This window comes from Polypterus senegalus, chromosome 3 (assembly GCF_016835505.1).
Source record: "Polypterus senegalus isolate Bchr_013 chromosome 3, ASM1683550v1, whole genome shotgun sequence".
Taxonomy (NCBI): Eukaryota; Metazoa; Chordata; class Cladistia; order Polypteriformes; family Polypteridae; genus Polypterus; species Polypterus senegalus.
Window position 1 is genome coordinate 145,257,097 of NC_053156.1, and position 144,179 is coordinate 145,401,275.

Here is a 144,179-nt window from a genome sequence, read left to right on the forward strand (position 1 = left end):
CAATAATTCTGAGGTACACTAAATTGTTTTCACTTTCACCTTTACCTTTATTTAGTTTGCAATGTCAAGGGAGATAACCTATAGAAGTATCTAATATAGCATATACTGCATATCTAGGAATCCTAGATTTTATTATTTCTTAGTATATATGAATTCTGTAATATAGACTATACTGTATATTGCTATGCTGCTTTGCTTGGAGAACCCTGATGCATGTCCCAAGTGTTTCACATTAAAAAATGCTCCATTCAGCAGTAAAGAATAAGTGAATAAGGAGTGCCAGCTGTCTTACAGACTCCTCCTGTTTTGTGGGGTGCCAGGTTTTTTATTCTATTGATGGGCACCTCTGTGACAACATCCACTCTGAAATGCATCTACTATGTTCCACATCTCCTGGTAATTTACTCTACTGACATAAATGTCCTATTGATACACAGCCAGTAATGCCTGCATTAATGATCATAATTAGAGGTAGTAAAGAGATGTATTATAGTGTCTTTTTAATGTGTATTTAGGTCAATTATTTGTAATTGACCTGTAATGCCTGCATGACATATGTAGGCATCTATCAAGCTTTTTTTTTTATTTTCATTTTAACTTTATTCAGTTTCACCAATGAAACATTTTTTTGCTTTTCTTTTGTTTGCAGTTTGTTTTTGGATCACAAGAGCTCTTCCTGTTCAAGTGTATTATCTCACTGTTTTCCCATTTGCCCTCTTTCTTTAGACTCGCACTTTTCCTTTGCTTTTGCACACTTGTTAATTACACTGAGTCACCATCTGCTTGCCCCAGCTCACCTCATTTAAGAGCCGATTTTGACACTAATAACATTTATACGTACAGAAGATGATGTTCCTTAAATGTTTTTGAGGGGCTTTCTAGCAAACAACACTTTTCACCACACATGCTAGTGCATTATGTCTTGTTATTTATGATGCAGATAATTATGTTAGCTACGATAATACACATTTAAACATACCATATGCATCGTGCAAAATGTTAAACTAACATTTCCTTCTTTGTGTTCCGAGTCCAGTTTACATTAGATTCTATCAGAATTCATAGTGCTTCACTGGCTTCCATAACTAAACAAGTGCATGCCTGCTAAAGATTATATTTTTTCAGCAATCAAATCTACATTTTTTTTTATTTAAATAAAATTCTGAATAGACCTGGAACTTTTCATTACAAACTTTGTCCCCACCTAAAGTCACTTCATTTTCAGATGATGTTATAATAAGTTGCCACCTTAAGGAGCTGACTCCTTGGACTCCGAGCTTTAAGTTCACCCCAATTTTAAAATATCAACAGTTAAAGAACCAGCATTGACCCAGATCTTATACAGCATGCTGCTTCAAATAGCTGAGCTGGGCGATTACTGGCAAAACATTCGTCTGCCGGGCTTGGGGTTGATTAATCTGGAATGAGTCCTCTTGAACCATGAATGATTACTCCATATTGCTAACAAGGTTACATTTAACCACAACTTGTATTTAGAAAGAACTCCATCACTAGCTGTGCATGGCAGAGTGACACTATCAGAGCTCATTTAACACTTGCAAAGTAACCCTGAAAAGTATATACTGTAAATGGACATATTCTTTTCATTGTGATAAAGGCACTATATAGTGCCCGACCCGGCACAGACTACGCAGAGGCACGTGTACAAATCACACAGGCTTTTATTTTTCTTCATCCATGGGCACACGTCTTCCCCGTGTCCCACAGGCCTAACACAGTCCCAAAAGCACTTAAACACAAAAGCAACACCTCTCCGGCTTGCACCACCACTCCTCTCAGGTAACCTCGTCCTCTTCCACCCGATTCTGGCCCTTCAGTGGTGGAGGCTGACCCGTTTTATAGCCCACCCGGAAGTGATCCAGGTGCTTGACCACCTGGTCCCAATTACACCTCCGGGTGGGGCTGATGACTCGTACAGCCGGGTTCTCGAGTCTCTGCAGCACCCCCTAGCGGCCACCCCAGCTCCCACCCAGGTTGTGGAGGACTCCATGTCCCATGGAGCCATGCGGGAAACTGGGGAACGAACATCGGCCAGGGAGGCTGCCACCAAGCATCCTGGGGGAGGTATTGAGCTGCCCATAGTGGCTCCCCGGGAACATATGCAGCAGAGGCGTCCTGGCCGGGCATGGGACCCGGCTGTCCATCACATCATATATAACTTATAGTCCGAGTTTAACAACAATAATTTTATTGCGTGATTAATTTGCCCTGGTTTTTCTCTTTAATGCACTATAATTGTTATAAAGTATGAAATGCGCTACATATCACAAATGATTGGGATTGGCTCATGCTGCTACAGTTAATCATGGTTATCATGTAATAAAGAAAAAAAATGAAGCATTAACAATCAAATGCATTTGAATAAATAATAGGGGAATGCATTCTAAGTACAAAAAAATCAATTCATTTCTGATAGCCTCCACTGTTAAGTGGGTATGGAAAGGTACTTTTCAACATTAAAAAAGTTTCTCAAGTGCTTTTATTGTTAATAAAATAAGTAGCCTTATACTTAAGACATGCAGTTAAATGAATGAACTCTTGGAAAATATAGATTTTTACAAGAAAGCAATTGTCTTAAAATTAGACATTAGCAAATTATTTTAGAAAAAAAAATGTAATTCAATCATTTGGTAAGGACATTAGTACAATAATTCACATGTTCCTTTAAAGACAAGAAATAGAAGCTTTCTTTTATTTAGAAAATCCAATAGAGTGTTCGAGAGAACTCAGACCGTGTGTCAGTCATTATTCATTTACACCCAACTGCACTCAGGCATTTCAGAAGCTGAGCAGCAAAGTAACAACATACTATACAGCGCTCTCAATAATCCATTTGCTGATCATAAAATGATCACTGCAATATTGTGAAAGCTTTGAGCTGTGTCTGCATTTTTGTGCTTTTTAAAAAAGATTCTTAAGGTGCTCATGTTATTCATTATCTGTAACATGCTGTAGAACAGGAGAATAGAATGAGCTAAAAAATACATTTTTGGGGATCTTTTCTTCACTTATTACTATGAAATCATTAATATTTGGTTGTTCCGGGAATACAATTTGGGGTAAACATACCTGCAATGCAACATGAGAGAATGTTGAACATACTAAACACTACCATTGTGCCTTATACGTACGCTGGGATACACAATTGGGATACAACTACCTGAAATATGTAGATCCACATCTTTAGATTAGCAGGATATGGACAATATTTATATAGTTAGGGGACCTGAAATTTAAAATACATTTTGATGGTGACACAGCTTGCAAGTGAAAGTTCAGCTGTTTCTCTTCAACTTTGTAGACATATAGGCAACACTGTATGAACGGAGTAGTAAGCTTGTACACTGTACAACCAGACATGTTAAGATGCAACTGTCATCTATAGCTAATGTCTGCTCTCATCATTGTTCCACTGACTCTATGTATGGTTCTGTTTTAAATCTGAACCTTTTAGCGTGGAGAAAGTTTGAAGTGTTTCAAGGTGCAAAAAAAAAAAAAACTGGGCCTAGAAAATAGTAAGTTGTGAAAACACGACGATTTCTTTTAAAGCCCTTTATTTCCCCATGACTATTTCATCATCAGACTATCAAGGCTTTCGCTTGGTTTTTGCAAGGTTCCCATGCTGGCATTTTTCTGTTTCCAGTACTTATGTCCTAATCTGTATAACTAATTATAGAATAAGGGACTAGCAAAAGTACAAAATGTATTAAAATTCATTAAAGTCAGATTTTATAGCTGGTAATCCTGACACATTATTTCCTAGAGTGTAATATAGGGACAGGTACTTTTCATCCATCCATCCATCCATCCATCCAACCTGCTATATCCTAACTACAGGGTCACAGGGGACTGCTGGAGCCAATCCCAGCCAACACAGGGCACAAGGCAGGAAACAAACCCCTGGTAGGGTGCCAGCCTACTTTTCATGAATTTAACAAAATTACTTACAAGTTTTCATGCATTGCCAGAGCAATAAAAGTAAAATATATCGAATGTCAGACAGAGGCATTCTCACAGGCAGGCTGTTTTCTTCTAATGAGGCAGCTTCCGGGAGAATTGTGAAACATGGTGGAGAACTCTGACTGTTCTGCAGAGTACTGTTCAGGATACAGTTTTTATTGCTGACAATTAGATGAACCACTTCACTGGTATGTTATAGAAAATCAAGCAGACATAATTGATGCAGCATCATATTGTAACCAAGTCAAGTCAAGTTGGGGAGCATGCACTGGTACAGTACGTTGCCACACCCACTACACGGCGAAACAACTCGGGATCCCGGTTTACAACCCCCAAGGCAGATACGCGGCCCAGTCCCACCCTCCGGAAATGATCTTCTATCTTCCACAGCCAGGTGTTATGTGGCCTGGTCCTATCACTCGGGTCCCCAACAATGAGGATCTTACGAGCCGGATCAACCTCGGGGAAATGCGCCACATGGCAGTAGTGCCATAACTGACGCTCCCTCACAATTCAGGTAATGTGCCTCATTAGGGACTCCATGACCAACCGCTCATTCGACACAAAGTCAAACCAATGGTACGTAAAGATTTTCCAGACAGACACAGTACCAAAGGAGTCCAGTCTTCATCTTAGGTCACTGGATAGCGTCCATGTCTCGCAGCCATATAGCAAGACAGGAAGCACCGGTACTCTAAAGACTTAGGCCTTCGTCCCTTTTGCATAGATATGGGGAGGGCCACATACCCCTTTCCAGTGACCTCATGACCCCCCATGTTCTCCCAACCCGTCTACTGATTTCATAGGAAGAGTCACCAGAAACATGAATGTCACTGCCAAGGTAAGTAAACCTCTCAACAAGGTCAGCACTGTCCTCGCAAACAGACACACTGCTGATGGCTGTGCCCAAGAGGTCATTAAAGGCCTGGATCTTGGTTTTTATCCAGTACACTTACAAGCCCAGACACTCGGACTCCTCACTCAGTCTTTCGAGCGTCCTGATGAGACCCTCCATTGACTCCGCGAAGATCACAGCATCATCAGCAAAGTCAAGATTCGTGAATCTTTCTTCACCAACAGATGCCCCACAGCCGCTGGACCTCACAACCTTGCCCAACAACCAGTCCATACAAGCATTGAACAGAGTAGGAGCAAGAACACACCCCTGACGAGCCCCAGAATCAACTGGGAAAAACGCACAGCACTCACAGTACCAGTGTACAGGCTGGCCATGATATCCAGCAACCTCGAGGGGATCCCGCGAACCCTCAGGATGTTCCACAGGGCAGCTCGATCAACTCAGTTGAACACTTTGTGAAAATCAACAAAGGCTGCAAAGAAACTCTGTTGATATTCATGTTTGCGCTCCATGAGAACCCAGAGTTCCAGGATACGGTCGATGGTAGACTTCTTAGACTGTTCCAGTCGCTGTTAGGTGAGCAAGTGATCACGGATCCTATTGAGGACGACCCTAGCAAGGACCTTACCCGGCACAGAGAGCAGTGTTATCCCCCTGTAGTTGCTGCAATCCAGGTGATCACCCTTCCCTTTCCAGATAGGGACAACAAGTCCCGTTTTCCAGTCAGCTGGGATGATGCCAGTCTCCCAAATGGAAGCAAAGATTGCTTGCAATGTCAGGAGGACAGCCTTACCACCAGCCTGGAGAAGTTCCACCCCGGATACCACAGATCCCTGCAGCATTCTCTACCCTCAGTGAGATTGGGTGGGACACAGCTAATTGGAGGATCAGCCTCAAAAATTGTGGACCCAGAGATATTCAACGTCCTAGCCGGAGGATCAGCTTTGAACAACTGCTCAAAGTCACCAGCCCAGCGGGTCACAACTGCAGTGTCATCCGTAAGGACCATTCCATCAGCTGCCCTGACTGCAACTCTCCGAGGAACAGATTCAGATGTGCATAATGCTTCGATTCCTCTGTAAGCAGGACGTGGGTCGCTAGACCACAGATGGCGTGTCACTTGCTCACAGATTCCTCTAACAAACAACTCTTTATCTGCCCTCAGTGTCCTCGCAGCCATCCTTCTCAGTTCCCGGTGCAGACCAGAGTTGCCATTGAGCTGTGCGCTGCGACTCCTCTCGATGATATCCAGGGTGCCCTGCGAGATGAAACACCTCCATCTGGGAACAACGGTAATACCAACATAACCAGAGTTTATTGTAATCAGAGTGGAAAAAAATGCTTGCAGAAAAATTAAATAGATAAGTTATTACAATGCTTAAGTTAAATGTTCCAGGAAATAAAGAGCTAACAAGAGAAAGTGAAGCAAAGATAAGGTCAAAAGCAGGAGATCAAAAAACACAAAGCAGCAAAACCAAAAATCAAAGTCAAAATAAACATGTTAGAGCTTCATAAAAGATACTGCTTTTCTCTTTTCATCCAAATGCTTGGATGGTGAGTGATGTGCCCTATTTAACATTACAGATTATGCAACAAGTAATATGAATGTCAGATCACATAACCAACCAGCAACCAGACGTGGCTGCCAACAACAACATGGCAGCACATGTGAATGCATTATACTTTGTACAATAATGGCAGAACCTATTAACAAAGTAATAAATAACAATGACATTGAAAAAAATCAAGAAAATAATATATCAAAACTAATCGTATTGTACTCAGGGCATTAATAATAATAAACACATCCTAGAGTAAACTGAAATCACAACACAACAGAAACATTGCACAGATTCTAAAAATGTGCAACCACATATACAGTAGTTTCCCTTTAAAGTAATTCTATATCTCATGCACTGCTTAAATGAGCTTACAGCACTTGTAAATGTTTTTTTCACACTTTGAATATTTTCCATTTCCAATGTTAAAGAATCTCTCATTGATGTTTTCCAACATTTTCTGAGCCTTATCATTGCCACAGTACATTCTGACCAAATGTGAGACCTTTCCATGGTTCTGACCTAAACAACAGGATTAAAAAACATTTGCAAAGCGCCTGTCCAGTATGGAAATTATCTGCATGATTTAATTTTCTAAAGATTGTTTATGTAAAGCTTTACAGGAGTAAACAATATTGGGACAGAGAAACATCATTTTGCCTTACTTTTAAAAATGGAAACTGCTTTCTCATGGAAGGGATGAATGGCTAGATGAGCCTCTTTCAAGTCATGTAAACAGACTGACACCCTGTCAAGGGCTGTCTCCCACCTTTCACCCAGTGTTATTAAACTTGTTTTTTGGGAACATTATGTTGATATATTTTTGATTCTGTGGATATTAAATGGCTGATTCCTGCTTTTACTCTCTTCCAGCTAACATAACCTCTGACTTTTCAAAACTCTGACTAGGATGAATGCATGGATGAATGGAATGTATAACATTTACTGCTGTTTTGTGTAACATTTCCAAGTCTAACAGGACAAGTGTCAAACTATATACAGTACACTGTCTTTCCAGCATTTCAATAGGCGTAATGTATTGAATGAGAATGAACAGCACAGTGGAGGAACACAAGTGACTCTTCAGTTTATTAGAACACTGAACAATTGTGACAAGTATAAGCTCAACAAGCTTGTCCATCCCATTCACCTAGATTGTCCAAAATAACACCAGGTAGTTGTTAAGGCGGACACCGAAATGCAAGCAAAATTAATGGGATGATCATGAGAAAAACTGTATAAGTAAGCAAGGGATCATAACCAGCAGAAACAGTCAAACCCAAATCACAACTGAAAACATGTACTGTAGTCGAAAAAGTAAAGCAGAAGTCAGTAGCCAAGCAATCTTTAGAAGATATTTATGAAAGAAATTGTGCAAAGTATTGAGATGGAATCCATCAAACTTGGATTGTGACAATTCCGTCATGCTGATCTTAATGTCACTGCACTAATGACGTAATTCATGTAACTTCTGGGACTGCTGTCCTTGGCAACCACAGACACAAATCCTCCACTGCACCGTAAAATCTCAGGGATTGGAAGTAAACAAATATAATCATTAGCTGTTTCAAAATAAATAATATACATAGAAAAACAAGTTAAAAATAACCACAAAAGGAATCATGATATCAAGGAAGACAGTGAGCTTTAGGAAGTAGGATATTAACATTCATGCACAAAACACAAATAATTAGGTTGGTAAATTCTTGGAAACCCATCAAAGTAAAACTGTAAAATGCCAACAACGAGTGATTTGTTTTTGAAGGAGCACTAGAAAATTTGGAAGAAGTAGTCTGTTTATTCTGGCTTCAGATGGTCAAGACAGCTACAATATATTCCTTTACATTTAAATAAAGGTATACCCAACTGATGCACTAATACAAATCTCGGTTTAAGCATATTTATTTATTCTATTTCAGTGGTTTGATTCATTTTCTGATTAATGTTTCTTCTCATTTGTATGTGCAGAGAGCCCAGAGCCTATTCTGTAAAGTTCATCACGTGAAATTGGCAAACCAAATTCAAGAAGGGCATCTACAGAGCCATAAATAAACCATGTTAATACATCATCCAGTCCATGCATAGAGACAGAATGTGAAAGGTTTATCCATCCATCCATCCATTATCCATCCCACTATATCCTAACTATAGGGTCACAGGGGTCTGCTGGAGCCAATCCCAGCCAACACAGGGCACAAGGCAGGAAACAAACCCTGGGCAGGGCGCCAGCCCACCGCAGGTGAAAGGTGTATACAGAACCAAAACTTGAATAGCAAATATTACAGTTTGTAATTATGTAGTGTATAAGCATGGCAGCTACTTTCAATATACTCAGACTAACACATTTAGATGATTATCTTAATGTACTTTGATGAGCTCAGTCTACTTGGAAGAAATGCTTTTGTCTGGAGAACACAATTACAAACAGCTATAAAGGGAAACACTGAAACTCTCAATTTCCATAAAGGTACGGATTGTGGAGCTTTTAATATATGCTGTGCATTACCATATCTTTCTGCATGTCACATTTTCTTTTTTAACTTATAAAACAATAAAATTAAACACCAATTGTACATTTTGCAGTGCTGCTTTTAATAAATGTAAAACTGAGGCCAGATTGGCCAAACTGTGAACAAAATATTTCAATAACTGAAAATGTTTTTTCACAGCTTTCAATAAATTAATGTGTTAGCCAATAAGCAAATGATAGACCAGATAGACAGTTTTAAATTAACATTTTTAAGTGTTTATATGCCCACTTAGCCCTGTATCAACACTTAGACTGTTCTTTAAACACTGGAGATGTTATTTGTGGTTTCCTGCCCAGGGTGTTTTCCTGCCTAGTGCCTATTGCTGCTAGGATAGGCTCACACCCCCCCACAACTTTGTATTAGATTAACTGAGTTTGCCAATTTATATAAGTATAGTAAATATGACAACAAAGGAAATACTGGTAGATAAATTGTACCGGGTCTTGCATTCCTCCTGTAGTTCAAAAAAGATACCCCAAGAATACCGCTTTAAGGGTTCACACTACTGCATATGGACATCAACTCAATTTTTTTTGAAGTCTGCTTGCACCATCTGTTCTTGGCATCAAACTCACTTTATAATAGTGGCATAATCAGCGTCTCTGACAGGAGACAAGGGAACAGTGCTGAAAGGAATGTGATAATAAGTGGGCTAATGGACCATCTTATCATTTTGTGAAGCACTTGTTCACTTACATTTTTTAGTTTAGGACCTACCAGGGATGATAAAGAAACAAAAAACTTAATGCGTATTAGTTAAGTATACAAAATAATGAAAAGAATTTTAGATGTGAAATAGAGATGAGGTAAGTAACAGAAACCAGAAGAAAAAACATTCAAGCACAGAGAACACAAGAATTGTATAAATACAGAACATGATACCAAAGTGGAGGCCTGGTGATGAAAAGATGAACAAAAATAGCTTCTAACAAAAAAAGAGAGAAAAATCTAGTGGAGACTTAATCATTACTTGATACAGTACACTGATGACTGGATTATTAATATTCCACTTTGGAAGACCAGTGTTTCTTTGAAGAATTTTTTCATTTTTTAATTTTTTAAGGAAAAGGCTTTGACAAACTATACAAATTATTAATCATTCAGTAATGTATTTCTATTTAACTGTAAAATCTCTAATGTATATGAACTAAGTAGTGTTGAGGGAATACCTGAAACATTTGTCTTGATTAGGGTGGCACATCAATTAGCATCCAGGGTTTAATTCCTGCACTGTCCACTGACTTTGTGGAGTTTGCGTGTTCTTTTGAAGTGTTTTCCCTTTCGGAATTTTCATTTTCCTGACACATCTCAGACAGCATGCAGATTACATTAACTGGCAATTCTAAATTAGGCAAATATGAGTGTGTGCAAGGCTGTCAGGAAATGTTCCACCACCCTAAAGTAGACTACAACAGTTTAACAATGTTACAGTATTTGCCTAAATTGCATGTTGTGTTATGCTGAGCTGAGCCTTGTTGTTGATGTTTATTTTCACATAACACACAAATGTTCCTAAAATAAAAAGTACCGAAACGTGCAGAGTATTTGCAACAAACGTATTGTCACATGTGTGTGCATAGGAAACAGTTTAAGGGCTCAGGTAATGGTAATTCTCCACCAATCCAGGGGGTAGCGCTGTGTGATAACACTCTTTTTCTTCCCCTGCAGACCGGAAGACTGACAGCTCTCCTCTAATGATGTCACTTCCAGTGTCCAGCCACCTGGACACGCCTCTTCCTGCCTAGCAGTCATATGACTGGAAGAACTGCCATCTTCGACAATCAGAACAAGCCTCCGGTCTAAGATGATTTGTGTTTTTTTTTTTTCTTTATGTCATCTTTATAATAGACAGGGTTAGCCGCACGGTGCTCCAAAACACTTTCATTTGTCCTATGTTTTTATTACTGTATAAAAAAGAAATACATATCATATTTGGATATAGTCACCTAGGTTATTAACAGACTTAGTCAAATGGTCACACACTTGTTTGTCACAATTATGTGACAGGCACCTCAATATTGTTTTCAGTAGTGATTGCTCTTCATCACTGGTACTGGCCATTCTTTAACACTCGATTTTCCTGTGTTTCTATAGTGTACTAAAAGTCACTGATTGATCTTTTCTACTGATACACCTTCACCCTACAAAACAGCACACTCCTTTGGTGCATAAGGGAAGCAGAGCAGCCATTTTAACAACTATATGTTATGCCAACAATTAACCAAACCAGTCTGGATCTGTGTTGCAGCAACTTAGACAAACAAATCTCACACAAGCTTGCACCACTTCCACAGCCGCCGACAGTACCGAAGAGTTATAACTTTATTGTGGTACTTGCCCTCATTTTTTTAAATTACAAATGTCACTATGTACTGTATATGGTCATTGAAAAAGATTTGAAGTGTTTCAAAATATTAAATCTCTTTAAATCCATAGCAAAGCTTAAGGCTATAAAATATTTAGTATCACAGTTGAATATTCACAATTTGAGCACCTATGTTTGCTCATACAGGCAGTGCCAATGTGAAATTGTCCTAAAGCCTGCTCTTTTTGAGGCAGTTCTGCAGATCAGGATGGTATTGGATTTGGTGTAGGGGTCTTCCTTCAACAGTTTCAGAGCTAAATTCAGCTTTATTAATACAGATACTAGTGAAGTGGGGGAATATCTATCAAAATGTTCAGTCACCATCTCATGGTAAAAGATAGACTGACTTTCAGAAACTAACTTTTTTACTAATGTTCTAATGTTCAATCCACCTTTTGTATTTGTTGGCTTCTCACACCCCAGAAGACATGAGTGCTGGTTATGTTGCTTGGTCATGATCTAAGTGTGCGTGCCATCCAACAAACTAGTATCTGTGTGCTTCCACCATAAGCACCAGTCCCCTCTGATTCTGAAATGGGTTTGGAAAAAAAAAAACTAACAAATGAAACAGTATGTAAGTAACCTATTGGCTAAAAATGAAAAATATACCTAGGAAATATCTTTTTGAAATTGCATAGGTGTATCAATGCTGGTGATGTCATGGCTCTGTAGCGCTGCAATGGGTGGATTTTGGTGAAGTCAAATAGTTGAAGGTCTTCTGCATCCCTAACTAATCTACTCCAGACCATCAACAGTTTACTCATTGCTGCAGTTCTCAAAGAAACCCGTTCAAGAAGAAGAAAACGCCTGTTAGCAAACAAAATCAGTTTTCTTTCACATTTAATCATAATACTTTGAAATTCTAGAGAACTATTTTTATGATGCTATACTTAAGTTATCTTATTTATTTATTTTTACCTTGCTGCTTGAGAAGAAATGATTTTGATATTTTTCTGTATTAGTAAGCAAATATTTTGTGACTTTGTGGCTTGCACACTGCACACTGTTGTGTGGCAAACAACTCTTCTATGCATGTGCTGTTTGCAAGTCACTTTGACTAAAATTGTCAGCTAAATAAATAAATGCCCAAATTAGTTTTACCCTTTATTGAGCATTCACTTGTGTAGAGAACAGAAAAAGGTTAGTATTCTTTTAAAAGCAGCGACTCAGTTGTTGTTATGTTGTAGGTACAAATGACACTAAAACAGGAGATTTTGTGTAAAATGTCACTGATGCCTGCGGTGGGTTGGCACCCTGCCCAGGATTGGTTCCTGCCTTGTGCCCTGTGTTGGCTGGGATTGGCTCCAGCAGACCCCCGTGACCCTGTATTTGGATTCAGCGGGTTAGAAAATGGATGGATGGATGTCACTGATGTGGGTTCTCTCTCGTCACTATTTTCTGGCTCATATAATCAACTTCTGCGTAGGTGGAGCTAAACTCTGTCACACACATAATAAATGTAATCAAAACACAATTTTAGATTTAACACCAGCGTTATATTCATTATGTAATTATTTTTTTACTGACCAAGGAGAAACTGTGTTGCACTATACCACAGATTAGGTATGCCAATCAATAATTCAAATTGTTTTCACTCCTACCGGCCAGAAAGAACAAGTCATATACGCAGTAGATAAAGAAACAAACACCGGAGACTGGTGAACTGGAAAAAGGTCTGATGACTCTTACTTTGTCAAGATGTAATTCTGCTAAGAGGGCGATGATATGGCAACAATTCCCTGAGTACCTCATGTCAGCAGTGCATTTTTGATGGTGACAGTGTGACAGTGTGACAGTGTCATGTGTGTTTACAGGTCAAATGCTAGGTCCCTTGGTGCAAAAATGCAATGAGCCTGAATGCTACAAAATACTATAAAATCATTGTTGGTCAAGGACAGGGTTGGCAACCTTTTTAAAGCAAAGAGCCATTTTATCCTAAATGTTTGACCCAAGAACAAAGAGCCGCAATGGGGAGAGAAGGGGGTTTGAGATACAATTTTTTAACGTGATGTGGGTATACTGTATATGCATTTCAAACAAAAACAAAACTTCTAGTACTTACAGAAAATAAAAAAAAAACAATTTAATGAGTCTTTTGACAAGAGAGTTGTTTCATATTTGGTGAGTAGTTGGTCTTCAATTTTAAACAGGATTCCAAGCTTACATCATTAACCTGACTTCTTAGCTTGCCTTTGATGCCATTCATGTTGGCGAATGTCTGCTGACAATAATAAGTGGGCCCAAAAATCATCAAAATTCCAAATACTATTATTTTGAGTGGCCAATAATAGTAAGGAAAGGTTGTTCCACGTTTTGAAAAATCAGTTGGTCCTCCTTTTGAGAGTTGGAAAGTTCCATACATTTGTGATTCATGGTTAAAGTCGCCTTTTTTGTCTTTGCAGGTTTTCTAGTTCCACTTGTCAAGATATCAATTTTGAAGACCACAAATCTTTACTTTTCAAGTCTGTTAGCAGCGAAAAATGTAGTTGCTGGACATTCGCCACAAGTGGTTTTGTCAAGAATGAAAGAGTGAACTTTTCATCTTTTGAAAACTTTGAAGTGAGCGGTTTATGGATAGTAAGAGTTGATGGTACGTCATTTATGTAGGTGTACATTATAAAAGGCCACTTTTACATTCAATTATAGAAGCTAATATTAAACAAATGAGAAAATGTAAACATCATGTAACATTCAAAGTTATTCTAGGACTTAGTTGAAAGTTAGAGCATGTTATATTTTTTTAATTACTTCAAACAGTTAGCTATTATATTTTGGTTTAATAAATATTTTTGTAACAGCAAGTCATATTCAAAAATAATAGTCATAATACAATGCATTACATGTGTTAGTACATTACATTGAACTTTTTAACAACTCTAGCACTCTACAATTTCATCCATCCATCTGGCTATATCCTAACTACAGGGTCACAGGGGTCTGCTGGAGCCAATCCCAGCCAACACAGGGTGCAAGGCAGGAAACAAACCCCGGGCAGGGCGCCAGCCCACCGCAGGGCACACACACACACACCAGGGACAATTTAGAATCGCCAATGCACCTAACCCACATGTCTTTGGACTGTGGGAGGAAACCCACGCAGACACAGAGAGAACATGCAAACTCCACGCAGGGAGGACCCGGGAAGCAAACCCAGGTCTCCTAACTGTGAGGCAGCAGCACTACCCACTGCGCCACTGTGCCGCCCCTTCTATCATATCATATAACCCAAAATGTAGCTTGCATTGACAGCAAATTCAAGTGATGTCAAAATGGCCTCGATTGTCCGACTGTTAGTTGGTGGTTGTGGAGAATCCAAGACTAACTTTAGTTCAAATTTCTTGAACATAATATTTTCGAAAAAAGCACCTGAAGAGTTAAAATCTGCTTAAGTCACTAAGTAAAACTATTTGCTGTTTTAATCATGATGGAGAGCAGGTCTAGAGTTTTGCGATTATTTTGTAGCGTCAGAGAAACACTGAATCATTGTAACATGCAGATAATGCAGCCGTGAATTTGTTTTTAGTGCAAAGGACTGTAAAAAATTAAAACAAGCCTGTTTACTTTATGTTCATTGAGTGATGCGTAAATAATTCCTTTTCTCTGACATGAATTTAATGACATTTGCTTTTTTCTTTTTACAGTTAACTTACCTGTAACTGGTGTACCAGCAGTTTGCATTCACATGCCTCTCCAGGCATTTGACTAACTTGCATTGAGGGACAGTTTTGCTATCAAGAGCTGCTTTTAATTGAGTAAATGAGACAAATATATAAAATATACAACTTAAAATGACCTCTCCCAATTTAAACAGTAAACCAACCTGTAACTGAAGTCACAAAGGAAGCTTTTTCAAGATTTTATTACATTAAGACTATTATTATCTTCAGTGATCATTTTTGTTAATAGTCTTGATGAGGTGTAACAACTGTTAGTAGCAGGATTTCTAATACCTAGTTTTACAAACATTCATTCATAGCCTTGGTATAAACATTTTTGTATGTAGTATATCTCAATTAAAACTTAACAGTAAGAGAACAATAAGTTGGGCAAATTTCAATAAAATCAATCTGTTGGGAGCTGACTTGTTACAGGCCAACATATATACTGATTTTAAGTTCATTACATGCAAACACACCTAAAAACAGCATTCAGCAGCGTCATTTCAAACTTTATTTTAGCTGTAATATTATTGGCCAGCATGATGGTGCACTGCTTAGCACCACTGCCTCACAGTCTGGGTTTGAATCCCACACCAAGTCATTGTCAGTGTGGATTTGCATATCCATCCATTGTTTTAATAGTACTTCATGTACTGGAGCTGGTTAGGCTGACTGGTGACTCTACAGAGGCCCCAGTTTGAATTCTGCCCAATCCAATGACATTTGTAGCTTTTATCTACTGATGCTGGGATAGGCCCTGGTCCTCCCCAACCCTTAAAAGCATTAAGCTGGTTTGAGAATGTTACATTATGTTGTATTATTACCACTAATCGCATCTTTCTAAAAGACTACTTACTACTCATTTACTTATTTAATTTTCTGACTAATTTCATCCATCCATCCATCCATTATCCAACCCGCTATATCCTAACTACAGGGTCACAGGGGTCTGCTGGAGCCAATCCCAGCCAACACAGGGCACAAGGCAGGAAACAAATCCTGGGCGGGGTGCCAGCCCACCGCAGGACTAATTTCATTCATCTTTAATTTTTTTAAGAACTGATTCCAGTAACAAGAGGTGCAAGGCAAATACAAGTTCTACTCAAGGAGCCAGAGCATTACAGTTTTTTTTAACTTACATTGCATTATGTTATATAAAAAGAAGGCAAGATGCTGCCCTTATGGCCTAAAGGATGCTAGATGACTTTCTTCCCTTACTGTAACCGAGCATTCACATGTGTAGTGAACAGAAAAAGGTTAGCATTCTTTTACTCAGTTGTTATCATGTTGTGGGTACAAATGACACCTAAACAAGAGATTTTACGTAAACTGTCACCAATGTGAGCTCTTTCTTGTTGCCATTTCCTAGTTTAGTCATCATTGTCTTTACCCCATGATGATGGCGAAAACTTTAGAGGGGACTGGGCGGTCTCATGGCCTGGAATCCCTGCAGATTTTATTTTTTTTCTCCAGCCGTCTGGAGTTTTTTTGTTTTTCTGTCCACCCTGGCCATTGGACCTTACTCTTATTCTATGTTAATTAATGTTGACTTATTTTATTTTCTTACTGTGTCTTTTATTTTTCTATTCTTCATTATGTAAAGCACTTTGAGCTACATTTTTTGTATGAAAATGTGCTATATAAATAAACGTAGTTGTTGTTTACTAGCATGTCTGTTCAAGGTTTACCATTTACATTTAGATCCATTTTAACCCACATTATAGAACTGAACCCTGGATGGTGTAACACCCTAATACTGGGCATGTGTTAATTTAATGACAGGATTAAATGCTACCTTAAAAACAAAATATATACAGTATGTGTTTGGTGACATTGTTAAAGAACTGCGGCAAAACATGTTAAAATTGTTCTGTCAGAATTTCAGACAAAATTCTGGCAGGTAGAAAGTGATACAACATAATGTCTTCCTATTAAGTTAATTAAATTGTATCATTTTTTTCTCCATATAAATGCCATTTGTATGACTCAGGCAAGAATGGAGCCCTAATGAGCTGTGCACTCATTAGTGGGTAAGATGTAAGAACTGAAGATCCTATTAATAAGGATTCAATGGCAAGCTGCACACCATACATTCTCCAGTATCTTAATAGTACTTTAGGCCTCCTATTATGAACTGGAAATTGTCCTTTTATTGTTTTGGTTACTTATCTCTTTGCAACTGTACTTCTTTCAAATTAGCCTATTTTTACCATTACAGCTATTACCTTTCAGTGCCCATTTCATTATAATCACTAACCTACATCATATTACTGAAGTTTGAGAAACAAAGGGAAATTTCACAACAAAACCGATTTTATGCAGTCTTCCTTTTGTTATCTCATTTGTTTTTCCATTTCAAATGACTTTGCTCTTTTCTAATGGTTAAAGTTTCAGACTTTGTACTTCAGACCCAGGGGTTGTGGAGTCAAATCCTGCTATTGACACTGTGAGACCAGGAGTAAGCCACCTCACCTGCCTGTGCTCCAACTGAAAGAAAAAAATAAAACAAAATCAAATGTAACCAATGAGAGTTTCTTTGGATGAATGTGTCAGCCAGATAATCTTATATATAAACATCTACGCGTGGAATTGTGTGTGTGTGTCTGACTGTCTGTCTGTCTGTCCGGCCCGGAAGTGCGAGGCTACAGCATCAAACTCAAAGAGCCGGCAAGGCGGCCCCAAGTTAACAAGTCAGAAGAAGAACGAAGTACGAGGCTACAGCATGAGGCTGAAAAGAAGTGACTCCATCACCAAAGTGAAACTCGCTTAGCCGTTGATAGACAAGGAGGGCGAGCAAGTCTGCAAAATGAAACCGCCAACTCTGCATTTCAATTTTTTTCTGACAATTTCAATAATTTCTAGTAGCCCAGGCTTTGTACAGCGCGGGCGTACACAGCTAGTAAGTAATAATGCTAATGGGGAATCAGGTCAACAAAAGTTAATTTTGGGTTCATCTAGAGGTTAGTAGGTACCAGGATCGGGGTGCCCTTATTTTTGTCAAGTTTTTACTCTCTCACTGTCTTTCTTTGTTCATATGGATTTCTTTCAGTTGGTAAACGTTATATTAAGAAGTTGAGTGGTGATTAAAGCAGTTTTCCAAGTCTTGCTCAAAGAAGTAAATCCAAGTTGTTTTCAAGTTGCATAATTTAAAATTTAGACTTGCTGTCCTATGGCCCTGTTCCAAAGCACGTAAGCATTACTTAAGAACAGATATCTAGTATCATTTTAATTTATTTTATAAATGTGTGTCTAACATTTTAAAGCTCATTCTTTAATGAGGTAACATTTTGAGAATACTGACATGAATAGTTACATTCTAATGGAGAGCCGAATATTACTATCAGTTGTACATTAATTCTTCAGTGCTTCATTTTTTTTTATTTTAGTTTAGCTATTTTGTTGTATGGTTTTGGAGGACTGGATTAATTTATGTGTTTGGTTTTATTAGGTGCTTGAAGTTAGTATTCAGCTAGTAATCCCAGCTGCTTGGACAAGAACAAACCCTTTTCTAGTGGAATAACTCTGAATATGACTTTTAGGTGATAAGACAGAGAGATAATCATGAATGATCCTGGGCAAGATCCCTTTGAAGACTAATAAAATACCATAAGTCAGAATGTTTTTAGATTCCTTTGTTTAGCATTTTGGTCAACTACAGTGCTGTTAAAATCGCTCTGTGGTTGTAGTTTTCTCATCTATAAGAACCAACTCAACAGCAGAATACTGCACGTGGTGGTGAGGTCTGCAGAACAGCATAAAATACTCTGCATAATGCATTATTTTTCTTGCAAATGACATTTGTAATATCTGTTGGTAGGTCTTCCCAAATTTGAATATTCTTTTCTCTTTCTTTAATTAGCTTTTTAATGTTTCATTTTTAAACTAAGTCATTAAGTTATCCTACTTCCTCTGATTTCCCACCAGTGATTTCCTCTGATTTTCCGTCCATATGAGCACATGTTGCAATGGATTTGTGTTCAGTCCCAGTGTGGCTTGGTCCTACCTTATCTGATGCTGCAAAAAGACTCACACATCTCATGACCCTAACACGGAGGAAGTAAACTCACAAAAACAATGGAGTTCTGGAAATTGTTATTATCTAAGTCAAATCTTTTGCTTATTTCTAGGCTTAGTATTATTTATATATATATATATATATATATATATATATATATATATATATATATATATATATATATATATATATATATATATATATATATATATATATATATATATATATATATATACTGCGGTGGCTGGCCCTGCCCAGGGTTTGTCTCCTACCTTGTGCCCTGTGTTGGCTGGGATTGGCGCCAGCAGACCCCCGTGACCCTTTAGTTAGGATATAGCAGGTTGGATAATGGATGGATGGATAGATGGATGTATGTATATATACAGTATTTATATATATATATATACAGTATATGACTGAGAGACACCTTTATCCAAGCCAGTTTACTACGTCAGGACACACTCCTGGCATTCAAAGATAATTCAAGGTCATATATTGAGGCAGGAATTGAATTGGGAACCTTGAGATGTTAAATCCAGTTCTTTAGCTACTGCACTACACTGGTCTTCTTAAAATAGCAAAAAAAGCATAATCAAACAATATTTAACTTAAATTATTTGAAAATGAACAAATCTAACTTAATTTTACTCTTGAATGGTAAAGTCAAAGATGTTTATACCAAGGCTATGAATGAATGTTTGTAAAACTAGGTATTAGAAATCCTGCTACTAACAGTTGTTACACCTCATCAAGACTATTAACAAAAATGGTCACTGAAGATAATAATATTCTTAATGTAATTTTTTCATTGTTGTATATTATGTTAAAAGGGCTTACAGCATTCGAAACGTTAATAGCCATTTATAATGAATACTTAAACTAAAGTGTTCAGATTTTTTCTATACAATGAAATGGGTTATTCATATATAATATAAAATACTTAAAATCTTATTGTCTGCTAAGAAAAACAATTTTAATTTGATATATATATATATATATCTATATTCACATATATGTATTTTTATATAAAGGATCAAAAGCAGGGTTTGATTCAAAATCCCAGTTATCAGTTATCAATTCCTTTACTAGGTCACTTTACATGCAAATCTAAATTAATGGCATTGAGAGAGGAGAATGAATGACTGGAAAATTAGTTTGTTAAATATAAAATACAGTAAATAGCTTTGTAGAAATGATTTATTCTCCTTTATGTATACAGTAGTCACTGCATCTTGACTCTGAATTGTCGCTTTTGTTATTCTCTCTCAGTGAGCTAAAATATAGCTGTTTTTGAGCAGAAATCCTTATTGAAAAGATTGAATATTTTTTTGTGAATGTTGCCATTATAGGGTGTTTTTGAATATGTTTTCACCCCATATTTCACCTGGAATTTTTCATCTTTATCAATAGTATTAAACATGGGTGTAGTATTACCAGCACTTGTGTGGCCATTTCCACATTTCAATGTATGTGTCTGTGTGCAGAATATAAAGTAAACATTAGCGTATAAATAAATAAATGAGCAAAAGCATTAAAAAAAGCAACAAAAGTCTTCAAATGATTTTATCATAAATGCATCTGCATGTATTTGGATCAGATCGTCAGCTGCCACGGTTTTCCTTTAGGCTTAATTCCTGGGCAGACCTGCTTTAGTGAGGTGTTTAAATTTCTGAAGAGCTTCCAAAAGAAATTAGTATGTAATGACCACACTCCTGAAGAAGAAAGGCCCATTATGAAATGCACTAACTGTACTTGGCTTTCATTTGCAAAGTAAATGGATGCAAGTGAAGGTGAGAGATCACTAGCCATTCAAGTATTTCACTTTAACAGGCTCCAGTTCTCCTGCTTTAATTCAAGCAGAAGCACAAGTATGAATAATCAAACTGGATGAGGCTCATCAAAATAGCAGCGCTTTGTACGTTTTTCAAATGACCAGTGAAGCTTAATGACAAAATACAATTTACATTATGCCTTTTAATTTACATTTGCTGGCTTTCTGTTTGGAGATCTGACTGTGCTGTGATGTTCCTCAGTATTATTTTAATGCAAATTGTAGTTGCTTATCTGACTAAAACCCTGTTTACTTGGTAAAGTGTAATAATAAAAAAGTCAAATAGAGGAATGCCTCAACCAGAATAAAAAGATCAAAAAGAAAATGCTGTCACCACAATATTCCCCATACCTCATAGTCACAAACCTATAATTTATAAGCAAAAGCCCACTTGTATCTCAAAGATTTGAAATTCGAAAGATAAAGAGGAAAGGAGTCAGACGGAAAATAAGAAAAATCGGCTTTTTCCATTTGTTTCCTTGTTCATACTAAAATGTTTAGTAATTAAGACACTGTTTCTGTCAAATTGCACGTTTGTGCGAAGATTTGGAAGAAGCTGCATTTGAGGACATTCTTTTTGCGAGAACCTAATCACCAAGGCATGAATGGTTTATTGAGATAGATGGGGGTGCTCGGCCAAGACTGCTAATATGAGGCCCCAAGGGGATTCATTTCATGTAATGTATGCACAGGCTAATTTATTACACTGTGGCTAATTTCCATTTCTTGTGCTTGGAGTTGCCTAGCTAATTACAGAGATTTTTTTAAACTTTAGCAATTATGTTTCTTGTTTGATAGACGCAGCAGAGCAAATGAGAGAGGGTGCATTATACAGCTAAGGCAGACAGATGCACCCAGGTGAGATGAAATCCACATCAGGACTGCAAGGAGCAGATTCCCTAATCACTTGTGCCGAATCTTTGATCCACTCTGCAAGCCTGTACTGCAGGCATTCACAGAAATATGGGATATATTGGTAATTAGACTGGACACCTTAATTAGGGAAAGTTAGCTGTTAAATGAAAGCTGTCACGTCTGTGGTATGTTCTGATGGTTCACAGTTGGGATCCCAGGGGGACCTCATCAAAAGCCCCTTCCCCACTGAGTTAACACACTTTAGCATGTTCTCACATGCCAAATCAGGCCACCAAGGGCCTCTGAATGCGAGGGGAAGGTACCAAAGGCACAAAACATGCCGTTTTAGTCCAACCAGTCTCAGCAAAGAGGCCATACTTTCTTGTTCTCGTTAAATGGCAAACATGATACAGGAACAAAGGGAAGGGAAAGAAACAATGTAGCTTAACAGGACATCACTGGCTCATCAGTAACATTTTGATGTAGCATAATTTTCTCCGCATAATAGGAATCCTGCTAAGTAATAAAATACCAGGCAAGTTAGTTTTCTTGGAGGTGTTGAAAGCAAGAGTTGCCCACCTACAGTGACAGCTTAGATGCCCTTTATTTTTTTCATCTTTACAATACAAAGGACAGTCTATAATTGACTGCCTGGAAATCATGTTCTGTTTTAATGTTCTTTAGGGTGTAAAGAATCCTATACTGACAATTAATAAAAGGAATAAAAACTGTAACAAAGTCACATTTTCATAACTGGAAAAAACAGCAAAGGCTTTTACAATCTTTATATAATGTTGCCTCATATTTGCCTAACTACAAAAATATATATGGTTTTCATTATTATTTTTAAAATGTGTACGTGATTAATAGACACTATACATAAACAGGATATGCATATCGGGGTGTGTTTGTGACAGAGGACCTAGTAGGCAGCAGAGGGTCATCTATTTTTATATGTACAGGACCCTTTGATGGTACGAGCCTTGGGAGTCGCACCTTCGATGGACGTGCCAGTGACATTTATCCACCAACAGGGGGTACTGTGCCTCCTAAATGTTGAATGTATTCTAAAATCACTTTTATAAGTCAAGGAAACAGATCCCAGCAAGGAGAATTGTCACGTTATACATGGCTTCTAGCTACCCATTGTAACTGGAGGTTGCCGAGACTCAGGATAGCAAGAACAGCTAGTGACAGCTGTGCTAGGATGGCCTTAGTGTTCCCAGAGGATGGTCCTGACCTTGGAAACTGACGAAAGGAAGGTTGTAGTATTAGTTAAAGATAAGCAAGTTTAGTAACCTGTAAGACATCCTGCCAGGTAGACATAGACAGAATATCTTGTTTTAATAAGGCTCATTGAGAAAGTCAGGCTTTAGTTTTTTCAATTTGATTTGTTACTGATGTCATCATGACATTTTGTTCCTCCTATCTACTATAACTTTGTTAATAAACATCTTTTTATTATATTTTCTTAGCCTTCTTTGTGTTATTTTAGGTTTAGGAACTGTTCACAAATTCTTATGAACATAGTGTCTATCATTGGTCTCTCTGTTACAATGTCCAACTGCAAGGGAACACAAGTGAAAGACTTTGAGAGATACACAGTAGCTCACCCGTTTTCCACTTCTACGTGAAGCCAAGAAAATGCTGAGCAATCAGAAGAACACTGACATTCTCACAAGCTCCATCTCCAGTCCCTCCTCATCTGCTCTATTTCCTAAATATTTCCACTATCCAGGAAGGTATAATCATTATTAGACTAGCACAGAAGCAAGACACAATAGTGTACCCATAACCAGCACATATCATTATTAACTTCAACTCCACCATTAAAAAGAGCAAGTCATGGCACCCTAAACCTGACTCTGTTTGATTGATTAAGAATGTCTGTGAATATATATATATATGTATATTTATATAAACTGCTCCAAAAAATTAAAGGAACACTTTGAAAACACATCAGATCTTAATGGGAAAAAATCCTACTGGATATCTATACTGATGTGGACTGGGTAATGTGTTAGGAACGAACGGATGCCACATCATTTGATGGAAATAAAAACTATCAACCTATAGAGGGCTGAATTCAAAGACACCCTGAAGATCAAAGTGAAAAAATGATGCAGCAGGCTAGTCCATTTTGCCGGAATTTCATTGCAGCAACTCCAAATCATACTCAGTAGTTTGTATGGCCCCCACATGCTTGTATGCATGCCTGACAATTCACGGCAGCCTCCTAATGAGATGGCAAATGGTGTCCTAGGGGATTTCTTCCCAGATCTGGACCAGGGCATCACCGAGCTCCTGGGCAGTCTGAAGTGCAACCTGGTGGCATCAGATGGACCGATACATAATGTCCCAGAGGTGTTCTGTTGGATTTAGGTCAGGTGAGCGTGGGGGCCAGTCAATGGTATCAATTCCTTCATCCTTCAGGAACTGCCTGCATATTCTTGCCACATGAGGCCGGACATTGTCCTGCATCAGGAGGAACCCAGGACCCACTGCACAAGCACAGGGTCTGACAATGGGTCCAAGGATTTCCGATACCTAATGGCAGTCAAGGTGCTATCGTCTAGCCTGTGGAGGTCTGTGCATCCCTCCATGGATATGCCTCGCCAGACCATCACTGACCCACCATCAAACCGGTCATGCTGAACAATGTTACAAGCAGCATAACATTCTCCATGGCTTCTTCAGACCCTTTCACGTCTGTCACATGTGTTCAGGGTAAACCTGCTCTCATCTTTGAAAAGCACAGGGTGCCAGTGGTGGACCTGTCAATTCTGGTATTCTATGGCAAATGCCAATTGAGCTCCACGGTGCTGTGCAGTGAGAACAGGGCCCACTAGAGGACATCAGGCCCTCAGGCCACGCTGATGAAGTCTGTTTCTGATTGTTTGGTCAGAGACATTGACAGTAGTGGCCTGCTGGAAGTCATTTTGTAGAGCTCTGGCAGTGCTCATCCTGTTCCACCTTGCCCAAAGGAGCAGATAATTAACCTGTTGATAGTGTATGGACCTTCTACGGCCCTGTCCAGCTCTCCTAGAGTAACTGCCTGTCTCCTGGAATCTCTTCCATGCCCTTGAGACTGTGCAGGGAGACACAGCAAACCTTCTGGCAATGACACGTATTGATGTGCCATCCTGGAGAAGTTGGACTACCTGTGCAACCTCTGTAGGGTCCAGGTATCGCCTCATGCTACTAGTAGTGACACTGACTGTAGCCAAATGCAAAACTAGTGAAGAAACAGTCAGAAAAGATGAGGAGGGAAAAATGTCAGTGGCCTCCACCTGTTAAACCATTCCTGTTTTGGGGGTCATCTCATTGTTGCCCCTCTAGTGCATCTGTTGTTAATTTCATTAACACCACAGCAGCTGAAACTGATTAACAACCCCCTCTGCTACTTAACTGACCAGATTAATATCCCATAAGTTTCATTGACTTTATGCTATACTCTCATTAAAAAGTGTTCCTTTAATTCTTTTGAGCAGTATATATGTATATATATATATATATATATATATATATATATATATATATATATATATATATATATATATATATATGTATATATATATAGCATAGCATATAAAAAACAGATGTGACAAAGTAAAACTAAACAACTTTATTATTATACTCTACACAAGTGTTTTTCAATTGGTGCGCTGCGGAAATAATAGTAAAGTGCCCCTGGGTGCTTACCTGAGAGAAAGCCACTCCTCAGATGGTCGAGATCTGTTTGAGAAGGATGGAACTGCCTGGTGAAGCAGCTTTGCGTCTCCGGTAGTCAAGACTCTTTAGACAGTTTAGCATGTGTATGACATTTGATGTTTTTGCAGTGGTAGAATCGTGGTGTGCTTTTGGATTTTTTTGGGTTACAAAAAGTGTAACATCACAGAAATAATATTGGAAAACACTGCTATACACCTTTCCTTCTGACCTGCAAAAAGTTCTCTGTAGCAGCTATCTCACCTAAAAACTGACACAGTGTATTACTTGGGTGGTTTTGTTGCATTCTTTGCATAAATTAGCAACGATTCTGCAAACTGCAGTAATGGGTAGGGATAATCATTGTACTTCCGTTTCATAGAATTTTGTTGTTACATAAGGGCAGTCAGAATTGCAAGCTAACTGACAAACTAGCGAGTTAAATACAGAGGTACTAAAGACTTATTTTGGTTTTAGTGCCACTCAAAGAAAACTGATTTTGCATTTTCTTACAGAAACGTGAATGTTACGATTACAATGGTTACAATCAAATTAATAAAATTATATAATAAAAAAAGAAGCGTGAAATGAAAAATAAAATTTTTATCATCATGTCTTTTTTTCTAACATTGCACCAGGACTGCCACCATTTCCTCCCAGTCCCCCACATCTATGTCGGTATGTATAAATCAAGAAAATGAACAGCAGTATAAAGCGATTACCTCTTAGCCTTGCCTATATGGTTATTAAAAAATAGTTATTCCATGGGGTTTTCTCCTCTCTCCTTTCTGAGTTTTCTTGAATTTTGAAAGCCTACCAATTTTTGATGGACCTGTACAGGCCAGGAGTCTGCTTTTTGTGTTTTGGGGTGAGGCTTAAATGAAACCTGGAGTTATATTTTGAGGGCAATGCAGACGGCATTTACAGGGGGTCCATGTAAAGGCAGCAAAAGCAATTTAGAAAGACTTGTTCAATCTTCAGAACTGGCTGAACGCTTGGAAAATGCAGTATAATGTAGAAAAGTACAAAATGCAACGTGAGAGGCAAAGGAACATTTATTTTGGGAGACAATGTCCTATGGTAATCTAGCTCTGAAAAGGATTGAAGTGTTTATGTTAACAACAACATTTTCATTATCTAAACAATGCGCCAAAGCTGTTAAACTGACAAATAAAATGTTAGGTTATATCACAGAAGTTGTGAATAAATCTCAAGATATTATGCCCAGACTACATCATTTGTGAGAAGACATCTGGATTAGTACATGCAGTTCTGGCGACCATGTTACAAGTAAGACATAGAAGCACTGGAATTAGTGCATAGGAGAGCAATCAGGTGTCTCCCAACATGTTAAGGACATATTCTACTCTCTAAACCTCTTTAATCTAAAAAAAAAAGCTATGTGGGGACCTAGTCAAGGTCTTCAAAATCTCAAAGGCACTGATTAAAGTACATCCACCAGAATTCTTTCAAGTAAATATTGAATCACATGCTTGAGTTAACAGTGGAAATTAAGAAGAAGTGCAGGAAAACTGAAGCCAGGAAGCACTTCTTTATGCCAACAGTTGTGGAAATCTGAAACAAACTACTAAGTCATGTAGTTGAAACTGAAGTCTTTACTTTGCATGCTTCTCAAATCATCTGTTTATTCCAACTGTTCTCCCAGTTCTGAAGATTGACCAAATCTTTTTAAAATTTTTTTTTTCTGCCTTCTTGATAACCTTTAACAAGTATCTGGATAAGATATTAGGACAGCTATCTATTAGCTAACCAAAGGAGTTTGATGACCTGAGTAGGCTCCTCTGGTTTGTCAGATTTCTTATATTCTTATATAAGCTTTGTTTGGAAATGCTGCTCTCACCCTACATCACAATTACATGCCAGAGAGGTTAGCGGCAATTCAAAATGTTTGAGTATAAGTGCATGCGATTTTGAGTGTATCTGTGAATGTGAGTGTGTATATTAACTAATGTCCCATCCATGAATGGTTCTAGCCTTGCATTTTGCACTGTTCTTCATATCACTTAGCAGAAAAGGAGTTTAGAAAATGGATGGGTAACATTTTCATTTGTATACAGTATATAAAATAACCTTAAGTACAATATATATTAGTTTTTACACAAGTCTGGTCTTCTAGTAGTAAACAATGCATAGCATGGCTGATACTGAAGATTGTTTCATTTCTCATTATTGGCTGAGCAGATTATAATATGCAGGCTTTGAAAGGACCTCAGGTCCCTTCTTCAGTCCAGGTGTGATCAGGGGAAGAAGGTAAATATCAATTTGTCAAATACAAATAGGTTAAGAATTTCACCGTCAGTTGGAATACCAACTTTGTTGGGGACATGAAATTCTCTCCTGCTGATGAACTGGGAGCTGCCAAGATCCCTTGACCTCATGTCTGTGTATTATTTTTTGTGGTGTCACACTAAGTCTGTTGTTTACAACACCTGCTTACATGCTATAGAAGACATCAAAGAAAATAACAGTGTAGAAGAGACTTGTATCAATAAGCAAGAACAATATAAAGGACATCAACCTAATACAGTATATCATATATACTGTGTATATATATATATATATATATATATATATATATATATATATATATATATATATATATATATTGTGAAGGACGAGGAGACAGCAATAAGGGTTGGGGTTTCCGGCCCGTATATTGTACACAACAAAAACAGGTCAAAATTATAAACAAACAGTTCATATGCGCGCGCCGACTCCTGGCGTCGCGCCATTTTATTGGGGAGGAGCGGAAGTGGAGGAATGCTGGGAAGGACCGCAAGGGAGGATGGGAAGGATGGCGTCAGGGCAAGATGGCGGAGGAAGGCGGAAGTACGCACTGCGGTCAATCCAGCCTATGGTGCAGGAAGGTCTTTCTTTCTATGAGGAAGCAGAGGGAGAAAGTTAATACCCGCCATTCCCTGGCGCGAATGGTTTCCCAGGTGCTATCGAATCAATCCGCTGCCTCCTACTGCGGCGTGCGTGACACGATCCCCCTTAGCCCAGGACCGTCAGGTCGGGCGGACCTAACCGAGAGGTCGTGAATACGAGAGAGGGCATCGGCATTGGCCTGAAGGGTGCCCGCCGATAAGTGACAGTGAACTTATACGGCTGTAAGTCCAGGAACCACCTGGTGACCCGCGGATTCGACTCTTTGTGTAGGGACATCCACTGAAGTGCAGCGTGATCAGTCACCAGAGCGAATTCGCGACCCAGCAGGTAGTAACGGAGGTGGGTCACTGCCCACTTAATGGCCAAGGCCTCCCTCTCCACTGCAGCGTGCGGGTCTCCCGGTCCATCAGTTTCGGCTAAGGTACATCACAGGGTGCTCGACACCATCGGCGCTTTGGCTCAGCACGGCACCCAGGCCTGTGTCCGGCGTCGGTCTGGAGAATAAGCGGGAGCCCAAAATCGGGCGTCCGTAACACAGGTGCCGGCGTTAGGGCCTTCTTTAGGTCACTGAGCGCGTGTTCTGCTTTGTCGGTCCACACCACGTATAGGGGCGCCCTTTTTGTCAGGTCAGTCAAGGGTGCTGCTCTTCGAGAAACGGGAACAAACCGGCGGTAGTAACCCGCAAGCCCCAAGAAAGCCTGCACCTGTTTCTTGGTATTCGGACGGGGCCATTCTAAGATGTCTTTAACTTTGGAGCTCTGTGGCGCACCTGTCCTTGTCCCACGAGGTAGCCTAAATATTTGGCCTCCTTTAATCCAAAAACACTTCCGGGGTTTATGCGGAGGCGGCTTTAGCCAGTGTTAGGAGGACAGCTGCGACCTGCAGTAGATGCTCCTCCCAGGTGCGGAATAGATGACAGCGTCATCCAGGTAAGCGGCACTATAGGACTGGTGGGGCTTCAGCACTCTATCTACCAGGCGTTGGAAGGTCGCGGGGCCCGTGCAGCCCAAATGGGAGGACCTTGTACTGCCAGTGCCCGCTAGGGGTGCTAAAGGCCGTTTTTTCCTTTGCGGATGCCGTTAAAGGAATTTGCCAATACCCTTTTGTCATGTCAAGGGTAGTCAGATACCGAGCCGTACCCAGCCGCTCAAGGAGGTCGTCAATGCGGGGCATGGGGTAGGCATCGAACTTGGAGATCTGATTCAGGCGTCTAAAGTCATTACAGAACCTCCAGGAGCCGTCTGGCTTGGAGGCGAGGACAATAGGGCTGGACCAGGGACTATGGCTCTCTTCAATTATGTCCATGTCCAACATACGTTTCACCTCCAGTTCGACCTCTGCGCGTTTTGCCTCCGGAGTCGGTAGGGCCTCTCCCGGACGATTACCCGGGCTCCGTGACTATATCGTGCTCAATCAGCGGTCCGCCGGGTGACTCGCTCACTACCTCGGGGATGGCTCGGAGGGGTTGGGCTAACTCCTGCCGCTGCTTGGGGGTCAGCTCTTACCCGAGGGTAAGGGCAGTTGTGCTTGCGAAAGGGAGAGTGACCTATGGGAGCTGGGAGCTCCTCTCTATCTCTCAGGGCTTTAACAGGTTGACATGATAGATCCTCTCACTTTCGGTCGACGATTGGGCTGTTTCACCAAATAGTCGGCGAGTCCTTCTCTCCTTAACCTCGTAAGGCCCTTGCCAGTGGCGAGCAGCTTCGAGTGGGAGGTCGGGGCGAGCACCATAACTTCGGTCCCAGGCGGAACTCCCTGAGGGCGGAGTTGCGGTTGTAACACCGGGCCTGCGCTGCTTGCGCACGAGTCACGTGCTCTTTTAGGAGGGGCCTGATCTTTGTGAGTCGGTCGCGCAGTTGCGCTCACGTACTCCAAAATGTTAGAGGAGGGAAGAGCCTCGGCCTCCCAGCCTTCTTTTAGGATGTCGAGGATTCCCCGGGGTTGTCGCCCGTATAGTAATTCAAAGGGGAGAAGCCTGTAGAGGCCTGGGGTACCTCCCGGTAGGCAAAAGCACGGCGGGAGGAGCTGGTCCCAGTTCCTGCCGTCAGCGCTGACTACCTTGCGGAGCATCTGCTTAAGCGTCTGATTAAACGTTCGACCAACCCGTCAGTTTGCGGGTGATAGACTGGCGCTTTCAGGTGCTTTATCTGCAGTAATTTGGCTACCTCCTTGAGCGTATCCGAAGTGAAGGCGTACCCTGGTCCGTGAGGACCTCCTTGGGTATGCCACGCGTGAAAACAAATTAACCAGTTCCCGTGCGATGCTTTTAGTATTAGCGGAGCGCGGGGAACCCGCCTCTGGGTACCGGGTGGCATAGTCCACCATGACTAGGATATACTTGTGGCCACGGGTTGAGGGCTCCAGGGTCCCACCAAATCGACCCCTATCCTTTCAAAGGGGATGTCCACGAGGGAATAGGGACTAGAGGAGCACGGTCCCTCCTAGGAATCTGGCGGGTCTGGCACTCCGGACAGGATTGACAGAACGCCGGACCTCCTCATTGATCCCAGGCCAGTAAAAGCGGAGCTTAATCCTCTCCAGTGTTTTTGGCCCGAGGTGGGCCTAGGAGGTGAGCATGTGCCAGCTCGCATATCTCCCGCCCGGAAGGTGCGGAATTAGCAACAACTTCGCACCTCGCCCTCATGGGTAGCCACTCGGTACAACAGATCATTCTCAAGGACAAAGAAGGGTTCCCGGTGTGGATCCGTCCGCTGTTGAGCTGTTAGGCAGAACGACGCATTCGGGCAAAGCGCGGGAGTCATCATTCCACTGCTCCCTCTTAAAGGAGGCGGCGTGGACGAAATTGATGGTCCAGGCGCCGAGGGGTCTTGGGGCCTGGGCCGGGAAGAGTTCCTGGCTAGTCCCTTCTCCGGCGGAATCTTCGGGTCAAGGTCCGTAGCCACGGAAAGGTCCCCCGAGACACCAGCGCCCATAGGGCCTGCCCTTGTGCACGGCGTGGAGGGCGCGGGAGGGGTGCCTTTTTCCCCTCATAACAAGATCCAGAGGCCCGGGAGCGGCGAATGGCTTACCGCTGATTCTTTTAGACCAGTCTTGTCCCAAATCACTGGGAAGGGGGTCAGGTAACACAGCGACCGTCATTTGGATTGGTTCCCCTTCCAGGTGACATAGCAGTGGCGGAACGATATGACCTAGTCCCCCATGCACACAGGTGACCAACAAATGCTGTTTTAACCACTGTTGCGGTAAGACAAAGCGGCGAGCAACAATGGTAATGTTGCTGCGGAATCAAACAAAGCCACCACGGCGTGCCCATTTAGCAACACCACTCCCGTATTCGGACTCGCCAAGGGATGCGGCGGGGTACAATACCTCTCCGTCGATGTCCAGCTGCAGTCCATAGGCTCCGGGGCGATGTGATGGGGCAGTTTGGCAGCAGGTGACGGTCTCGCCACACTTGAAACAGCGGCGGACCGGCCTCTCTCTGGCTCTGGCTGGCGCTTCTGCAGCGTCGAGGGGCTCGGGGTGGCCGCCCGTCCCTGCGGTTCCAGCGAGCAGGCTTTTCTGACCCCCAAGTCGGAGGACCGCCAACTGGCGCTCCAGGGCGTCGAGGAGGCCCGACATGTTCTGATAGGCGTGTCCCGGACCTGCTGGGCGAGGGAACTGGGCATCGCATTGACCAGGCCTTCACAGGCCACCCGCTCGACCACTTTCCGCCCGTCGGGTCTCTGGCCGTAGCCAGCGGCCCATCTTGCCCCAGAACTTCGAGCGCCTGGGCGCGGCGGCTTTTCAGGGTCAAAGACCCAGTTCCGCCATTGACGCCTGCTGGCCGGGCTAATGCCGTAGCGGGCCAGTATTTGGGCTTGAGGAGGTCGTAATTAGCGGCCTCCTCCTCAGGGAGGTCATAATAGGCCCAGCGCGGTCCCTTCAGGTATGGCGCCAGGATGGGCGCCCACTTTCGGACCGCTGCCACTCGTTCGGGTGGCCGTCCTCTCAAACATGCCCAGGTAGGCATCGGCGTCCTCGAAGGGCCCGCCGGACTAAAGGAGGCGGCTGCCCTGGCGGTCTGGTCTCGCCCGTTGGGCTTCCACTAACCTGGCCTCGTGGCCTCCAGCTCCCGGTGGTGGCGGCTTGCGCAGCTGCAGCGCCTGGAGCTGGTCATTCATTCCTGCAGCACGTGTTGAGGTCCTGTCCCTCCGTCATTCCGGGATCTCTCTATCCTGCCGACTACGCCAGATGTAAGGACCGAGGAGACAGCAAGGGTTGGGGTTTCCGGCCCGTATATTGTACACAACAAAAACAGGTCAAAATTATAAAAAACAGTTCATAATGCGCGCGCCGACTCCTGGCGTCGCGCCATTTTATTGGGGAGGAGGAAGTGGAGGAATGCGGGAAGGACCGCAAGGGAGGATGGGAAGGATGGCGTCAGGGCAAGATGGCGGAGGAAAGGCGGAAGTACGCACTGCGGTCAATCCAGCCTATGGTGCAGGAAGGTCTTTCTTTCTATGAGGAAGCAGAGGGAGAAAGTTAATACCCGCCATTCCCTGGCGAATGGTTTCCCAGGTGCTATCGAATCAATCCATGACCTCCTACTGCAGCGTGCGTGACAATATATATATATATATATATATTGTGGAAGTTGACCCGGACACAGACATGTTGTTCTCAACCACCACACGTTTATTTACAATATTTACAGTATTTAAATCACACAGACCCCAGTAATGGTCACTAAGACCCAGTCACGTGCACAAAAACCCCCCAAAACTCAGTCCTGGCCACAATGCTTCTCTTCGGGCCGCCTCCACAGCTCTCCTGAGCTTCGTCCTTCCTCCTCCCGACTCCAGCCTCAAATGAAGGGAGACGGCCCCTTTTATATATGACCCGGATGAGCCCCAGGTGTTCCCGGCATTCCTCCTCTAGCCACGCCCCAGCGTGGCGGAAGTGCCGGCTGTTCTCCCGGCAGCTCTCCGGGCACCGTCCTAATTCTTCCCCCAGCACTTCCTGGTGTGGCGGAAGTGCTGGGGTAACAGCCTGGGGTAACAGGTCCCCAAGGCACTGGGGTGCCTCCTGGCGGTGACCACGGGCTCCTACAGGGTGGAGCTTCCATGCCCTGTACCCGTGGCCCCCAAAGCAACTAAGAAGGCGACCCCCACGTGATCCAGGGTGGGCGCAGACCCCCATCTGGTCCCTCATGGCGTCTCGGCCGGGTCATGGCCCCTGGCATCCCTGACAATATATATATATAGTGGAACATGACCCGGACACAGACAGGCGGACACGTCAATGTCACCCACAACACGTTTATTTACATCCATTATTTGCAAGTTTAGTGCACCACACAACCCCAAAAGTCCCCCAAGTCCTGGCCACAACAATGCCTTACTCTCTTCAGGCCACCTCTTTCTCTCCTCTAGAGCTCCATCCTACTCCACTCCCAACTCTTGCCATCGTATGAAGGGAGATGGCCCCTTTTATACACACCCAGATGTGCTCCAGGTGCTTCCCAGCAATCTCCCACCGTCATGCCCCAGTGTGGCGGAAGTGCCGGCTACGTACCCAGCAGCACTCCGGGTGTCCCCAGTCTTCTTCCCCCCAGCACTTCCTGGTGTGGCGGAAGTGCTGAGGTCCAGGGCTCTCCAGGCATTGGGGCGCCCCCTGGCGGTGACCATGGGCCCCTACAAGGTTGAGCTTAAAAGCTCTGCACCCGTGGCCTCCAAAGGAACCAGGGCGGTCGCCCCCACATGGTCTGGGGAAGGCGTAAGCCCTCCTCCGGTCTTCCTAGGCGTCCTTGCCGGGTCGCCACCCCAGCCATCTCTGACAATATATATACACACAATAACTGCCCGCGTAGTAGTGAAACAGGACAGTGTTTAAAATTTGATAAACACAGAGGTATTGCTAGCTAAGTGAAGGCAAGATACGATCCAAAATGTGGCGAGATGTAGACTGACTCGAACGGAGGATGGCGCGTGAGTGAGGAGGGCCCCACTCGTCTCCCCACTCCTGATGTCACACTTCCCCCTCCCCTCAGCCCGCAGCCCCTGTCTTGGAATAAATTGCTCCTGCATGCGAACTATGATGCTGAGACGAGTCGCAGAATTAGCCGGAATGGTCAAGCAAATTATAGAAAAAAACTAAAATCTAAATTCGTTAAGTAATTCTGTTGTGAAAAGCAGACAGACATACAGATAGACATTGGATTTTATATATATATAGATATACTGTATATATATATTTATTTTTTATATACTATATATATTCTTTAAAAATTATTTATTAAATGTGTATTCCTATGAAATTGGTGTCAAAGGGCACCTAATATATACAGAATCTGCATGTGTACATAAAACCCAGTCTTAATGCATTATGATGCCATCCATCCATCCATCCATTACGATGCCTTTCATATTTTCCATTTTCAGTAACAGAAACCATGCACAGCACATTTTAACAACAAAATCAGTAAGATATGCATGTATGTGCATATACAATACATAGCACAAAATACCATATTTACTCGTGTACCATGTGCCCTTGTGTAAGACGCGCACCAAAATTTTTACAATGAAAATCGCGAAAATCGTTTTGCCCCATGTACGACGCGCGTTGTGATTGTATAGGAAGGGTTTAGAGAGAGAGATAGCGCGAGTGCACGAACAAGCAAGCGAGAGAGAGAGCAAGCGAGAGAGAGAGCAAGCGAGCGAGCCCAAGCAGAAGAAGTAAACATTACAGAATTACATTTCCTCATGTATGACGCGCACCTGATTTTATAATGCTAATTTTTGGGAAAAAATGTGCGCATGGTACATGCGTGAATACGGTATACAACTATATCTCTCCATAAATTCACTACTTAATTCAGTGTAAAAGTCTTATTGGTCAGAGTCTGTCCTTGCAGCCTTGGATCTAAGTCATGAACCAGTTCTGAACAGGACGCAAAATAAAAGAAATGTATAAAAAATATATAAAAGATCTATCAGCAGCAGATATAAACGTTTCTTAATAATAAGAGGTAATTGTAATGATATGGAATATAGCTGTATTTTTATTATTACTGAATAATATTAATAATGTTTTAAAAATTAAACTCTTTTTAAAGAAAAAAAAATAATCTTGTATATGGTGGAAAGTGCACAGCAACCTTTGTATCCACTTCTGAAACTGAAAGATGCTTCACACTAGAGCATAATGCACACTATTTCATGGTCAATATTTTTTGTTCTAAAATGTGTAACGATAATCGTACTATGCTGTAATTCAGAAATTTTATTTTATTAATATTTTATTGTGTATCATTTTTGCAATATATGTATAAGTGAATATGTTTATTTATTTCTTTTTCCTTTTTTTCTTATACATTCTTTACATAGATAGGTCAGCTTAAGAAAAGTGTAAATAGGGGAAAAAAAGGGTGACTAATTAACAGTTCTATTTTCTTAAAGCCCTTTGCGCTTTGATAAACAGAATATCACAGCTGCACATTGCAACAGTACAAGGAAATATGCTCTTGGAGGATGGAGGATATGAGTGAGATTAATCACAAAGGATATTCCTTTTAATTATTTCATTGTGTGCATTTCCTGTTTCTTTAGCCTTGCAGATGGCAGTGACAGAGACATTCAAACAAATGCTATGGCCGCCTTCAATGCATTTTTTTCAGTAGATTGACTAGGGCTGTTATTGTAATGCAAAATGATGACATATTTTTACCAATCGACAACACTTCCTCTCCACTAATTTGTCATTGTGTGTTTAATACAAGAGTGAATAGTGAAGATGGCACAGCAGTGGACCATAGCTCCATTCAGAAAATAAAATTCTGCAAAGTAGAGTGCAAGGTACTCAGAATCTGTTTTTTCATCTTATTTTTATCCCTGTTAATATTCCTGAAGGTCTTACATTTTGATTAGCAGCTAAGATATCATATTGTGTCAATGAAATTATGGTCAGAGTTTAATTTAAAACATTTCTCTGTTGTAGTAAAATTTATAATGAAATTACCCAGCAAGTGCCATATTTTCATCTGTGCGAATGATTAATTATTTTTGCTTTCAATCTCAATAAAACATCTAGGTAACTCTAGCAGCATGTTTTAGCAAGATTTCAAGTTGAATACTTCACGTTTGTACAAGTGAATGGGCAATGTTTTCATTATGTTGCAAATCACGCGTCTGTCTAATTGATTTGCAGATCTAATTGCAGTACCTTAGTGCCCACGTCTGCAAACTCTTGTCCTTGGCATGCTTGTGGTTTCAAATGCACTTAACATACTCCAACCCCTTCTTCAGAAACAGGAATACTTCAAAACAGCATCACTGCAAATAAATATAACCATCGTCTGTAGCAAATTCAAGGCCACAGAAAAAGCTGTCATTCAATATTAATTTCATTTACAGTAGGTAGCTTTTGTATTCTTTTCCAATTTCCAGGGTGATGATTTCCCAGTAAAGCCATACCTGTCAGTCCTCTATTATTGCACGTTACAAGTAAAGAGAATTATTATAGAATTATCCTCCAGTCTTTCCAGTGAACAGCAAAGTGATGTTTATATAATAAAACTCATTTGTAAGGTATTTGTCATTAGTGAATAAAAGACAAGTGAAGAGATATTAACATTTCAAAAAAGGAAATAACTGATAAGCTAATAAAGCAGTAATGCCATATGCGAAACATGATTCAGTAAAATTTAACTTACAAGTTTGTATGACTGTATTCAGCCTTTAGTTCTTATTTTCCAGTGTATATTTTCCTATTATATAAAGGTTTTCTCTGCTCTGGATGGGACAACAGCTCTTAGCGGAGCCCACAGATGCTTGCTCACACAAGGACATTTATAGTCACCAGTCCACCCAACCTGCCAGTTTTTGGAAAAGGTAGGAAGTATCCATACCTTGTGGAAACCTAGCGAAACATATGAAGTGCATTCAAAATCCTCTAAGGGAGTAACTAGGTCAGCATGCGCATGTGCACCACTGCTTCGCTAAATCTCCTCTTGTGCATTTGCGTTTTCTCTGAGCATTCCCATTTCATACTCTAGCCTAATGATGCGCATTTTACATTCTTTAGTGACTATATTTGTTCAAATGAAACTGCTTGGACAAGCTCCTAGGGTTGGTTCCTGACATTTACTTAGCCCTGTAAAATATTAAATGGGTTCAAAAAATTAATGAATGGATAAAAGTAACAATTGCTTCCTTGTACCTACTAGATTTAGCACTGAAGAATATTTTATGAAAATGTTTGGTTGAAATGTTAGTTAGTTAGTCTCCAACTCTCAAGCATTTGTTATTTTAAGGTGCCATTCTAACACACTTTATCGAGTATGAGCCAGCACAATACAATTCAAATGAACAAATCTACTACGGCTACACAGCCAGCCATAGAAAGGGCTCACTGTCTTTTTGCACATTTTTAGAAACTTTTGGTGAAGAAAGCATCAAACAGGCTCGAGCATTACAATAGCGTTTGGCAGTTAGTTACCTGGGCTCTCTCTGCAAAATTATTATAATGGAATTTTCAGTTTTTTTGAACGATATTATTTTGCACAGTTATTTTATTTTGAAGTTAACTTGGGATGGGCTGCTCAGTGAAAAATGGTACAATAAACGGAGAGTAGATGCTAAAATGCAGACCCAGTTATCAGGAGGATTTAGACAATTCAGTATTACATATAAGAAATTATTTGTCTTCTGCCACTGCTTTGCAAATGATTCGACACTGATCCATTTTAATCAGGCCATGCTGCTAAATATTAACTGATGAATAGCATGGCCTGCGGTGGACTGGCGCCCTGCCCAGAGTTTGTTTCCTGCCTTGCGCCCTGTGTTGGCTGGGATTGGCTCCAACGGACCCCCAAGACCCTGTAGTTAGGATATAGCGGCTTGGATAATGAATGGATGGATAGGATGGCATAAAAATGAAAAAAATCAGTGGCTTGGGCAAAGACAAAACAATCAACAGTACAACAACACAATGATGTTTTATATAACACAATCCTATCTGATGTGGCAGGAAATTCAGATTTTGTAAGATGGCATGCCATTTGTGTTTTATGTGTTTTTTCTTGCCTTGTTCCTTCAAGTCCTTTCAGTACCTTATAACAATGATTCTGAATACTCTTGACACTGTGGTAAAGCTGGTAAAAGTTGCCTCTTCAAATTCAAGAGTGACTGACTGGCTTGAAGAAATGAGTGGCACTGCGCCCAGTAAGACCTGCCAGCTACAGGGATGGGACGCTGTAAGAGAGTGGCTAGCATATAATCAACAAACAGACAGCTTTATATCCATTTTTATTGAATTAAAAATTTGCTTTTCACTTTGATGCCATTTTTTGATACCAGTTCCATGAATCAGTTATTCTTCTTATTTCACTTATTAACACATAGGACTGTACATTTTCACCTACTGCCATATCAGTTACAGAAAATATTTGATGCCAATGCAAACGCCCTTCTTTGTCATAAATGAACATACTGATGTTGATTTTTTTGACCAGTGTCTGCAGTGCCAATTACCATAGCACTTCAGCATATAATAAGTTGGAGCCTGTACAGTGTACTTGGCTCAGCATTCAGGTGTGTTCAAGGACTTACTGCAGTTAACTGGTATAAAAGTTGATTTTTTGTTTATTTATTTCTTCTAAGACAGATATATTACATTGTCTTTATTAAATATTTTTATAAGATTGAGATATATACTTAAAAACAACAGTGAAAATAGATGATAAATACAAACATTCTTAGTTATATTTAATAGCATTATAAAAATCATGTATTTAAAAACAGCTCAAACAGGTTTGTGTTGGCTCATTAGCAGATGTGACTCAAGTGCTCTCACAATTGCATTGATTGATGTACCACTCTTAGTCATTGGTTGTAAAGGATCTGTGGCTAATTGTACTTCATATTTCTTAAGAATACAATTTTTGAAAGATGTCCCTGATGGAGTGTTAAAATCTTTGTTGTACAGTGAGGTGCAAAACAGCAGAGTTTTGTTTTGCATGCAGTTTTGTAAAACTGCACCTAATATTCTGAAACTCTTATTTTGGGGTTACTTTTTTAGGGAGAAAAGAAAAGGGTTAGTTAATGGTCAAAACCACCATCTGATTGACTATATTAATAAATACTAACTTGAATTTTTTGGAGATGAAGACACATTTTATGACAGTGATATTGTGTTGTACAAATTACATTTTTTTTTATTTAATATGTTAGTAAATTACTGATGCCTTTTGGGGTAGAAGTCCTGTAATTCTGGCCCAGTCATTTTCTGCACATGCAACATGTAATATACACAATATGTTTATATGTGTGTGTATGTGTGTGTGTGTATATATATATATATATACAGTATATATATATATATATATATATATATGACAGCAACACTCATAACAGTGACAAAAAATTACATTGACAATCATGTTACGTTATTTTTAAAATGTTTCCTTTTCTTTTCATAACTTCTTTAACACACTACTTCTCGCTAGCTGGTATTTTGCTAGTATATATATATATATATATATATATATATATATATATATATATATATATATATATATATATATATATATATACTGCAGTGGGTTGGCGCCCTGCTCAGGGTTTGTTTCCTACCTTGCGCCCTGTGTTAGCTGGGATTGGCTCCAGCAGACCCCTGTGACCCTGTAGTTACGATATAGCGGGTTGGATAATGGATGGATGGATGGATGTTCAGTATCCTTATCACCTGTGGACAGAAGTACTGTTTTACTTTTACAAAAGTCGAAAGTAAAATGTGATTAGAAAATGTAAAGATATGCTAATTTAATACACTACAATAAATAAAACAAAATTGTTAGTGGATAATTGTTTACCTATGGTGTTATAAGAAGTGCAGAAAGGTGCAGAAAGGTTCATTATCTTTGCTCAGTTTTACTGATGATGTTATAATTAGTTTATTTTAGTTATGAAGCTCAAGACATGTACAATACTATGAATCATTTAAACAAATCACTAGATTTAAATCTATTTTGTCCTAATGATTAGTGTCAAGGTTTGCTCCACCATCTCCTTATTGACTCTACCAGTCCATGGATCCCCCTACTGCCATAAAATGATACAGCAAGGGCCAGCCCACGGTACGATATAGATTGTTATCTAGGGGATATCAGCATTTGTATGAACATAGTACCAGTCTGATTTATAGGTATTTTTAAATCCAGGCTAACTTTTACATATGAATATTTCGATGGAAGCCGTGTGTCCAAAGGAAATAGTGGTGAAGATGAATATATATATTGTTTTTTGAGATTCAAATGAGTCAGCTTGGTGACGCAACCATCACTTGGATCATTGGCAAGTTAACAAGCTGACTCGTTTTTAAAGTACAACTAGAAGAACTGAAAAAAAATTGTCAGAACCAGGAGCTTGAGAAAACCGAAGCATCAAAATGAGTAGTGAAAAATCATTGCCTTTGAGCATAGCAAAAAAAATTAAATTAAAAAAATATATATTATTTATAAATATTATTTATTTGTGACTCAAATGAGAACACAATGAATTGAACAGCATTTTAACCCCATCACTGCAGCCATCCATGGGTCCCTAGCAAAGGGAAAGGTATCTAGACAGTAGAATAAAACATGGTGGCCTGAACCTAAACAAAATCCAAAATATGTAACAGCATTTATGGAACAGTGATTGAGCTTAAATATTTCTTTGAGAGTTTGATTTTTATTGATACTCTGACATAATTATAAACTAGACAACGGAATACAATTTGGTGGCCAGAAATAAAACAAAATCCAAAATAAATTAACAAACACAAAATAACATGCTAGAGGAGTTGCAGAGAACTTTTCTTAAGCCAAAGTAAACTCTTGCAATTAGACATTTTCTGTATACAGAGTTTAAATACTGAGGGCTGTCGTCTGTTATGTTTCAGCCAGGGTGTGTACTCCAACTTTTGTTTCTGTTCTATTTTTGTGTCTTCTTTGATTATTCTAAAGTATTATTTTTATGTGTTTATTGTAATTATGTAAAGTCTATATTATTCAGTTTATTGTTTAGCGTCTACAGTATGTATGATGTGTTCTCTTATGTCTGGGGCCACATTGAGGGTACTACTGAAGGACCACCCTGTGCCTACAGTATGGGTCTCAGGCTGGTGCACCCGAGTGGTTCAGTATAATTGTTTGTTAAGAAGTGCATCATTTTTAAAAATTTTTGCTTCTGTCTTTATTATGGATTTATTTACTTTTTTAGGATTTGAATTCAAATGAATACCATTTTAATTAAATACATTTTTGTGGACTTCTCAGGCCAAAGGCTTTCCTTTCTCCTGAGAGTCAGTCATCTTGGTATTTTTGGAACATTTAAAGAATTTTAAACTTTAAAAAGCTTAAGGCGTTCAGGCTATTAAAATTTATATTTTACAAGCCAGTTCCTTATTTTTGGGGCCTGGGCAGGCCAAATCCTGCCAGCAGAGTTTGGGGCTGTGTTGCCTGGGATGAAGCCTTTCATCAGACAGGCTAGTAAAGAATCTGTTGTGGTTTTGTGGGTCTTTTGGAGGGCTCAATCTGTTTTATTGTTTTGTGTGCACTTGATCATAACAGTCATTATGACACTAAGCAAGCAAAAGAGCCAAAACACAGAGCAGTATCCAGTTTATATTTATAGTATTCGATTGTGGATTTTACACTATAGATTATAGAGATCATCCCCAAAGGCTGAATAATATAGGATTCCATGCATACTGTGTCGACCTTCTCATCTCTGCATTTTGCTAAGCAATATCACAGAATTGATAGTCAGACCAGCAGGTTCAAAAATAAACTGCCCTCTCACATAGCGCAACCTTTAACAATAAAACCTCTTTTGCGTAATGTATTGTGTATTTTTGTCCAGTGCTACAGTTAGGTCAATAAATATTTGGACAGAGACAACTTTTTTCTAATTTTGTTCTGTACATTACCACAATGAATTTTAAATGAAACAACTCAGATGCAGTTGAAGTGCAGACTTTCAGCTTTAATTCAGTGGGTTGAACAAAAGATTGCATGAAAATGTGGGGCAACTAAAGCATTTTTAACACAATCCATTTATTTCAGGGGCTCAAAACTAATTGGACAAATTAAATAACTGGAAGTAAAATGTTCATTTCTAATACTTGGTTGAAAACCCTTTGCTGGCAATGACAGCCTGAAGTCTTGAACTCATGGACATCACCAGATGCTGGGTTTCCTCCTTTTTAATGCTCTGCCAGGCCTTTACTGCAGCGGCTTTCAGTTGCTGTTTGTTTGTGGGCCTTTCTGTCTGAAGTTTAGTCTTCAACAAGTGAAATGCATGCTCAATTGGGTTAAGATCAGGTGACTGACTTGGCCATTCAAGAATTTTCCACTTCTTTGCTTTAATAAACTCCTGGGTTTCTTTGGCTGTATGTTTTAGGTCATTGTCCATCTGTATCATGAAACGCCGCCCTATCAATTTGACTGCATTTAGCTGGATTTGAGCAGACAGTATGTCTCTGAACACCTCAGAATTCATTCGGCTGCTTCTGTCCTGTGTCACATCATCAATAAACACTAGTGTCCCAGTACCACTGGCAGCCATGCACGCCAAGCCATCACACTGACTCCACCGTGTTTTACAGATGATGTGGGATGCTTTAGATAATGAGCTGTTCCACGCCTTCTCCATACTTTTTTCTTACCATCATTCTGGTAGAGGTTGATCTTGGTTTCATCTGTCCAAAGAATGTTTTTCCAGAACTGTGCTGGCTTTTTTAGATGTTCTTTAGCAAAGTCCAATCTAGCCTTTCTATTCTTGAGGCTTATGAGTGGCTTGCACCTTGCAGTGCACCCTCTGTATTTACTTTCATGCAGTCTTCTCTTTATGGTAGACTTGGATATCGATACACCTACCTCCTGGAGAGTGTTTTCACTTGGTTGGCTGTTGTGAAGGGGTTTCTCTTCACCATGGAAATGATTCTTCGATCATCCACCACTGTTGTCTTCCGTGGATGTCCAGGTCTTTTTGCATTGCTGAGATCATCAGTGCTTGCTTTCTTTTTCAGGATGTACCAAACTGTAGATTTTGCCACTCATAATATTGTAGCAATTTCTTGGATGGGTTTTTTCTGTTTTCGCAGCTTAAGGATGGCTTCTTTCACCTGTATGGAGATCTCCATTGACTGCGTGTTGTCTGTTCACAGCAAAATCTTTGACATGCAAGCACCACACCTCAAATCAACTCCAGGCCTTTTTTCTGCTTAAATGATAATGACATAACGACGGACTTGCCCACACCTGCCCATGAAATAACCTTTGAGTCAATTGTCCAATTACTTTTGAGCCCCTGAAATGAAGGGATTGTGTTAAAAAAATGCTTTAGTTGCCTCACATTTTTATGCAATCTTTTTGTTCAACCCATTGAATTAAAGCTGAAAGTCTGCACTTCAACTGCATCTGAGTTGTTTCATTTAAAATTCATTGTGGTAAATGTACAGAACGAAAATTAGAAAAAAGTTGTCTCTGTCCAAATATTTATGGACCTTATTGTATATGACACACTGCGGCAGCCTGGCTGTTACATTTGTTTCCTTATATTTGTATTTATTCTTTAATGTTTAAAAATTTTGCAAAATATTTCTCCCAATGAATAGACTGTATCTGCATGTGACTTTGTTCGCAGAATATTTTCCTGGAAATTTGCCTTAAAACCAGCTTAGATAATCATTTTTTCCAGGCACCCCATGATGCTATGCGAGGCTAGCATGACATCACAAAACTGTTGTCGCCATGCGCAGCACTTTCACATTTCACTTTGCTTGCTGTAATGTTGGGCATGACAACTGCTATTTTAGAGACCTTGGGAAGCAACTACTCACACTGTATGGCAGAGCACAGCTGCCAGTTGTATATGCGCTCAAACTATGTGAGCACTTCAGTGTGATTGACATGTTATGATGTAGGTGCTAAGACCATACACGTTCATAGACAGTTTTATACATTCAAAAAAACATGATGGCACAAGCTTCTAAATACATTAACAAAAAATGAAGGTACATTCACGCCTAATTCCATACTGAGCTCTGAATTTAGAAAGAAAGTAAAGTGCATCACTAGACATGCTGATTGTTGAGACAATATTGTCTGTCTGTTTTAAAGAGACAACTGGAGCTTTGTAATCTATGCAGTTTACTGGTTCTTGCAGTAAAGGTTTCCTAAGGTGCTTTTGCAATTGCCTATTTAGTTCTGTTTGTTGCTACGTGATATTTAGATTTTTTTAATCAAAAATGTGAAAATGAGCATGACAACAGCAGTAGCCAATGCACAATATACTATGACCAATGCAATAAAATTTTATAGTGACATTAGAAAATCACCTCATTGCAATCACAGAAGAAAAACAGTTCAGCACTTTTAGCTGCTGAAATGTGGTGAAACCACCCCTGGCCCAAATCGACAGTGTTGGGTGATATTTTTCCTGTCTTTAACCACACTCATTTCAGCAAGGGGAAAGAAACCTTATTCTTCTGTTCGCAGTCGTTTCAGACTCACAATACTTGCTTTTAGACTTTCATCAGTGAACTAAAAAAGGTAAAAATTGGTCCCGAAGCCGCAAAGGTCAAGAAACAATGAGAGACACTGCCAGATTTCCATCCGTCATACATTTAAAACAAAATAAAAAACTGTAGTTATTGCCATTTAAGGGGCACATTAGCTTACTATAATATACATATTACATGTACTGTAACACAATATTCTTATAAATCACCTTAGTCAGTGGGTGGGCCTCTCTGGCAATGACTTAAATTGGTTTGAGTCTTACATAACAGGAAGACATTTCTTTGTTAGTTGTGGTAATTATACTTTAAAGACACATGATATTCTATATGGTATTCCACAAAGATCTATTCTGGGTCCACTGCTCTTTTCAATCTACATGCTTCCATTAGGTCAGATTATCTCAAGGCATAACGTGAGCTACCACAGCTATGCTGATGACACACAACTGTATTTATCAATAGCGCCTGATGACCCCGACTCTCTCAGTTCACTGACCCAGTGTCTTAGTTGTGTTTCTGAGTGGATGAGTAGTAATTTTCTCAAACTAAATAAGGAGAAAACAGAAATCTGATTGGCAAAAATGGATAAAGTAAGGGTGTTAGAAATAATCATTACATTTTGCCTGAAGAAGGGGCCTGAGTTGCCTCGAAAGCTTACATATTGTAATCTTTTTAGTTAGCCGAAAAAAGGTGTAATTTTGCTTGGCTTCTCAGTACACATTTTAAAAAGAAAAGGGAAATCATAATGTTACTTTTTAAACATCAGTGAACATTTTCAACAAGTGGATAAAAAGGCAAAAATATTTGATAATTTGATAAAAGTATTTTAAATTTCATGAGAAACATTTTTTGTGGAAAATCAAAATTTACCAGGGTGAATTGCAGAATTATAAATACTTTTTATTAACATGATGCAGCTCATAATGTGTGTGCAATCAGTTAATCCATTTTAACAGCTTTTATTATGAGCACTCAAATTATGAGAAAAAATTTTTCATGTGACTAATAATATTTAATACATTCCTTCTTAAAATCAAATGAACAAATATTTATTTTTTTTTGCAGTTTAATATGCATAAACATACATTTTCAGACCTAAGGTAGATTACAGCAAGTGTGGCATAGGAGTGGAAGTGGTTAATAATGCTGCCTGACAGCTGCAGGGACCTGAACTCAATTTTCATCCCAGTCTCTACCTAAATGGAGCTGACACTTTCTCATTTTGCTTGTTTTTTTTTTTTTTATTCTTGATCCATTAGTATCCTCTCATATTTTAAAGATCTGGAAATAGATTACTATTAGGGGGTGCCAAACTGGCAAGAGATTGCAGGGGCAATGGCACCAATAAGATGGCAAAATCAGGGTAAAGGTCTGTGGAAAACCTCCTGGAAAAATAGAAAGAAAGCAACTTTGGAAATAGAAGAGGTCTGTTGCGTGCCAGTGTGAAAACCATAAAAGGTGCCATAAAAGGGTGACACATGTGCTGCATGCCCCTAAAGGGCAATAGACAGAGGCACTAGCATTATAAAGACAAAGAAGCCTCCAAGATAAAAGTTTGTAATGCTCTGCCTGGACACTAGATGGCAGGCAACCTATCTTCTGACAGGAATGCTAAACCCTCCCCTTTGAGGAAGGCCAAAGAGGTAGTAGACAGTGGTAGAGAAGGACAGGCTCTTTGAACGACGTGGAATGCCAAGGGGATCAGGGACATCAAAAGACTCTAGAGGAAGATCTAGTCTGGTATCCCTGAAGCAAACGAAATGCCAATACTGACCAAAGAAGTGATTCCAGAATTTGGCCGGTAGTGACTTCAGGATGGCAGGTTAAATTATAGTACAGAGTTAAGAGGATAATGAGACAAACATTCAACTAGAGGGATGTAGAGAGGCAAGAACTGGAGAATAAAAAACCAGAGAGACAAAGAGGAGGATGGAAGGCAAAGTCGCCAGAGGGTTGAGTGGATGAAGCACACCACATGAAAGGCAGGTTTTGAAGACCTATTTAGTTAGGCCCAGTGGGGCAGAATGTTTGTTGTTTCCTACGTTGTGTTCTCCTAGTGTGCTAGTCTCCTCTGTAGTCATTTTCAGTTAATAAAGTTGTGTTAACCTTTTGTGTCCTGTGTGTATTCTGTGTATGGAGGACTGCCATGAGTCCTTGTTATATGAGCTGGGTAATCAGCCATCTGCTGGGTGTTTTGCCACAAAACAAAGTCCAGGACCACGACTTCTTTATTTATTTATTTTGCAACTGTCTTTTATTTTCCTGTAATGGTTTAAAATGAGAAACAAGAGGACTGAGAGGAAAGCCTTGGGGCAAAAGACTGGGTTTACTAGGAGAGTTCCTCTCACAAACGACCCATGACAGCCTTGAGTAAAAAGTGTGTACATGGAGACATGGATAGAGAACACAGTGGAGTTGACTTTGACCTGTGCCACCCAAGTGGCATCCCACCTCTACCAGCCTCTTGCCAGTTGGGCACTTCAGCACATTACTTATTATCCTTACTAAATTAGCCTTGTATTAGTGGGTATGGGTTAGTGTATAACTGTGGCATGCAATGTTCTGAAATCCCATTCAAGACTATAACCCAAGAACAGAAATTTCAGAAAAGTTGGGCTAAATTTTTTAAATATTTGTAGATTATGACCCAGAGGCATCCTTGTCAGTAATGTACAGTGCTGAGAATTAGAACACATTCGCAATATTGAAATTCATTTGTAAATATTTTATTATGTTATATTTAATTATTTGCTCTGCAGTTACAGCTGCTGCTGTTTACTTGTCTAAGACTTTGAGCTCCGTTATAAATTATTGTTATGTGTAGAATTTATTTTGTATTTAACTATTTATTTTGAATAAATCTTTTTAGAATTGATAGTGAATACTTGCCATGCAAAAGATTGGTCAATGTGAACACTTCCACAGCTGGATTCTTGCAGTATATTGCTTCTATCATTACCATCTGGAAAGCAAGAAAAAAAGGGACGTTGTAAAGCAGTGGATGACTAATAAAGGTTTTAATCATGCTTTTTTGTTTGTCTTTACTTTTTTACTCAAATAAGACAGACATCCTTGGAGCTCAATGCCACTATTTATTAAATGTAGCTTGTGAACAACTCTTTGTTCAACAGCTATAAATGGTGTTTTGTGTACTGTATTGCCTCTGGTCATCTGATAATATAAATTTTACTTGACTCAAAGTAGGCCCATTAACAGCTGAATATTAGGTGCAGATAGTTGAAATGAATGCCTGGGAACAGTATTGTGGGATGTTCATAGAATGGCCTCAGCCTGTTGCTTTAACAGTGTAAAGCAGAATTCTTTGAATCCCTTTGCTCAAGAGCGACTGCAGGCTCTGTTAAGTCATAAATTTTCTGTCCCTGATGAACTGGAATTTCTGTGTTCAAAATACAAAACTTTCCTTCGTATCTGAAGTTGCAGTGTGGTCTTGAAATTCCCTTTGTGTTACTGTGTGGGCAAAATCCTCTACTTCCTACAACTCATTATTTACTCTAGCTGTATGAATGCATATCTCTGAAGTGTGTGCAAATTGTGATGTACTCTGTCTAAATCTGAGGATGATCCTTTGAATTGTGTTCTTGTAAAGCATCTATGAAAAGGTGCTCTACTAAAATAAGGACTGACTGGTATTCAGTAGAAACAAAAATAATAACATCAGTAAATGACATTACAGTATATAACATGAAAAGAGTAAAATGTATACAAAGCCGAAAGGTAACACATTTTTCCAGTATATCAAAGATTAATCTACAATTGGGTATCACAAGGCTATTTAAAATGGCAATAAAATCCCAGTCATTAACGCATGTGTGAGTCTGCATTTCAGAGGCCATCACGTCTTACCCAAAGTTGGTTCCTACCTTGAGGGCAACATTGATAGCACAGGCTGTGTCTCCCATGTGGCCCAGAAATAGAAAAAGCAGGCTCAAAAACTGGAAAAGTGGATGGGCAGATAACACGCCTAATATTCAAATGATTGCTGGAAATGCTGTTGCTACACAGAGACTTGTGTTAAGCTATTGAAGTTATACAGCATGCTGACTACAAAGTCTAGAAAAACAAAAGGTAAACTCATATTAAAACTTTCACTTCTGTCACAAGAAACTTTAAAAAGTCAACACAAATACAATACACGGGAGCAGGAGACTGAATTCAGTTCACTTCACTTTCTTGTTACATAATACTTACAAAATACAAAGTCAGAACAATATATATATTTGCAAACTTGGTTAAAACAAAATAATGTTCATTAAAAACACAAACTTAATGCAGTGTGTCATATATATTGATCAGATTTTTACATTTTTTCTTCATTTTAATGCCATTTTCAAAATTGTTCTTGCAATTATTACAATCGCGTGTGGCATCAGTGACTTAGTTTTATATAAGAAAGTGGCTCGCATCACCTTGCGTCCAAGATTATGCATAAAAAACAAAAAAATGAATACTTCTGCGCAAAGATTTGTTGTAGTTAGGAAAATGATTTAATGTATGTGTGGTGCTGAGGTACTCAGGTCTGAATCCAGGTGGTTCGTCGTATGGTGGGTGCGACAAGGCGCTACCTTGTAGTTAGAACTTCGCTCTTGATACCTCAGCCATACATAGATAGACACCGCATTCACTGTGTTACCCTGTCGACACGATACGTCAGCACAAACTCAGTGCTATGAGAGCTCGAGCGTCCCTCCTAGTGCTTCTCAACTCGGGAATTCTCTTCCCTCTCATATACATCAGCTCGATTCAATAACACATTTTAAACAGCCCTCAAAACTTATCTTTTCAAAGTGGCATACCAATTATGAATTCTCCACTGTTACTGCCAGTTATCTTTGTTTGTTTGCTAATTATTCCTTTTTGATTTATCATTCTCTTGTTTTAATTTTACTAATGTTGTTTAATTTTATTGTAAGGTGACCTTGAGTGCTAAGATTATAAAACGGGATTTTCTAATGACCAAATATAACCAAAACAATTGTTCAGGATCTGGTTTGGAGCGTACGGTGGTTTGTACTGTTAATACTTTTAATACAGATTTAGGTTTTGTTAACAGTGTTTTTGAGTTTCCAGTAAAAACCCTAGCCTATTATTTTAAGTATGTTTGTTCTTCCAGTCCTAATTATTCCAAAGCCCCTTTGTCCCTTTGTGGAAACAACAGAGCCATTAGCACATATATTTTTAAGTTACCTCCAACTTTTTCCTCCATGTGCAAATGTGCAAAAGCTTGGTGAAATTTATGATGCTGCAGAGCATGGTACAGATACTTGCTATTGACAGATTCTCCACTCTTTGAATGGGGTATTGTCTAGGATGAAATCAATATGAGCTTTCAGATCTCATTGAAATGATTTCCTGTGAATTGTTTTTAAACAGTTGACACTTGTTGAAGACTTGTCATATGTAAACATAGAGCATCGTGCCTGGGAAGGTTCCTTTAAAGATTCATGAGGTAAATTAATAGAATGCAGTCAGAGATTGGAGACAGTGATGCACTTCTGGTGGATCATGCTAAGATTTGAATTTGTCTTTTTTTTTTTTTACTTGAAAGATGCATCAAGGGCTAGGGTTCCAAGTTAAATTATAATTGTCAAAAAATCAGTGGAAATCTTATTTACGTAAAGGCTTGAGGTGTTCAATCTCTGAAAAATAAACTTAGAAAAGTTGTGAATGCCACAAGTGCAACTTCAAACATAATCTGTAGTAATAATAAAGACCAGCATCAGAGGCATTCTAATAAATACTTATGGTCAAAGATCCACAGTATAATATCAGGTGGTAACTTACTCCGTCTATCTCACTTTCAAAATTAAATTCCTTGATTCCTTAATTGGCTTTGTGAAGTTACTGTATGTTAACTCAGTCACCTCCATTTCTAAAGTGAACCTTTTCCAAGGGCCATACCACCTCTTTCAAAAAGCAGTGCTTCTTATAGGTTATATCTTCTCTGTGCAGATACCAATAATATTTAGAACATAAGCAGGTTATGGCTATTCCACTCTGGCCATTCATAGTCTGAACTACTGCTATTTGTTTTTGTCTTCCGTCTTGCTGTGTCCCTGATATCCCGCTTTGACCTGTAAGTTTTGTCTTGACCTTATTTTGTGTGCTAAAGTACAATGAAGTTGGCAGTCATTGCCCATGATTTTACATGAACTTATATGCTCAAATCGTGGTGATGCCTAAAAGTTAATGTTGGTGAAGGTGTCACTCATCTGGTGATGGTTGATGTTATGTTCTGTGGTGTGCCTCACAAGTTTTTTTAGTTTTTTTAAGAATATATAATTTGCACAGTGTTTCCACTATTGTTTTTTATCTGTTCAGATTAAGTTTACATTATTGCACCGAGGTGATTAAGCCAAGATAAGTAGACTATGTTTCAGCGTCCATTTTAACAGAGTGACATTATTTCTTTGAAGCTGTGTGTACCCATCCCAGTCTTTTGTTCTTGTATGTTCCCTTAAGGATTTTATCCTAAATTATGCTACTTTGAATTCTGATTTGGTGTTTGGTTATTGAATTTTGGAATTTTTTTAAATTTTAAGCAATTGCTAATGGTTTGACATTGAAATTCTCCTTAAATTGTTTTCTTATTGCTTTGTGTCGTTCTCCCACCATAGCCAATCATCTGTGGGGGACGAACGAAAGCTTTAGATTCGTCAAAAATTTTGATCAGGTTTTCAACAGATCTCGATGTTTTAGGGTCCCCGATACCAAAAACATTGATATCTTGATGATGTGTGGGTGTCTATCTGTCTGTCTGCCTGTGTGTGTCTGTATTTCACAGTTTCTTGAGGATGGTCTACAGCTATGAAAATACCAAACTTAAAACTTAAGCCTATTATGAAATGATGATGATGTGCTGATTATTTTGTGAGCCAAATCGTGCGTGAGAAAGAGGCACAGTAGAGGAACCCTCCAATAAATTTTTGATATCTTGATAATTATGGCAACTATCGTAATTCCGCACATTCTTTATTCCTATTATGTGATCAGAAAGATCAGCATCAGAGAGGTAAATAATTACTGAAATGTAGTAGAATAGTTCGGGTAACTGGGTTCCTAGGGTGTTAAGTCTACTGATGCTCGCGTCCGAATTTGAACAATCCGAATTGTTCTTTGAATGTATGAATTTAGTAGTAGGGGATTTGGTTAGCCCTTCAATTTATTGTTTTCTTTTGATTATTGTTCATCCATCCATCCATTTTCTAACCCGCTGAATCCGAATACAGGGTCACGGGGGTCTGCCGGAGCCAATCCCAGCCAACACAGGGCACAAGGCAGGAACCAATCCTGGGCAGGGTGCCAACCCACCGCAGGACACACACAAACACATCCACACACCAAACACACACTAGGGCCAATTTAGAATCGCCAATCCACCTAACCTGCATATCTTTGGATTGTGGGAGGATTTATTTAATTAAATAAGTTTTATTTTATAATCTTTGTGGGGGGGATTTTTCTTATTTCTTTCTTTCTTCTTTTTAGTTTTTTTTGATGGTTTTCTCTCCTTTATGATTTTTTGGAGGAAAATTATTGCATGCAGTGCTTTATCCATCTATGACATTGAAGAAAAGACAACAATTAATGAAAGTATTCAACCCAAACATAAAAGCATTAATGAAATAGTGATGGATTATTCTATGCATCATTAAAGAAAATCTATAAGAGCAAAATGCTTTTTCATTCAACTAAGCTTAATTGTAACCCACATATACATGATATGTGATGAAACACGGTGCTGTGAAAAGCATTACATTAATCATAGTTTTGATTGACACTCTCGGATTCTTCATGCACAATAATATCTAAATGTGAAGTGTTTATAATAGAAATGTGGACATTATTTTAAATTTTTCTTCTTTTATTTTCACTTTATTCATCAATTGAGATATGTATCATTGAAATAACAGAATACGTTTTAGAGTGTGTTTTAGAAGACAGTCCTGAAATAAAAAACTGAATGTAGGACATATTTAAGAGGGGGGTTTTCATAAAATCACAAAGTTAGATTACAGTCCATATTCTGAAACACTTGATCAACTCATGATTATAGGAGGGTGGTGGACTGTCCCAACAACATCAAACACAAGGTGAGATTCACCAGGAATGGGACTCCAGTCCATTACATGGAAAATGTTTAGTTTTATTTTTTTTTATTTATCATCTTGTCATTTATCAAACAGCATGATTAAACTTGTCATCAGTTTTTAGTTTATCTTTACTATTTATACAGATTATGATGTCATACAAAACCCCTAAATAATGTTTTAAGTAAGCACTCTATATATAATAATATTATCTATCATTTTTAAATCTTGTAATGCCTCACACCAGTCTTATTCAGTATTTTCCCCTTTAACATCTTTCATCAGTTCATGTTGATGCTGAGACTGTACAGAAATGAGGACTTATTAGTCGTAATCTCCACCATCACAGACATGTTTGCTGTTCCCAATATCAACTGTGCAGAATAACAAAGGTCAGAAAATCTGAGAAGCTTGATCCATAGTTGGTTTCACAAGTATGATTTTTATTTCGAGAACTAACCTGTAATATAAGAATATTAGAACAATTTTGACAAACTCAGGACATTTAGCCCAACAAGTTAGATAATCCCCTACACCTAATGTCTTCAAATTGACCTCCATTTGAGTTTTGAATATCCCTGAAGTCCTGCTGTCTACTATACTACTTGGTCACTTATTGCATGTGTCTGTGGCTCATCTGTATTACTAGTATATGAGTGTCCTTATTATCATAACATTCATAAACATCATTAATACAATTCAGGGTCATGGGTGGCCACAGCCTCTCCTGGCATGAGTGGGCACACGGCATGGCAGAAGTCATCTCCAGCCAAGCCCCTTAATGGCCTAACTGGACCTGAATCAATACCGAAAGAGTGTGAGGTCTCCAAAAGTCTTCACAGGACAGGGCCAGCTTTGTTTGCCTGCCTGGACTAAGCCTAACCCGATGGACTTGACTCCTAATACGCTGAAAAAAGTATAACACTGATGTTGTTCATTCAACGTACATTTTCTCTTTCAAGCAACTTAAGATTAGTCATTTAGTGTTGCAGCTTGAAATATTTGGATTCAGATCTCAATCAAAGTAAAAAAAAATGTTTGTACCAAATGAAGCTATGGTGGAGGGAATAAACGTAAAAATCCTATTTCATTCACCTTAATATTTTAGGTTGTTCATGTGCTGTCTTTGAGGGGCCGTTTGTATATTCTTTCGGTCAAACTTTCCAGTTTGATGGCTTTCCAACTGCCAAAAAAGAACAACAACTTAAAAAATAGATTTACTTCATTAAAAAAACAAGTGAAATGCACCCAATAACTCTAAATGATTTGCCTCAACTTAAAAATTGTGGGATCAGTAAGCTAAAAAGAATTATATTGGTTCAGATTGAAAATATTAAGTGTGAATCATCACATTTTTTTTTTCAGTGTACCACACACCTGCTTTGGCCTACACAAGACTGAAGTGGTTAAAGCTTTAAAGTTACATTTAAATGGCTGAAAAATATTCAGGTGCCCTCCAGGAGAAGGAGACACCATAAAACCTTGACTTGGAGAGACAGACTACAACAGAGAGGTACAGTCATGTGCTGATTCACAGCCAGCTGAATGAAGGTGATTCATACTTACAGCGGAGAGTCATAGGAAAACAATGGGATAATAATTTTCTAGAAATTTGCCTAAACCAGCTGCAGTAATACACCTTTTGTTGTTATCAGAATTATTTAATTATGATTTCACAGGGTCTCATACGTTTTCTGGGCCCTTTAAGGTTTGTTATGATCAGCACCACTCCATGTGGCTGCATTCAGCCTGCAGTGACGTCCCTGACACCAGTGTTTCTCAGCCTTTATTGTCACTACTCCGGTGACCCAGTTTTGTTTTTTTTTAAAGTTCATTGCCCACCCACTCGCAGCAATTGCAAGTCACCCCCTTGGTGAAATGAGCATGATGAAGGGTCCCCCCATATCACACAGCATTGGCAATTGCTTAGGCAACCCAGTACAACTCACTTGCAAACCAGGGATGGCAACCCGCAACCCATCATCGGCAACCTGGGTCACGACCCTGTGGTTGAGAAACACTGTCTTAGGTGGCCCACTGTGTTCCACTCATGAACCAATAACAGCAACCTGTGACCCACTGGCAGCGTGATTCAGTGGTTGAGAAATACTGCCTTACATGGACCTGGCGTGCAGACGCTGACACTGAAAGATTGGCTTTTGCTACTCCATATTTACAGTTACAGTATGTCTACCGTTGACCCACACCAGACGCACCGAGCCTCAGTTGCACAGACCTGTACACTTTGTGACTATGAAATACAAACAAATTTGACATACAGGAAAATTGCTGGCCTCAAATGGATCTGCAAGTCAGTGTATAACTGTTTTGTCATCTAAAGAAAAGCTTAAAAAAAGAACAAAAACACAGCTGCTTAAAATGCAATCCTCATATAACAATTCCCAATATGAGATCTAGAAATCTTAAACAAAAAATTGGGAGTAAAATATCAAAAAGCCAGTAATTACAATAAAACATAATACTTACAATCCCACAGATCTCTCTGTTTTAACCTAAATAGCATGAGGGAGGCTGACATGATAGTGTCTCCACACCTTGGGGTACCACTCACAAAACACAAGGGACATAGGAGAAAATAGAACTGCACATATAAATATAATAATTCATAAACAGGAAACTATAAACATAAAACAAATATTTACAATAAACATTCAAAAACACAATCAGGCTGACGCATACAGTAGCAGCAATTGTCTGAGGAGTCAGAAACTCTAGTTTAGACCTCCTTGTAGCAACCACTGGTGTTCCTGCGCCATGTCCAGTTACTTTTAAAGGCTACATGTCTAGAACAGCCTTTCTGTTGCCTGACTTTTCGAAGGAAAATGACATGTGATCTCTAAGCCCCCCTCTCTCTCTCTCTCTCTCTTCCTCTCTCTCTCTCCAGTATTGCTGGAAACTGCTTGGTTGCTGCCCTCTGGTGTCTTGGATGAACACTGCACTTCAATTTCTATTGTGGCTCCTGAGTGTACCTGTCTATAGCCCTTCCAGGGCATGCAGTACCGTAACAAGCCTTACTGCTCCTTGTTTCCTTTGTATTGCTTCTGCCACAGTTTTTTCCCCCACATTCTCTTAGGCCATTGCCAGTCTTTGCCCCTTCTATGCGCTACTCTTTTCTGCCAGAAACTTTTCTTTTTCACCAGACCACCTGTCACTAGAGAGAAACGAAACAGATAGTCATAGTTTGGAAGTGAAGGAAGTATGAACTTGTGAAGTTGTTCCTGCCCTATAGATCCAGCAATGGCTTTCTGTCAACTTACAGTCTTTGATTTTTTTTAATTGTTCCTGTTTTCACTTCACTTTTATTGTCTGTTTTAAATAAGTTGCCTTACTTTTAACACTTCCTAGGCTATTTTTCAGCCTGTACTCCACATTGAGATGACTACCAGGAAGTGCTTTTTTGACAGCTAGAACAGATGAACTCTACAATAGCAAATATTCAGAGACCAGACAATAGTAATGAATGTGATGGTTCAAGTTAATTGCTTGTCTGATGTTGTTGCTGTTAAGAAATTAATTAGATCATTAGAAGGAAACACAGAGGACTGCAAACAGGATGTAGACGGCAAGTTAACAGCCAAAAAAATAAAATCAAAAGAGTCAGAAGCCAGGAAGGCAATCAAACGCTGAATCAAACCAAAGCCAGAGGCATTGATCAGAATACATTGTCACAAAAGTCAAAGCAAGAGTCCTAAAAATTAAAGTCTTCTCGGATGTGCTTTTCAGCTTACACTAACCCTAATGGAAAAGGATGGTTAATTTTAGAAGGAGATACATCATACGGATGGCAGAAACTCCAAGTCAAGTCAAGTTGAGGAGCATAGTCCAGCTACTTGGATCCCCAACAATGAGGATCTTACGAGCCGGATCACCCTCGGGGAAACGCGCCACATGGCCATAATGCTGTAACTGACGCTCCGTCACAATGCAGGTAATGTGCCACATTCGGGACTCCATGAACAACCACTCATTCGACACAAAGTCAAACCAACGGTACCCAAGTATTTTCCGGAAAGACACCGTACCAAAGGAGTCCAGTCTTCATCTCAGGTTCCTGGATAGCGTCCATGTCTCACAACCATATAGCAAGTCAGGAAGCACCAGAACTCTAAAGACTTGGACCTTCGTCCTTTTGCATAGATATCGGGAGCACCACACACTCCTTTCCAGCGACCTCATGACCCCCCATGCTCTCCCAATCCGCCTACTGACTTCATAGCAAGAGTCACCAGAGACATGAATGTCACTGCCAAGGTAAGTAAACCTCTCAACATGGTCAACACTCTCTCCACAAACAGACACACTGCTGATGGCTGTGCCTAAGAGGTCATTAAAGGCCTGGATCTTGGTTTTTATCCAGGACACTCGCAAGCCCAGACACTCAGACTCCTCACTCAGTCCCTCGAGAGCCCTGATCAGAGCCTCCATTGACTCCGTGAAGATCACAGCATCATCAGCAAAGTCAAAATCCGTGAATCTTTCTTCACCAACAGATGTCCCACAGCCACTGGACCCCACGACCTTGCCCAACACCCAGTCCATATAAGCATTGAAAAGAGTAGGAGCAAGAACACACCCCTGACAAACTCCAGAATCAACTCGGAAAAATGCAGAGGTCCTGCCTCTACTCTGCACAGCACTCACAGTACCATTGTGCAGGCCGGCCATGATATCCAGCAACCTCGAGGAGATCCCGTGAACTCTCAGGATGTCCCACAGGGCAGCTCGATCAACTGAGTCTAATGCTTTGTGAAAATTGACAAAGGCTGCAAAGAAACTCTGCTGATATTCGTGTCTGTACTCCATGAGAACCCTCAGTGCCAGGATGTGGTCGATGGTAGACTTCTTAGGTGTAAAATCAGACTGTTCCTGTCACAGGTAGGTGAGCAAGTGATCACGAATCCTATTGAGGAAACTCCCATCATCTTAAATAGATGGCTAAAAATAACACGATAAGTAAAGTGACATGTGCAAAAGGCATTGTGATTGTAAACAACATGCCCACCACCATGCAAAGACCGTCCCAAAGTACTGGTGATTGATATGATCACCTGGGAGAAAACCAGCACTCTGAAAAATTTGGAGCAATGCATAAGCTGACCAAGAGGAAGGATCCTAAAGAGCAAAACAGGGAAACTGGAAAAGTAATGAAGCACAAAATAAGTAATTGACTGAAGATATAGTATGTAGCATAATCTTCATTCTATTTTTTGCCCATAACTCATATTGTTATTTGTTTTATGTTCTTTTGTCTTTAACCCAAATATTCACAATGCTAAAGTTGTGCTGAACCATCCTCTATTGGTAGAATCAGATAACCCAAAGTACAATGTGACTTTCGTAATGTCACTTGTTCAGCAACTGGAAAAGCAACTGTAAACAGTATGACCACAACCATATAAAGATTGTGACAAAATGGAAACTATTCAAAAACAAAATATAAAACTGTTGTGTTTCTGCCAGGGACAGACCCCCAGCTGGGGTTCACATTCATATTTTAGGTTTTTTGATTTGATTTTTGATTATTTTTAATTGTTAATGTAACTTTTTGTTGATTATTTGCATTATTGTTTGTTTTTAATTATGTCTATGCATGTGAACTGCCTGGGATATATTATACGGGTTTTGTTGATGGTATCCCAAGAGGTAGGGTCACTTGCCAATCACTGCCAGGGACTGCCCTCTGTCCTATAAATCCGGAGGGTCTCCCATAGTTCATTTCAAATACAGTGGGGAGTTTGGCTGAGTTCAATGTTTTTGCTGTGCCTTGTGTATATTGTCATTTATTGGATTTTTGACCTTCTGTTTTTTGATTTCACCTTGGGGTTCTGTTTATGGGCTTAGTTTTCATTGGATTGCTGTATGGTTTTAGGAAACTCCATTATGTCTTATGAATTCCTTGATAACTTCTCATGAAGCATTTTTCTGGAGATAAAACCTTTTGCTTGCCAGTTTATTTAACCCCACTAATGGTTACTTTTTGCATCTGTTTGGGACTTCTGTTCCTTGGGGCTCCTAGTCATAACAAAAATATTATCGCCAGAATAATTATAAAATTATTAAATAAGGTGAAGTAAACATGGAAAAATTCAATTCAAAAATACGAAACCATCAAAGTAACCAGTCAAAAAACAGACCATGAAATGATACTGCTAGAATGATGTTAAACAATTTTAAAAAATGCTATGCACACAAAATGTTACCAAAATGGGTACAAGAGCTTCCCAAAACATATTAAACAGTACTGTAATAAAATCTCCTATGTACACTTTGGGCAATGAAATATCAGCTTTAACATTCATGCCCACCTCTTTCTAACTTTATAGAGTGAACTCAGCTTTCAGGTATTGAACAGGACATTTCTAGTAAGCCCATGGCATCTCATAGTAGTGCTTATACAGTACAGTACATAGGTAAGGATGCAGATGCAATGTGACGCTATACTTTAGGCTTGCCTGATATTACTGCCGCCAAGTCACAAGAGCAACAGCTTTAATGCTCATCTATTTATGAACAATATTAACTTTACTATACCAGTGCTTTGTGCATCCTCCAGAAAAATATGATTATCTTAGCCAAATGTGGACAACTACATGAAACTACAGACTAGACGTAGATAAGCAGTGCGCGTTTTTAGTGGTGCCAGTAAATACAGAATGTGTTCTTTTAACACAAAGGCACGAGAGCTTTTATGATGACTTCAAGCACAGAAACAAAACAGTGAAATTTCAATTAAAATTTTGGTAAGTGCAGTCTATGAAGATTTCTTTATAACTGAAATTAAAAGAAAAGCATTTCTTTCTGCTAATAGATCACTTGAAAGTTAATTTCAGTTTTAAATCACAGGAAGCCATGTATATTTCTATAAATACCCATAAATACAAAATCAAATGTGATTTGAACATAAATAGAGATGTTTGGCAAGTTCTACAAATCAGTACTTCTGTGAATATTTGATAACCAGGCAATTAGTTTTTTGGCCACCAAGTGTTGGTTTCTTATCTACAGCATGAATTTTATTAGTAATTTGTGACACCTTATAAAAAAAGTGGCCTTGGAGCCTTGGGATTGTCCTTGAAAGTTTAACAACCTTTTTGTGGTTTTATACTAATAGGTTTAATAAGTTTATGTAAAAGTTCCAATTCAGAAAACATTATACTGTAAATGTTATTTAATGCATTCATTCAGGCTAATTGTTTCATCATGGCAGTAGAGAATGTGCATTTTTTGTAAATAATCTTGTATTTTCCATTATTTGTGCAATCCATTTATATGTTTTTTACTTGCAATTTTCAAATTTCTTTAGGCATGGACATGTGGCACCCACCACATGCCCAACCACCTGGATTGGGACCCGAGTACCAGGGGTGACACCTCAGGAATACCCCAATGAAAACTAACCTTATCCCAGATGTTCACATCAGGCTGTCCTGCCTGGTCCTGTTGCTGTTTTTCAAACGCCAACAATGCATTTCTAAAATTCATCAGGACTTCAGATGTGGATAAATTTGTTGGTATTCTCCATAAAAAAAAGAAGAACACACATTTGCCTCTGAAAAACCTTAAAACTGACAGAAGTAATAGGAACCCATTATTATTAATTTGGTATTTAACAGAAAATCAGACTGTGCTTTAGAGTATTGAAATAATAATAAAACAAGTGAGAATGGCATGGATAAAAATATGACCCTTTACCTATTACTTTGTTGCACAACATTTAGATGCAATCACTGTAAGCAAGTGTCTCCCTTTAGTTCTCAATGAGACTTCTGCACCTCTCAACAGGCCCACTCTTCCTGAGCAAACTGCTCCATCTGTATCAGGTTTGAAGAGTGCCTGCTCCGGACTGCATGTTTCAGTTCCCCCCCGCCCCACAGGTTGAGAACCACTGCTGTACAGTCTTCTAATTTGAGTCGTAGATGAAATCCTCAGCCAGCTTAAGTATGCATGCATGGCTGTTTTGGACTCTCTTGCTCCGTTTAAGAGTAAGCACTGTATGTCTACGTCAGATCCTTGGCTTACTGTAGCCACTCGTTCTGTTAGATGTGCATGTGGACATGCTGAATGAAGGTGGAAGAAAGACAATTTGCATGTGTCGTGAGGCATTTTATTTGAATGTTTAAGACAATATCAAAAAGCAGTAAATGATGCAAAGTCACATTATCTCTACATGCTGGTCTCAAATAATTCTCATAGGCCGCGGGCTTTATTCAGCACCATAAATTCTGTAGTTAACCCAAGTAATTCAGGCAGTTTCACAGCATCTCCTAATGTCTGTAAAGTTGTTTTTTTTTAACTTTTTTGTGAACAGGATCACTGCCATTCGATCATTTATTATTTTATATGATCCTTCTGACCCTCCAGTTTGTTCGGCTGTTTTTGATCTCTTTCAGCCCAATTCACTGCTACAGTTAAAGGAACTGGCTAAATGCCTGCAACCCCCTAATTGTCCTACTGATATTATTCTCCCCGTTTACTCAAGGCAGTTTTTGGTACTGTTGGTCTGAGTATCCTTGCCTTGATAAATGCCAGCTTGTCTTCAGGTGATGTCCCAGCAGCTTTTAAACATGTTGTGGTGCAGCCTCTGATAATCAAGCAGAATTATAGTTCAATGACAGACCTATTTCTAAATTGGATTTTCTTAAAAAAGTTGTTCTTATCCAGCTTAAAGATTTTTATAAATGAAAATGGTATTTTAAATGATTTTCTGCCAGGTTTTAGAGCTCATCATGGCACAGAAACTGCACTTTTAAGGTTTATAATTATCTTCTTTTAATAACTAACTCTGATAATGTTGCGATCTTGATTCTCTTGGATCTTACTTCAACTTTTGATAACGTCACATCTGAGGCAGTATGTGGGGGTTCAAGATATTGTCCTTGAATGGTTTAAGTCCTATTTAACAAATAGTAGTTTTCTGTATGACTTGCTGATTCTTCATCCTCCTTTTAGCCCCTCTTAGCTCTGGTGTTTCACAAGGCTCAATTCTTGGTCCAGTACTTTTATATACTGCCTCTAGGTTACATTATTAGGAAATACGTTTCTTCTTTTCACTGTTGTGGTGATGATACAGAGCTTTACTTGACACTTAAAACACTACAGGGTGGTTCAGTGCACCTGTTACATGAGTGTTTAAATGAAATAACATCCTGGATGGCAATACATTTTCTTCAGCTTGATGAAAAGAAAACAGAAAAAGTTTCAACTCCTCTAAACAAAGCTCTTGGTTCTCTGGTATTATATGAGAGGCCTTGTACCAAGAACTTGGGGGTTATTTTTGAGAGGACTTTTAAATTTGACATATACTGTAGATCAATGCTGTGGTTAGATCCTGTTTTTATCAGTTGAGGCTTTTATTGAAGGTCAGGGCCTTTTTATCTCAAAATGATCTTGAAAAAGCAGTTCATGTGTTTATAACCTCTAGGTTAGATTACTATAATAGCCTGTACCAAGCATATCTAATATTGTTTTTTTGTATCAGTATACTGCTGCTGGAGTATGTGAATTTCCCCTTGGGATTAATAAAGTATCTATCTATCTATCTATCTATCTATCTATCTATCTATCTATCTATCTATCTATCTATCTATCTTAACATCGCCTACAGATGGTGCAGAATGCTGCAGCCCATTTTTTATCTCGGTCACATTAACTTGCAAATGTGACCCTATTTCTCCAGTACTCACCCCTCTTCATTGGCTTCCAGTTCATTTTTGGATGGTTTTTAAAATTTTGTCATTGGTTTTTTAACAGACTGGCACCTTTTTACTTCTCAGATCTTTGAAGAGGGTACTTAGGTCATCCAGCCAGTTGCTCCTAGTGGTACCCAGGTCAAGGTATAAACAGAGAGGTGACCGGGCTTTTTTGGTAGCTGCTCTGTCTCTGTGGAACAGTTTACCAGCCTATGTCAGAACGGCGCCCTCTTTAGTCACATTTAAGCCATTACTGAAGACTTACTTCTTCACGCTGGCTTTTGAATCAATGGTGTGAGTGAGACATCTTTGTCCTTTCTATTTATTGTCATTTTGCTGTTATTAATTCAAATGATTTTATTTTACTTTTATTTTAGTTTATTTTATTTAAAGTTTATGTGATTGATAATTATGTGATAAAATTTTATTTATTTATTTATGATTGTGCATCACTTTGGTCAGGATTGGCTGTTTTATAAATGTGCTTTATTAATAAACTTGAACTTAAAATGTGTACAGGCAATTTTAGAGTATCTTTGTAGATATAGAATATATGTAGATATATTGTCACACTTGCTTTGCTTTACTCGCTGACATATTGAGGGCATGCAGATATACACAGGAAAACTGCTTTTCATTTAATCTCTTTTCAGGAGGCATACAGGACTTTTTCAGTATGCTGTAAGGGTGCCAACACATTTGTCAGTAATGCTGTGTTTTATGGTTCAAAGGCAGTATGATAGTAGTGGAGTCTAAGGTGACTGAGGGCCACGCAGAGGGTGACATTCCTCCAATGAATGCCAGGGATATTAACAATTGCAAGGTGGCCAATGATGTTGTGACCTCTCCTCATCCTACTCTTTGCAAGATTAAAGTCTCCCTCAATTACAGCATGTAGATGAATTCCTGCAGCATCTCCATTGACTCCAGCTGAAACTGTCACTGAAATAAGGAGAAAGAACAATATTGAGAATTGTGGTTGAATAAACGTCACAAAGTACAAAATAAAGATTTGGGGACTGTACCCATATATTGTCATCAGACAATAAGAAAATAAAGTGATTCAGAGCCTTGAAAAAGTACAATGAACAATTTACTGTATTCAAAATGGCGGTTATATAGAAAGTAAAAGCATGTGACAGGAAACGGTTGGCAATGTGGTGACGTTGCAAACAGGATCCAGAAACAAAGTTTTTCTGATGAGTCGGAAGTGAGGTGCTTTGTGGGTGCCGGAAGTGACGTCATCACGGCCATTTTGGAACCCGGAAGTTGAGAGATTATTTTTCTTCTTGTTTTCTGTTGATGAGAGAAAAGAGTTCAGGTAAGTACCACGTGATAACCCCTTATCTCGCGATGTTTTACTCTCCTTTAGGCTCTTTGACTGCCTCCTAATTGCCCACGTGTGACAGAATATTGCGAATGGTATGACATTGACTGCATATAGAACTTCACAGTTTGTCGTAGACAGTGGTCTTAGTTGCACATATTGAAACTGCACCTGTTTTACCCTATGACTGTTGCGCTAGAATGGAACACGATAATGCGGCTTCATGTGCGTCCTGTTACATCAGAGAACATGGTGAATAGTGCTCAGGCCTATATTTTGAATTCTTTGGAAGATGTTCTTGTCCCTTGTCTATCGTTGTGTTTCTTTAAAACTGATATGGTTTTTGACATGTACCATGTCAACAATAGTATTTGTATAGCCCTGTGTAAATATATGTCCTCTTCCACCACTAACTGGATGTCTTTCTGACATCAACAAAGTATTTTTTTTCGCAGTGATGGGTCAGTACAAGGACACACACAAGTATACTGTGCAGTAATGTGACCTAACCATTATCTTCTTTCAATATCCTTTTTTAGTGGCTTAGATTTGTCTGTACCCATTAGCCCACTTATGTAGTGGGCATACCATGGACAATAATCAATAATTGCTGCCCTTATCTCATCTGTAATTTAGTGTTGTCGTCTTCTTCTTACCCCTTGGCCTACTCTATACTCACCACCTCTTCTTTTTCTCTTGGTTCCTTTGCTGGTTGATGAACTCCATTTTACCAAACAAAGAGCTTACTTGAGTCCCTTTATAATGTGTTTTCTACTTCTTTTACTGTTCATTGGTTGATCTGACAACTGAACTGTGTGCTTAGACCATGACAGTTGGTCTAAGTCGTATTGCGCTGAAGGTATGAGGGTCATGTGTGTTGAGTGGCAGTGCCTTCTGTGGGACAGCATGAGGTTAACTGTGTTCTGCTGTGAAATTGTTTTTAAGGCTTTGAAAAGTATGTGTAGCAGTTCAAGAAATTGTGTGTAAGGCTGTGCAAAAGGTACAGGACTTTCAATAGGACAACAGAGGTTAAGCTTTGTAGTATTCGTTTTGGAGAGTCAATTTTAGTTTGTTGCAATAAAAAAAAACAGTAATTTTTGGCATTTTGTGTTCATAAGAATTACTTACAATCACTATGTAATCAGTTAATGATTTTTGTCTGACACCTACTGACTCACTGGTTTGAGGAAACCCCCACATATGATATATTATTTGACACGTCTTGATTTCTTGTTACACAAGTCATTGAACTTTGTGTGGTTATCCCTAATTTTTAACTTGCTCTACCCAAAAAACTAGAATTTGTGGGACATTTTTAGACCACGTTTTGTATAGGAAATTACACCCTTATGATGAAGAATAAACATATAGATGTCAGAAAAAATTACTAGAAGAACTTCAGGTTGTGCATGTCACATCACCCTACCCGAGGGCATTCACTCCCTAATGAGATACAAGCAGTCAAAGTTACTCCTTTTCATTAAACTGATAGAATGGGGATCAGTAATATGTGCATGTGGACTGCCGTTTTATGCTGTTTTGATGTTGCTGAACATGAATGTAATATATTTGATTTCTGATTCTAACCCTCTAAAAGCCCCTACCAGAAGGTTAAAATGACAAATTTAAAATATATGCAAGTGGGATATCGTTTTAGTCTATTTCAAGGTTAGTGATTACAAATATCATGTTATTTTAAATTTATTTTAAATTCATTAACTGGGGTTATAGCCCTCTATGATGGTCGGTCAGAGGCTGAAAGAGGACACATTTCTATTACAAACAAGAATTTGTATACTTTAAACATTTTAAGTTGAAGTAAACATTTTAATATTTCAAATATCTGATGCAGTTGTTCATGTTTATTATGTTCCTCTTCCTCATGAAATAAATCATTACATTTCTTATCAACACCCCAAAAGCACACAGCTTGCACTAATTTAGACTTTTTCATGTTATAATTGTTAATTATGTTAATTTGATTCTTGTGTTTTCTTAGTTGAACCCAATGGGGTGAAGACTCCTGACACTGCATTGCCTGAGGCACATTTAAGAAACCAGCCTCCCTCAGGCAGATTGATGAAGCATTTGGTTTTCATGGCTTTTGTTGTTCGGCTCCCTTCATATTCAGTCTTGTTCAGGCTTGTATTTATTTTTATTATTTCAGATTTTAATCCTTGTGACCTTTTACTGTTGTTTCAAGGATTACATTTTCTGGATTGCTAACTAAGTGTATTTTTGGATGACTTTTTTGTAATAATTTTGCCTTTTGCACCAAGTTTGCTTTTCTGAACTCAGAATTCTTTTGATATATTTTTAAAATCTTGATATATTTAATTTAATAAATTTAAATTTATATCCTTCAAAGCCTATTTTTGGGGCAGGAGTTTTTACAGTTTCCCACTCTCTTTTTGATGATTTTAGACATCAGGCCATTTCATAAATATTCAGACTTTTTGGTTTTTGTTATGTCTGAACCATAATAACCGTGAGCAAGGCCCTTAACCTGCAATTGCTGCGCGCTTTGAGTAGTGAGAAAAGCGCTATATTAATGTAAAGAATTATTATAATTATTATTATTATTATGTCCTTCCTGAAGAGGCCTTATGAACTTGTGCATTTTCTCTTTCCCAGAAGCATGGCTGACTCCTGAGACTCCTTGGACTACATAATAAAACTAGAATTATTTTTATCTAAATACACCTCTAAATACTTAACAGGCTAAATTGTCAGGTAAAAACAGGATATTGAGTGTGTTGTATGTTACATACTTCAGCGTATTCACCTAAATTGAAGTATTTAATGATCTACTGTGTTTTCTCTTCCAGAAGGATATTTTCAATGTATTTTTTTTATTGTTATTTACATTCCAGCACAATCCAGCACTGCATTATTAAATCTATACAACATTGTTCAAGATTGCAAACATTCATATCCTGAAGGGTGTTTATTGTTGCTGTGAATTTAAACAAAGCAAAGTTATTGAATATTTATCTTAAATATCATCAAGCTAACACGTACCTGACAAAGGGTGGATTATTGTTACCCTACAATAAAAGTCACTTACCTATTGCTACTCCACATTCTGACTTGATCACCTCTGAGTACCAATGTTAACAGTTTACAAGTAGATAATGAGAGTTGATGCAGTGTTAACTTTCCCCTTGGGATTAATAAAGCATCTATCTATCTATCTATCTATCTATCTATCTATCTATCTATCTATCTATCTATGTGTTGACACTAAAGAACAAGCAAAACAAAATTGGAATGCTTTGATTCTGTAAATATGGACATATTCAAAGATTACTCATTAGAACTGCATGAGTTTTTAACTGTCCTAAAATGTGTTGATGACCGTGGGCCTTTAAAAGCAAGTAGCTGATTAACTGATATGAAACCATGGATCACCAGTGACAAGCATGTATTTTTGAAGGTTCACAGTAGTTCGTACAGAAGTGTAAAAAAATGCAGAAACAAACTAAAACAAAAAAACAAACAATTAAAGGCGCTAACCATTGTACAGGGATAAGAGGAAAATTGTAAACAGAAGCACTCATGATGTGTGTAAAAAGTTAGAAGAAGTTTGTGAAATAAACTAATCTAATCACACCTGCATTTCTTTCTTGAATGAATGTATCAATTCCTCATATTGTTCCCACATTGTCAAAATAAGTAAAGTCCCTCCATGATGACTGCCTGCAGCACCAGGCAAGTCGTTCTCCGCTGCTTCTGTAGAAGGGTAAAGAATACTTTTAGTTGTGTCACTCTCCGTAATGTATCCAATCTAAATGAAATTTTAGACAATGTTTTAAAAACCTATTGCAATCATTCAGCTGGAATTTTCATAGATATTTTAATGCATCATAATATTTGGCTTCTGCCTGCTTCCACAACACAGTGATTATCTCTATACTACAGAAAATAAAAGTGGTCTGTCTCAATATCCAGACTGGTGGTACTCATTCCTATGGTAATGTAGTTCACTGAGAGACGGTTGCTGGGATACATTGAACTACCTGAATTTTGCATGTCATCACAACCGTTCCACAGTAGATGCCATATTACTTGTGCATCTTTCCATTCTGGCACACCCAGATTATTAAACCTGCTATGACAGAATCTTGATTATAGACTACAGTTTAGCATTTAACAGTGTTGTACTTTCAAAGCTGATCACCAGCCTCCTAGAAATGAGTCTTAATGCCAACCTCTGTCCCTGGATTTTGCATTTCCTGTCAGATCTGCAGTATCTGCAGATTAACAGAGCTGTATCCTCCATGCTGACCCAAGCATGTGACTCAACACATGCACTGTCCAGGATAACGTTGTGGTGTTATGGGTCCACAGCTCGTTGAGAAAAGGCCATTCTTTTTAAATAAATAATCAATGTGCTCGCGGCTTAGCGAGGGGACGTTGGGCCATAGTGAGCCGCAGGACGATCCGTAGGGTGTGGGCGTTTCTCACCTAGTGCACAGGTGAGGAACTGCCCACATTCATGATTGTCTCGCGGCTAATGCTGCAGCTGCTGTGGCCCTCGTCATTTTAAAAAGAAGCGCGAGTCGGTTTTAAAGAGGAAGAAAGAAACGTTTGGGGAGTAAAAGAAACGATCGGAGAGAGAAAGGAAAGGAGAGGACGGAGGTTACCGGGAGCAGGAGAAGAAGCGGGCGGTGCGTGAGTGTGGTGAGCGATCGGCGCCGTGGACAGCTGCGTGGAAGCTGGGTGTTAGGCCGACACCCAGACGTTTGTGTTGATGTCGCTCCCGCTGAGCGATCAGGTAGCGGGAGTGACCAGGGAAGGCGACTGGCCGCGGAGAGGCCATTGAAAGGCAGCGGAAGTCGGGAGACTTGGTGGTGGGAATCCCCAACGTGAGCGACCTGGCCGTTGTGGGAAACCAAGTTCTCCGGGACTGGGATGAGTGCCATACCGGCCAGGGATCGGGAGGTCTCCAGTCTCGTGCGTGTGTTTCAGGAGGGCAGCTGCAGAGAGCGTCTTGCCTGCTGCGATGCCCAAATGGGATTAGCAGGTGAGACGCTAACAAAAGAACACCGGATTTGTTTGTTGTTGTTTTAAAGACTGCTTCCACAAGAAGATTTTAACCTCACGTTTTAAAGGAATGTGTTTTTTTCTATTGATTTTTAAACTCCACGTGTTCTTTTTATGGATTATTTATTTAATGAATATGAAGAACTGCACTATTTATGAACACTTGTTTTGTTGGTTTTAATAAAAGCACTATTGCACCTTTTGTATACCACCCCTTGCTCAATTGTTTATTTGCCTCCATTGACTAGCTCACTCGGCAACATTATCGACGGTGTTGGGTTCATGTGCTTCCAATATCAAAGGGAGTGTGGAGCCTGAACCCACATCGTCACAAACGTGCTGAGCCCCCTTCTGTACTCCAAGTTCATTTTGTGACTAAAATCTATAACTGCATTACTATAGACCAGACCACCTTCTCCATAAAGAGCTGTATGCTAATAAATTGGTGCGAGGACAACAACCTCATCCCTAATGTTAGCAAAAGCAAACACTAGTTGAATACTTCAAAAAGCAGGAGACACACCACAGCTACATCAAAGAGATACTGTATATACACATTATTTAAGTGTGTGAGAGTGTTTGTGTCTTGGGCTAACCAAGACTCTGACTTAGCAGAGGATGCCACAAATTTTACTTCCTGAAGATGCAGATCCCTAGTTCTAGTACCCAAAGCCAATTTCAAATTCTCATGGAAAATATAGATAAACTTCAAATTATGCCGGGCTGCCTTCCTGCCCCCTCCTCTGCAGAACTGACAGAGTACAGGGTTCAGTTCCCTAGTCCACCCCAAGCAAATAAAACCAATTACTACCATTGTGGTGAACAGGGTCATTTTCGCAGAAACTATTCAAAGTCCCCTAGTCCTACTCCAGCTGGGTCACGAGCAAATATGACCCAAATTGCTCCCACCAGCTCCACGTTACAAGGAATGTTACTTAGTGAGAATAATAAATACTGTGAGTCAAAAATTCTGCATGTAGCTAGAGCTGGGAGTTGAGGACCTAGTGTTTTCATAATACTTATTGTTGAGGAAGTTGAGGTAAGCACAACTTTCAGCATTTGGCTGAAGTTTTTCAAAGACTCCCAAGAATATGGTTTTAAACATCTTCTTCTTCTCCTTTTGGCCGCTCCCGTTAGGGGTTTCACAGCGGACCATCTATCCGCATATGGATTTGGCAAAATTTTACACCGGATGCCCTTCCTTACGTAACCCTCCCCATTTATCCGTGTGACTGGCACGAAGAAACACACTGGTTTGTGCATCCAAACATAAACCATCTAAATGCCATCTGCTGAAGGATGAACTTTTATTCTTGAGACATATAGAGAGCAGCAAGGGAATTAATTGACTAACACAACCCTCATCAAAGATGAGAAAGACTGATAGCCACCTTCCTTATATTTGCAAGCATTTCTTTCCCTGTGCAACTAGTACCTGCAAATCAACACCTGATATTCCAGTGGATGATATAAAGGAAAATTTTAGCACCACTAACCAGAACAGAGATGGTCTTCAATTAAGTGTTGACAGCAACTGGTTATAGTCATAAGACTTGCAATATCTTAAACGTTTATCGCAGTCTGATCCAGATCTGTCTGTTCTGCATCAGTGGAAGTCTACAGGAGATATTCCTTCTCAGGAGCAAATAACTTTGCAAAGAGCAGCTATGTGGAAATAATGCCTCTATTGGCCCCAGATTGAATTGCACAATGGAGTTCTGTACTACCACTGGGAGGGGTTACTGTCTCTACTAATACGATATGGATGTTGGTGCCTGCCTCTCTTAAGAAAAATGTCCTAGAAACTTGCATGCGCTTCCTCAGTCTGGCTATTTGGGAGAAGGTAATAAAACAGCAAGTTCAACAGCATTATCACAGGTTTGGCATAAGGGCTGATGCAAGTTTGTTTGTAGCAAAATGTCCTCAATGCCAGGCTTGCAAAGGAGCAAATACTCATGGGAAAGCAAAACTACCATACTGGGGCATCTATGGACAGAGTTTATTTAGATATTCTTGAGCCCTTACCCATGTCAAAGTCAGGCAAGAGATACATTCTCATCATAATGGACCAGTTCACACGCTGTAGAAGCTTTTCCGGTACCTGAGCAGTGAGCTGAAATAGTGAGGGCCTGATGTTATTTCTGAGTGTTTGGAACCTGTTCTGTATTGTGTCAAGGACTGTCAGGTTGAGAAAGTTCTTCATATTAATCGTCTAGAATTGTTTAATGCAGAAACTATTCCAGGATGGATGTTAAGGCTGAGACATACGATAATGGAAGACCTTACTGACGGGTGAGGTCATAGTCCTCAATGTTGCTCCATTAATAAAGGATTCTGAAAGGCAAAGTAAATGGCAGCCTGTTACTAGAATTTCCTACTGTAAAGACTAACTCAAACTGTTTTTAGGGATTGTTAGTTTTTTAAGGATATAAATAAATAATGTTAGGTACAATGTGTTGTTAATGTTCTTTTCGAGTTGTTACCCTTGCACTATAACTGTTACTTACATTATGTTGGGCATTTACATTTAATATTTGTGTTAATAGTACACAACATTTATTTTTTGTACAGCTGGTCCCCAGGTTGAGGATGTCCAACATGCGGACAACCCGTGGTTATGACCTGACTGCCACAATTCCATCAATCATCCTATAATAAATTCTAACTTGACAAACGGTGACAAATCCTGCCTTACAAACAAATGCTCTCCTTTCCCGCGTAAGTGAAGTGGGTCACATCTTTAACAGCAGCCACTTCCGTTTTGAGGGAGTAGATTATGTGGCTTGATTGGTCAATGATAGCTGTCTTAGAAGTAAAACTAATTAAACTATAAGTTCAGTTGATTCAGAACATTATTTTTGTTGCTCTTTTTTTAATGACAAATAATGACAAGGTAGTGGATAAAAATGCAATTGACTAGAGCAGAACATTCTTTAAAAATTCTAAAAGCCTATTTTTTTTAGCCTACATTTAAGATTACGGGCATCACCCACGAATCATTTGAAAGCTTGTTTTCCACCCTTTTTTTTCTAGCATGAACTATCGTGTAGTTATTCAAGCAGTTTAGAATGATCGATTTTGAATGCGCCAGTGACATGGCAGCTCATTAAGTCTGATCACAGTCCCATTTTTCTATTACAGTACCTTTGAATGAAGCTGCCAAAGTGTAAATCCAATGCAAGTGCTGACAATTCATCAAAGAAAAGGAAAACAATTAGCAAAGACCTAGAAACTCCAAAACCAAAAAAGTTTTCGAAAAAAGAGTTAGCTGAAGACTTTCTTCTCGCTGAAGCAAGGATGGCAAAGTTAGAGGATCAAGATCCTAATACAGAGAGGTTCACCCAAGTTTACCGTACAGTTACTGAGGGCTTTATCTGCTATAATGCCATTTATGATGAGAAAAAGAAAAGATCTGTACAAACCTCCTTTGATGCCTATTCAAGAATTTGACTCATGTAGTAAATCCCCCTCTCTCCAGCAGCAGAATCAAACCCTGACTCTGTAGTGCCAGGCCCGTTCACTCCAACAAGTCCATCATTTCCTGCCTCATCTAATTAATAAAGTAATCATAGTGTCAACTCACAAATGATAATTTATTATTACTTATCGTTATTCTTGTTATTATTACAGTATTATGTACAGTTACAATACAATACAATACAATACAGTTTATTTTTGTATAGCCCAAAATCACACAGGATGTGCCGCAATGGGCTTTAACAGGACCTGCCTTTTGACAGCCCCCCAGCCTTGACTCTCTGAGAAGACAAGGAAAAACTCCCAAAAAAAACCTTGTAGGGAAAAATGGAAGAAACCTTGGGAAAGGCAGTTTAACAAGAAACCCCTTTCCAGGTAGGTTGGGCGTGCAGTGGGTGTCAAAAGAAGGGGGTCAATACAATACAGTTCTGTATGTTATGTTTTAAGATTTTTTTTCTAAATGTTTGATATGCACATTAAGGTAACATAAATATTAGACTAAAGAAAACATTTGGCTAAGTGACACTTAACAAGACCCGTATGTACGTGTTCTGACTTGCATACAATTCAACTTAAGGACAGACACAAAAAACTGATCTCATTCTTAACCCAGGGACTACTTGTACTGCATGTTTATTATATTTTGCACTTACTAAAGCAGATGTTCTGAAGGGACTCAGCACAGTTGTCAGGGGTAGTGCAATGAACGACATGTGTGTAGCCCTGTTGGTGGGAGACAGTCATGGCTCATGAATTTCAGCAGGCAGTTAGGTGGCATTGTGCAGCAGGGGTTGTTTTGCAGGGTTAGGGTACTTAGAGAGAGTGCGGTTAGGAGCATGTGCTGATACAGCATATTGCCATACCCAGCACATGACAGACAAGTACATATATGCTCCGTGTTTAGGGCTATAGTGCCACAATGTTGTCGATGCTAATGAAAGAATTACCTGCAGCGTTACTGTTTTATGTTTGCTCGAGACATTAAAATTGCTGAATAAACTTACTGCTGAAATCTGTAGTTGTGTGTGCATTTCACCCACGTTGATTTGGAGGAAGTGCACAACAATATTTATGTGTGTGTGTGTGTGTATATGCATGTATTTATGTACGTGTATGTATATATTGTAAATGATGACAGCAGGAGACTCAAAAAAGATTTGGGGATGGCCACCCCAAATACTGAAAAATGCTGCAAAAAAAAAAAAAACAACACATGATTACAACCACGTTCAGAACAGAACTGAATACAGAAGGGATAACAAAGACATTTATATGGCAGAGACAGGAAGGGGATGATCCAGAGTGGTCAGAAGAGGAAGTGATGTCTTAGGTAGGTGGGTTCTGAGAGGGAACATGTCATCAAAGGGCAGGTTGGTGGTGACGTCTCTGTTCGGTTGGTTCTTCTGATGGTCTGCAGAGGGACAAAAGGAGAGATCGTTAGTTGACAGTGCCAACCCTGTCAGCCTTCTCCCAAGCGCGTGTGTGTGACAATATACTGGATATAGTGCAATAAGGGATTGTCTGGCTTTCCATCCAGGATGAAACAGTTGTCATTTTACAATGTACACATGACTCTGATCTTGAACTTGAATCTGAAATTAACTTCTGTCACTACAAATAATCTAGAAAGATATACAGGCTTTACAAAGGAAAGTTTCTATGTTAAGATGCAACTCAAAAATGTTAGCAGACAAGTACTATGGATGTTACCCTATTTTTGATTTAGGTATTTTAATATCTTTACTGATAGCATTAATTGCTGTGAATTTACACCTTTCTTAATCTTTAAGGGTTTAGAAATCTGAACATATACAGTTCCCAATAAAGTGGTTGTATTTAACTGTATTGTTGAAATAGGGCTTGATCTTCCAATTTTCTGATTTCTTTTTTTCCCAAGAAAAAAAAAGATATGAAATTGCAGGCACACTTTTCAGAAATAAACCATGTTAATAGCCACTGGTACATGAAAAGGGACCTTGTTCACTGGACTCTCCAAAACATTTAGTGAAACGCTCTCCGTGCTTCTCTCTGTACCATACAGGTCAATTTATTTCTCCTCTGTGCTCTCAATACAGCTGAACAATGGCTGTTTTCAGATGCTGAAGAGCTGAATGAATGGAGCTGGTAGTATCCATCCAGAGATGGCCTTGATCATTAATACAAGCTTGTCATTTGAAATGAATTCCTGCCCTCAATACTGCATCTCCTTCTTACCATTGGGTCAGTCAAGCAGCTAGAAAATTAATGTCATTAAGAAACAGCAATGCTTTAAAATGTGCCAGTGAAAAAAAAAAAGTAATCAGAACATTGCAATTGTACTGATTTCCAAAAGTTTATGTGCACATTGCTTAAAACATTTTATTAAAGATTACATAAAACATCAGTTATTGTCGAATAACAAGTGTCTTTTCCTGACTCTCATATGTTTTCTTATGCTGAGTTAATTTTATTTTAGTCACATAATATGAAAATCTTTGAAATGGAATATTTTGATTAAAGAAAATTCTGAATGCATACATAAGGGCAAATGTATTTTCCAAAGCAGGTTATTTGTACCTATAGGTGTCCTTTCCCCTCATCCATCCATTATCCAACCCGCTATATCCTAACTACAGGGTCATGGGGGGTCTGTTAGAGCCCACGCAGGCACAGGGAGAACATGCAAACTTCACGTAGGGAGGACCCGGGAAGCGAACCCGGGTCTCCTAACTGCGAGGCAGCAGCGCTACCACTGTGTCACCATGCCGCCCCTTTCCCCTCATTCTAACTGAAGTAATGGTTTCATAGTTAAGAAATAAAATGGTATATTTTAATACACCAATAAATGTATATATATATTAATTTTACACACTATCCTGCATATGAGTGTGTGTGTGTGTGTGTGTGTGTGCGCACTCCTTATTATGTCTTCTTGTTCTTATATACATATATAAGAATAAGAAGAAACATTAAGGAATTTTGGGGCACCTGTGGGCAAATCCAGTGTCACTGAATTTCAAAAACAAAACTCGATTAACTGCATTAAAGAAACATCTTTTCAGATGGGAGTCTTGTTCTGACTGGTCGGAAGATGGTGGAGCTTCCAGTTATGTGGACTTCCAGAAGGAAATGGCGAGTCCAGGTTGATGGACACTGGAAGTGATGTTGATGATGGAATAACCATCAATCTTGTGGTCTACAGAGGTAGAAAAGGAGAAGGTGTTATTACACAGTGGCAACCCCTGGGATGGAAGATAATTATCATCACCAGAGCTCTTAAACTGACCCCTATGCGCATGTGTGTGACAATATACAGGGTGACAGAGAAAAATGGGAACTTTTGAAAAACCCAATAAAAATAGAAGAAATCCAACAAAAAAATTTTATTGACAGCAATTGAACCACTACAACTTGCCTTTTAAGAGACAGTAATCCAAATTATCATGTACAGTTGGCAGCACTGCGGAACAGGGACCTTGAGCTGTAAACAATCTCGCCATTTAGTAATTATGGATCAGTGGAACGGTCAACAGCGTGTTTTCGCCATAAAAATGTTTTAAAAAAACAATGATAGTTTGGAAGGTGTGCAGAGGGAGTTCCGACAATTTTTCAACTTAGGGCGTCATGGTCGGGTTCCCTCGAAATACACAATAAAAACTTGGATTAAAAACTTTGAAGAGACTGGATCTGCTCTAAAAAAGAAACCGACAGGACGACCGAGAAGTGCTCGTACTCCACAGAATATTGATCAATATTGATCGATCAATGGGGAACCTCAACAGCAGATTGGAAGAATGCATATGTACAGGAGGACGCCATCTACAGGACGTAATTTTCAGACCTTGATAATTTGGATTACTGTCTCTTAAAAGGCAAGTTGTAGTGGTTCAATTGCTGTCAATAATTGTTTTTGTTGGATTTCTTCTATTTTTATTGGGTTTTTCAAAAGTTCCCATTTTTCTGTGTCACCCTGTAAATGGATAGATATAGATATATACAATGTTTAGGGCAAAAAAATCTAAAGAGCTTAAGGTATTGTTTGTAGCTGAGTCAGTTGTGGAGTCTACAGTAGTATGAGTGTGTGGGTTTTACATGAAGTCCACTGTCCTGCCGCCCTTCTTTTGCTCTTCTCAAACCACACTGTCCACCCGCTCTCTGCCCTTGGTCACACCTCTTTAATTAGGTTGCTAAGTAACTAGAGTTATTAAGTAGACTCATTATCATAAGGCAAGTCTGTTTAAAAGAGCAGATTCTTGTATCTGTGTTCTGCCATTATATACGCACTTTGCACCCATGGTGGGTTGTTCATGCTAATGGTTTATGTTTTTTATTTTTGGATTTTGTGTTTTTTTTTTTTTTCTTAGGGAAAATTTTTCAGAGTGGCAGGTTCTCCCATGAAGAAGATAATTTCACCTCAGCCTCTAATAGTCAGTAGTCAATTAAACTGCTAATTATATATTGAGGCTGTCTGTTATTCACAACTGGTAGAGGAGTTGGAATTCAGTGAGACAAAGAATAGAGTAAAAAGGAAAATGCAAAATGATGGAAGAATTTGAGATGAAGCAGGTAATGACAATTGACATGTAACTGACGTCTAAAGAACATCGAAATACTTGAGGTGCCTGTTTTCAGTATGCCTTTTTCAGGTGAAGGTGATTCTTAAAATGCAAATAAGGAAGGTGTCTGTGCTTCTTTTTTACAAACACTTTACATAAAGAAATACAGTACAATAAATCAGAATACACTGGAACCCAGACAGTAATTAAATGAGTAGCCAAGAATTTCTTAATAGTGCTAAAGAAAAGTCCAAGGTAACAAGTCAGCCCAATTGTCTGCTTTTCTTTTTGCCAGTTAGTCATGAAATGATAATATAATGTAAAATAAAAGGAAACATTTACACTGAAAATAATCCCTCCAAAAACATGATATAACTTTTAGGGCTGTTAAACAAGAATATTACTAGAGGAAATCCTTTAAAACAAATAATAGACTTATCCAAGCAGTGATTTTTTCAAGCCACGAATTGCCAATTTTGAATAAACTGTTTTATTAGAATACATATAATAGTTAAATATTCAAAGAAATTAATTGAAATACTAACCAAAGTATCATTTTCTGGGAAGTGGTTAGCATTAGTAGTAGTAATAATAGTGTCAAAGTCTTGTCATGTGTACTGAGTCCAGTGAAATTTTCACATGAATGTTCAACCAAAATGCAACTTGTTGCCACTCCCTGGCACCATAATAAATGAAAACATATTTAAATAATGACTTTATTTAACAAAAAACATAAACTTTCTTACATGATGTTTCTTTGCCCCTTCATCCATACCACTTGTTCAGTTACAATCCCAAAAACGTTATGAAAAAAAATAAATAAATAAATAACACCTCTAGTATAGTTAACACAAATTTTGTCAGGAGGGATATTATGAAATATTTCCAAAGTAAAATGAAAACAATTAAATTACATGCAAATCTCCAGGTTTGAATATATTTGCAAACATTCTACACTCCCATGGTTCAGGTAATAACAGGACAGGTTCCTCATCGGACATGAATCCAAATATCTAGTAACAGTTGCCTAAGCTATTTGTTGTCATGCGCTGCACAGCTGTTCAAAACACAAAATACCGCGCAGAACACTTTTTGCAGGAAACCCACAGACATGTTGTTTGGAACCTTAGATCTGTTTCATATTCCACATAACCTTCACATATTTAGCATTTTGTCTGCTGATAGTGACTATCAAAGCTCTTGTGGGTGTCCAAACATTTTTAATTAAAGAATTATAACCTCACTGCAAAATGTTAGTTATTGATTACAAAAGGTTCATATGATTCCAACGGACCTTGATAAGACAAAGCAATATTCTGTTTTTATATACGGGAGAGTAGGATGTAAGGAAAGTTGAAAAAAAAATCTAAAATATGGTGTTCGATGGTGATGAAGAAGTGGCCCCATGAGCAAGGCAAACACCTTTCCTGCAGGGGTTGTTTTTACTTTCTCTCCTCTTTGTGTTTGATTTTCTCTCATTTTTGCTATCTAGGGGCATTAGCATGCTGACTGTGATGTGAGAGGAGTGGAGAAGTGAATCACCTAAGCTCTGGGTGGTGTCTTTACACTGGAGAGAGAATTTCCACATTGTAACACCCCATCTGGTAATACATCCTAGCAGAAACCCCCCATATACGTTTCTAAACCGGGCACTTGCTCTAGAAAGTATTAAGCTTTCACATTTACACTTGACATTTATACGCTGTGGAATATGGCCGGCCATTCATCCTGGTGTCATGTCCTAGCAACCAGCGCGTCCAATATATTGGCATCCATAACAAAATCAAGACAGCACAGCGTTTGAATGTAAATTATATTTAAAAGATGTTATAAACATAGGAAGCGATGCTACCTCGCAGTAAGGAGGCCTGAGTTCGCTTCCCGGGTTCTCCCCGTGTCTGCGTGGGTTTCCTCCGACAATCCAAAGACATGCAGGTTAGGTGCATTGGCGATCCTAAATTGTCCCTAGTGTGTGCTTGGTATGTGTGTGTGGTGTCCTGTGGTGGGCTGGTGCCCTGCCCAGGGCTTGTTTCCTGCCTTGCGCAATGTGTTGGCTGGGATTGGCTCCAGCAGACCCCCGTGACTTAGGACATTAGGATATAGCGGGTTGGATAATGGATGGATGGATAAACATAGGGAAACAAAAATAAATGTAATAAATGAAACCCTGAAAACAATTCTCAAATCATTTTAAGAGACCAAGGAATGGTTGGAAATATTTAAAAAAATGATGAGTCTAATTATACCACCAGGCCCTTTCTCCAAGATAGCTTGTTTAGGCCTCTCAGGTAAAACAAAAGGAAGAGCTCGATGTATGGTAAGACACCTGCATCCTCATGTCCTTTTCTGTGGCATTGGCTTACTTCTTCTTTATCTCCAGTTGTGTGGATTTGTACAGTTTGGACTTTTAACTTTGGATCATGGACTTGGTTTTCTGGTTTATTATTGGTAGCTATCTTGCTAAATATGCAGTTATTTTTTATATGATTTCTTAAATTCTAGATTTTTTAACTTTGAATTGGTATCTTTTTTGATTTTTCTAATTTTTGTATTCTTCAATTTTGAGCTTTAAGTTAAATAAGTCAGGTTTTGTGGTGGGAATGGTTCTTTAGGTTGTGGCCCTCCAATTTGGGCATTTCATTACCATTAAAAGATTAATGGAGGGATCTAAAGTAATGGTCTCTAAAATGGACACATTCATTATACAAAATGAATGAGGTGTGCATTACCAAACATGGCTCCACAGTGGTTAGCATTGTTAGATACATGTGTCTGATTTCTGGCTATGTTCTCCCCATGTCGACAAGGAGTATCTGGATGCTAAAGTTATTTCTCTGTGTCACCACAACCTTTAGGCTAGACTATCTGGTGACAGTAAATGATGAGTGTGTGTGTGTGTGAGTGAGTGCCCTGCAATTGACTATCGCTCCATCCAGGGCTTCAGTGCTAGATTCATTTGTGCTACATCTACTGGCCTAAACTAATTTGTGTGAGTATGACTTATGATGAACTGGTGTTGCCAGTATGGGCACTGACTCCATGCAAGCCTCTAATGCAGCGTTTCTCAATCTTTAAGTATTTGTGACCCGAGTTTTCATAACAGTTTTTTGAAACGTAGATGCATATTTTATTATATATTTAACTTTTATCAACATTTATCTAACTCTATATTTACTGGTCTAGTATCAGAATGTAGTTTAAGTTAATTTGTTTTGGTTTCAACAGATGTTTTGTTCATAATTTTGATTCTTGTTTTCTTTTTTTCACATCTTTGCGCCCCCCTTTTTGTTACTTCGTGCCCCCCTAGGGGGGCCTGCCCCACAGGTTGAGAACCACTGCTTTAATGGAAAAATGGTTTCAAAAAGTATATGGATCATTTCTTGTTCATAAAGCACCAAGCACCACCAGTCCCATTATTACAATAAGTTGTCTCTCTCACTCTCAGCCTTCTCTTGTGCTATCTTAGGTTAAAAAATTCTTATGGGTTAAACTCTGAGAATGCTCATTTACGGCAATACTGGGATTTCTTTGTTAATGCCATTAAGGCTGTCTCCGGGGGGCGTAGAAACTTTTACCTCTCTTATTAAAATTTCAAATAGCAATAATGTTCAATCCCTGCATATTAAAGCCTGTTTTCCCCCTTTTCATTTAAATAAAACAAGTAAAGCAGCCATCGGCCTGGGCAATTCATTTGGTTGAAACCTAAGTCGCAGTCCAAAAGAGCTTGACAAATATCATTCCCAACATTAAAATGGCCCTATTGTCATTACGGGCAGAGAGATTAAATTCGCCTCATCAAAGCGGAGTATGACAGGTGACTCAATAGGCTGATGCCAAGCGCCGAGGCAAGAAGATTAGCAGGGCACTGATATCATTATTTCCGCCTATCAGGGATTCAGCAGGGAGGCAATTGTAATTTCTGGGCTTATTAGTCCGACTCGGAGGAGAAAGCCTAGTGATAAAGCTTGCGGTGACAGCCAGGCATTTGTGTAGCAAGTGCTGTCACAGTGACACTTACAAAATGCCAGCATGGATATGTCCACATAATCCTCGCTAATCGAGGTTAAAGCGTGCTGCAAAGGGTCGCTTATCAATGATCAAAACATTAATCACATTTACATATTTAACTTAAAAGACCAAGTACCTCTTCTGCTTGGTCGCAAGCCATGTCCTGCACAGGTATGTGCATTCTGTACTGTATGATGGAATTCAAAAAAACAAACAAACAACAAATAGCCTCACACATTGCGTTGTGGCCCAAAAAACTTGATTCTCTGCTCAGATGTGAATGAGATGAGCATACATCCCACGGATACTAAATGCTAGTACCAGTCTTGCCAAGATGTAGACTAAAGCCTTTCAATGGATTAGGTCGGGGGAAAAAAAAAGCAAAGCCCCCCTCTGTTATTAAATAAACAGAAGACACAATTATGGTCTTACAACTCGAATAAATACACATTATTAGCAGAGAGCTCAGCTAAAAGGGCTTGCTGTTTAACGTGTGTGCCTAATTAATGTTAATTTTTAGATCAAACAGCACCTTATCATTACTCTGTCCTTAGCTGCCAAATTATTTCTATCAAGAAACCAAGTAAGCGTGACTGTTGAGGTAACAGGCAGCTAAGTTATGCCATAAAAGGTTTTCGTATAATTCCATGTGATAACCATCAGCCATATAACTTGGCTGTAATCCCTTCTTGCTATTGTCAGTCTTTGAATGCCTGGTGAATAAGCTGGAATATCCTACAACCATGAAATCACCTAAGAATTTACCCAGCGTGTCTAGCTCAATTCTCAATGTCACATTTGTTTAATTGAAAGGGATAATTGTGCAGATCAGAATTTATATGAGAATATTTACACTGTACTAGCAGAGAAATCAGCTATGTATCTTTTATGCATTGTTGTTACCAGAAATAGGATGAAACTCAGGTCCAGCACTAAAAAGGATGCCAGTACGTCACAGGGCACACTCACTTATGCTGAGCCCGTTTAGACCAACATGTCACGAAGTACCTAGAGAACACCCACTCGGGCATTTGAAACACTTACAAAACTCAATGTCGAACTTTCAAATTATGACTGTAGGGTTGGACTTAAGAACAAATCATTTTTTTCAGACTCTCATGCTCATCAACACCTACAGAAGAGAACAGATAATAAAGACCAGGGGGTCGAACTCTGAAGGGCTGCAGTGGCTGTAGGTTTTCATTCTAACCCTTCTCCTAATCGGTGACCAGTTTTCACTGCTAATTAACTTCTATTCCCTTCATTTTAATAGCCTTGTTTTTAAGGATTCAGGCCTCTGAATTTATTCCTTTCTTCATTTAATGACAGCCAAACAGAAATGAGATGTAAAACGAGCCAACAGACCCACTAAAATGGGATTTCAAACTCTAATCAATTTCACTCCAACCAATCTCTTAATGAGAAGCCAATTCTTGCTGTTAATTAAACCCGTTATTTAATTTCATGGCTTTCTGCTGCTCTCACTCACACCAGAGCAGGCATTTCCAAAGCTGTTGACTTTCTGTTTTTTTTCTAAGAACATGTTAAAATGTTTTGGTGACCTGAGAGATCAACTTTACTGAGACCATCACCTTTCCTTATTTTCAGATACTGTGTGTTGGGCACAAGTGAGCTGGTCATGTGGCGGCTCGTTTTGTGTCTCATTATTGTTTGGCTGCTAATTAAGGAAAAAGAGACTACTAAGTGGCCTGAGCCAATTTAATTAAAACTAAGGGAAAAGAAATTAATTAGCAGCAAAAACAGGTCACTAATGAAGAAGATGGTTAGAATGAAAACCTGCAGCCACTGCGGCCCTCCAGGACCGGAGTTCGACACCCGTGATATAGACTGTTACGCAGGGCACACTGTTGAGCACAGTAAAACCTAGTGGGACAGTCTTGTCACTACTCTCGAGCACTATACAGGATTCATTGACTTTTATTTGAGCTTAATGTTGGACAAAAGAGCAGCATGCAGCTGGAAATGAACACACTTTCTCAGAAAAATGACAAATGTTTAATAAACCATCCAACAATTTTCTAGAACCATTCCGCTACAGAGTGTAAGAGTGGCATTGGTGTAATGGAGGAACCAACCCTGTGATGACTTATGTTAATGCAAATACAATTCTACAAAAAATAAAAAATAAACAAACATTGTTATCACTAACTCTTTTAAATATGCGAGAAAGTACATAGATTGAAACAAATAATCAGTCTGATCCAACTAAGTGGCAACTTAAAACTTAAGGAATATTAATTTGAGTCTGTTGCTTCATTCACAAAATTTTGGGCAGATGGGAAATACAAATTCTCCAGTCAGAAATTTCACATAATCACTGTTTGCAGTGTGAGCTCCCAATCAGACAATTCCGCGATAATAATGCTCCCAGAATGTTCTGAGTTGTAACGTAATGCTGACCTTTCAACTCAGTCAATAATAATATCAATAAAAACTAGGTAGATTTGGCATCTTTTGTGGTCAAAGAGGAGTAATACGAATTGCATATAGGCTGCACTGTGTTTCCATGAAAGGTTTAGGGCTTTTCTTTAATTGCTTTGTTTATGGACCAAGTATCAAATGTGAAGCAGAATCACGTTACTATCAAAAAATCCAACCAGACATTCATAACAAAGTGGGAAGGTGAAATGTCACAAGTGTTCTGAAAGCTTGTATGGCACATGAATGCAGCATATACTGTAAATCAAGTCACGTTAGGTTTATTGTCATGTACATAGTGCAATGAAATTCTTACTTACATGTTTCCCCAGAAACAGCTGACAAAAATGTAATAAAAATAAATAAATTAAAAGTATGCATAGTAGTCGATACAGTATATGAAATATTTGTTCTTACGATTGACTATTAAGCAGTGGGTAGAAACTGCCCCTGAATCTACTGGTGTAAGTAGTAATGTTCCTGTACCATTTGCCACAAATCTGGAGTAGGAACAGTGGCTGTGCAGGACGGCAGAGGTCTTTTGCCTTTCTAAAGCAGCAAATGTATGTCCTGAACAGAAGGCAGATTGATACAGTTAACATACTGTGCCACCTTCACCTCCCTCTACAGTGTTTTAGAATCTTCAGCTGGGCACGTGCCACAGCCGATGAGGATCGACTCCACTGTGTGCCTGTAGAAATTTATGAGAACAGATGTGGAAATGCAAGCTGTCCTCAGACGTCTAAGGAAGTAGAGGTTCTGGTGAGCCTTTTTGAGAAGAGCTGAAATTTGTTGTGCCCATGTGAGTTCATCACTGATGGTCACTCCGCAGACACAGGCAGCCTAGAAACTGTGAGGCCAAACTGAAGCAAACAAATGGTGGAAGTTAATGAGAAAAAAGAATAACAAATGCAATGACTTTGGGCACATGATGGCGAAGAGTATAGCACTACTCACATTTTTTGATAGCCAGAGGTGATGACCAATTCTGCTAGTGCCAATGACAAGTTTGTTCACTGCTGTCTGTATGTCCTTCCTTGCACATCCCTGCAACATGCCAGGTAGATTCAGTGGTGTCCATGAGTGTGTTTATGCTAAGGGAATATGTGAGTGTGGGCTGGTGTCCCATTCAGAACTGAGGCCTTCCAAGCGCTCAGTGCTGGATTCTTGCTTCTCTGACATTGAATAATAAGCAGGATTAAGAAAATAATGATTGGAAGATACACTTCAAAGAGCTTTTACTAATTTTTGGATTTGGATGTTTATGTCATCATTTGAGGTTTTGCTTTGCTCTCAGATTGCACACCTATGGTCTTTCTATCTTTACAGTGTATGCTGTAATGAAGGACGCTACAGACTTACGATTCTTATTTGAACTTGTTTCTGAAGGACCCTTTGGCTTATACTGGTACTCGGAGGACCTTTTAATTTAATGGTTTCTGACAAAGCATTACATGTTTGCCATCATGTTTGTGGACATTGATGCTAGTTGGCCTCAGTTGGTCAAAATTGGACTTGTATATTCCATAAGAACTGGGGATCCGCCAAGAGTGTTATTTCTTTCAGACACACTGTTAATTTTTGGTTTATTTTTACAAATTAGTAAAATTCAAAACAACTTTTCTTTTTACTTTAATTGCAACCTTAATAATAAAAAGAAAAACATTAATACTGACCATTCGCAAATTTAATAATAAGATTTTGATAACGAGAGAATTTTATCAACTGACCCCAGAGGTTCACCTCCTAATGGGATATGAGAGGTCAATGTTACTTGTTTTTGTAAAACTTTGAGAAAATGGCAGTCGGTAATATAGACATGTGGAGGGTGGGTTTATGCCATTTCAAGGTTGCTGATCACAAATATACTATGATTAATAACTGATCCTTCATCACTGGTAGTAGCCTTCTAAGAACCACTCCCATCATTTATCATTTAAAAATGACAAATGTCAAATATAAGCATGTGGGATAGTTCTTTAAATTATTTCTAGGTCAGTAATTATAAATTTGTTGCTATTTTTGATCATTTTTTAAGCCCTGTATGGACCTCTATCAGAGGGTCAAAAAACTACAAATTTCTAATCCAATTAAGAATATTTAGACTACAAACATTTAAATTGAAACATACATTTTAATATTTTCCATGTATGACACCACTCTTCTTGTTTATTGTGTACTTCAGCCTCTTTTTAAGTAAATCGTTACATTTCTTATGGACACCCGAACTTGGGCAGCTTATGCTAATTCAGGTTTTTTTTTTTTTTTTCTGGTAAAATGATGTAGAAAGAAATGCACATCAAAGAGGACAGGGAGGTCAGACTGGAAATGTATAGCAAGCTGTCAAGAGACACACACAAGGCACAGGGGAAAGAGGCACCCTGTGGTGCTTTTTGGGGTTGAGATATCATCTGTGAATAAATTGTGGTTGAAGCTTCAAGATTGAAATAGAAAATTTCATTATATAACATGCTGAAACTTGATTAATCCAATTCATGACGGACTGGACACTATCCCAGCAGCACAGGGAACCAGGCAAGAATAAGCCATGGACAGGGGACGAGTCCACCTTGGGGCCTAATCACACTGCACACACTCCCACAAGGCAATATGGGCTACAGATATATCAACACACAAAGAGATCACACCAGAAATGAGCAAAATATGTTCAGGGATGGCTAAAATGTTTATGTTTCAAACTCAAAACTTACTTTTTTCTATACTGGCTGAGCAGAAAGTGAAAAGGACCAAATCTGTATATAAGCTGCTTAAAATTATAAGTTAATAAACAGTTGAGCACAATCCGCGTCAGTATGGTAACTACAGAAGAGTCACAAAGTAAACATATATCTAACGTCTACTCTTGTGCACCATAAGCTAACAAACATACACATGCAGAACCCATGGGTAAACACACTTAACCTCTGCACTGTTCACCACTCCTGTCGTGCTCCAGATAAGGATTCACTAGCATGGGCTAGAGCAGACCTAACCGGTGTCTAAAAGACAACAGAGGCCTGACCGTTTTACTGTCACCAACAGCATGTTACTCCTTCCTGTGCTGTTTACTATTGGAAAAATCTCTCCTGTGGGAGAAAAGTGACAATCTGTACACACCAGGGGCCCTGTATTTACCTCAATCACTCAAGACCAGCAGACAAAATATTGAAATGAAAAGCATTATTTATTAAAATAGAGTACTAGCAATAGCAAATGCATAATAGCAAAGTCTGGATATAAAGCCCTTATAAACATACACCTTTGTCTAAAAGTCAAAATGATTCATACCTTTAAAAAAATATATACAGTATGATATCAGCCTCTGTGTAGGGGAGACACGTGGCTTATCTTAACTCAGAAGTAAGGCTGCTGCATCGCCATTCAGATAGATGGATGTTCTGTCTATCCGTGGGCAACTTGTCTTTTATGCCACTTATTCAACATGAGGCTACAGACTGTGTGAAGTAATTAAGAGGTAATTTCCTAACTAATCTTAGTATAAATAGCTAGACCGAAAAGCCTGGATTATGAAAGTAGTGTAAAACATCTTATCTTGTGCAGTTTGATTGTCTGAATTGTACGAGGTCGTTCACTAAGTTTCCGCATGTTTATATTTTCGTTGGAAGTGGTGAAGGTGGGAGGAATAGTAATCGGTCGTGTCTGAGAGGGTCATGTGACTAGTTCTGTCCAGCAAGCTGGTTGCCCTTGCACTTTATCATAAGAGGTGTCACCTTGTGGTGAAGATGGCTGTAAAACTTATAAACTGCACCAAAGAGGAACAGCATTCTCTCATACGCTTGATGTGAGCAGAAGGTGTGCCGGGAGCACAAATTCATCTCTGCGTGTGTGCTCAGTATGGGGATAAAGTTCTTTCTCGTAGAGTCATCTATGAGTGGATGGAAATGTTCAAAAATGGCCATACTAGTGTGATGGATGCAGAGTGCTCCGGATGTCCAGCTACAGCCACGACCACGAGGAATGAAGAAAGAACCCTGATGCGAAAGCAGCAGTGCATCAGTGGTTATGCGCTCAACAAAAAACATTCTTTGCTGATGACATTTAAAGATTGTTACAACACTGGCAAAAGGTAGATGACTATGTAGAAAAGTGATGTCATTTGTATTTGAAATTCTTAATAAATAGAGTTAAAAAAAGTGTGGAAACTTTTTGAACTTACTTCATATCTGGTTCCCTAGTGATGGGTGCATCTAACCTGACCTTTAAGTTTTAAATTGAATTGTCATTCTGACCTAGGGTTTTCATGGTAGATATAAACTGAAGCAAAAAACAAAGTACATATAGAATGCAGACAAAATATATCCAAATGTATATTCTAACCTATACCTAATAAATAAATCTATACAGTAATGCAGAAATTCAATATCCATTGCTCTATGCATTAAAAATCTGTGAGTAAACTTTCATATTTGTATTTAAGAAAGCATTATAACATCTTTTGATTTCCTTTGAATTTTCCATTGTCGTCTTCCTTAAACTTTAATTTAAATTGATCACATTTCCAACATGACTTAAAATCTTTAATCAGAACTGTCAGCGTTTCTATCATATTTTTTTTCCTCTATTGGTTCTATATAGTTATTTGTTTAAAATTATCTGATGACATTAGTTCGTAATTACATCATTAATATTCTAGAAGTTTCTCTGTTCCTATGGGTACTATACTGATGGCTGTGTTATCCATTGCATGGGAAAAAACGAAATGGCTTGTAGAATGTGAGCCTTAAATTACTAATTCGATTGAAGTAGAACCTCAGCATTTTATGTAACTTTGGAATCTGGCATCCGTTTGTAATGGGCTACAGAGTTATCTTTATAAGAAACACACAAGTAAATAAAGATACATTATGTATGTGTCTATAAACAATATAATAGGATGTATTTATCTATCTACTGTATTTTTACAGGGCCAGGGTTTTTAACCATTATATCTAAGTAGCATTTCAGCCTTGAGTCTGCTGTGAAATGTTTTTACATTATGCATTTAATTTTAATGTTTAAATTCACAAGTGTGGCGCAGCCTTAGTTCGGTTTTGTATAATTTGTACATGTAAATGTAATATCTCAATTTTAAAGTTAAATTACTGTTTACAGGATCTCAACTTTAATGAAAAGCTTGGAAAAAACAGATGATGATATGACGGAAAGCACATAGGAATGCCTTTATTTTGAGCTGCATTTTGCTGATGACGCCAAGAATGCATTGACTTAAAGATGCAGTGGAACCGTAAAGGGTTAGGCGAGCAAACCTCTCAAAATATAAAGAAAGTCTTGACAGATCACGGTTGATGCTGCAGCAGGGGGCCTGCCCGGCTAGACCACCCCTTATCCACTCAGCTTTTCTTCCTCATATTAAATTCTTAAAAAATAGGTTTTTATATTCATGCATACACTTTTAAAGCTTGTGTTTTACATAATAAAAATTAACTGGAAAAAGTATTACTGTTTGGTTAAAAATAGTGACAGTTTTTCTGGATGGCAATTACTACGATCTCCATTATGTAACTGCAACAACTGAATTCTTGTCTTGTCATTTATTGGTAGCCTAATACAGTACGTTGTTTACTCTGTGACTTTAACTCTTTTTTTGGATAATTGTCACTCTGCTCTAGTTTTATTTTATACAAACAGCAATTTATTCATCATGGAGACTACATGGATATTTGGAAGTAGTTTGATAGAATAGTAAGCCACAGCTAAAGAGTGGATAGTGGCAACTGAGCTCAAGTCTTGTTGGGGTGCTAACAGCTAGGCCCAAAGCACTAGTGCAGCAAGCAACTTGATGGCAACACTAACCACTGAAGCCATTGAACCACCAAAAACATTTGGCACAAACAGCAGCCTTATACAGGTGACACTACACAACTACTTGGTCATTTCAGGAATGGAAATGCTCATTCATGAGCTTATGGCTTTACAAAAGAAGCTGGCCAGAATATTTGGTTAAAGCTGACATGAAATTCTGTTATCTATGTCAAAAAAATTTAGCATGATCCAAAACTTGGATTAATCTTTTACATTAAGGATGTGTCATGGAGTCAACAAGATTACTGCAAAGCACTTTTTTTTTGGAATCGGGCGGCACGGTGGTGCAGTGGTAGCGCTGCTGCCTCGCAGTTAGGAGACCCGAGTTCGCTTCCTGGGTCCTCCCTGCGTGGAGTTTGCATGTTCTCCCCGTATCTGCGTGGGTTTCCTCCGGGCGCTCTGGTTTCCTCCCACAATCCAAAGACATGCAGGTTAGGTGGATTGGCGATTCTAAATTGGCCCTAGTGTGTGCTTGGTGTGTGGGTGTGTGTCCTGCGGTGGGTTGGCACCCTGCCCGGGATTGGTTCCTGCCTTGTGCCCTGTGTTGGCTGGGATTGGCTCCAGCAGACCCCCGTGACCCTGTATTCAGATTCAGCGGGTTAGAGGATGGATGGACTTCTTTTTGGAATTAGCCAGGCCTCCATTGCTCGCCTACAGCTGGTGCAAAATGCCACTGCCCAGTTTTTAACTGGCACAAGAAAGCATAAACATGTTACCCCAATTTTGGCTTCCTTTCACTGGCTTCCAGTTCATTTTTGAATCTATTTTAATATCCTTGTTATTTGCTTTTAAATCCATTAATGTTTGTGCCCTATTTTATTTGTTGGAACTGCTGCACCCTTATGTACCGTCACGCTCTCTCAGGTCAGCAGATCAGATGCTTTTATGTGTTCCTAAAGCACGATGTGGTGATCAAGCAGCTCCAAAGCTCTGGAACAATTTGCAGTTGCACATTAGGCAGGCTCCTCCACTTTCTGTCTTTAAATCTTATTTAAAAACACTTTTACTCTCTGGCTTTTAACCCAGTATGATATGTTGACTATCTGTTTACTTTTTATTATGAATCTCTTCAGCTCTTACGTGTTTCTGTTTCTTTTATCCTTGGTTATTATGTGTCTGATATGTTGGGTTTTTATTGTACAGCACTTTGGTCAGTCTCGATGTTGCTTTTAAAGTGCTTTATAATAAATAAATAAAATGTTGCCTATAATGCTTAGGTGGAAGGAAGAGGAAACACTTAGTGAAATGGGAAAAGAAATGCACATAATTGTGAATGTGAACAAGCTGAAAAAGAATAGGTATTGCATTTAATCTAATATTGATAATGAGTATCTACTCAGTTGTCTCTTAAAGAAAAATTAGCCCAAGCACTTATAAGTGCCACCTTCCACAGAGGCAACCTCTGCTTAGCTTTGGCTTGTTGAACAACAGTGCTAACCTATGTTATTGCCTAGTGTTCTCTTTGCTCAAGTATGTTGTATATTCACTCTAGGACTGGGCGATAAAACAAAGATAATTATCACAAAATGACTTTATCTGGATAAAAATGTAAGACACGGTCGACACAGCTTCGATAGACGTCATTCCATCCATGTTTTGACAGATAACATGAAAAGCCAATTATAATGAGAATATCACTGTGCCAAACCAATCATGTGGCTGGAACATTAGGTTAGGTTGACACACAGAGCCTGGTGTAACAGCTGGCAGCAGCACACTTGCTACAACAGCATTGCACACCAGTACGTCAGGAGTGGGAGTGAGATAAAAGAGAAAATGATGACAGAAAATGTTAACAAAATCAACAGTATTGAATAAGATACCCCAACGGACACATGCCAAGGCTCAAAAGACAGGCTAAAAAAGGGTTCCAGGAATTTGGTAGTGTGGAGATATTTTAGTGATTTAAAACCCAGCAAGAAGCAGAGTAGCGTGCACTTCAAATTGTGTCAAAAGCATGTTCCCACAAAGACACTTAATACCTCTAATCTTTTGTACCATCTGAAGCAGTGCCGTTCCGTAAAGTATGCGCAATGCAAAACTTTACAGAACCAGACCCAAGTAAATGCTCCATTTATGGAGATTTCTTGTTCCTTTTGTTGAGGTTGAGGTCTGTGCAGGATCAAATTTTTCTAAATCCACACACCCTCCTGCTCTCGCAGTACTCCATCAGTCACATCTTTGAACAGACCACATTTGTATCTCTTTGTTGAAGTGGTCAATCATCAGATTGCTGCAACACTGAACTCGGCACTATACTGTCTCCATAGACCTGTCTGAGTGACCTCGTACTGTAAGCTTGTTGTTGTTCTTTATTTCGCCTTATACAATTTCTTGTATTAGGAATTTGTTAGTTTTCGCATACCCCTTGGGGTCAGAGCGCAGGGTCAGCCATTGTAAAGCGCCCCGGAGCAATTGCAGGTTAAGGGCCTTGCTCAAGGGCCCAGCAGAGTAGAATCTCTTTTGGCAGTGATGGGGATTCGAGCCGGCAACCTTCGGGTGCTTTCTTCGTCACTGCTGGTGTAAAAGCACTTGATAGAATCATGTTAAGAATGCAGGTACTGTACTACAGATTAATCTGGTGTAGCCGCACAAGGCAGTAATCATATTTGCTTCTCGGTTTGCAACAGTCAATTCCAAAACCTCCAAAAAGGTTTTTCAAACAGTAAAAGACAAATGTTTTCACCCTTTTTAATCGTTCTTGCTTCAGACAGGGTCATAAAAAGCACCCTTGACACAAAATTATAGCTCTCATTAATATAATGGATGGTAGCAAATATGAAAGGTTTTCTCAAAATTTTCAATCCAAATATCAATTGTGACAGCACACCTATAATTATTAACGGTCTCTAGCATGTCATATGCAATATCCTTTCTCAGGTTTTGTTTTTTTCTACCACGTGTCATGATACAGTCTTTGGATGAGACAGTATCTATTTAAACTTCAAACTTTCCAATTTTGGCTGCCATGTCAACCAGGTGCTGCTCAAGTTGAACATAGCCCTCACCAGACATGGTGTCATAAAGCCCTGTATCCTTGCAAACAAAATCTGCACATTTATCTTGTCAATCAATCAATCAATCAATCAACATTTATTTATATAGCACATATTCATACAAAAATGTAGCTCAAAGTGCTTTACAAAATGAATAGAAAAATAGAAGACACAATAAAAAATAAACATAAGTCAACATTAATTAACATAGAATAAGAGTAAGGTCCGATGGCCAGGGTGGACAGAAAAACAAAAAAACTCCAAAGGCTGGAGAAAAAATAAAATCTGTAGGGGTTCCAGACCACGAGACCGCCCAGTCCATCTTGTTGCTTCGCTTTTAGCATTAGTTGTTACTTTAGTCGGGTTTGGCAAAAATGTCAGTTTAGTTTGACCCTTCACTACTGCACACTACTGTGGCCCTTTAAACCTGAGGTGTCTGACTTGTGTCCACAGCTAGCACATTTATCTTAGCAAGCAAATAATACTTGGTTGCCATTGATAACAGTTGTAAATGACTGCCGAATGTCTGACTTCCATATAGTAAGTTTTGTAGTCTTGTACTTTTTTTTAATGCTGTGTCCACTGCTTATGGATATAAGGCTGTCTCCAGACTCTGCAGTCTAGAGAAGACTGTGTGTAAGACACTATATGCATGCATCTTAACTGCTTAGGCAAACAAATTACATGAATTAATGAATTCTATATACTGTACAGTATATACAGTAGAGAACTAGCAAAATACCTGTGCTTCGCAGCGGAGAAGTAGTGTGTTAAAGAAGTTATGAAAAAGAAAAGGAAACATTTTAAAAATAACGTAACATGATTATCAATGTACAGTGATTCCTCGCTATATCGGATTTTAAATGTAAGCATATCTAAATATATATCACAGATTTTTCGCTGGTTCGCGGATTACTGCGGACAATGGGTCTTTAATTTATGGTACACGCTTCCTCAGTTTGTTTGCCCTGTTGATTTTATACAAGGGACGCTATTGGCGGATGGCTGAGAAGCTACCCAATCAGAGCACGTATTACATATTAAATAAAACTCCTCAATGATATACGATATGCTTTCCGCGCGCTGCTTCTCACACTTAAAAGCTCTAACAGCCCGTATTGATTTTTCATTGTTTGCTTTTCTTTGTCTCTCTCACTCTCTCTGAGAAATACAGGCAGATACTTATCCATCATGCAATACCATCAGGGAGGCGTATGATTGGCCCCATTATCTGCTCCTGACGGAGGGGGTTTGAGCAGAGGGGCTGTTTGCTTAAAAGATACGGACATGCCTGTAAAAAATGCTGAACGGCTACCTTCACATTGATCCCTTCATTGCCGCTGCTTTATCGCGGTGCTTGCATACTTAAAAGCGCAACAGCCCTATTGATTTTTGATTGTTTACTTTTCTCTCTCTCTGACATTCTCTGCTCCTGACGGCGCACTTTGAAGAGGAAGATATGTTTGCATTCTTTTAATTGTGAGAAAGAACTGTCATCTCTGTCTTGTCATGGAGCACAGTTTAAACTTTTGACTAAAGGGTGTTATTTCATGTCTAGAGGGCTCTAATAATGTTAAAAAACGTATTTAGAAGGTCGTAAACAGGGTTTCAATGCTCTAACTGCGAAAATATTAGATTTATAAATAAAGAATCCTACTTCCTGGAAATTCATTTATCTGTCTGGAACGGATCAACCGCTATAAACAAGGGTTTACTGTATAACTGTGTGGAGAATATTTATAAACCGTGTGGGAGAATTTCTAAGAGCTTAAAATATATAAAAATAACCATACAAACATATGGTTTCTACAAAGTACTTCGCAGATTTTCACCTATCGCGGGGGGTTCTGGAACGCAACCCCCGCGATCGAGGAGGGATTACTGTAATTGTTTTGTCACTGTTATGAGTGTTGCTGTCATAAAGGATTTGATTATCATTATTTCTTTCAATCAGGTTCGTATTTGGAGGATGTGTTGTGTTCAAGTTACATTCCGTGTTTGTCTAGTCTATCCCTGACCATCTCATCTTCGTTGTCAACCGTTGTAAGGATAACAGGTTTCATTCATCGAAGTGTTCACTACCCAAATCGCTACTCGTGAATCTAAGATGTTTAACAGGCATTCCCGGTATTAACTTGTGGATTTGCCTGCGAGTATTTAGCGACAGCGTCTCTATTAACTTGTGGATTTTTCTGCAAGTATTTGGCGGCAGCGTCACAAAGTTGTTTTCATCTAGCTGCATCAGAAAATGTACCACGACGTCTGACATGCCTCCTTTTTACTGTTTTCTCACAGCTTGGATTGCTGCTGTCATAATCGGTTTGAGTTTCATGGTTTGTTTCAATTACGTTGGTATTTGCGGGACTTGTGCTGAAGTGACATTTGGCATCTGTCAAGCGTTGTAAGCATACAACTGGCTTCATCGATAACTTCGCATATAGCTTTTGAGAGTTTAAACATTCATAAACATCAAAGTTGCTGCTGACAGACGGCCTTATATGGGTAGGCAGTCAATTACGTGGGAGGCGTGGGTATGGGGGACGCAACTCCGCCTCACACGGCAACCGAGCTGCAGGCTATGGCCATATATATGTACATAAGTAGGATTAAGTTATGACCGTTACACGTAGAATTTCGAAATGAAACTTGATTAACTTTTGTAAGTAAGCTGTAAGGAATGAGCCTGCCAAATTTCAGCCTTCTACTTACACAGAAAGTTGGAGAATTAGTGATGAGTGAGTGAGTCAGTCAGTCAGTCAGTCAGTGAGGGCTTTGCCTTTTAATAGTATAGATGAGTGCACATTCTGTTTTAAATTCAATTTTAATTTCCCAGACTCTAGCTCCCACCCACACATGGGTGTTACCACCCGCTTCAGCCTACAATACTGTAAATCAGTCTTGAACTGCAAGTAATTGCATTGGGTCCCACAGCGCAGATTTCTACCTTGGAGAATGAGCTGACCACTACTGAGTGAATATGTCAATTTTGTTTATGTTATGACAGCTTCTTGAATTTATATTGAGGATAAATACATATTGTTTTTTATCTATTCATTTGTGGGTTTGTTTCCCATTCATTTAAAACAGTCTGAATCTATACAAATGAAAGGATTACAGTATAGATGGAGTTTTTTTTTTTTTGGAAATATTATTTTGTATTAATACCTACTTTATTTATTTGGAACTGACCAAAGAATTTACTTTTTGTTCTCCTGTAAAACTTGAAAGCTTTAAGATTTTAGTTTCAGATTTCAGATTTTAGAATTAATATTTTATTTATTTGGAGTTGACCAACAAATTTAGTGTTTTCTCCTGTAAAACTTGAAAGCTTTAGAGTGATCAGAACTGAGGCTTTTTTATTTTGTATTATCTATGTTAATTATTTGGAATTGACCAAAGAATTTAAGTGTACATTTTGTTTGTGTTCTCCTGTAACACTTGAAGCGTTTGACTGGTCAGAATTAAGATTTTACTTTATTATATATACCTATTTTATTTATTCGAAATATAGTTGTATAATGTTCTATAGTACATTTGTCATGTTCAACTTTTGACAGAAAATAAATAATTTTTAAAGCTAAATTGACCTTATGATATTTTCACATCTCACTTAAGAATACAAAGGAACCTTTAAGCTTGACAGAAATAGTGATTTCATTTCCATCTTGCTATTTATCGATATTGACTGATATAATGAAAATATCGTGATAAGGTTTTTTTTCCATATCACTCAGCCCTAAATCACTTGGATTGTATTTGTGTAGTAATCATAGATTGGTGCCCACTATGTTCTGGTGGCAACACTTGCATGAGTGAATCCTGCAATAGATATCTCATCCCAAGCTGAATTGTGCCTTTCACCCTGGTGTGGACATTATAAGGGCATCTCATTCTCCAACTTCAGAACACACGACAAATAAGATCTTGGTTAAAAAGACTTTTATTTTCCTCCCAAGTACTTTCCAGGTACATGTGTCTTATTACAATATTATTCCTTCTCCTCTTTAGGTAAGCATTGGTTTACTCCACCAGAAGAAGCTCTAAACGAACAGGGTAGTATCCTCCCAGGAGTTCCCTCCAGTGGCTCTGAAAGAAACCAACAGGACTGCCCTTTATACACCTCAATGCAGCTCTTCGGATGTCCAAACAGGAGCACAGCCAGAGGTATGCTGCCACCTAATAGACTGTAGAAATACAGTACATTGTCTCCCAATTTTCTCTCCATTATTCTGGCCTCATACCCAGAGAAGATTTCACTAACCAGCCTGGCCACAATTCTACTCCTATTCCTTCTATTTGATGGGCTATAGTCTGTCATGACCATGGATTAGAAGGGCAGGGAATTTTTGTTATCCCCCAACTTGAGGTTTACTGGCGATTCTGGACTATTATATTGTGAGTAAGCACACAATCTCACACTTCCTGCTTCCATCTGGTGATGCCTGAATACCCTCCAGCTCCCAAAGAAAGGAAATGTGGGTACAGAAAATGAAGGGATGATTGCTAACCATCACTCGATTTCTGTGTTATATTTATTTTGTGAGATTCAGCGTGTGTTTGACCAAAAACCCTAAAAGCAAAAACTTGACATATTAAGAATCAGAGCATTGAAGGAATTAATTTGATTAGTAACAAATGTATGTGCCGTTAAATTGAGGTTTGAAGATTTACACCAGGAACATATTATTAATGCTGTGCAATTTGCTTTTTGTAAGTGTGACAAAATTCAATTTGCTGCAGGTCAATGAATATGCTGTGAAGTTATTAAGGAGAAGGTCAGACTCTGCATTCATCATATATAAATATCTCGAAGCCAAGTGTAGTGGTGCAGCAATGCATCTCTTGATACTTAAAGAAATGAAAGAGAAGTAATTTGATTAGAAAAATACTGTCACATACAACACACTTTATTCAACTGTTTTCTATGAAGTCTTACTTATACTTTAATGAAAATAAGCTTTTTATCATTTATATGTGCAGTGAGGGGGGTGCCTGAATAGCAAGAGGTTAAAGGGGTAATGGCACCATTATAAAGGCATAGGGCAACATGATGTCCCCCAGACAGACTCCAGGAAGGGAGAGACAAAGAGGGAGATACAGTGGCAAGAAGTGAGGCACTAAACATGGCAGTATGGAAACAAAGAACATACCTCTAGTATGTGTGTCAGGAAAAGACATCAGGTAGGTGCATCAGGATGATAGAGAGTGAGAGAAGCATCATGGAAGGAAGTATGGAATGCTCCTCCAGGACACTACTCAGCAGGAAATCCAGCTTAAAGGAATATTCCACCCATAGATTATTTTCTGTGTTACTAACCCCATGTAGTTTGTTATGCTGGCTGAGAAAAGAAAGTACTTTGTAATTTCATGTTTTCCTGAAGAATGGAGATAACAAAAGTTCTATTAGGATAGGCACCTCTGGTAACCAATAGTAAACTGTATAAAAGTGCCCATGCCCAACCCACTCGTGAACTAAAGTAGAATACGCTCAAATGCAACTGAGAATTTGAATTGAAGACTCGCCTCCCCTCCTCATTCATTGTTTATGAGTCCAAATTAGTGACAGTTATTCCTTGGCTAATATTGCATCACACGTGATATAAACTTTTTAAAGTGCAACTGAGACAATAGTACAACTAAAGAGTAAGATTTAAAGAAAAGCGAACAAAAACATTATGAGGACAGCAAATGCTTTGTACCTGTGCATATCTGAGATTCTTCAACAAGCAGATGGTCACCTCAACCGTGCAGTTTCACTGAGTGCTGCTAAATAATCCTGAGGTGCTCCAGTTGTGGATATGAATGTAAATGTAATGATAGTAGCGGGGTCTGCATTTCAAATACTCATTCATGCCTAAAGGTGTTCAACATTCCTTTACAGGACCGTTTTCTGGAAGTAGTTCATTATATAATATCTTAGTGAAAATACACATTTTCATGGGGTGTTGTGAGCATACAAATGGATTACTTGAAATCTAGATTATGTGACACAAATTGCAGTATGTGATATTGTTTAATGAACATTTTTATATTGATTCCAGTTTTCCAGCTTTGTTATCTATGTTTCAAAGAAAACATGAGATTATTTTTTTTTCCTCAGACCTCACTACAGACTACATGGGGTGTGCAACATATGAAACTCATCCTTATTGTCAGAGTATTTCTTAAAGTAAGGCCAAGCAAAAAATGTAGCAGTGGCAACAGCACTTGATTACTAGAAGGAACACAGTCAAAGAAGGGAACATCAGGATCTGTTGTGTCCCTTAGATAATGAGGGCTTGCGCAGCGCTGTCTTGGAGACCCTACCATTTAAGGCCAATGGAAGAATCAGGGTTGTTCAGATCTGAGTTACTAGAGCAAGAACAAATGCATGGGCACCACTGACCCCTAAAGTTGTTATGTGGCTTTGCCAAAAACAACTCTTGAAGGTTACTGCTTCCTCGATGCCAGAGGACATTTAAGTTTGAACTCAAGAACTGATCTGCAGCAAGGACTCATCTGGTATAGTATGAGAGAGTAAGGGTCTTATGGTTCAGCTGTCTCCTTTGTTACTTTTTCTTGACTGTTTTGTGTTATTTTTCAATGTCAACATTTTTGTTAAGTTCTGCATATTATGACTTTTTGTTGTCAGTTAATGATGTAATTGTAATTCATATTAATTCTGTTAGTCTTACTTGTTCCTTGTATGTTAAGCCAAAGGGGGTGGGGCCCCTGATGCTGCAGTTATCTATTTAAAGTCCAGAAATGTCTCATACTTGTGCTGAGGCATTAGTTCCTGCTCATGATGTTCAGCTCCTTGTTTAGGATTCCTTTTTGAAAAAAAAACTGTTACATTTATGGTTATTGATCCTTTGGTTTATGGACTATTTTCTGTTTTTTTTTTTTTTTTGTTTGTTTTGTTTTATATTACCTTTTAGGATGCAACATGTATTCTGCTCTCTTTGGAACTTTTATTTTTAATAACAAATATTCTAAAGATTATAATTTTGCCAATCTTAGGCAGTCCCCTCTCTCAATTTGGGAATAATAAGCATTGTCTTCTTGAGGGTGCTTACACAGACCTGTTTTTGAAATTATCTTGGCTAGGATTAGCTTTATTAGGACTTTTTTGTAGAATTCTAAAATTCTTTTAACTTCTTAGGCCTATGTATCTAAATAGGGAGCGAGAGAGAGAGACAAAAGGTGAGATTGTGAATGTCTATGGCACCTCAAGGTTTGCCAGTGAATGAGCCCCCCATTTTGGTAAAAGGGTTTAAAATCTGTGCAGATAAGCCAAGTCTGTTCATTTACTACTTCGTATTTTTACTGAATTTACCCCTAACTTCCATCCATCCATTTTCTAACCCACTGAATCCGAATACAGGGTCACGGGCGTCTGCTGGAGCCAATCCCAGCCAACACAGGGCACAAGGCATGAACCAATCCTGAGCAGGGTGCCAACCCACCGCAGGACACACACAAACACACTAGGGCCAATTTAGAATCGCCAATCCACCAAACCTGCATGTCTTTGGATTGTGGGAGGAAACCCACGCAGACACGGGGAGAACATGCAAACTCCACAAAGGGAGGACCCGGGAAGTGAACCCAGGTCTCCTAACTGCGAGGCAGTAGGGCTACCACTGCGCCACCGTGCCGCCCACCCCTAACTTATGTTCAGTTATTCAGAAATACTCATTTTTATATATCTTGCTCTCCAAGGCTTTATTCTGGAAACAAGGGCTGTTCCAATATTGCCTTTGCAACAGTGATTTTAAATTATTTATTTTGATTTTATTAAAATCAAATAACATTCCATACAAATAACTCAAGTTTTACAAAATAAAGGTTCGAAATGTTTAATGTTTTAAATATTTAATGTTTTAAATATGGGTAGCTTGTCTCTTTTGGGCCCTTGGGTGCCACTCCTTCCCACAACTAGCATTTAAATAATGTGCACTCGTTCAACCATCTTGAAACTCACTTAATTAAGTTCAGGTTTGTAGAAATTATCATGCATAACGTGTATAAATGTATCTTAAATTTCAGATCGAATTATCCCTTGATCATATATTTTTTATTTGACATCAAAGATTTGAATGGTCACAATGCCCAAATGCCTGAAACGACTTTAGTAAAACAGAAGATGGCACATGTGTATGGATGAAATTTTAAAATGCCACAGCACTGTATTCATCAATGAAATTGCTATTTTTGGCTGAAAATGACAGGAATAATAATGTGGACAGCCCACACTTGTAAGTGATCTGTTCCACTGTGCTGATGTGGATGCAAAAAGAAAAAAGAAAATAGTAACAAGATGTAATCATTATCTTGTGAGTGATGTGAAACTTGAGAGTTTCCAATCACATATGTACCAAAAACTCCCAAAAATGTTCACTGGGGGATTTACTGTCAAACCAAGGCAAACAAGGTCCCAAAATGAAATCCAAAGAGTGGTCAAGAGCAGAGCAAAAAGGTTAAAAATTCAGTAATCAAATCCAAATCACATAAGCACAGAACAAATTGCAAAAAAAACAATCACCAACTCCCAAGCACATTTGAATGAACTGTTAGGGACTGTGGGTTGCCCCTACCTTTATAGGGATTTGGACAGTCCATTGTGGTGATGGTGCAAGTGGCCCTTCCTCTTCGGGAACCATCTACAAAACATAAGAATCATAATAGCAGATAATAGTAAGCAAAATTAACATTAACAGAAAACAAAAATGAACACAAAAGACATAAAACAAGAATTTGAAATCCACCCAGGGAAGGAACCCTGGTTGAAATATAACAGTGAGAATTGTTTTTCAAAGAACAAATGGCAGAGAATAAAAAAGAATGGAGGGTAAGCCCTGAAATTGTGGGGTTGTTGCTTTTAAGTTATGCCCATTTATAAAAGTTTACCACAAGGCAGTAAAATCATCTTGACACCTGATATTTATCTCTCATTCAGTATTTGAATCACTGTATTTGTAAATCCCTCAAACTATGCTAAACACAATGTAAAAAAATGAATTAGCCTAAAATGAATCCAGAGTAAAACACAGAGGCACAGCTAATGTGGCTACTTGAAGTAGGTAGGACTTATGGTATTATGGTAAATTATTTTAGTGGGAGTAACACTCCAATCAAAATTCAATCAATCAACATTTATTTATATAGCACATATTCATACAAAAAAAATGTAGCTCAAAGTGCTTTACAAAATGAATAGAGAAATAGAAGACACAATAAAAGATAAACATAAGTCAACATTAATTAACATAGAATAAGAGTAAGGTCCGATGGCCAGGGTGGACAGAAAAACAAAAAAACTCCAAAAGCTGGAGAAAAAATAAAATCTGTAGGGGTTCCAGACCAAGAGACCGCCCAGTCCCCTCTGGGCAATCTACCTAACATAAGTCAAACAGTCCTCTTTGTATTTAGGGTTTTCATGGAAGGACCTGATGATGATGGTCACGTAGACTTCTGGCTTTCAGTCCATCAATGTTGGTGCATCATGATGCTTTGAGTAGGTGGTGGTGGCGCAGGCCACCACCACAAAGAAACCGGAAAAAGAAACAGAAGAGAGTAGGGGTCAGTACGGATTTTGGAGCCACTGTGAATAGTTATTATGAAGAATTGAACATACAGAGTATCAGTATTAAGTTAAAGTGAAGTTATAAAAAGGCCATGTTAAAGTAATGTGTTTTCAGCAGTGTTTTAAAATGCTCTACTGTATTTGCCTGGCGAATTCCTATTGGCAGGCTATTCCAGATTTTAGGTGCATAACAGCAGAAGGCCGCCTCACCACTTCTTTTAAGTTTAGCTTTTGGAATTCTAAGGAGACACTCATTTGAAGATCTAAGGTTACGATTTGGAATATAACGTGTCAGGCATTCCGATATATAAGATGGAGCGAGATTATTTAAGGCTTTATAAACCATAAGCAGTATTTTAAAGTCAATCCTGAATGACACAGGTAACCAGTGTAGTGACATCAAAACTGGAGAAATGTGTTCGGATTTTCTTTTCCCAGTTAGGATTCTAGCAGCTGCATTCTGCACTCGTTGCAAATGATTTATGTCTTTTTGGGTAGTCCTGAGAGGAGTGCGTTACAGTAATCTAGTCTACTGAAAACAAAAGCGTGAATTAATTTCTCAGCATCTTTCAATGATATAAGAGGTCTAACTTTAGCTATGTTTCTTAAGTGAAAAAATGCTGTCCTAGTGGTCTGATGAATATGCGATTTAAAATTCAGATTACAGTCAACGGTTACCCTAAATTTTTACTTCCGTCTTAACTTTTAATCCTAGTGCATCAAGTTTATTTCTGATAACCTCGCTGAATCCATTATTGCCAATTACTAAAATTTCAGTTTTCTCTTTATTTAGTTTGAGAAAATTACTATTCATCCATTCAGAAATACCAGTAAGACATTGTGTTAGTGTATCGAAAGAGTCGGAGTCATCAGGTGCTATTGATAAGTACAGCTGTGTGTCATCAGCATAGCTGTGGTAGCTCACGTTGTAACCTGAGATAATCTGACCTAACGGAAGCATGTAGATTGAGAATAACAGCGGACCCAGGATAGAGCCTTGTGGAACACCATATGGATATCATGTGTCTTTGAGATTTGATTACCACAACTCACAAAGAATTTTCTCCTGCCAGGTAGGATTCAAACCAATTTAAGACACTGCCAGAGAGGCCCACCCATTGACTAAGGCGATTTCTAAGAATATTGTGATCAATGGTGTCAAATGCAGCACTCAGATCTAAGAGGATGAGAACAGATAAATGGCCTCTGTCTGCATTTACCTGCAAGTCATTTACTACTTTAACAAGTGCAGTTTCTGTGCTGTGATTTGTTCTGAAACCTGACTGAAATTTATCAAGAATAGCATGTTTATTGAGGTGGTCATTTAACTGCATAATGACTGCCTTCTCTAGAATTTTACTTAAGAAGGGCAGGTTAGAAATGGGTCTAAAATTTTCAAAGGCAGAGGGGTCAAGATTATTTTCTTGAGCAGGGGTTTAACTACAGCAGTCTTAAGACAGTCTGGAAGACCCCGTATCTAATGACAATTTACTATGTCCAGAATATTGTCAATTAGCACGCCTGATATTTCTTTGAAAAACCTGGTTGGTATTGGGTCAAGGACGCAGGTGGAGGGTTTCAGTTGAGAGATTATACTATGTAATTCAGGTAAATCTATCCTGGTGAAAGCATTTAATTTGTTTATAATGGAGTACCGGGGCTTTGGAGGTTCTGCAGTGTTGGGGAGATATACTATGTTATCTCTAATATCATTAATTTTTTGAGTGAAAAATACAGCAATGTTCTCACAGGTTTCACTGGAAGTATTCTGGGGGCATTCCTTTGTGTTACCTGGGTTTAACAGATGATCAATTGTTGAAAATAAGACTCTGGGATTACTAGCATTGTTATTTATAATATTAGAGAAATAGCAGCGCCTCTCAAGGCGGACTGTGTTATTGTATTCTGTTATTTTAGCCTTCAATATCTCATAATGGATAGTTAGTTTAGTTTTCCTCCATTTACGCTCAGCTCTACGACATGTTCTTTTTAAATCAGACACTCTTTGGGTCTTCCATGGAATAACAATGCTAGAGGATTTTTTAACTGTCTTTTCAGGTGCAACTATGTCAACAGCAGTTCTTACTTTAGAATTAAAGTTTTCCACTTTACTATTTACATTATCCTCGCTATTATAGTTGGCACTATAAACGGACTGATTGCTTAGAATAGTTGTAAGCTTTAAAGCTGCTGATGAGTCAAAGAAGCGTTTTTTAACAAAATGCTTCTCATGAGCGTTTTCTATCTTTATTTCTATATTAAATAGTAGAAGGAAATGGTCTGATACACCAATATCAGTGATCTGCTTTATATCAACTTTAAGTCCTTTAGTAATCACTAAGTCTAACGTATGACCTGCTTTATGTGTAGGCACTCCACTGCCAGAAACATTCATATTCGAGGAAAAAAAGTCACTATTGTCTACTGACTGTAGTAGCACGGAATGCTGACAGGCAAGTCACTTCAGTAAGAAAAGAAAATAACAGGATCATGGGAAAGTGTGTTGATAATTGCTGGCTCTTCAGCGGTGTCCAGGTGTTATGATTCAGATAAAAGGTCCAAATACTGGATAGGCCTGAAGAACTCCAACAAGGCAGACCTCAGATGTTAAACCATAGGGGTGGGTAGACAGAGAGCAGTAGGGTTGGTTAGCTGCCCTTTTTGACAAATATTGTTTGTAAGCATTAGTCTAATAAAAGATAGAATATGTCCCTTCTTCGTGTTTCTCTCTGTAACCAGAACATTCTAGTAAGTTCTTGGTCATGTGAAAGATCTTGTGCCTGACCATTTCTTTATCGTGTTTTAAAGATGGTTTCGAAAAGAGCCTTGTCTTAAAACTCACATAGCAACTAATACTGTGTTTACAGGCTGGAATCTGATGAAAAGTTGCAAACCAAATGTAGGTTTAGGTAGAGCCAAACCTCACAGGCTGGTCTGCATAACCATATAAAAGTTCAATCTCAGTGACATTTTAGTCATCTGCTGTGCACTACATTTGTGTGTACAAACTATGTTATGTACAAATAGGATTAATGAAAAATGTTATTGGGAAGGATTTTGTGAGAATAAGCACACAACATCATATAGTTGAATGAAAATTAAGTCTGCTGAAATAAAACTGAAGCACGTCAATTTATGTCATCAGTGGAGTTTTTCTTCTGTTGTATGCTTGGCTATTTGTAACATGTCCTTCAGCACATAAACATAGTAGCACATAATTTTAAAGTAGTCTTCCGGTTTATATTTTTTTGGAAAATGCTGCAGTACACCCGAATATTAACAGGAAAAAAATTTCTGCCCAATGAAAAAGTCCACAACATGCCTATGAGATGTTTATTAATAAGTTTAGTTCACTTGAAAGTTTACAATATGAAACACAATCAAACTAACTGAAAATTGAAACAAAGTAACAAAATGGCCTCTGATTCAGAACAAGCAAATTGTCTATGAGTGTAAAAACACCTTAAGACTGTGCAGGTTATTCAGAAACCTTCCTGGTGGTAGTTCGTGAATTCTGAACTTGACAGTTGGATCACAAATTACTGTCATTTCCCCTGCTGCACAGATTAAATTTATCAAGTCACCTCTGACAACCTGCCAAGCAGTTTCCTTCAGTTGGGTGAACAAAGCAGTCCCTGCCAATCTGTTTGCTACTCCCTGCTCTGGAGTAACTTGGTCTTAGGGTAGTGAAGAATGTTTCCAGGCTGTACATATTATACATGCTTGATGCAGCGCATTAACTGTGAAGCTTGTGTTTTGTATGTGCACTTATGCAATGCACTGTTCTTGCTTTCAGTTTGTGCAGTACATGTAGCTTCATTTTGCATGTTTCTTATTTCACTTGTTTTGATGGGGACCTTTTCTGTATGGCAGTATATCCAGGATTTCATATTTTAAGAGGTGACCCCTACTGCTTCATTTTGGATACGAAAAGGTACCCACACATAATGCATTTTTCTTTCATTATAAATTTCAGCCATAATAAACTAATAATATATAACCAGAAAAATAGAACAGCAAAAAAGTTTTCTGTCTTAAAACATTTATTTCTGGTGAAGGGTTTCTCTTTACTTTAGCATGTATTTTGTGCCATTATAAGAGCTGTCCAGGTCTATCAAATTGGATATTAAATTGCTGTTGGTTTTTCAGTAGGACTACTAGCATAGACCTTGATATAGAGGTGCCAAGGAGATTATTTACACAGGCTTTTGTCTGGACTATCCCTAGAGCAGGTTAAAAATATTTTAACTATTTTAATTGACATGCTTTAGTCTGGAGAACTAGAGTAGCAGTAACTAGCAGTTGGGAGGGGTTTGATGCACATGATGTGGAGAAGGACATATTCAGAACCTAGCAACCTTCTTGAATGGACTGTGTTTGCACACATGTAAGAAATAAAAAAGAATAAATCTCCACAATTAGAGTATCTAACATTAAGGAATCAGACGAAGCCTGTAAGAAACAGTTATGCTAACATAATTTCTCTTTGTTATTTAGGTTGCCTTGCATTTTTTAAAGAAATTGAACCTCTACATTGACTTTGTGTGGCTCAGAGTGAAGCAAATTTGCTGATATATTTTGAAACCTGTACTGCATGTTGTAGACAGAAGTTGTATACCGACAGAACAGATGATATACAGCACTTTTTGGTTTCTTATTTGTGTTGTGTCAGCACATTTGTTTCTTCTCAACAGAATATAGCGGGTTGGATAATAGATGGATGGATGGAGCACACACAGGTTTTCTCTAGTTGGTCCACATTCCAATGAAATACAGTTTTGTCCGTCTCGACACTGTAAATTGGCACTGTCAAAGGCTTGGCGCAAGGAAGGTGTGAAAACTGTTAAAGCCTCTGGTCTAAAGACAAAACAAAGTTCCTTTAACCCTAACGCTAACCCTTCTATGTGGCCCCATTAATGTCAATCTGCTAAGACCATGTCATCAAATGTTTCCAGAGATGTTGGCGGTTGTCTGGATTATGAAAATTTGTATTTTTTTAATTGTTGATTATTCCAGAATATGTCACAGAATACGTGGGAATCATTTTTATAATTGACTTTGATATTTGACGTCATTTTCAGTTGGTTAAAAAAAAATTGCTTCTTGCTTTGTTGCAGTTTTTTTCCTTCATTGTTTCCTTGTGACAATGGGAAGTCACGATCAGTGTTGTGTCTGAACTACTTCAAAAGAGCATGTTCATTGAACAAGCTCATTTTTCTAAGAACAGTGAAGTTAACATAAAATATTTGCAAGTGAAGAACTTGAATGTGAGCTAGTTCAGTTTTATGTGACATTCTGGATCTGGTTTACGTCCAGATTAATGTTTTGCCTTACCCTGTAATGTAGGAGTGGAGCTGAATCCAAATACAGTATTTGGATAAGAACAAATTGAGGATTATTTTTACGAATATTTGTTTCGTATCAATTTTTTGCCATTTATTTGTATTCGGAAAAAATAACGTAAAGTCAAATGGGTACTGCCTGTGTCTGCCTGCTTGAGCTTAAGCTGCAATGGTTAAGAGTGAACTCCATGCATAATGGAAGGAGGGTATTAAAGCTTTGGCTTGATGAAGAAGACTGGTCTCAGAGCACACATAATTCAGTTTGGAATATTTAGTATATTTAGTTGAAGTGAGATGCTGAGACTTCTTTGTTTTGATCTTTTTTCACCCAAAATATCAAAAACGGAGGCAAGCCTCAAAAAATGAAAGTCAGACCTGTCCTCACCTTGGGTCTGCATCCAAAGTGCAGGTATCGCCACCTCAAGTGACGTAGACTCCAAACTTAAAAGACAATTCTAATATCAAAATGTTCACAAAGGGAGGAGAGGAAAACTGTTAAAACCTCTGGTCTTAAAACAAAACAAAGTTCCTTTAATTTTTACTGAAAATAATTCCAATAGGATTGTAAAAAACAATGTAAGAACACAGTAAAAAGTATGTTTGCCTAAAAGGCAAATCCAAGAGTAAGCAAATCTGAGTAAACAAACTCCAGAAACAGTACCTTTTAATGACAGCGGGGGTCCACACCATGATATCAAAAATAGAAAGAAGCACAAACCAAACAGCACGAATCAATCGTAATGCTGAAGCAGCAACGTAACTGTAGCCATTGTAAGATGCAGTATGCAGTTTAGCATTGTCTTGCCGAAATAGGCAAGGCCTTCCCTGAAAAAGACATTATCTGGATGGGAGCATATGTTGCTCTAAAACTTGTATATACCTTTCAGCATTGATGGTGCCTTTCCAGATGTGCAAGCCTCCAATTTCATAGGGACTAATGTTGTCCCATACTGTTAGAAATGCAGGCTTTTAAACTGAGCATCAATAACAAGCTGGAATATTTCTAATCGTCAACCATATTTTCCAAAAAGAATTTTACATTTTGATTAGTCTGACTACAGAACAATTTTCCACTTTGCCTCAGTCCATTTTAAATGAGCGTTTCTTGGTCATTTTCACATACAGTATGGCTTTAACCAGGATTTGTGGATGACACAGCAAGCTGTGTTCATAGACAATGATTTGTGGAAGTGTTCCTGAGCCCATGTAGTGATTTTCATGACAGAATCATGTCTGTTTTAACGCAGTGTCGCCTGACAGCCTGAAGATCACAGGTATCCAATATTGATTTTCGGTCTTGTCCCTAGTGCACAGAGATTCCTCCAGATTCTTGGAATCTTTTGACGATTTTATGTACTGTAGATGATGAGATATTCAAAGTCTTCACAATTTTATGTTGAGGAACATTATTCCAAAATTGTTCCACAATTTGTAGATGTAGTTTTTTTGCAGATTGGTGAACCTCTTCCCATCTTTACTTCATACAGTCTTTGCCACTCTAAGATGCTCTTTTTATACCCAATCATGTGACTGACCTGTTGCTATTTACCCAAATTAATTGCAAAATGTTCCTCCAGCTGTTTCTTTTTAGTACCACTTTCTTTTACAGCCTTTTGTTAGCTCTGTCCCAAATTTTTTGAGACGTGTTGCTGCCTTAAAATTCAAAATGATCTAATATTTTTTCATGAATTAGTAAAATGTCTAACTTTTAACATTTGATATGTTTTCTATGTGAATAAAATATGGGTTTATGAGATTTGCAAATCATTGCATTCTGTTTACATTTTCCATGCGTCCCAACGTTTTTGGAATTGGGGTTGTAGTACATATAATATTAACATAATATAAAATTGTAGAAATAATTCAAAATACAATTTTAAATTGAACACAAAGAGTACATAACCAAAACCAAAATTAATAACACAATATGCAAAGTAACACCTCAAAGGCAAGATTAAGTAAATGAAAAGACCCAAGAATCAATGCTGACCACTCCTATTCTCTCTCTGTACACTTCCTAACTAGGCCCTTTGATTGTGTCATATGGTTTCTGTTATCAGTGTTATGCTAATGATACACAACTATAGTTGTAGAGCCCACCAGAGGACCATGTTATCCGCTAGAATCACTGCGTATCTCACCTTCTCCAGCTCAACCTGAGAAAGCCAAACCTTTTTGTTATCCCAGTTCATCTATCTGTTCAGCACCCCATCTGTCAGCTCAGCTTGGTTCATTATTGCTAACATCTGCCAAATTGGTATATTACTTTAGGGTGGTGATTGATGACTAGTTTAATCTTCAGGGACCATGTTACTATGGTCTCTTGGTCTTGCAGATTTACAGTATCCACAAAAACAGACCGTATCTAACAAAATATACAGCACCATATTTGTTCCAGGCTTTGGTCTTGTCTCATCTGGATTACTACAGCTCTCTGCTTGCAGAAGCACTGACTTGTGCCAACAAGATGCTGCAGATGATTCAAAGTGCAGCTGAACGTCTGGTGTTCAGTCAGCCAAGACAGGCACATGTCACACCTCAGTTCAGATTATTACATTACACTGGCTTCTTGTAGAGGCCTGTATTAAGTTCAAATCCTTGATGCTTGTCTACAGACTAGTCAGAGGGTGTGCACCTACATATATTAAGACACTTGAGGTCCTATGCTTGTTCTTGACCACTCAGACTTGCAGTTTAGCGACGTTTGGTGATGCCACCTCTGTGGGTGTAAAATCTCAGCTCAGACTATTTTCATGTGTACTTCCAGGCTGGTGAAACTCCTCACCTCCATTCGAAACCCTGACTCCCTCAATATGTATAAGAAGCATTTGAAGACTTGTTTGTGTAAGGAATTTCTGTCTAGCTGATATTAGCTGTTACAATTTTATAACATAGGAATTGTAACTAACTGGTATTTTGTTCTGAGCTCTTCACTTGCGGTGATCAATTTTGTACCAATGTCCTGTAACACTTACTCCCAAACAATCTCCAGACTGATTTTACTTGATTATGTTGTGGTCCATTGTAAGTCACTTTTGATAAAAGCGCATGCTGAGAAAATACATGTTAAAACACCCTCAACACTCTTCCTCAAACTTTTCGCCAAGCATTAATCACTGTTTTAACTAAACAAAATAAGGACTTATTACAATGTGCATCATACAGACCAATTTCACTTTTGAATAATGACATTAAGATACTCTCAAAAATCATAGCTAGAAGGATGCAGAAAGTGCTGCCTTCAGTGATATCACAAGATCAAATTGGATTTATCAAGGGTCAACACTTATCTTCCAATCTTCGATGCCTGTTTAATGCAATATACTCACCAACTAAGTCAAACACCCCAGAAATATTATTATCATTGGATGCAGAAAAAGCATTTAACATGATTGAATGGAAATATCTTTTTACTACATTGTAGAAATTTGGGTTTGGCCCGAACATTTGTGCATGGATCAAACTACTGTATACTGTACCAATCCGGAAGCTTCAATTTGTATCAACATTTGTTCAGACTACTTTAAACTAGAACGTGGTACCAGACAAGGATGCTCCTTGTCACCGCTGCTGTTTGCAATCGCCATGGAACCACTGGCGGTTCATTGTCTGTAATACAGATCAGATAAAGGGGATTATCAGAGAAGGACTGGAACAGAAAATTTCTCTATATGCATATGATATGGTACTGTATATACAGTATCGGACCCACAAAATTCTGTGCCTGCAGTCTTAACAGCACTTACAGAATTTCAAAAGATCTCTGGTCTCAGAATTAATCTGAATAAAAGTGTATTCTTTCCAGTGAATTCTCAAACATATAATATTAGATTAGACACCCTACCTTTTATCATTGCAGAACAGTTTAAATACCTCAGGGTAAACATCACAAGTAAACATAAAACTCTTTATCAACAAAATTTTGCCGTCTGGATGGAAAAAATTAAGCAAGACTTGCATAGATGGTCAACCCTTCATCTCACTCTAGCTGGAAGAATTTATGTTGTTAAGATGAATAACCTTCCTAATTTTCTCTTTTTATTTCAAAACATTCCAATATACATCAATAAATCATTTTTTAAGCAATTAGATTCAACAATAACCTAATTTGTTTGGAACTCAAAACATCTACGTATCCAAAGAGCGACCCTACAAAGACAAAAGGAAGAAGGTGGCATGGCTCTACCCAGCTTTCAGTTTTATGACTGGGCAGCAAACATGCAAGTTATAAAAGCCTGGACACAAATAGATGAACATACAAAGGCCTGGGGCCTCATGTATAAACGGTGCGTACGCACAGAAATGTTGCGTAAGAACTTTTCTACGTTCAAATCGCGATGTATAAAACCTACACTTGGCGTAAAGCCACGCACTTTTCCAAGGTACCTCATACCTTGTCGTACGCAAGTTCTCCACTCGGTTTTGCAGACTGGCGGCACCCAACGTCAAAGCAGTGCTACTGTTCCTGTGTGGTTACACCTTATTTTCCTGATGCAGCTTTATAAATACACTAAAACTAACCCCATATTGTTTATTAGTGCAATGCATCTGATTGTAATTAACTTGTAATAATATAATGGTCCAGGGAATAGCCATAGTATTCCAAATACCATAACTGCTTTAGCGTTGTTACTCTAACTGCACATTTTTCTTCTTCTTCTTTCAGCTGCTCCTGTTATGAGTTGCCACAGCGGATCATCTTTTTCCATATTACTCTCACTGCACCACTGGGAGTATTTATATCACTGTATCTGAGTGGGGAATCACAGCAGCAGCTGATCGGAAAGAGAATTATCGGTATACAGCTTCAAGCACACGCTACCTCAGCCACAACAAAACGTTTAAAAGCCTTTCCTGTACGGACCTCGCGGTTCAGAAACAGTTTCATCCCAAGAACTATAAATGCACTCAATCAATTGCTCCTTGTAGAACTGTTTGTACTTATAAGTACAATCACCCCACTGTAAACTTGCACTACAGTTATAATATTACACAACCTGAGCCACTTTATAAAGCGCGTACAGTATTTACATATGATGACGATATCATTTTTAAGATGAAATGCAACAAAACATGTTTATTATATTATACAGATAAAACTTTAACTTCATTTAAATAATCTATATTCTTCACTGGGACTGTCGTGAAGGATAGAATAATTAAACATGTACTACAAAGATATTTCAATGTTCCTTAAACGTTTTGAAGAATCGGTGCTCTAAGCTTAAAGATGGCTTAACGTCTGTTACAGAGCTGATTGTGTGGCGATCGGTTACTTGGAGAAAGAAAAGCAAGGACTGCAGTGACGGCTACGCCAATATATATTGAATATAAAACAGAAGCAGAAAACAACAGCACAGCTAAAAAAAGCAGCGACAAATTTCGGCAAAAGTTAAATGCTTATGTCATGAGCACGAGGCGGCTATGCAGTGTCCGCAACGGACGTGGCCATCCACCATGCATAAGCTACCTTACTGACATTGGCGGGTGAAGGGCCACTGATTCTCTCTCTGCCCAGGGCTGCCACGAGCCAACAGCCGCTCCTGAGTACTGCTGCAATAAATTATTTCATGGAAGGTCGCACACAATCACTGCACGTGAAACCCATGTTTAATAACGTGCTTTAACTCCTATCACCATGAAAATAATATCACGTATACATCTCAGTATTTTAGTTATTCAGAGAGCTGTAATATTACGAATGTAATGGATTCTGTGTCCAGTTGGAGGAAGAGAGCCAGTTTAAGAAGCAAGTAGTGATTCACACACATAGGCACATAGAAGATCACATACAAAACAAAGCATTTAACGTACTACTTTAATTACGATGTGATTTAAGAAACTGGTTAATTAAACGATTTTAAGATGAAGTTTATGATGTTCTACTTTAATGACAAAATAAACTGCGTGATTAAAGTGGAAATGTCGAGATTGAAGTTGACATTTCGTGCTTTTTCCCCACTGTGTGCCTATTTTTTTTTCTCTGTACCCTAATAAGCTTTCATATGACACTCAGACAGTGGGCTACAACTCACCTTTTCACGGTGACTTTGATATGTGACTTCTTTTTTATTTCCGGCACTGTGCGATTTTGTGAACGTGAGCTTTCAAGTTTCTCCAACACGCTATGTCACTTGATCAACTTCCTTTTGTTGATTATACTACGGTTTAATTAAACAAATGTTTTTCCTTTGCCTCCACTTGGCATTTGCTGAAATTCTTATATTTTCCCCCATGCTTTTCACATTGTCTTTTCACAGAAGGCTGCGCTTAAGGGTGATTTATATTGATTTGCATATTCAAAGAGGCTTAATCCTGGGAGGAGTTGGGACGTTACATAAAGCGCGGACACGAGCGTTACTTTTCACGCTGATCTGAATTTATGTAGTGGAAGAACGTGGAAGTTGGAGTACGCACAGATTCCTGCATCTGGATTTTTCTGTGCATAAGCACATTTCGGCTTTTGTGCTTACGCCATGTTATAGTGCGAGTTCTACGCACGGCGTTATACATGAGACCCCTGGTCCGCAATAGAACTAAAATCCTGCAGTACTTCTTTATATTCCCTGCTCTGTGCCCCAATAAATGCAAGTTATCTGCAATATACTACTATACAGTATTATTACTACTACTAACTCAATTTTGTTTCACTCACTCAGAATATGGAACAAATGTAGAAAGCATTTTAAGATGGAGAAGCTTTTATCTGTGGCACCTCTGCAAGAGAACCACCTCTTTCAACCTTCGCAAGATATGCAGTTTTCAATATCTGGAAAAAATTTGGGATTAACTTGCTTAGAGATCTTTATATAGACAACATCTTTGCATCCTATGAGCAATTACATTCCAAATTTAACATTCCAGCTGCACATTTCTTTCACTATCTTCAAATCAGGAACTTGTACGATTTTCCTCATCTTGCACCCTCGCCCATGCTGGAAAACTTATTGTTCAATTTCAAGGACTCAGACACCATCTCTGCAATATATAAAATTATTTTCCGGTCCCCCCCCCTTTCAAATATCCAAGAGGACACTGGGAAAAAGATCTCTTAATCAATATATCAGAAAAGGAGTGGAAAATAGCAATGCAGAGAATTCACTCGAACTCCATATGCGCAAAGTATACAATTATTCAACTTAAAATTATATATCGAGCACATGTGTCTCACCTAAAACTCTCCAAAATGTTTCCAGGGCAGGATCCAACCTGCGAACGCTGCAATCAAGTCCCAGCCTCACTGGGTCACATGTTTTGGGCCTGCACCAAACTAACATCATTCTGGACCAAAATTTTTAAGTGCCTTTCAGACAGCCTTGGTCCCACAATCCCTCCTAAACCATTAACAGCTGTGTTTGGTGTTCTTCCAGATGGGCTTAAACTGGAGAAGGACAAACAAACTGTGATTGCATTCACTACACTTTTGGCACGCAGACTTATTCTGCTAAACTGGAAGAATCCTAACTCTCCTCTTTTAAGTCAGTGGGAAACCAATGTTTATTACTATTTGAAATTGGAAAAAATCAAATACTCATTCAGAGGATCTGTAAAGATTTTTTTCAAAACATGGCAGGATCTAATCAGTAAGATTTTAGAATAAGCTCTTAAAGTACAGAGGAAGCAATTATTTCTGCATTTCTGTTTCTTCTCCATTCATCTCTATTGGCTTATCAAACTCATCAAATTAGGTATGTTTACAAGCCTTAAGTTTTACTCCGTTGGCCATGCTCTCTCTTTCAGGGGTGGGGGTCGACTTGTTCTTAATCCTACTTTTTGTAAAAATTGATTGATTTGTATGAAATGATTGCAATAAAATTAATAAAATTTAAAAAAAAAAATAGTCAAAAATTCAGATGTGAAAATATCAGTGCAAGAAGGCTTATCCACCTGGAAAACTTTTCTCTTTATAATTTCACACACAAGATTTAGCTTTTTGAAATGTATCCACAAACATGAACAATGAGAGCAACATGGTACATAAGATGTTAACATAACATACCATGTGACCTGCCAATGTCACATGACTGGTAATATTCATAGAAACTGTGAGTAACATGGCTGCTCCTTAGCAAAAGCACACAAAATGGTGTTGCCCACAATCAGATGATAGGTAAAAATGGTGCCATAATTCCGAAAATCTAAATATGTAAAAATAAATTAGAACAGAAATAGAATTAATGTAAACAAAAAACAAAAGCAATGGCACTAATGAATGTAGTAAAGGAGTTATTGAGGGTGTTTTAGACAAGGGGCGACGCTCTCTTGCCCCAGAGGACAATATTTAGAGAATAGGACTGGGAGAAAGAAGGTCTTAGAGCTAGACAAAAGACTGGTTGATTAACAGGAAGGGGGTTTGTATACATAAACCTAATGTTGGTAAACGGCAAACCAAAATGCAAGGTAAAGGTCCAAGTCAAAAATTAAGTGACTGTAACTAAATATCATTTAAGGACGCAAACTAGAATTTGTGACCTTTGTTTGTTTTTATTTTTGCACAAAAACGTCAACACCTGTTCTGCCTACCCTCATCTTGTGGTTGTCAGGCTCTACTGGAAAGGTTACTGAGGTTTAAAAGGGAAGAATGGGAGGAAAAATTTAAGACGTGTAAAGAATCAAAACCAGAAAAGCAGTCTTATCTTTCAAGTAAGGCAAATTGTTAATCAAGAAATCATAGCGAAGAAAATCAAAGCAAAAGGCAAGAACCAGAAAGTCACAATATCAAAACTAATGCATGCAGAAAAGTTATTTTTTAAGTATCTGCAAACTCAGAAAATGATTGTCATGATTTAGGTTTTATAGCTGTTTCCTGATATGGAAGCCATTTTGTATACCATTGTCAGGGTCATGTCACACATTTCTAGGGATGTTATCTCTGGGGTTGTGATCTTGAATTAATCAGCAGTTGGGATAAAAGGTCAGGCTTTTGCACTGAGCTTTATCCAATCTGCGGATAAAATGTTATTTACATTTTTGAATTCTCATTGTGATTATTTTTTGTGTCTTGCCTTGTTTTTCCCTACAGATCTTCCCTACAGATTTTATTTTTTATTTTTTTTTTTATTATTTTTTCTCCAGCCGTCTGGAGTTTTTTTGTTTTTTCTGTCCCCCCTGGCCATTGAACCTTACTCTTATTCGATGTTAATTAATGTTGATTTATTTTGTTTTATAATTGTGTCTTTCATTTTTCTATTCTTTAATATGTAAAGCACTTTGAGCTACTGTTTGTATGAAAATGTGCTATATAAATAAATGTTGTTGTTGTTGTTGACTTATTGCCTGTTTATTGACTGTGATTTTTGACCCTTGTCTGGGTTTTGGTCACTTTTTTTTATATTTATTTTTGTTGGATTGGTCTTTTGCTCGCATCATTTTTTAAAATTATATTCTTGTCTAATTATGTATTTTATGCTTGTGTGTGCTAGAATTTGTTCTGTTATGCTGCTTGTACTTTGTGGGTGCACCTCCCACGAGGAGGGGGCACCAAACCTCACTACATGGAAATGGACCCAGCTTGCGGTTAAATGGAGACTGAGGAAGTGAGTATGAATAAACCATTTCAAAGTGGCCTACAGGATTTACACAAAAGACCAACAAAACTAATGTTAACATGACCTGAATCCAAAGAGAATTAAATACTAATCATAACTGAAGTACAAGGCCAGAACATTACAGTCCGTATTAACATAAACTACTCTGCTGTAAGGTGAATTGTGCAGCATACAAGCAAGAACAAAAATCTAACATACTGTACTGTAGTATAAAAATCCAAAGTTTTGTCAAATACGGCATAGGAAAAAAAACTATAGCATTAGTAAATAACTTCTGTCATACATTGCACAAAGATACAAAAAACCCAAACGTATAACATTTTTAAACAAATTATTAACTTCAACCTCTCCCCAATATTGCAGATACTGTAGATATCAGAAAAAATAAAACAATTGTAAAATTATACTAAAGAAACTTCAAGTTGTGTGACAGAAACACCAGTCTGTCCACAGCATATGGTTTCAGAGCAGTACGGTTATATGTTACAACAATTCTTCCCGTGATGAAAGCCCTCTCAGAAGGGTTCTTTGAGCTTGAGGCAGGGATGCACAGGTACTTTTTTGCAAGTTTTCCCCAATTTGGGGAAATGGACTTCTTGTGTTTTCCACCACTCAAATGGATTTACATCACTGGCCATCTCTCAGGTATCATCAAATAGCTCTTGGTCTCTTTTTCAATGGCAGTGTGCAGAGACTTGCCCTCCTTGAATTCCTGTGTTTTTTTTAATTGCAGCCAAAAGACGTTTTGTTTCCTTTTTACTCCCTGCTTGTGTCATCACCTGCTCCATCTTCTGCAGTTATAGGGGTTGGATAGAGCAGGGTGAGGAGGCAGGGATCTGTGCGAGTGTTTTAAATAATAAACGAAAAAATGTGCTTAGGAATTGAGGAACCCTAAAACCAGCTTGTGAAATAAAATGTGCCTGATAGGTATATGCTTCTTATGGGAATAAAAATAATCAGTTCAAACCAGTGGTGTAGCTCGAGAGTGTGCCACTCGGGGCAGGGGCAGGGCTTCAATTTGCCGCCCTCCAACATATCTGAATATGTTAAACTATTTAAATAGAAAATTAAAATGACGTATAGAGAAAAATTAAGATACATTTTGCATAGATTTATTCATATATAAAGAAACAGCAATAATTTTTATATACATTTATAAGCATCAACTAGACAAGAATATAGTATAGATGCACTGATAAGCCGTGTTCTAATTATTAGTTTAATATAATTACGCTACGAAAACCAGAACCAAAATAATAGGTGGGGATGTTTTCTGTGCAGAGCAAGAACGCATTTGGATTAATAACGAAAAGAAATTATAGATTGTAAATTAGTTATCTTCCTAGAAATTATTATCAGTGTAACGTTTATGTTTATTTTTGTCATTGCCTCATACATTTCAACTGCTGTGTCTGATGCAGAAGGACAGTCTGAACATTATTTTTCAAGCATTTGTGGTTAAAAATCAGAGAATTTGACTTTTTTCATACGTGAGTGATATTTTTCCAAACCCTGCTGCTTACACACGATTTGTACTGAGCCTTGTGGCCAATAATGCCGCCCCCAAAAATGTGCTGCCCGGGGCGGACTGCCCCCCCCAGCTATGCCACTGGTTCAAACAAATTACATAATTTATCTCAAATGGATTTATAATTCAATTAAGTTTTTTTTTCTTACTAGATCTGTTTCACTTTATATAACTGCATTTTATAAAGGAACACAAATTAGTTATTAATGGCAATATGAAGCCTATATCCAAAACATGGAATCCTCTTCCAATTCTTAATCTGTAATGCATTGACAACGTTAGTCCCGCTGTCTGTTTTCATACAAACCATGTGGTCTTCTCGCAGCCATGGCGTGCCATCTGTTGTTTTTCTTGTCATATGACACTTTTTTGCAGAATGATTCTGCTAAAGTTTTCCGAGTTTGGTTTAGTCCTTGTACCTTGGTTGATTTAGACTTATCATAGACAGCTGACTCCTGAAGCTTTTCGTATTCTTCATATTCTGTGGGTGGCTAGTTTGCAGATGGTGAAACAAGTTAGTTGTTGAGCATCTTTGACAGCAACTGATTTCCAATATGGTTTGAAGATTGCCTTCTTGTGAATAGCATCAATCTTTTCAAAGCCAGACTGCTGCCACGCGAGTGATGATGATCCACATTTTGCAATTAAATCTAGTGATGTAGATTGTGTGGCTATTTTATCCCTTGGTGCTGTTTGCTCACTCATTTTCAGGCAGCTACACACTGACCGTGCACGCCATTGCTGTCGCTTTGCACACACGCAGTAGTCTATAATGTTAGGTTACATGAGACATTTAATGCATGGATTCTCAAGGTGTGTTTTTGGTTGTTTTTTGCAAAGTGAGTAACATACTCAATAATTTCAGCTCACACATCATTAAAACAAAAATTAAGATATTATCATAGACTATATATCGGACACACCTACAGTGAGTAGATGAATACTCACTTGAAAATGCTGGCTGCACAAATTGGATGATACATTTCAGAGAAATCTCCACTGCTTCAGAGCCAAGGCAAGCCACTTTGGATGAAAAGGTTTACATCCACCACGTATTATTATATTGTATTATACATGCAAATGAGAGCACACATACTGGTATCAATAATTGAAGCCTATTTATATATATTAGGGCTGGGAATCAATTAAAAAAATAACTAATTAATCACATAACTGTATGTAATTAATCATGATTAATCAGATATAACATAAAACATGTAGTTATGAAATTAATACACAAATCATGAAGTAAATACACACTTAATCTCAAAGTTAATGTAGAATCAGCACAAAGGAATTAAAAAAATAATGGCATATAAACTTAAACAACGACCTTAAAACCTGAACCTTTAACAAAATACTACTTGAGTACTTGAGCAAGTACAACCAGAATTTGAATGCCTCCCTAAAAGACAAGTTGAAAAAGGAGGCAAAAACAAAACAAGGCCAATGTATTAATTCTCAAATTGGCATAACATGTGAGACACAAACGATCAAAAAAAAACCAATCAAACCGATTCTAGTCTTTGAATGTACTGCTAAAGACGGATTTAATTGAAAGAATACACACCTCTTAAATGGGCATACATTAGAACTTGTGTTAAAACTCCACAAATACTATCCTCAATTGTTTATTACCATTAATGACCTGATAATTATATAGTCTACACAAGTGTCTGTCCACTAGTGCGCTGTGGAAATAACAGTGTGGTGCCCCTGGGTCAGACACATGCTCCTCGGATGGTCAGGACTTGCCCGAGGAGGATGGGACCACCTGGAGAAGCTGACATGAAAGCAGCTCCGCGATTGGAGACTTGTAGGCACAGCACTTAAAGAGCACTTTAGCAGCCAGGCGACATGTTTGAGGTCCATCTTCCTGGGTGCATTTTTGCCACCGACTCTTGCAGAGCCAAGGACCAGTGGGCATACGAGTTGTCTCTGACTTTGGGTCAATGGATTGAGGCTGAGAAAGGACCGCCTATTTGAGTGGACAAAGCCCCTGGGAAATGCATCCACCCAGTGCTCACTCAGTGCTGTGTCTGCGAACGGCAATCTCCACGCTGCTTTCTTTTCTGCCCCCCTGCCCCACTCCTTTGGATAGTTAGCACATCTTAGAGATTTATGGCATTTTTGGTTGGTAAAATTATGGTGTGCCTTGAGATTTTTTGGGTTACAAAAAAACCCTGCTCTACCTACACTTTTGTTCCTGGCATGCTAAAATAAGCTGCTGTCTTGCATAAAAACTGACACTGTGCATTACTTGGATGGTTATGTTGCATGAAATAAAAAAAAAATGTACTTTTTACCTTTGCAACTTTTCTGTATTGCACCAGGACCGCCATAAACTCCACTTGTCCACCCCATTTCCTTCAACTCCCTTTCCTCCCATTCCCCTGCACCTATGTCAGTATGTATAAATCAAGAAAATAAACACCAGTACTACGTGTTGACGTGTGGTGTATTATTGTAAATGGTATAATATGAAATGTTCAACCGTTAAATGAAAATTTTATTTCATAAATTTTTAAAGGTAGTATATAAATACGGTACTGGATGTGTATGTAATTCCTTAGGTACACACTTAACTTTTTTGTATTTTTCTTCTTCTTCTTTCGGCTGCTCCCATTAGGGGTTGCCACAGTGGATCATCTTCTTCCATATCTTTCTATCCTTTGCATCTTGTTCTGTTACACACATCACCTCCTCTCTCACCACCTCCATAAACCTTCGCTTAGGTCTTTCTCTTTTCCTCTTCCCTGGCAGCACTATCCTTAGCATCCTTCTCCCAATATACCCAGCATCTCTCCTCTGCACATGTCCAAACCAACGCAATCTCGCCTCTCTGACTTTGTCTCCCAACCGTCCAACTTGAGCTGACCCTCTAATGTCCTGATTTCTAATCCTGTCCATCCTCGCCCCGCCCAGTGCAAATCTTAGCATCTTTAACTCTGCCACCACCAGCTCTGTCTCCTGCTTTCTGGTCAGTGCCACCGTCTCCAACCCATATAACATAACTGGTCTCACTACCGTCCTGTTGACCTTCCCTTTCACTCTTGCTGATACCCATCTATCACAAATTACTCCTGACACTCTTCTCCACCCATTCCACCCTGCCTGCACTCTCTTTTTCACCTGTCTTCCACAATCCCCATTACTTTGTACTGTTGATCCCAAGTATTTAAACTCATCCACCTTTGCCAACTCTACTCCCTGCATTCTCACCATTCCACTGACCTTCCTCTCACATGTATTCTGTCTTGTTCCTACTGACCTTCATTCCTCTCCTCTCTAGGGCATATCTCCACCTCTCCAGGGTTTCCTCAGCCTGCTCCCTACTATCGCTACAGATCACAATGTTATCAGCAAACATCATAGTCCACGGGGACTCCTATCTAATCTCGTCTGTCAACCTATCCATCACCATTGCAAATAAGAAAGGGCTCAGAGCTGATCCCTGATGTAATCGCACCTCCATCTTGAATGCATCTGTCACTCCTACTGCAGACCTCACTACTGTCACACTTCCCTCGTACATATCCTGTACAACTGTTACGTACTTCTCTGCCACTCCCGACTTCCTCATACAATACCCCACCTCCCCTCAAGGCACCCTGTCAATGCCTTCTCCAGGTCCACAAACACGCAATGCAACTCCTTCTAGCTTTCTCTAAACTTCTCCATCAACATCCTCAGAGCCTCAGAGCAAACATTGCATCTGTGGTGCTCTTTCTTGGCATGAAACTATACTGCTGCTCACTAATTATCACCTCAGTTCTTAACCTAGCTTCCACTACTCTTTTCCATAACTTCATGCTGTTGCTCATCAATTTTATTCCCCTGTAGTTTCTGCAGTCCTGCACATCCCCCTTATTCTTAAATATTGGCACCAATACACTTATTCTCCACTCCTCGGGCATCCTCTCACTTTCCAAGATTCATCAGCCTCTCAAAGTACTCTTTCCATCTGCTGAACACACTCTCCTCACTTGTGAGTACGTTTCCATCTTTATCCTTTATCACCCTAACCTGCTGCACATCTTTCCCAGCTCGGTCCCTCTGTCTAGCCAATCAATACAGGTCCATGTCTCCCTCCTTAGTGTCCAACCTGTCATTGTTTTATAATGTTGTAATGAAAATGCCACCCTGACCAAAGCACTACCTGAGGTGTTTGCCTTGTTGCCAGCCGAGGATTCAACTATATAATTTCACAAGTTAAACAGCCCACATTAATTGTAAAAGTTAACACATTAACTTTCGTAGGCCTAATATTATTTATATATATATATATATATATATATATATATATATACACACACATACAGTGGCACCTTGGTATACTTTGGAATAAGTCCAACTTGGTATACGTCCTGTTTGGACGCAAAACATTTTGCTTGGTATACAACCTTTCTTTGGAATACGACTCGCTTGCTAGAACACCGCGTGCTACCCTTATTTACCTCTCTTGAGACAAAGCCACGACTGCCCATGAGCGTCAGTATGTCAGTTGCTAGCATTCAGTGAACAACCCGCGCTATAACTCTATGTGAATTTTCACATGATTTTGTGTTTTTTCACAAAAATTTGAATTGTTTGTTGAAAAGTATGAAGCTGGCATGCGTATCCGGGACATGGCTGCTGCATACCGTATGCTGAGAACGACGGTATCTACGATTGTGAAAAACAAAGACGTTATTAAAAAGTAAAGTGAGGTTAAATTTTCATTTGTTTCATCTAATTGCTTTTGTATTTATGTATTTTAGTATTAAGCAGTGTTTAAATTATTTTATACAACCCCATCAATGTATAATATGCCAATAATAATAGGATTTTTTTTCATGGGAACGGATTAATCATTTTCCCTTTATTTCTTATAGGAAAAATGTATTTGGTATAAGTCCTGTTAGTATTAGTCAAAGGATCTGGAATGGATTAAGGACGTATACCGAGGTACCACTGTATATATAAACATAAGAAAGTTAAAAAAATATTAATTATCTCAAATACTGGCTTACATCACAAAATTTCAAGAGATTATTAGAAATCAACATCTGAAAGTAAAGCTAAAGAAATATAAATTGACTTGAGTTAATAAGAATAACATGAAAACAATGGACATCCAGGCTGAATATGCCTAATCTGCCTAGGACCAGAAGTATTTCAGATTTTTTTATGTTTTCAGATTTTGGAATATTTGAATATACATTATGAAATATTGTTGGTACACCATTGATCAAGTAAGGAAATGCAGCCAAACCAGTTTGTTAAAGGAGATTATGACAAACCACAGAAAGCAATAAAAAAAAAAGAGGGAGGCAAGGATGGTGAGGGACAGAACTTGTTCTGACAAAATAGCAAACTGAACTATTCAAAGTCTTCCCCACTGTTCTTATGATCCATGATTTAAAACTGTGGGTCTTTCTCTGTCTGCTCCAACTCACAATGTTCACCTGGCCACTCCACCACGCTTGTCACTGTCCCTTCACCACACCCCCCCATTCTCTCTAATTCCTGTCCAGGCAAGTCAGGTATCTCTGCACTCATTGGTTGAAGCTATCTGCTTATACCCCACCTATCTCTCCTTCTGGTTATGTTCATTTCTTTAGCCAACTCGTGGTGTCACTTTCTTTATCACAGTGCTACACCACCACATGCATGGTAGTCATAGCAGTGCCACTACAATATGTGTATTGACAAAGCAAAGGTATTAAACCTCAAAAGTAATGAATATGATACATAGAACGTATTTTACTTCCCTTTTAAGGGAGCAAATTCTGCATATTTGCATGGAAGAACTTTTTTTGTTTTTTTGGTCAGTTTATATAAGCTACTTGTTATCACTTCTCAGAGAACTGGCCGATAGGTCAGGAATATCTGAGCCAACCTACGCTCTATCATGCCTGCTGTGCTGGAAGCCGTCAACAAAGCAACTGAGGCGCTATGTCCAGCTTTCGTACAATGTGCATGTATATATATATAAAACATAACGTTTTTTCTAACATAAAAAGGCAACTTGCAGCAATGTCCAGTTTTCCAGACATAATCAGAGTGCTGTACTGCACTTCTTTTCCAGTAAAGGTACCTAGAGAAATTGGATAGTTTTGTAAACCATAAGCATTGACATTCTGTTAATTGCCAGAACACAGAGGAAAGGCTTTACAATCTATGTTTCCTCTCAGCTGTGCAATTTTAATGGTGTCACTTTTGAACTGATTTTCAAATATTATTGTGTCGTTTCACGGGGTACGTTTTTCATTGCTTAGTGGCTCCTAACACTTGGGGATCTCCAATTCCCCAAACCCTCTGATTGTTGAATATGTCCAAACTTCACAGGGGACATATGTACACAATGATGGACATTTTATAAAGGTAAATTATGCAGAAATGTGCGAATGCCAGGTATTATAAATCAGAGTTTTTGGCATACACATATTTTCAGGCTCAGATCCAAGGAAAGTTTGATAAAAGAGACCCCTAAAGTGGAATTTATCACTTGTGATATCATATTGGCAAGTTTCCAATTTTGGAGCATTTCAGAGTTTAGAATTGTAGATAAGTTATACTCAACCTGTATAACTTAAAAGCTGTAAAACAGCAAAAAAGCCCACCTTATAAAGGTACTCAGCAAATGGAGAAAAATACAGTGCCAAAAAGGACGGAAGGAAGTTATTTATGTAATGTAAACATCAAGAAAAATGGCCAGGTTATGTCTAGAAAGAAACAATAATGGGGATTACCAAAATGCAGCCTGGAGTGTCAGTGTCAATATATTCGAAAGGCTTCACAGTATAGTAAGTGATCATTGAAATCCCCTCCCTTAGGATACAGGTGGACAATTTCCAAAAACCGTATACTATCCGTCTACTATCCACTTTCGGGATGATGATTGGCCTTCAAGGTTATTCCTTTTTTTATTTTATTGTAGAATCAACTCTCCGCAGCGGCCAGCAGGGTGGCTATGCGGCACATGCATTCGGGCGCCGTTCTCATCCCTACCACCTTCGCCGTCACTTCCTCTACCTCTTCATATCTTAAATCATTCTTCAGGCAGATTGAAAGCTTAAGTGCCAGCTTAAGTGAAAAATTAAAGAAAACATACTAAGTAATTGTAACACAAACACTGACTTAATCGTGAAAAGATGCTGACGAAAGAAGAAAAGAGGTGGGCTACTAGGGTGGAGAAAAGACGAGCTGCTCAGGAAGCAGCAAGCGCATCAACCTCTGAGCAAATGAATGCTAAACATACAGAGAAAGAGTATGAAAACTATGAATGCTCAAGTCAAGTGTATTCACTGCATGTTATCATGCAGTGCAACGTTACTGGTGTTCCATAATTCGTGATCTGACCTTGCAGAATATTTTGCCTACATAAACAAGAGGGCAAGCAAGTAATATCAAATAAATCACACCAGACAAGTTACAATTTGATCTATGATGCGAGGTAGCAGCTCAACTGCCTTTGGCTTCATTGGTACAGGTACAATTCATGCATGGAATTAATGGACAATTTCCATGCATGACTTGTACTTGTATTTTGTTCAGGGTTAAACCCTTTAGAGCTTGGTAAACCAAAGCAAACCAGTAGAGCTGAAGTTGGACCCATTGGGTTGAGGCCTATTCCAGGCAGGTGCAAAGGCCTGGTCTTTCCTGCCTTCTGAAGCCTTTTGAAGGCCTCAAACTACAGTTGTGCTTGAAAGTTTGTGAACCCTTTAGAATTGTCTATATTTCTGCATAAATATGACCTAAAACATCACCAGATTTTCACTCAAGTCTTAAAAGTAGGTAAAGAGAAACCAGTTAAACAAATGAAACAAAAATATTATACTTGGTCATTTATTTATTAAGGAAAATGATTGAATATTACATATTTGTGAGTGGTAAAAGTATGTGAACCTTTGCTTTCAGTATCTGGTGTGACCCCCCTTCTGCAGCAATAACTGCAACTAACCATTTCCGGTAACTTTTGATCATTCCTACACATCGACTTGGAGGAATTTTAGCTCATTCCGCTGTACAGAACAGCTTCAACTCTGGGATGTTGGTGGGTTTCCTCACATTAACTGCTCGCTTCAGGTCCTTCCACAACATTTCGATTGGATTAAGGTCAGAACTTTGACTTGGCCATTCCAAAACATTAACTTTATTCTTTAACCATTCTTTGGTAGAACGACTTGTGTGCTTAGGGTCGTTGTCTTGCTGCATGACCCATCTTCTCTTGAGATTCAGTTCATGGACAGATGTTCCGACATTTTCCTTTAGAATTCTCTGATATAATTCAGAATTCATTGTTCCATCAATGAAGTCAAGCCGTCCTGGCCCAGATGCAGCAAAACAGGCCCAAACCATGATATTACTACCACCATGTTTCACAGATGGGATAAGGTTCTTATGCTGGAATGCAGTGTTTTCCTTTCTCCAAACATAACGCTTTTCATTTAAACCAAAAAGTTCTATTTTGGTCTCATCCGTCCACAAAACATTCTTCCAATAGCCTTCTGGTTTGTCCACGTGATCTTTAGCAAACTGTAGACGAGAAGCAATGTTTTTTTTGGAGAGCAGTGACTTTCTCCTTGCAACCCTGCCATGTACTCCATTGTTGTTCAGTGTTCTCCTGATGGTGGACTCATGAACATGAGCCAATGTGAGAAAGGCCTTCAGTTGCTTAGAAGTTACCCAGGGGTCCTTTGTGACCTCGCCGATAATTACACGCCTTGCTCTTGGAGTGATCTTTGTTGGTCGACCACTACTGGGGAGGGTAACAATGGTCTTGAATTTCCTCCATTTGTATACAATCTGTCTGACTCTGGATTTGTGGAGTCCAAACTCTTTAGAGATGGTTTTGTAACCTTTTCCAGCCTGATGAGCATCAACAACTCTTTTTCTCAGGTCCTCAGAAATCTCCTTGGTTAATGCCATGATACACTTCCACAAACATGTGTTGTGGAGAGCAGACTTTGATAGATCCCTGTTCTTTAAATAACACAGGGTGCCTACTTACACTTGATTGTCATCCCATTGATTGAAAACACCGGGCTCTAATTTCACCTTCAAACTAACTGCCAATCCTAGAGGTTCATATACTTTTGCCATTCACAAATATGTAATATTCGATCATTTTCCTCAATAAATAAATGACCAAGTATAATATTTTTGTCTCATTTGTTTAACTGGTTTCTCTTTATCTACTTTTAGGACTTGAGTGAAAATCTGGTGATGTTTTAGGTCATATTTATGCAGAAATATAGAAAATTCTAAAGGGTTCACAAACTTTCAAGCACAACGGTATATTTTGCAGTAGTGTCAACAGAGGCAGCAGACACTGCGTTGCAGCGACAGTAACTCAGCATGTTGGCTTCCATTAAACAAAAGCAAAACTGCAACAGAAATGGCACAATTATCTTTGTTAATAACTGAAAATGATAATAATTAATAAGTATGCAAAATCATAACAGTGGTAACAATTGACCTAGCAACCATAAAAAAATTGCCATGACCCTAAAGAGAATGGCACATAGAAAATAATAATAAATGTTAAATCAAAATAGTTTCATGATGACATTAAACAAAATGTTCAAGAATCAAAATAAACTCTACACCAAGATAAATGAAAATCTGATCTATGATGCAAGGTGTTAGTACATTTCATGACACAGTTCTAAGCAAAAGATTCATGACAGAAGGCATAAAGCAACACTTGCAGTTATGACTGAGATGGGAGACTAAAAACCCAAAGGGATGAAGCCCAGCCAGTAGCCTTGGCAGGGACATGCTTCCACAACAAAGAGTTCTAACAATGTATGGAGGAAACATCATGAAATTTTGGCCCCCAGCTGCTTACCCTGTGGTTGGTCTTTGGCCAATTTTGGTGCATAAAAAGCAACCCATTTCATTTAACTCGCTCATGCCTGAACAATTACATGAATCAAGCTTATTAATCCAAAAGGCTTCACGGCATAGTAACTGATTATTACAGCTTAACACAAACCAGTTGAAAAACAGAAGGACATTTTTAATATTTTGCAGTTGCATATTCATTTTTATTTTACAAGACAAACAAAGCCCTGTTTTATGTTGTCCCATTGCATCAAACATGCAGGAAGCACATGACAGTGACTGCCCTTGTTGATGGCAGAGGACTCCTATTGGTGTAAATGTAATCACTCACCACAGTCGCAGAACGCCTGTTTATCAAGTGTCACCCTAAGGAGTCATATCCTGACTTGTGCTGCCTAAAACTATTCCGTTCTGCTTTATCCTGCTGTGACTTTTATCTCGTCCTTCACAATACTAGACCTTTCACTGTCTGGCTAAATTTAAAAACCATCCATTCCCAGGGGCAAAGGACTGGACCACCAGCACGATCGCCCACCATGTTATAAAATCAGGCTAAACAAAAGCGCTTTGACTTGCCTGGGCCCCCGTCTCGAGGTACCAACTGTAAGGAAGAACGAGTGTGTTTCCTCAACAAAACGGTACCGTTTACCCCATTTTTTTTTTTTGCTGCCGTCCCTCCTTTTTTTAAGCCACAAACAGTTTTAATTGTGGATTTTAACCTTCAGGGTGTGAAAGAAACATTGAATTATCATGAAGAGTTCAGCCTGAATGCCAAGCCCCCCCACATGAATGCCAGATAGCTGCTTTTCTCTTTTGGTTCTATTTTTTCCCTAACAATGGAGGGATGCTAAACTCCCCTTTCCTAACAACCCCGACTTGGCCAATGGAAACAAATTGCAGCTTCTCTTCTTGCCTGTGTTATGCAGACTTAGCCTTTGTTGGGAGGTGCTAATAGGATTAAATTGGTTCGTAGCTCTATCATAGGGCGCTCCAAACCATCCCTAAATGGAAGAATCTCATGGGGATGTTGCATTGTGGCTTTTTTTTTCTTACAGCTAACTGCAGCTCCAAAGAGACAGAGAAACAGCAAGCCAAATCCTGGGATTATGTTAGTGCTCATTACAATGTACACAAAGGCCACAGGATCAGGAGAGGAACGCAAACGTAGCAGTTAGGTTAAACAGGCCGGGCAAGCAGAATCTCTCTTCAGCCTGACACTCGTTAATCTTTGTATTCCACAAGGTTTATGTTTAATATGGATTTAGGTTAAAGAGCGCTAAACGGAAAAGCACTCGCAAACATGGGGAAAGTTGGTAGCCAAAAGGAGAAAATCTGTTTTTTTGTCTCAAATTGTAGACTCACAGATGCAATAAGATTTGGAAGTGAGAAAACGACATAGGAATTTTAAATTTGTTTATTGTGCAACTAATGAACGTATTCAACACATTTGCAACAACAAAAAAAAAGTACACCCCAGGGTGCTTATGAATTTGATCAGATAACGCTTTACTTTCTTGTTTGTGACTAAAGCGAAATTGAAAATAAAGATGAAACAGTTAGGAACTGAATTAGTCCAAAACTGAAATGCACATGAAAGGCAGTTTGTGTGTTTCATTGTGCACAGGGTTTGATTTATAGGCGCTTGATGTTATGAAGAAAAAAAAAAACCTTTAGCTTGTTTGTACATTAATGCTAAATTTATTGTGTAATGCCTTCACTTTGACTGGTGCTGATTCATCCCTGTGGACATTTGACATGTAACATGTACTGCCATTAGTATCAAAAAGCTGGGTTACAGCCAGAATGACACTGGCATCTTTGGCAGTTTGTCTTTTCTAGTTGAAAATTAGTCCTTTATCAAATAAATGCTTTATCACAGTACACATGCACACATACAATTACTGTACCCTTTTAGTATTAAACATATATAAAGATACTTCTTAAATAAAACACAAATAGCTTTTATAGAAATTTTAAAGGTTTGTATCATCTTGAAAAGTTAAAACACCACATACATTTGGTTAACATTACTAGCCAAGAGAGGACCAAGCTCATGAAAATGCATTCTTTTTTTTTTTAAATAAATTTCACAATCATGTTTTCTTTTATTATTTATTTAAATATGATAATAAATGGGGGGCTAATTCCTGATAATTCCAGGAGAATCGGTGAAATCCTGGCTTTTATGGATATTGTTTTTTCTTCCTGTGGATTGTTATCAGGGTACTCTGCTGTTGTCTGTCCTTGTTACCCTAAACAGGCCTGATGAAGGTATATATGAACTGGCACCCTGTCCAGGTATGGCACCAGTTTTGTGTTCAGTGATGCTGGGATTGCCACCAACTTCCTTCCCATAACCCTCAACTTGGATTAAGCAAGAAAAGGATGCATAGCTCCTTGTGTTTTGTGTTATTCTTTTTATAAATCTGTTTAACCCTTCGGTCTAGTCAATTGAATTGCATTATGTAAACTGACCAGTGTGTCCCTAAAACCCCCCAATTACCAGTACATCTACATTTAATGCTAATTGGTCACTTTAGCCTGACTCTGTTCGTGTGAGAGTGTTCCGTGTACCCTATAATCTTTGGGCATCTCTTTTTCTATTGGTGATAAGCTTTGGTATGCACATCTCTTATCTGGAATTAAGTGCGTCTGATAATAGATGCAGGAACAGTGGTACAAAGGCCGGAAATGGGAGAAAAAGGAAAGATGGATGGTGATAGTGTGTGTCACGTCCAGCTTTTATCTTGGGTGTGTTAAGAGGAGAAGCCATTTTAGATTGGACAGGCCTATTGGAGGAACGAGAGAGAATGACACATTTTATTTGACCCGTTTCCTGGTATAAAGCACTGATGCACGTGGTGTGTTGTCATTGAGGTGCCACCCTAAAATTCAATGATCAGGACTCATAAATGTGCAAATATTGTACAGTAATAGTTATTATTAGATATAATAAATATTATTCACTTCCCGGGTCCTCCCTGCGTGGAGTTTGCATGTTCTCCCCGTGTCTGTGTGGGTTTCCTCCCACAGTCCAAAGACATGCAGGTTAGGTGCATTGGCGATTCTAAATTAGCCCTGGTGTGTTTGTGTGTGTCCTGCGGTGGGTTGGCACCCTGCCCAGGATTGGTTCCTGCCTTGTGCCCTGTGTTGGCTGGGATTGGCTCCAGCAGACCCCCGTGACCCTGTGTTCAGATTCAGCAGGTTGGAAAATGGAAATGCATAATAAATATTATGTATACAGACGAGGGTATGCACATGATATGCACAACAACTAATGTAAGAAAGAACTGCCTTGGTTGAAATAGGCAGTCTGACCCATCACTGAGAACTACTGAACCATTTTTTACGTAACCTAGCAGATAATGCTAAGCATGCTAGGCTATTATTTCCCTCAGTGGGAGTCTGTTACAGACATAAGTGTCACTCTAAAACCCTCAAGGAGCCCTTTAGTGCTGCTGTCTGGCTCCTCCTGTTTCTACAGCCAGGCAGGGCAAGTGAAGGTCTGTTTTTTGATCCTTCAGATCAGGTCATGTTGTCCTCAGCATTCCTCGACTCACCCCGAGTAACTCATTTTCCTACAAGATGTCACATAGTAGGATAGCATTTTCTCACATTAATTAGACCTCTTGTTTTTGTGTCTTATTTCTTCATATACGATTCTTAGTTTTAATGTGTCCTTAATTTTACATTACTAATTTTTCAAGCCTGTTTATTACATTACAGCATAAAGGACCACCCTAGAAAAACTCCAGACTGTCACGGGTTCTAAGCATAAATATCCAGAGACAGTCATGTTGTGTCAGATTGTGTCACAAAACAAAGTTGTGCAGACATGTGGGAGGAACTGGAGAACCAAAAAAAACCAGAAATCAAATGGACCCTGGGAAAACATTGTGACCAGGCTCAGATTAAAAGTCAGTCACAGCAATCTCTGCACCACCTGTTCATGCAACATGTTTTTTGATCATTTACATTGTTTTGTTTCTATATATTTTGAGTCATGAGATATACTATATTGCTTTAAACACACAACTAAACTCAGTTGTTGCTTTTTGAAAATATGCAAAAAAAAAAAAAAATTCCAAACTTGTGTTTCCTAATTTAACTTAATGTGGAAGGCCACGTAAATGTAAGAGAGTCAGGGCTTGAGGTGGGCTGGGCAGTCCTCACCAGTATGGACAACACCAGCTCTTCTAAGTTTTTTTGTAGCTGTGTACCGGCAGTATTTTTGAGCAAACAATCAAATGCTCAGTTTTATCACAGTGCTTGAAATTCATTGATCGAATAATGGTGTTGGTCAGTGCTGGAATTTCTCTCTCCCTACTATTCAGTGATAAAGACAGAGAATACCGGCACTTATGTATGTCCACTGGATAAAGTCATTAACTGTTTTTATGAACATCCCTTGGGTTTGATGCATCCCTTCCAATGTAATTTTTACCCACTTTGCCTACTTACTTGCTGATTTCAATCAAGGGACAGCAAATGAAATACATTTTATTCCTAATTGCAAAGTGGGGGAAAGGTTTTCTCCCCTCAGAGCAAAATTCATTCTATTTAATATTCATCTGGGTACTACTGTATATAAGCATCCAGTTAAATTCATCCATCCATTCTTCTGTTTTCTGAACCTCTTCTTCCATTTGAGGGTCACAAGGAACCAATGGTTAACCCAGTAACATGAGTGTCCAACTTACTCATGCTGGTCTGATTTAGACACCTTAATCACCCTCACCTAAATATACTTGGAAAGTCTAAGGAACATGAGAGGACCTGCTGACAAAGAAAACATGCAAACTCCATGTAGGCCACATGGCCCAATATATGGCTCATTCTCAAAGTATGACACAGTGAACCTCACAGAAATAAGCCAGGACACTGGGATGACAGAGAGTCAGTCCACCCTGTTTGTCTTAGTTTTAAAAATTTATTTAGTTCGTTAAGGATTGTAAAAGATCAACTGGGGGCTAAAGTCTTGTCAGTCATTTTCTTAAAGCCCTGATGGCGGTGACCGGACATGTTCCCAACTTTTCCCACTCACTGAATATTCATTAACACATCACTGTAAAATGACTGAAATCTTTCTTTTTTAGTTAACCAACATCAAAAAAAAAACAAACAAAAGACATTATACAAACAACTGGAATGATGGTCTAAAAAAACTAAGCGATGTCTGTAGGGTGTAAAATGCAGAACTTATCGTCACAAATGAAATTAAGGAGGATCTTGATCCTAGAGACAAATGGCAGTCTCTGTTTATTTGGTATGAACTTGACTTTGCACTGTTGTCTCATTACAGAGGGAACACATCGCACATTCAGTCCGAATATGAGATTGAAAGTCTGATCATGACATGCTTTTCATTTTCTTTTATTTTAAACTTATAGAAATATTTAAATTTGGCTGTTCAATACAACTGAACAGCATTTTTGTTGCTAACATTTTTCAGCATTTACCCTTACTAACAATAATGTACCGATATTGTCTAGGCAACACTGAATAAATCAGAGGTATTTTCATTATTGCTGTTTTTTTAATCAACACAAAATGTGTTTTCTTTCCTATGATATTCTACAGAGCACATTTGTTTTAAATACTTTTTACATCATTACTATGTCTGTTGCATTTATATTATCTGTTTTCCAATGCTATGTTTCACGTTGCATCATTACAAATTTCTGCACATATGCGCACTGTTTTGCTTACCCTTTTGGCTAACGTGTAAATATTTAAGTCAATTTTCTGTCTTAGTAACCTAAGATAGGCTGAATATATTTCTGTACCTTTAAATAATGTCAATCTAGGCTGCCCCTGGATTGAAGCCTGTGAGCCAGAAGACACAATTTTTTTCTTTGCCTACAGTCTGATAATTTTCAGAGCTATTGGCAACTTGGGAATTTTCCTCCCTTATCGCTAGGGCTCAGCGAACTTCACTACCACTAATCGGAGCTGAAATCATTCATTCAAGGATTGCATGATCATGTTTTTCTTTAGCAGTGACAGCTGTCTGAGCAACATTAGCAATGCAGATGAAAAAGCCTAATAGGTTAATGCGGAACACACGAAAATTAGGTTTAATCCCCAGTGAAATAATCTAACATTTTCAAATTCCTTGATGTTGGGATAGAGACATCGCCTGTGACTCAATTAGGTGTAATGTAGATCAAAGCAAATTTACCTTCTGCCAAGACCATCCCCATAGTTTAGACAGCAGAGAACTGGGACTCGCCTCGGCTCCATCAGTCTTGTGCACTCGCCAGCAAGGAAAAAAACAATCAGTTTCACTTGATTTAAGCTTTTTCTACTTTTAGTCACCTTCTTCTTATTCCTTGTATTCTTTTTCGTCCTCATCTTCTAAATGCCGGTAGAAGAATTAAAGTTCAGGTTTGAGCAGAATGAATAGTATGCCATCATTTAATTTATTACATAGATAGATAGATAGATAGATAGATAGATAGATAGATAGATAGATAGATAGAACACAAACATTAGTACAATTTACCTTGGCAACTATTCATTAACTAGCCATTGAATATAACATACAGTATAATATCCTATACTACAGAAGAAGGCCATACTGGCAGGAGAACGGACCTGCAATATGAATAAATATTTTGTATTTGTAATTCGTTGCATGTTCTTAAAGTTTCAAATTGGACTGATGTTAGTTTCAATAGACATTGAAAGTATTTCATTTATACCTTTTCTATAGATTTCAAATAAGAAAAAAGGGAATAAAAGGTGGTTGTTTTAGTAGCAGTTTTACATTGCTGTATTTATAGTAACCTGACGAGTATGAAAATGCAATTAGTAGATCACCCTGCATTGAACAACCATGAGTCACATGTAAATGTGGACTTCATTGTTTAATTGCAATTTTCCATCCTGTAGGAGGCTCACTAGTGCGCAGGACCCTTGACTGCTGACAGGATTTTCATTCTATTTCGTCACAGTCCATAGCTGACTTCTCTCACCCCATGTCTTCCATAGCCAGCAGTGGTGCATCATTTGCCATGATCTCTCTTCACTGCTGAACAGCAACACCATGTTTAATATATTGTATTACCATCTTTTTAGCCACTTTTCCTTGAGTCAATAAAGCACATGATTACTTATTACCACTTCAAACAGATCTCACTGCACAGAAAGTTGTGGTAGGTCAGTCAGCCGATGTAGAACTCAATCATACATTTTCTTTAGGTTCGTGCACTTCATATCCCAATGAATAAGACCTATTTTGATACAAGAGGGAATATCTATTTTGTTTTGTAAATTTAACAAAAAAACTTTTTTTTCTCAAAACAAAAAAAAAAACAATAACAAAACAGACATAACCACTATTTTTGAGACATTGTAATTTGTTCCCTTCTTTTCAATTGCTGGTATTAATTTTTCTTTTCACGATTATGCTATTTCTTTACCACCAATTGCCCATCATCCATTTTCCAGACCTCCTTATTCCCTTTCAGGGTCATCCAAACCTAACTCCTAGTTTGGCATCTTCAGAAGCAAATCAGGAACCAACAATGGACCACTATACCTTAAATACATCTCTATCATCAAACCTGCTTAATCAAATCCATTTTGTTTTGGGTTAAAGCCTATCATCCTCATGGAACTCTAAGAAAGAAGTACTGACCACCACAAAATAGTGCTGCCAATATTATATCTACATAAGTATGTGTCAATGTCTTTACACTGGACCTTTTGGTATGTTTATCAATAAAGATGACGTCCAAATAAAACAAACTCATCATTTCCTTAATTTTGTCATGTTCCTCATATACAAATGTAGGAAATGACTGCACAAAAAAAAAAACTAGCAAAACCCCAATACCCCCTTGAGTTTGAAGTATCTGACACATGAATTCCACAATTCTTTCTTACTCCTTGGCATTCCTTTCACAGATGATTGATCTTTCAGCCACTTGAGGCACTGCCATTACTCTCCATCACCCTGGAGGATGTCCTCTTATTCCCCCTTAAATGTTGCACACCCAGCACTTTATAGACATGCACATCGGTAAAGAGAGGAATTATGTCAGGTTCTTCATATGGAAATCCTAATATATTCTGTATAATCTATACCTGTGTGAGTCCTATGATCTGTAGGCACATTCCACATTACATATTATACACGTACAGAGACACACATATACCATGTACTGTATTATGTGAACATATTAGATGTAGTTTTTCCTTTTTTTTCTTTTTCTGCTTGTTATAATGTTATTTATAATTCCATTCCATTCTTCAATAAATATTACGTATTTTATTATAAATATGTATGAAAATGTCTGACGCCTTGTTTTATAAACTGGGACAGGCTTTTAAATTCAGAATATGAAGTCATGTAACGTTGGCTGCATCTTGCCAACAAACAAGCAAAAAGCCACAAAGCATTCGTCAAAACTACATTGACATTCAGTTGTGATTTTTTTTTTTTTTTTAAAAAGTAGGCCATTGACCTTGGGCTAGAAAACATAAAAATCCCAATTAAATTACATTTCAACATATGCCCACTTTACATGATATCTAGACATCTGCAGCATTAAGTATAGCATGTTTTATGCAAAGGGAAACAAAGAAATGAATGTGCAATCTATCTCTGTGTTTTCATTATTAGCAAATAACAACTCAAACAAGACTCTCCTGTTCCAGTGCAAAGTGAAAGGAAGAAATTGTGTGCCCTCTGTTGCCAAATTAATTCTTGTCTTGACATCTTAATTCACAGTTCTTGTGTGTGGTCAAATCAGCCTACTATAGAAAAGCAATCAAGCAATTATTCCCAAATTATATTTGCCCAACTCACACTGATTGGTTATTCTTTTCTTATTGGGTAAGCTTATTAATTCTGAGCAGCTTGCTTATTATGCCTCCACCACTGCTCTCTCGCTCCCCCCCGCCATACCCCTTCCCCCCCACCCCTCACTCTCTTGCTCTCGATTCCAGGCCTATCTGCTAGTGCCAGTGTGCTGATGTTTCAAGATGACACACACAGAAAAAGCTCCGTGATCTATTGCATTGTCTATTCCAGCAATTACTATTCACATTTCTGATTAACTTTGATGTGGAATCTAATGAGATAAGGCGAGTTATCAAGGCAAACCTGATAGTGGCCTCATTTGTTCAGCATTTGCTGTCGATGAATGGTAAAAACTAATGAGGATGTGCCTGACAGTAAGCTAAATTAAGAAAGTGTATCAGGCACTGCTGATTCACAGCGTCTCCGTGCATTCATAAAACAGAAACACTTCACTTACCCGTACATATGTTCACTGTAAAGAAGCAACCAAGTTATAAAGCAGATAAGAGACAGCACTTTTGTGGCATCTTTAGCTTAACAACTTCTCCAGCGCTTTAATGTTTATGGTAATCGACAACACATTTTAGTTGTTGTAATCTTTACAAAGCAAACAACCAATCCCACCTCTGTAGCATAAAAGGTTTATGCGTAGCATCTGCCAGCAGTGTAAATTTGCTAATCATCCTTGAAGCAAACAAACAATCTGACTTGTCCTAAAATACACCGCCATAAAAAAGAGTGACAAGCGTTTGAAGGCTTCAGTGAATCAGATGCACCTGTTTTATATGTACTATATCTTTGTGTGTGTGTGTCTGTGTGTGTGTTTGCGCGTGCGCACACTCATTAATCAGTATGCCCCATAAACATGTCTAAAATCAACACATTAATTCCTAGAGCATCACATAGAGATAAGAAAAATGAGTTTGATTTTTTCATGTTTTAATAAGCATTAGATATCTCACAATTAAATACAGCTTTAGGTCTTTTACCTATACTGCTGTTGCATTTCACAAAGGCCTTGTTATTTTCCTGTACTGCATGTGTCAGTGTATTTCCTCATAAAAAAAAAAAAACAATATGGGAATATTCTTAACTAACAGGTCCATTTGGGACAATCTGCAAAATGTGTTTTACCTATAAACTTGTTACACTGCTCAAACATGCACTCTGTGAAGACCTCTATATGTGTACTGAATTGACTCTGAAGAGGACTGGCCCTTAGTTGGTGTCCTCTTATACTTGATGTGCCTGAAAGAGTGTCCGGCTCTTCACACCTCTGTAAAGGATGTAGCAGGCTCAAAAAGATAATGGATGGATGGCTTGGATGAATAGATGGAAAATAATCTTTTAAAGAATTCATGTAGTACTAGGGTGTTGTACCGTGTTAGCCATTATGAATGTAGTGAGAAGTCAAGCAAAATGACACCTTTAATTGGCTAACTAAAAATTCATTCAAAGAGAAAAAGGTATTAATTGTTACACCAACTACATACATTACTATTGTACAAGATTTCCGAGTTTTTATCTTTTGCCTTGGTACAGTAATAAAGTATTCCTGCTCTAGACAGCTAGTTAACAGCTAGTTATTTTAGCCACCCACCCAGCATCTCCAGAACTTGAAGCACTTCTGACAAATGATATGCTGTTATAACACGGATGGAGTGACTTTGTAAAGAAAAGACAAAATGGAAGTCATATGTAATGTGAACACAAAACACAAAAGTTCATTTACCCATTATTAATTTGCCAGAAGCAAAAGATTATCCAGAAGGCAGTAGTTAAATGACAGGACCAAATTCTGAACCAGTGTGAGTGTGTTCAGTTTGGAATTGCTGTTCAACTTGTCATTTTGTGGACAGTAGCAAGAAGCTGGATTGCTGAAAGAAAAAACACATGTACGTGAGGAGAACATCCACATGCCATATGGTTGAAGTAATCCTATTCTCTGCTCTACTTTGATTTCATATTCAGAATGTCCTCCTCACCAGTTAATGCAAATAGCAATAATGTTTCCAAATGAGTGTGACTGCATAGAAACTAAAGGGACATAGACCATAAAATGAAGGAATTGAGAATTAAAAAAACATTCAGCACAAGTGATTCATTGAAATTTGTGAACATCTATCTATCAACATCTACAGAAGTGTTGCCAAATAAGAGAAAATTTGGTTAGACTATTTCTGTTCTGTTTTAAAGCATAATTGCTTCATTGTTAGAAATAATATAAAAATGATAGGATGTCCACTCTCTCTTGTGAATCTAAACAGCGTATAATACCTCATTCAAGGTTGTGGCAGAGCACCTTGTGATTTGAAGAATAAAAGTAAATAATATTATTTTACATCTATAACATACTCAAGACAAATGAGAAGCCTCTAGATGTGTTTCTATGAGATGCTTAAGAGCTCTACAGACTTGAAAGCACAACCCCAATTAAGCTCATCTTCATCTGGAAAATATAAGAACAGAAAGCTGAATACATAAGATAATAAAACCTTACAAAAGAACATTCGTTATGCAAAAAAAAAAAAAAAATCTTAATAACCAACAGACAGACAGAGAAAAAGAGTTCCTTCAAGCTTGTTTCTTTGAAACTGTTCAACCAACTGCAACTCCTATTCATATCCAGTGTCTAATTAATGCAACCTTTTCTTGTGCTTATTAATCATAACAAGTTAAAAAGTAGAAAAAGAAGATTTTTAATAGTAACCAATTTAAGGACAAAGAGTTGACCTCTAGCATTTCCACAAATGAACATTGTGAATAAAAGAAGATTGACAGTAGCCACCCTAGTTCAATTCAGTCAGCCAATTTCCAAATGCAAATCATAATCTGCAGATGTTAACGGCTGATATTTTTAAAATACCATGTCACTCAATTTAAATCTGTCTGAAATTTGAATTTAAAACAAGATCAAACTTTACTTTTATAGTTTCTTTGTAAACTATGAATATATTGGCAATATGGCACAATGTTAAGTAACCTGTGCAGCAGGACTGAAGGTTTTCATCACTTGACCCCTTGTTGTAATTGTGGTCTTAACTCACCAAACAGGAGCAATGGGAAAATCAGGACTGTTTTTCCTATTCTTTATTTTTTATTCAGGTTTATATGTTGACCTAAAAATTAGAAGAAAATGCCAGGCTTTCACAGTAGTTCAGCATTCAATTAAAGAAATAAAACAGAAAAAAAGATTTGCTTATTAAAGGGACACACCACCCAAAAATAATATTTTTTTATTTGCTGCTTACCGCATATAGTTTGCAGTGATGGCTAAAAAGTTTTTTAATCTCATGTTTTCTTCGAGAACATACATAACAATGTTTCTGGGAGTATATGGTGACCAATCCTACACCACAGCCAACAATATAAAAATGTCTGATTAAAAAATCTCACATTACTCATATTGCATAAATTCATATATTAATTCTCCAAGTCGAAAGCTCACAACATTACAAACAATTTGTTTTTTGCTAAAATATTCTTATATAAATAACTATAAAGTGAAAGTATTCCAGAAACAGGAAGTTCCTTTAACCTACATATTTTTAAATTGAAACCCACCTCTCCCCCTCTCTGATTGGTCAAGATTCCTGTGTTCACTTCCAACAAGTAACATGTAAAAAATACTATTTTTGGTTGGAGCGTTCCTTTAATACCTAACCATTTTTATTTAAATAGTTTGTCATTTGTCCCAGTTACTGGTTTAGTTTTCCAGAGGCTTAGACCACACTAATGGATACATCTGAAAACACCATTTTATGTTATTCATCCACACTAGCGTTTTTATATTTTTTCTAAACGTCTATCATTCACTGTAAAAAGCCAAAAATGGGAAAATCTTTACTACCGTTTTCCAAGATTAGAGCAGAAAGAGAAAAAACAAACCTTTTTGTCTGTAAAACTGCTTGCTTTTAAAGGTTACAAATGAATATAGACAGGAAGACTTGTCAGAATAAATACAGCAAAATATTCTTGTACTTCAAGGCATAGTATAGGTCAGCTGAGGCAGAGAAATTTGGAAAGGACTATCCCCACAGATGAGATTACACAAGGTTGGGAAGAATGCAAGCGATACTCCAAAGAGGCAAAGCAGTGAAGGAGTCCAGTCTTCGTCTCAGGTCACTGGATAGCGTCCATGTCTCGCAACCACATAGCAAAACAGGAAGTACCAGGACTCTAAAGACTTGGACCATCGTCCTTTTGTAAAAATACCAGGAGTGCCACACACCCCTTTCCAGTGAACTCATGACCCCCCATGCTCTCCCAATCCGTCTACTGACTTCATAGGAAGGGTCATCAGAGACATGAATGTCACTGCCAAGGTAAACAAACCTCTCAACAAGGTCGACATTCCCTCCGCAGACAGACACACTGATGATGGCTATGCCTGAGGTCATTAAAGGCCTGGATCTTGGTTTTTATCCAGAACACTCACAAGCCCAGACACTCAGACCCCTTCACTCAGTCTCTCGAGAGCCCCGATGAGAGCCTCCATTGACTCCACGAAGATCACAACATCAACAACAAAGTCAAGATCCGTGAATCTTTCTTCACCAGATACCCCACAGCCGCTGGACCCCACAACCCTTCCCAACACCCAGTCCATGCAAGCACCGAACAGAGTAGGAGAAAGAACGCACCCCTGAAGAACCCCAGAATCAACTGGGAAAAAACGCAGAGGTTCTCCCTTCACTCTGCCCAGCACCCACAGTACCATTGTACAGGCCAGCCATGATATCCAGAAACTTTGGGGGGATCCTGCAAAATCTCCGGATGTCACAAAGGGCAGTTCGATCAATTGAACGAAACACTTTACAAAAATGGACAAAGGCAACAAGGAAACTTTGCGGATATTCTCCATTGCACTCCATGAAAACCCTGGGTGCAAGGATGCAGTCGATAGTAGACTTCTTAAGCGTAAACCCAGACTGCACAGGTCGATGGTAGGTGAGCAGATTCTATTGCAGATGACCCTGAGCTGTACTGTGTCTCTTTAAAGAATCCTTGTGTACCACTAATTTGACTTTGTGTTGAACGATCAGTTGCTCACAGAGTCCCTAATGAAGCACATTATCTGCATTGTGAGGGAGCATCAATTAAGTCTTACGGCCACGTGGCACAATTCCACAAGAGTAATCCCTCAGATAGAGGGTCATTTCCAGGGGATGGGACTGGACCACATGTCTGAGTGTCTAATTGTCAACCAGGATCCTAAGCTGTTTTGTCGTGTGGTAGGTGCAGCAATGCTCTGTACCAGTGCATGGTCCCCAACCTGAACTGACCAGACCTGATGTCAAGGTGGCCCTGGCTTCTGCAGCTCCACCCACAAGGATGTGAGGTGCATTTAAAGTGACAGTGCTCAATAATGTACATTGTAATATGAAATATTGTAATATATACACATAGAAACAGACTATTACATAATACTGAGATCTTTAAAGTACTCTTTACAGCAGTGTGTGTTTCACATGCTCTGAACAGCACAGAGTTGCATGTCAGTAATATTCTGTAACACACTGTTTGTAGTACAGACTTGTACTGAAGATGTAATGGTGTGGGGTGTGTTTTCATAGCAGTAATTGTGTCCCTCACTACAATTAGAATAAGGATATCTGAACATTATTGCAAATGATGCACATTCTTTCATGGCACAAGGAAAGATGTCTTTAAAATGATTAAAGTAGCATGATATTGACCTCAGGTTAATGCAGTGACCTACCCGATTGCCATATCGCAATGTTACTGAGCATCTTTTAGATACAGAATGACTGATCAGTTCAAAGTAGCAGCAGTGGGTTAACTTGGACCAGTGTTCAGGCTGTTCTGCGAGAGGAAAGAAACGAGTTTGTTAATTCAGTATGTGGACTGTTCACCATATAGAATTCAATTTAGAGTGACAGACAAGTGAAAAAGTGAATAAGTTAAAAATCTTTAAACATCTTCAAAGCTAATAAAGGTCTATAAACATTAGCCAAAATTACCTGAAATTCCACAAGCCACAAAGAAAGAAGAGCAGCATCCATAAAAAAAACAACAATCAAAATAGTGATACCAAAATGACATTATAAAAATAATGTGAAAACATTTCCAAAACAAAATATTTTTCATAAAAAATAATGCTTAACAGTCACATTAAATTCCTAGCAACAGCTGAAGGGGTAGAACTCAAATACTCTGACATCATGACACATTGACAGAGTCTGCCAGCTTTTTTAAGTACTAAAGAAAGCCAGAATGTGGTTGGTAGGGGTCACTGGGCACATAATGCTCAGCATTGACCGTCCAAAAGGCATCACTTCATGACGTCTTCAGATTGTTCCAAGGATCATTCTAATACAGTACATGTATAAACCTTCCATCAACTGTCTGCTCTTTAGTAAAAGTTTAGATCGTCCACCAGTATGACGTTGGCAAACATGCTAGCAACAGGAATTCTATCTGGAAAAACAGCACAAGTTGGCCATACCTTGGAAGGTGTTGTTGATATCTGTTGGGAGGACGCACCCCATGAAGTCTACAAGAAGATTATCCAGGGCCACCTGTTCTGGTCAAATGACCATGAGAGGGCTTTTTAAAAAGAGATACCGAAAGAGGGATCGGCAGTTCGTATGTAGCTGCACCAAGGGAGGCGCTACACCATATGATGGGTATCACATTTGATTATTAAAGGAGTGAGTCCAAAAGGGGAAGGAGAAAAACCAGTGTTCAAAGAGAACATTTCAAATTGTTCCACAAGAGCCTTAAAACTTTTTAACAAAACTTCCTAGACTTTCATTGCTTCATGAGAATCAATAAACTTACTATCTTTTGTCTTTTAAATTGCATAGTTCTCCTCCCGCACATAAACAGCACCCCATAACAGTCACAACATAGTTTCTGCATCTTGCTTGGATGTGCCATTTGCAACCAATATAAATGTAAAAATTTTAAAGATATAATAATAGTAACAAAAACTAAGCAAAGCTATAACACAGATACATGACACCACCCTGTGGAATCAGCATTGCCATCCAGCCTTTAGACCTTTCTTTCAGAGCTATCTGAAAGCCAAAATGTGTGTTCCCGTGTTTCTGGAACCAAAGAGTCTTGTTTTGCTCCAGTGTCTTACTAGCTTGATGAAACTAAGTATCATTTTTTTCTCTAATATTGAACTATGCCACCTATTTTAAGGCATGTGTTTCTACCTGCTAGCTTCAGGTCTAAAAAAGTGAGTGTATGCTCCCTGTGTGCCCCTCAGAGGGCAAGGGAAAGACCAATTCCATTCTATCTTTATAGTAGTCAAATTTCCCAGTATGACAATAT